At 43.9% G+C, this 144,179-nt stretch overlaps 1 protein-coding gene and 1 long non-coding RNA gene across 29 annotated transcripts; both read right to left on the bottom strand.

Annotated features, from left to right (window-relative positions):
• Positions 1 to 32,837: 32,837 nt before the first annotated feature.
• Positions 32,838 to 124,390, bottom strand: LOC146400448 (mast/stem cell growth factor receptor Kit-like). 28 transcript variants are annotated; one of them, XM_084973879.1, is made up of 21 exons: positions 124,266 to 124,390; positions 85,050 to 85,319; positions 80,938 to 81,219; positions 79,740 to 79,876; positions 75,123 to 75,294; positions 69,531 to 69,720; positions 67,299 to 67,414; positions 51,759 to 51,873; positions 48,524 to 48,717; positions 47,029 to 47,135; positions 46,807 to 46,933; positions 46,133 to 46,237; positions 45,938 to 46,048; positions 44,529 to 44,679; positions 42,400 to 42,491; positions 41,783 to 41,910; positions 40,543 to 40,689; positions 38,024 to 38,135; positions 37,809 to 37,908; positions 37,066 to 37,171; positions 32,844 to 35,172 (listed from the first exon to the last, which is right to left on the bottom strand). In XM_084973879.1, exons 1-21 carry the CDS (start codon positions 124,330 to 124,332, stop codon positions 35,044 to 35,046), a joined length of 2,958 nt encoding a protein of 985 aa, XP_084830005.1. In that variant the 5' UTR covers positions 124,333 to 124,390; the 3' UTR covers positions 32,844 to 35,043. The 28 variants fall into 28 exon arrangements, 13 of the variants coding, with proteins under 13 accessions (XP_084829993.1, XP_084829996.1, XP_084829998.1 ...); XM_084973881.1 differs by having other exon boundaries at positions 48,536 to 48,717; XM_084973880.1 differs by having other exon boundaries at positions 75,123 to 75,291.
• On the bottom strand, positions 105,111 to 109,177 carry LOC146400449 (uncharacterized). The gene is made up of 2 exons (XR_014813753.1): positions 109,078 to 109,177; positions 105,111 to 108,771 (listed from the first exon to the last, which is right to left on the bottom strand). It is a non-coding gene; the product is annotated as an uncharacterized LOC146400449 (long non-coding RNA).
• Positions 124,391 to 144,179: the final 19,789 nt, after the last annotated feature.

The following is a 144,179-nucleotide window of genomic DNA, read 5'->3' as shown; positions in this document are numbered from 1 at the left end:
GTTTGGGAAACGAGTCATTCTGCCTGCTGGACTTCTAAATGAATGTGTCAAATGGCATCGAATGACTTGGAGCCCCGAGAAGTCAAGCTTGGAAATTGAGCATGTTAAAAACTCCACTTTAAGAACACTGAGACTTAGGAAAGTTAAGGGATTTACCTAAGGTTCTAGAGCTCATGACTGTAACCTATAAAGGTCCCCAGGATGTGGGCTCCTTCTGCCTCATCAGCCACACCCATGATCCCTTGTCCGTGTCATCAGACCTCCAGCCACACAGACTTTCACTCCATTTCTCAAAAATCTGGAGATCTTACCAGCCTTGGTGCCTTATACACGATCCATCTTCTGTCTGGATATTTCTTCTAGTTTTCCACCTACTTAATATCCAACATGATGTCACGTCTCAGAAAAGCTTTCTGACCCCCTGAGATAAGATCATGTACCCCTAAAATATGCACTCAAGATTCTTTTTATGTGTTACATGTCAGCATCAGATCTGATTATGCATGGTTATTTGATTAATTTCTGCTCATGGGCTAGAATTCGAGCTTAATGAATGATCTCTTACTGCTGTCCATCCAGGACCTGGGTAATCAAGAAATATAAGTTGAAATTGGTCATCAGTAAATAGTGGTAATTAATAAATATATATTGAAAGAATGAATAATTTTTAAATTAATTGATAAGCAGATAAATGGATAGTTTTGTTACCTGGATAATGTTGGAGGGGTTAACTTATCTTTATCTTCTGCCAGATGTAAAAAAAATAAAAAGAAAAACAAAGGGAGTTCCCATTGTGGTTCAGTGGAACAAATCTGACTAGCATCCATGAGGACATAGGTTGGATCCCTGGCCTTGCTCAGTGGGTTAAGAATCCGGCGTTGCAGCGAGCTGTGGTGTAGGTTTCAGACCTGGCTTGGATCCTGCGTTGCTATGGCTGTGGTGTATGCCAGTGGCTACAGCTCCGATTCGACCCCTAGCCTGGGAACCTCCATATGCCACTGGTGCGGCCCTAAAAAAGACAGACAGACAGAAAGAAAGAAAGAACAAGGACTTACTGTATAACATAGGAAACTATACTCAATAACTTGTATTAGACTGTAATGAAAAAGAATCTGAAAAAGAATATATATATATGTGTGTGTATGTATGTATCACTGATAACAATCACTTTGATATATAACTGAAACTGACACAACATTGGATAAAAAATTAAGATGAAAAACATCTTTATCCTTTTGGAGATATTAAAAGGGTAAAGTGATTTGTTTGTTAAAAATAAATAAATAAAGACCTATATAAGCAGAGGGTATTTTTAAATCCAGAGGAAATACCAAAACATCATTTAGTTAATAGCTACTCTGTTTACCAAATTTTTCTTAGAATTGCAAACAAATCCATTTCAACAGATTCATATTTGTCCTCCCTCCTGGTCCTTTGTTCCCTCACACTTAGGAAGAAGAAATACTGTTTTGTTTTGTTTTTTTGTCTTTTGTCTTTTTAGGACCCCTCCTGCAGCATATGCAGGTTCCCAGGCTAGGGGTCTAATCGGAGCTGTAGCCACCGGCCTACGCCACAGCCACAGCATCACGGGATCTGAGCCGCATCTTCGATCTACACCACAGCTCACAGCAATGCCAGATCCTTAACCCACTGATCGAGGCCAGGGATTGAACCCGAAACCACATGGTTACTAGTCGGATTCGTTAAGCACTGACCCACGATGGGAACTCTCGAGAAATACTTTTAAAAAATGTCCCAACTAAGAGAGGCCAGGAATGTTCCAAGTAATCCTCTAATAACTGCAGAATGAATCCCCAAACAGAGGTTAGAAAAGCTGATGGCATTTTTTTATCTCTCCTATTACTTTTTTCACGGATGACTAAGAGACCTGGCATCCAATAAAGCCTTCATGGGGCATCTGTGGGCCATGAGAAATAAAGTGGCATTTGTGACTGAGCCAGTTGTAACACATCCAGCTCCCCTGCTGAAAAGATCATGAGCAGAGGGAGAGGTCCTGAGTGTACAGGGAGGATGAGAGAATGGTCCAGCCATCCCAGCATCTCAGCAAAGCCCCATCTTTCCATCGACCCTACCAAGGTGCCGGAGATATGAGAGAGCAAAGTCTGGAGACCTCCCATGACTCTAGGCACAGCTGACACGATCAATATGTGAAGCAGAAAAACTGCCACGTCAGCCCCAGAATCAGGAGAAATAAAAAAATTGTTGTTGCTTTTACCCTCAAATTTGTGCAGTGATTTGTTAAACACCAATAGATAACAGAAATAGAAATTGCTCAGAAAATGAGGTGCTCCATCACAAAAGCCTAAAAGATGTGGCTATGAAACCAAGTGACAGGTAAATACTAGAAGGACTTTGAGAATACTTTTAGGAAGGGCTAGATGGACACTAGGAGCCTTTTTAACTTGGAGCCTAGAGAAAAGGTGACCTGTGTTATGTGGCTGCAGGAAGTTAGGCAAAACTGTCACCCACTGTCACCAGGAAGACAGAAAGGGTATGAAATTAATTAGTAGTTGGCCAAGGAAATTTCCAGGCAGACTGCTAAATGTGTCAACTTATTTCATCTAGCTGCCTATGATAACATAAGAGAGGGCTTAATTAAAGAAGGAACTATGCAATTTTCTTTTCTTTCTTTAATTCTTTTTTTTTTTTTTTTTTTTTTTTTTTTTTTGCCTTTTAGGGCTCAACCTGCAATATATGGAAATTCCCAGGCCAGGGGCTGAACTGGAGGTGCAGCTGCTGACCTACACCATAGCCACTGCAACATGGGATATGAGCCGCATCTGCAACCTATCCCACAACTTGCAACAACACTGGATCCTTAACCCACTGAGCAAAGCCAGGGATCGAACCTGCATCCTCATGGATCTTAGTCAGGTTCCTAACCTCTGAGCCAGCACAGGAACTCCGGAACTATGCAATTTTCAAGCAGAATTCAGGGCAAATATAGAGACCCCAAACAGTTTTTCCAGCCTGAAAAAAGGTTCTGAGAAATTAAGAAATGTTCTCAAGCAAAGATCAAATCCTAGCTGCTGCCATTTAAAAATGGCCCCAGGGTAAATTCAGATTAAACATAAGACTTTCTGGTAACATTCTGGGGAAGGAATAAAGGGGTCCTTCCTAGGCCCTCCCAGCTGGACAAAAAAGGGCTTCTCTTCTTCAAGCACTGAGAAACAAAGGCAGGTTTTTGAGTGTGTGAGGGATGGGAAGAAAGAGATGCTTTGTAGAAACTCATCAGGCAGGAGAATGTAAGATGGAAAATACTGAGAAATGAGGAGACCAAATAAGAAATATCCACCTGAGTGCTAGAGATTTCTTCCCAAAGACAGTTGCCTTCTAACTTTAGAAAAATACAGAAGATTTCAATGCCTACCATAGCGTAGACAGGCAAGAGATATTTGTTAAATGAATGAATGTATGAAGGATTCCAAAATACTTTACAATATTAACTGCAAAGGATAAATGGGACTAGCCTAACCCTCACAAAGACCCAGCTTCAAATCAGCTCATTGGATTAAGGTGATCCACCCCTAATCTCCCTGCCTGCAGAAGCAAAAGCAAACTGTCACAATTTATAAACCAAAATCTGACACAACTAAAACAGGAAACAGAAAGATTCGCAAAAACAGTGGGAGATTTTAACACATCTTCTTAGTTATTAATAAAATAAACAGGAGTTCCTGCTGTGGCACAGCAGGTTAAGGAGCTGGTGTTGCCAAGCTGCGGCTTGGATTCCATCCCTGGCCTAGGAACTTGATATGCTGCAGGTGCAGCTGAAAAAGAAAAAAATAAATAAATAAATGAAATAAAATAAGCAGACAAAAATACTAATACAGATATAATAGATTTAAACAACACTACTAATAATTGGCCTATTTTATAAATATAAATAGATATAAATATATAAATGGGTAATGGATATAAGTTGACCATTTATATATATACACACACACACTCATATATACATGTGTATATACATATGTACATATATGTACCACTACAGCCAACAACTATAGAATACACATCTTTTAAAATGTACATGGAATATTTAATGTGTCCCAATTCTGAGCTACAAAGCAAATTTCAAAAATTTCAAAGGAGTGAAATCACATAGAATACATGCTCTGACCCTTGAAGAATTAAGCTAGAGATCAGTAACAAAAGAATTTCCAATGTTTGGAAATTGGATAAGTGAGTCGATTAGAAAAAAAAAAAAATAGCAAATTAAAATTTAAGAAAGCTGGAGTTCCCTGCATGGCACAGTGGTTAACGAATCTGACTAGGAACCATGAGCTTGCGGGTTTGATTCCCTGGCCTTGCTCAGTGGGTTAAGGATCTGGCGTTGCCGTGAGCTGTGGTGTAGGTTGCAGACGTGGCTTGGATCCCTTGTTGCTGTGGCTCTGGCGTAGGCCCGGCGGCTACAGCTCTGATTCGACCCCTAGCCTGGGAATCTCCATATGCCGAGGGAGTGGCCCTAGAAAAGGCAAAAAGACCAAAAAAAAAAAAAAAATTAAGAAAGTAGGGGAAAGATAATAATAAAGATAATGACAGAAATTAATGAAAAAAACAATAAAGAATAAAAGGGATTAGAAGCTGAATCTTTGAAAAGACTAAAAAAATTTATAAACTTCTTGACAACTGATTAACAAAACAAGAGGCAATGCTCAGTCAATATCAAGAATGAAAAAGTGAAAACAAACAAACAAACAAACAAAAAAACGGAGTTCCCGTCGTGGCGCAGTGGTTAACGAATCCGACTAGGAAACATGAGGTTGCGGGTTCGGTCCCTGCCCTTGCTCAGTGGGTTAAGGATCCGGCGTTGCCATGAGCTGTGGTGTAGGTTGCAGACATGGCTCGGATCCCGCGTTGCTGTGGCTCTGGCGTAGGCCAATGGCTACAGCTCCGATTAGACCCCTAGCCGGGGAAGCTCCATATGCCGCGAGAGCGGCCCAAAGAAATAGCAAAAAAAAAAAAAAAAACAAGAATGAAAAAGTGATTGTCATTTGTTTCAAACATTGAAAATATAATAAAAGGATATTATGATCAATTTTTTTGCCAGTAAGTTTAAAAATTTAGATAAACTAGACAAATAACTAGAAAAACAAAATCTACCAAAACTGATCCCGGAATAAATAGAAAATCTAAACAATCCTGTATCTGTTAAAGAAATTCCTTTTAGAGTTCCCTTCGTGGCCCAGCAGTTAACAAACCCGACTAGGAACCATGAGGTTGCAGGTTCAATCCCCAGCCTTGCTTAGTGGGTTAAGGATCCGGCGTTGCCGTGAGCTGTGGTGTAGGTCGCAGACACACCTTGGATCCTGAGTTGCTGTGGCTGTGGTGTAGGCCAGCAGCTGTAGCTCTAATTCAACCCCTAGCCTGGGAACCTCCATATGCCGTGGGTGCGGCCCTAAAAACCAAAAAAAAAAAAAAAATCCTCTTTAGTAAAAATATTCCAGATGGTTTCATCAGTGAATTCTTCCAAATATTTAAGGTATTTAAGGAAGAAACAACATCGATTTTCTACGAACTCTTCCTGAGACTAGAAAAAAAGGGAGAATTTCCCAACTTATTTTACTAAACCAACAAAACTTTGATAGTAAATCCTAACAAGCATATTACCAGGCAGGCCAGTGTGTTTTGTAAACATAGATATAAAATCCCAACAAGATTATTAGCAAATTGAATATAAGAAAGAAAATACATTAAGGACCAAGCTGGGTTCACTCCAGGAAAGCAAAGTTGATTTAATATTCAAAAATCAATCAATGCAATTTACTACATTAGTAGGACAAAGAAATAAATAATATAAATTATCTGAATAGAAGCAGATAAAGCATTTCACAAAAATTAACACCCATGCATAATAAAAAAAAGAAAAAAAAAACTCTTGCAAACTGCAAACAGAAGTCCACGTCCTTATGTGATAAATTCATTTGAGTAATAAAAAATAAAGAAAAAAAAGAAGCCCACGTCCTTAATTTGGTGAAGGTAAGCCATAAAAATCCTATAGAAACTGTACCCTGGGATAAAGAGAAAGATAAGGATACCCATTTTATTACTTTGATTCAACACTATATTAGAAGTCCTGGCCAATAAAATACAATAAATGCAATAATGTAATAAAAAGCAATAGAAAGTAAAAGGATTGGAAGTCCAGAAATAAAGCTGTCAGTATTTACAGATGATATAATTTGTCTCCATACCCAAGAAATCACCAAGTAAATAAGTTTGCTAAATATAAGATCAACATAAAACAATTATTTGTATTTTTATGTACAAGTCACAATTAGCAAATAAAATTTTTTCCAGTCTCATTTACAATAGCATCAAAACCATCAAAGACTCAGAACTAAATATAATAAAACTCGCTCAAGATCTACAGTCTGAAAATTATAGTGTTCCTGAGAAAAATTAAAGAAATTTGAAATAAACTGAGGCCTATGCCAATTTTCAGGATTCAATAGGTCAATATTACAAAGGTGTCAATCTCCTCAAGTTGATCTACAGATTTAGTGCTGATCAAAATTCCTGTAAATCATTTCATTAAACATTTGCAAGCCAACTCTGATTTTTTTTTTTTTTTTTTTTTTTTTTTTGCTTTTGCTTTTGCTTTTTAGGGTCACACTGATGGCATATGGAAATTCCCAGGCTAGGGGTCTAATTGGAGCTACAGCTGCCAGCCTACACCACAGCTCACAGCAATGCCCCGGATCCTTAACCCACTGAGTGAGACCAGGGGTCGAACCAGCAACCCCGTGGTTCCCAGTTGGATTCATTTCTGCTGCGCCACTCCCCAATTCTAAATTTTATGTGAAAAGACAAAGGGTCAAGAATATCACCTTGAAAAATTGTGAAGATAAAAATAAGAAAACTTAGATTATCAGACATCCAGACTTAAAATAAGCTCTGGTAATAAGGACTGATGTTTGCACAAGGATATACAAAGAAACCAAAGGAGTGTAATTGAGAGAACAGAAGTAGATCTATGCTTATGTGGATACTTTATTGACAATAAAACTGGCAAAGTAGAGCAGAAGGGTAGCATGAGCTTTTCAGTGAATGGAGCCACATCAATAGAATATCCATGTGGAAAAAATGCCGCTTGACTCTTACACCACAAACAAAAGTCAATTTCAAGTGGATTCTAGTTTTTTGGTTTTTTTTTTTTTTTTCAGAATCTCCTTCCTTTTTATTTTTTAATTTAAATTAATTAATTTATTAAATTTTGTTTTGGCTGCACCCACAGCACATGGAAGTTCCTGGGCTCTGGAGGATAGAATCTGAGCTGTAGCTGTGACCTGAGCCACTACAGAGACAATGCTGGATCATTAACCTGCTGCACCACAGTTGGAACTCTGCATCCTTTTTAAGGCTGTATAATATTCCAATGCATGGATGGACCCCACTGTGTTTATCTAGTTATCTGTTGATGGTGCTCCTTGAGTTTATTTGTTAATGATTTTTAGGTTTTCTTTTATAGCTGGTTTACAGTGTTTTGGGTTCTAGTTTCAACCTAAAGCACCAAAGCATCTAGAAGATAAAATATGAAAATATCATCATGGTCTTGAAAGAAGAAAACTTTTCTTAAGCAGAACACAAAGAGTAACAACCATATAGGAAACAATTAATATATTAGACTGTACCAAGTCTCCAATTCATCAAAAGATACCATTAAGAAAGCAAAAAGGCAAGCAACAGAATAGAAGTTATCTGCTCAACATTATATTTGTGAGAGTCATCCACATTATTTTTTTTTGTCTTTTTGCCATTTCTTGGGCCGCTCCCACAGCATATGAAGGTTCCCAGGTGCTAGGGGTCTAATCGGAGCTGTAGCTGCCGGCCTATGCCAGAGCCACAGTAACTCGGGATCTGAGCCGCATCTGCAACCTACACCACAGCTCATGGCAACGCAGGAGAGTTAACCCACTGAGCAAGGGCAGGGATAGAACCCGCCAACCTCATGGTTCCTAGTCGGATTCGTTAACCACTGCGCCACAACGGGAACTCTGATCTACATTACTGATGTAATTGTAGGTCATTCATTCTCACTGTATATAATATTCCATTTAAAAATACACGGCAATAGGCATTCCCTTCGTAGCTCAGCAGTTAACAAACCCGACTAGGATCCATGAGGATGCGGGTTCAATCCCTGGCCCCACTCAGTGGGTTAGGGATCTGGCATTGCCGTGAGCTGTGGTATAGATTGCAGACGCAGCTCAGATCCTGCCTTGCTGTGGCTATGGCATAGGCTGGCAGGCATAGTTCCAATTCCACTCCTAGCCTAGGAACTTCGACATACTTCAGTGCGGCCCCAAAAAGCACAAAAAAAAAAAAAAAAAAATCACCACGGTAATGTATCCACCTCACTGTTGATTAACGTTTGCTGGGAGTTCCCATTGCAGTGCAGCAGAAACGAACCTGACTATTATCCACAAGAACGCGAATCTGATCCTTGGTCTCAGTGGGCTGGGGATCTGGTGTTGCTGTGAGCTGTGGTGAAGGTCACAGATGTGCCTTGGATCCCACATAGCTGCAGTGGTGGTGTAGGCTGGGAGCTGCAGCTCTGATTTCACCCCTAGCCTGGGAACTTCCATATACTGCAGGCATGGCTCTAAAAAGCAAAAAAAAAAAAAAAAAAAAAAAAATACTCCTATGAACAGGTTTGAACATACGCTTTTTGGACATAAGTATGCACTTGGGTATATTCCCAGGAGTTCAGTTTCTGGGTCACGTCTGCATACATTCAGCCCAAACCATGGCAAGGCTGGGAGGCAGAAGTTGGCTGAATTAGTGTTAGTTTCACACAGAAGGGGGAACTTAAAACTTGCAGTTACTGGATCCCTTCTCCAAGGCAGGCCCTGCCAAAAAGACAGAGGAGCTGGCCCTGCTCTGTCCTTAGGTCCTGTGGCTAAGGGAGAGGGGACTGTTAAAATCCTTGCATCCCTTTTCATAATTTTTTTTTTCAGAGTTCCCATCGTGGCTCAGCGGAAACAAATCTGGTTAGTATCCATGATGACGAGGGTTGGATCCCTGGCCTAGCTCAGTGGGTTAAGGATCCAGCATTCCTATGAACTGTAGCGTTAGTCACAGATGTGGCTCGGATCTGGCGTTGCTATGGCTGTGGTGTAAGCTGATAGCTGTAGATCCAATTCAATCCCTAGCCTGGGAATTTCCATATGCTGTGAGTATGGCCCTAAAAAGAAAAAAAAAAAATTACTTTTTGTTTGGATGTTTTCATGGGTCTCACTTATACCAAAGGAAAATAATCTTCATTAAAGTCCATATTTCTTCTTTAAAAAAAAAAAAGCCATATAAAAAAAACAAAAACCAACCTAGTCCAGAATATACATGGACCTCCTACCCATCAATAAAAAATATCAGAAAAAAAACAGTAGAACGCTCACAAAAGACTTAAACAGAAACCTTACAAAAGTGTGTGACCAAATGGGCAATATGCTTAAGAAAAGCTCCTCTATAGAGAAAATGCACAATGATGAGACTATGTTATTAATGCACCAGATTGGCCAGATCTCAAAACGTCAGTAAATTACAAGTGTTAAGAGATGTGGAACCACAGGATCTCTCATACTCTGCTGCTATGAGTGAAAATTAATATAACTACTTTGCAAAAATATTTGGCAGTATCTACTAAAGCTGAATGTATGCAGACATGACCCAGAAACTGCTCCTGGGAATATACCCAACAGAAGTGCATCCATATGTCCAAAAAGAGTATGCTCCAACCTGCTCATGGAAGTACTATCCTTAATAGCACCAAACTACCAACTCAAATGTCAATCAACTGTAAGATGGATGCATTGCCATGTATTTTTAAATGGAATATTATATAGCAGTGAAAATGAATGAACTACAACTACATCAATAATGTGGATGAATCTTACAAACATACTGTTGAGCTAAACAAGGCAAATGCATCCAAACATATTGTATGAGGAGTTCCCATTGTGGCACCGGGGAAATGAATCCGACAAGCATCTGTGAGAATGTGGGTTCGATCCCTGGCCTTACTCAGTGGGTCAGGGTTCTGGTGTTGCCGAGCTCTGGTGTAAGTTGCAGATGTGGCTCGGATCCCAGGTTGCTGTGGCTGTGGTGTAGGCCAGCAGTTGTAGCTCCAATTTGACCCCTAGCCTGGGAACTTCCATATGCCGAGGGTGCGGCCCTAAAAAGCAAAACACAAACAAAAACATACTGTATAAGTCCCTTCAAAAGTAGGCAAAACTAAGCTAATCAGGTTAGTGATGCCCTTTGGGGAAGGGGGAGAGAGGAAGGAGTGAACAGGGACACGAGGGTGGGTTTAGTGGCGTTGCTATTGTTCTCCTATGATCTAGATGGTGATTATCACCTTGCTTTTGCCAACAGAGCTGTCCGCTGATTGTTTGTGCACTTTTCTAGATGTATGTTATACTTCAACAGAAATGTTGATTCAAAAGTCTAAGTCTAATCTTGGGGAAACATCACCCGAACCCCAAAGGAGGAAAATGTACTGAAAAGGGGGAGGAAGGATCATATTATTCAAAAATGTCAGCATCATGCAAGACAAAGAGGGGCCATGGAAATGTTCCAGATCAATGAGAGCAAGGAAATAAGAGCAAGGAGACACAGTGGCTGAATGTGATCTCTGGTCCTGCACAAAGGGAGTACAGTTATGAAAGGGGTGAGGTCGATTGAATTAACTGGACAACAGACAGTAATATTCTTATGCAAGCTACACCAAAATATTTAGGCATAAAGAGTCATGGTTCAGTAAACATTTTATATACACATATGTATAGTGTATTTATGAAGAGAGAGAGAGGAGCTAATAGAAAGTAAATGGGGCAAATACTAACAGGTGAATCCAGGTCAAGGCTATTAATTGTGTTTTATATATTATTCTTTTTCTTTTTTTTTTTGCCTTTTTCAGGTCCTCTCCCGCAGCTTATGGAGATTCCCAGGCTAGAGGTCGAATCGGAGCTGTAGCCACCGGCCTACACCAGGGCCACAGCAACGTGGGATCCGAACCACATCTGCAACCTACACCACAGGTCACGGCAACGCCGGATCGTTAACCCACTGAGCGAGGCCAGGAATTAAACCCGCAACCTCATGGTTCCTAGTCGGATTCGTTAACCACTGCGCCACGACGGGAACTCCTACATATTATTCTTATTCTTGCATGTTTTCTCTGAATTTCAAGTTATTCCCAAATAGAAAGTTTTCAAGATACATTGGCTTGTTGGACAACTTCCCTGCACTGACACTAATGGACGTGGTTTCTGAGTGTACAAGTGTGATGACTAAGTCAATGATGGAATAGCCTGCACAGCCCGTTCTATTCCATTCTATGCCGCTGAGAAGTATGCCAGTCCCAGCCATACAGCTAGATTTAAATATATATATATATATATGTCCCCAGTTACCCTGTCATACTCCTGCCAGGAGAATTAGCAATGACTCCCAAGTCATTTTTAATATCCCTAAAGTCTGAGAAAACATAATGTCTGGGACACTTGAGTAGGTTTTCAATACCATTTATCAATTCAATCATTGAGCAACTGTGATGTGTGTGCCAAGCCCAGTCCTAGGCACCGGGGGTAGGACTGAAAAGTAGACAACACATATGCTACTTGAATGCTACAAGGGAACGTAAGAAAGCAGCAATATAAGAAAAATGGAATTCAACCAATATTGAATTTACATATGTTTATTGACTGAATTTCAACACAATGCAAAAGGTTCCAAATGGCAATTAATTACAAAGACATAAGCAATGAGATCCTGCTGTATAGCACTTGGAAATATATCTAGTCAGTATGACGGAGCATGAAAATGTGAGAAAAAGAATGTATATATGTATGTGTGACTGGGTCACCTAGCTGTACAGTAGGAAAAAAAATTGACAGAACGCTGTAAACCAGCTATGATGGAAAAAAATAAAAATCATTAAAACAAACCAACAAACAAAAAACAAAGACAGTAATGCCCTGGGAGTTCTGTCTCCCTAACACTTAAGGGTCTGGATGACTGTGCCAAGGAAGCAGGTATTGTCATTGTTGACTTCCACCAAGATGCTCAGCTTCCCATCACCAATGCTCCCCATGGCATTCATGCCAAAGAGAACAGAAAGAATAAGAGCCATTATTTATTGAGCAACTATGATTTACCACGTAGTTTTAACTTGTGCAGTATTCCTTGTTGTGTCCTCGATGAAAGATAAGTTGAATGATGAACCTCTGAACTGTGAATGTGACTTTATTTGGAAAATAAGATCTTCACAGATTTAATCAAGTTAAGATGACACCATCCTGGATTAGGATGGCCCCAACTCAGTAACCGATGTCTTTTTTTTTTTTTTTTTTTTTTTTTTTTAGGGCCACCCCCGAGGCATATGGAAGTTCCCAGGCTAGGGATCGAATCAGAGCTACAGCTGCCAGCCTACACCGCAGCCACAGAAACGGCAGATCCAAGCCACATCTGCGACCTATACCACAGCTCATGGCAACGCCAGATCTTTAACCCACTGAGCAAGGCCAGGGATCAAATCCGAATCCTCATGGATCCTCGTAGGGTTCGTTAACCGCTTGAGCCATGAAGGGAATTATTCCCAGTAACTGGTGTCTTTATAGGAGAAAGGAGAGGGAGACTGAACACAGAGACATGGAGTTGTTCAGAAAGGGGGGCAGGGAACACCACTGGATATCAGAGGAAGAGATAAGAATAACTTAACTGCAGGCTGAAGAATGCCAAGACTTGCTGGCAAACCCCAGAGGCTAGGAAGAGGCAAGGGAGAATTCTTCCTTTGAGCCTTCGGAGGAAGCCTGGCCTTGCCTACCTTGATTTGTAAGGTCCATCCTCCAGAACTGTGAGAGAATAATTTCTGTTTGTTTGTTTTTAGGGCTGAACCCACAGCATATAGTGGTTCCCAGGCCAGGGGTCGAATCGCAGCTGTAGTCACCGGCCTAAGCCAGAGCCACCTCACCGTGGGATCCGAGCTGCGTCTGCAACCTACACCACAGCTCACAGCAATGCTGGATCCTTAACCCACTGAGCGAGGCCAGGGATCAAACCCGCAACCTCATGGTTCCTAGTCGGATTCGTTTTCCACTGCACCACGACAGGAACACCTAATTTCCGTTTGTTTGTTTTTTTTTTCTTAAGCCATCCAGTTGGTGGTACTTTGCTACTGCAGCCCCAGAAAACTAATATACCTCTGTTGTTTTCATCTTCTTAGCAAATTGTTCATTTTGTTAGCATGAAATATCCATCTTAACGCATTTTGTCCTGAATTCTGTTTTGTTTGACACCTCTATTGCCACACCAGCTTTCCTCTTTCTTTTGTTTTTGCCTGGGGAGGATATTTTTGTCCATCCTTCACATGTCAGTAATTCTATATTATAGTTGCATTTTAGGTGTGTCTCTTGTTCATAGAATGTGACTGGATTTTATCCAATTATAATTGATGACACTGGATCTCAAAGGCTTTAGGCAATTTGCTCGGGTTCCTACGATTCGCAATTAGCAGAATCAAAAGTCCAAGCTAAGCTGTCCATCTCAGAGTTCCTGTCGTGGCACAGCGGAAACGAGGAAACGAATCCGACTAGGAGCCGTGAGGTTGTGGGTTCGATCCGTTGTCTAGCTCAGTGGGTTAAGGTTCCGGCATTGCTGTGAGCTGTCGTGTAGGTCACAGATGTGGTTCAGATCCCGCGTTGTTGTGGCTGTGACATAGGCCGGCAGCTACAGCTCTGATTAGACCCCTAGCTTGAGAAGCTCCATATACCACATGTGCGGCCCTAGAAGAAGCCAAAAAAAAAAAAATTGTCCACTTCTAAAACCCATCCTGCCAATTTCTATCTCCAATTTTTTTCTTTCTTTATCTTCTTAGGGCCACACCTATGGCATATGGAAGTTCGCGGGCTAGGGGTCTAATTGGAACTGCAGCTGCTAGCCTAAGCCACAGCCACAGCAACACCAAATCTAAGCTGCATCTGCGAACTATGCCACAGTTTGTGGCAAGCTGGATCCTTAACTCATTGAGTGAATCCAGGGATTGAACCCACATCCTCATGGACACTACATTAGGTTCTTAACCTGCAGAGCCAAAAATGAGAATTCTTCTCCCATTTTTGTTTGTTTGTTTTTGGCTGTGCATGCAGCATGGGGATGTTCCTGGGCCAGGAATCAAAACTACACCACAGCAGTGACCTGAGCTGCTGCAGTGACAATGCTGGATCCTTAACCCATTGCGCCACAAGGGAACTCCTCTATCCCCAGTCTTAAACTCTCTCCTGAATTACACCCAGCTATCCAAAGACCTACTTTATATTGTCACTTGGATGATTGTCAAAATTAACATATCCAAACTGAATTCTTGATTTTCCCCCACGGATTCCCCATCCCCAGTAACTTGTGTCACCATCCACCAAATTTTCTCATTGAAAAACTGGAGGGAGTTTCCGTAATGGCTCAGGGGAAACAAATCTGACTAGCATTCACTCGGACACAGGTTCGATCCCTGGCCTCACTCAGCGGGTTAAGGATCCAGCCATTGCCGTGACTTTGGTGTAGGTCACAGACGCAGCTCAGATCCTGTGCTGTGACTGTGGTATAGACCAGGAGCTACAGCTCCAATTCAACCCCTAGCCTGGGAACCTCCATATGCTGTGGGTTTGGCCCTGAAAAGATTTTAAATAAGAAAGAAAAACTGGACTCACCATCAATTACCCCCATTCCCTAATCCCTTACAGCTAATCCATCAGCAAGTCCTGTTCACTTGACTCCAGACTAGATCCTGAATCTATCCATCACACTGCCTTCACTGCAACCACACAGCTCAAGTCAACATTGTTCCTGCAGTAGCCTTCTGCTTTCCTCTTGCCCTAACCATTCATCTCTACCTCGCAGCCAGGTTGACTTTTTTTTTTTTTTTTTAAAGGCTGCACATGTGGCATTTGGAAGTTCCCAGGCTAAGGGTTGAATTGGAGCTGTAGCTGAGAGCCTACACCACAGTCTCAGCAATGCCAGATCTGAGCCACGTCTGTGACCTACACAACAGCTCATGGCTACACCAGATCTTTCACTCACTGAGCGAGGCCAGGGATTGAACGCACATCATCATGGGTACCAGCTGGGTTTGTTACCACTGAGCCACAGCGGGAACTCCAACAGTCATTTCTAAGTGCAACAAACTCACAGATTTTGTCTTTCTGAGGATCCAGAATTTGTCCCCCTCAGGGAGTCAGCAGGGTGGTTCTGTCCATGTTGATTGCTGCCATTTAAACCTTGGAAATTGCTAGAGTGTTTGACAGTGAAAAGTTAGCAGACCAAAGCCATGATCACCCCAAGCTACAACTGTCATCTAGAGAGCCCCGGCTGTGTTGGCAAGAAAGGGCACCCAGGAATACTTTCACTGAGAAGCAACAATAACAACAGCAAAGGAAGATTTCTTTCTTTGCGCTGATCTGCCTTCATCCTGTTCCTGCGCTGCTTGCTCAAGGAAGGGGGACGCAGAGCAGAGGAGGGTCTGGTGTTCCAGGCTTTGGAGAAATGTCTATAGGGCCAGCTTGGTTGGATGGACAGGAGGAGGCAGACCAGGGATGCAGGGAGAGGAGGAGGGGGGGGGAAGGGAGGATGAAAAGAACAGATCCAGGAGTTCCCGTCGTGGTGCAACAAAAGTGAATCCTACTAGGAACCATGAGGTTGCGGGTTCAATCCCTGGCCTTGCTCAGTGGGTCAAGGATCTGGCATTGCCATGAGCTATGGTATAGGTTGCAGATGCAGCTCAGATCCTGCATTTGGCTGTGGTGTAGGCTGGCAGCTGTAGCTCCGATTGGACCCCTAGCCTGGGAACCTCCATATGCCGTGGATGTGTTCCTAGAAATCAAAAAAAAAAAAAAAAAAAAAGAGCCATTCCAAGGACTGAAGGGAGTTGGAAGAGAGGAGAGGAGGGAACAGAGAGGATGATGAGACAGAGGGAAAGAAAAGAGGAAGGAAGGAGGAAAAGGAGAAGGAAGGAAGCAGAAGGAAGAAAGGAAAAGAAAGGAAGCAGGGGAAGTTCTCATGGGGAAGAGCATGAGGCTGGAGAAAGGGAAGGCAAATTCAGGGAACTGTGGATCCTAGGCCAGGTTTTTTTGGTTTGGTTTGGTTTTGTAAATTTTTATGGTCGCAATGGAGACATATGGATGTTCCCAGACTAGGGGTCGAATCGGAGCCGCAGCTGCCCAGCCTACACCACAGCCACAGCAATGTGGGATTTGAGTTGTGTCTGCAACGTATACCACAGCTCACGGCAATGCCAGATCCTTCATACACTGAGCAAGGCCAGGGATCAAACCTGCAATCTCATGGCTACTAGTTGGATTCATTAGGACTGCGCCATAACGGGAACTCCTGTTTTGTTTTTGTTTTGTTTTGTTTTGTTTTGCTTTGTTTTGTTTTGTTTTTTTGCTTTTTAGGGCCACACTGGGGGCATATGGAGGTTCCCAGCCTAGGGGTCCAATCAGAGCTATAGCTACCAGCCTACACCACAGGCACAGCAACGCCAGATCGAGCTGCATCTTCCACCTACACCACAGCTCATGGCAACGCCAGATCCTTCACCCACTGAGTGAGGCCAGGGATCAAAGCTGCAACCTCATGGTTCCTAGTCAGATTCGTTATTGCTGAGCCACAACGGGAACTCCTGTTTTGTTTTTCAAATGCTGATAAGACCAAGTTCCCTCTGGGAGGTCCTAAAAGGAACTCCTGTGTTTTTAATCTGGATCCCATACACTCTCTTCCCCTCCTTGCTCCACCCTGCCTACATCAGCAGGTGCACACAGAGCAACGACCCACTGACCTCGTGCCCAACACTGTTTTAAGGACCTCACCTGTGTTGATTCTTAGTCCTCATGACAACCCTATGAATGAAGTCAGTACTATTAGTCCCATTTTTTCAGATGGGAAAACTGAGACGCAGAAGGGTTGCATAACTTGCCAAAAGTCACACCTCTGTAACGGGAAGGAGCTGGGACTCAGTTCTCAGGAGTCTAGCTCTGGGGTCCACCTTCTCAAACATCCCCTCATTCAGTAAATACTTACTGAGGAGCTACTATGTTCTGGGCACCATAACGTCTCTTCCACTTCCCCAGGCAAAGCTCACTGTTCCCTTCTCTGGGCTCCAAGGCAGTGTGTTGCCCTGAGCCCATGCCAATGAGGTGCACATGTGTGATCTGCCTCCCCCAGGAGCCCATGCGTTTCCTGAGGGCACACGCATGCCTCGTTTATCGCCCTATGCCTGACACCCAGTCCTGCACCTCCTACAGAGCAGGTACTTGGAAAATGTTTATTGGATGATTGCGATTAAATAATTAATTAATCAACATTATCTACTAAGGGATTTCCCACTGTGGCTCAGCAGGTTAAGAACTCAACTAGTATCCATGAGGATGTGGCTTTGATCCCTGACCTCATTCAGTGGGTTAAGGATCTGGCATTGCTGTGGCTGCAGCATAGGTTGCATAGGTGGTTCAGATCCGGCGTTGATGTGGCTGTGGTGTAGGCCGGCAGCTGCAGCTCCGACTGGACCCCTAGCCTGGGAACTTCCATAGGCTGCAGGTGCTGCCCTAAAAAGAAAAAGCAAATGAACGAAAAATCCAAACCAAAACCATTATCTGCAGAGATTTTGGAGGCAGTGCCTCAGCTTCCAGAATTGCAGGCTTCTCACTGGGCTAGTAGGGAAAATGCCAAAGCAGCAGTGAAGGCAGCCCAAAAGGCAAGTGTGCAATTGCCGGGATCCTTATTCATCCACCTCAAATTTGTGCTGCCCAAGGCAAGATTAACAGGGGAAAAAAGCAAGGGAGAGCGATCACCAAAGTCAGGGTAGGAGGCATTGTGCCCCAACTTGTATTTCTCAAGGAGCTGTGCACATCCCAGAAAGGTTTAGTCCCAACCTTGTGCCTCTGGATTCTGAGCCGTGGCTTAGACTTCTTTGTTCATATCTTAAGAGAGGGCTTGGGTGGGGCCACATGCAAACCGTGGAGATCAACCCATCCAGTGGTTTTTTACAAACTTTTTTTTCTTTGCGTCGGGTAGCAGACCTCTATCTTTTAACCAGATATATAGACCAGATAAGTGTTGGGTAGCTCTGGTTAGACCAAGGGTGTCCCACCCCCTCCCATGCTTGCATTTACTGTTTTGAAAACCACTGATCTATCATGACCATCTCATTTCAAAGAGGCTGAGTCCCACCCCACAAAGCTTAAACAACCCATTCAAAGTCACCTTGGCAATGGACAGCATGGGGAGGGGGCGGGGGGGGGATTCGACAGATCTGAAGAAGCTTCCTCCCTTATATTCCCCTGCTTCTTTTATAACAAATACAAGTCCACTAAAACCAATAATGAAGATGATGTTCCATATTGTCTAGCATGTGGTTTGAAGGGTGCTCTCTGGAGCCCACAGCTGAAATGTTGTGGCTCACTGGGACCAGCCAACAGCCACGTTAGACAAATGGTGAAGCCCTGAGTTAGAGTCCATGCACTTGCAAAATGCTTGACAGGTTAGAAACCTCTTTTTCAGATGTGGCAGAATAATTTGTTGGAAGATTGATTTGAGTGACAGGCAGAAGTTGCTGGAAGACAACATCCCCTCCCTTTTGCAGCCTTTGGGTTTTTTTGTTTTGTTTTGGTTTGGTTTGGTTTTTGTTTTGTTTTAGTTTTGGTTTGGTTTTGCTGCTCCCATGGTATGTGGAAATTCCTGGGCCTGGGATCAAACCCAAGCCACGGCAGTCACCTGAATTACAGGGAAGACGATGTTGAATCCCCACCTGCTAGACCACCAGGGAACTCCTTAGCTTTCACTTTTTAAAGCCTAGGTTCACAGACAGCACTAGGTTTTCCCAGAACAGGTGAGGGGACAAGAAGGGACCTGCCAGGGAGGTTAGGGACATACCTGGGGAGAGACTCTGAGACTCACAGGGCAGAGGAAATGGAAATTCAGGTTCCCCAGATGTCTAGCCCCTCGGCCAAGGCTGCCCCAGGAAGACCATGAATTAAGTACTGCCCTGCCAACCCTTAACCTGGATTATCTCATTTAATTCTATGAACAGCTTCTGAGCTAGGAGCTGTTCTTATTTCTACTTAATAAATGAGGCAGCTGAGACTCAGAAATTGCATGCGTCATCTCAAGTCTTAAAGCTAACAAATGGCAGAGCCGGGATTAAAATGCAGGTCGTCTCAACTCCAAACACCAAACATTCATCACGACAATGCTCTTTTTACAACCTCCTTAATCTAAGGTGGAAGCTGATGGAATACCCCAAAGCGTAATTCAGCAAAAAAGCATTTCTGGGGTTCTGGTACAATATAGCCTCGTTCATGCATACAGCTTTCTGATGTTCCCAGATAGAACTTGAATTTCAGAGGAGAGGTGAGATGAACTGATTATTCTTTAGACAATCGTGCATAAGCACTGTTTCTATCAACTAGGCTTCTGATGGATTCTAAATGTCAGGGAGTTGAATGTTATACGACCTGACAAGTACCTGGAACACGGCTATTTTCATTGTCTGTAAGGAGCAGGCTAATGCTTTACTAATCAGCCCAAACAGGGGTAAGGATTGACATTCTTGGGGGTAGGGGAGTTGCAATCATTGGAGAACAGTTCAAAGAGATATTGATAACCCATGTTATCTAACCAGTCACCCTGGTGTGGTTTGGCTTTATTTTAATCATAGGCAACAGAACAGTAGATGTATGCGTGTGATTGGAAAATAACTCCTTTTCTTCCAATTTCCTTGAGACATCTAAGAAAAGCTAATAACCTTCCTTTTTAAATTCAGTGAATAAAAATCAATCCACGCCCACAAATATACCTTCTACTTTCTCAGACCAGATCGGGTGCGTTCAGGATGGTATGGCCGTAGACACCCCCTACTTTCCCAGCCTTTTTTTATTTACTAAAGGATATTATGCTTTCATATTTAATTAACCTTTAATGAGCACATGTACCTCACCTGGTGATGCTCTAGGCCTTCTTATATGGATCATCTTTATCTAGTAAACTTACTAAAATCTACTATCACATACTTCCCCCTAATTCTGCTTCTAACCTAAATAAGCAAGTGAATGCCAATCTCTACCCTTGTTAGAAGTGGACCAAAAAAATAGAAGGTCTTAAGCTTCTGGTACCTAATGTGATATTTCTCATCTGAAAACATCAGGCTTTTGGTATATCCATGCAATGCGAAATTGTACATTTAATTTACAGGTGGTGATCTGGAGTGAGAAGCATAATACAGTAAAAGTTTAAAATGTAAGTTGCATAACATATAATAATCCCATTTCATTAAAGAACAAGAAATAGATAGACTTGTATAAAATAGAAAGTTATAGAAGGAATCATATCAAAATTAACCTGAGATGGAATAACAGTTCAATAAATCTTTTCAAAACAATAGTATATGAAACACAAATTAAAAAGAAATTTGAGGTGTTCCTTTCGTGGCTCAGCGGTTAACGAACTCAACCAGGATCCATGAGGATGCAGGTTCAATCATGGGCCTCGTTCAGTAGGTTAAGGACCCGGTGTTGCAATGAGCTGTGGTGTAGGTTGCAGATGCAGATCGGATCTGGCTTTGCTGTGGCTGTGGTGTAGTCGGGCAGCTGTAGCGCAGATTCAACCCCTAGCCTGGAAACTTCCATATGCTGCAGGTGCAGCCCTAGGAAGAAAAAAGAACAAGAAAAAGAAATTTTTTTTTTTTTGTCTTTTTGCCGTTTCTTGGCCTGCTCCCGTGGAATATGGAGGTTCTCAGGCTAGGGGTTGATTCGGAGCTGGAGCTGCCGGCCTACGCCAGAGCCACAGCAACACAGGATCCGAGCCGCGTCTGCGACCTACACCACAGCTCACGGCAATGCCGATCCTTAACCCACTGAGCAAGGGCAGGGATCAAACCCGCAACCTCATGGTTCCTAATCAGATTCATTAACCACTGCGCCATGATGGGAACTCCAAGAAAAAGAAAATTTTGAGAAGCACAGCCTTGGTGCTGGAGAAGACTGGAAAACTTTTAGACAAGGAAAGTGTACTTCCTCTGGTATTTTCCTGTTGAGTCAAAAGAGGAGTCTCTGTTTAATGGCTGGGAAATGTTCTCCAAGTGTCCTGGGACAGGAAAATCTCCCAGCAAGAGGAGACACCAGCCACAGTTCACCACTCCGAGGTGGGATGGGATTTTAAGCTGCTAAACTGGAGGGGACTTTCAGTGGTTTCCCAAATGTGGACTGTGATGGATTAGAGAGTCTGGGGGTAGCTGTGGGAACGGTTGGGGGGTAAGAGACTGCCAGGCAGACCTCAGGGACCCCCATTGCTACAGAATGTTTTGCTTACTGGGATTTCATTTTACTTGGGATTCAGCAGCAACTCCAGCAAAAGAAGTTGAAAATTTCTGACTTCATTTAGCCAGACTTTTGCAGTCAAAAAAAAATGTGCATCATCTCCCTGAGTCTTAGTTTCCTCAATTGTGTGATGCAGATAAAGTACTACCTCCAGGGCTGTTGTGAGAATAAGATGAAATAATGCAAGGTAAGTGCTTAGTGCTTAATAGATGATTGTGCAAAAGAAAAAGGCTCACCTGAGTGGTAAATAGAGGCAAGGACTTGGAACACCTTCCACGGTGATGGGATACCTTCCATGGTACCATTATCTTTGACCTTCCCTATCACTGTAGACATTTCAGAACCCCAGGTTGACCTGGACCTGTGGTTGTCACCCACATGTGCTCTGAGCTTCTGGGGACCTCCTCCTTCTTACCCTGGGGACTTCTGCTCTCCCTGTCTGTTTAAAAACCATCTCATTTTTCAAGGTCAGGAATCTAAGTCCCTGTTAGCCAGGGAGGGACGAAGGGCAACAGAAAGCCACAAAGCTCACATCCAGTAAGCATCATGGTGGCCAAAACCCCTTCATTTATCCAAGGTCAGGAAAAAATGTGAGGCCTTCACTGAACAAGGCTGACCTAAGTAGTCTGTCTTGATGATAACAGGACAATGGAGGCAGTTGGACACAGTGGTTCAGAACCCAAACTCTGAAGCTAGACTCCCTGGATTCAAATTCTGCCTTGATAACTTACTAGCTATGTGACCTTGGTCAAGGTACTTGACCTCTCCATGCCTTCCTTTCCTCATCCTCAACATATTATTATTGAAAAAAATCAGATTAGTTGATATATGTAAAGCACTTACAACATGACAAGAACTCTATAAGGATGCTATATGGTTTAGCATATATACCGTACTCCCCATACCCATGTCCAGGCAGACATCACTAATCAACAACAGCATTCTTTTTCAATAAACCTATTCGAGGTCCCTGTGTGCTCCACAACAAAGCCATCCAAGTAGTCATTGATTGATTTGCTCACCTAACGAAAACTGGTTTCACAGCAGAGTATAATGTCAGCTGGAATATTTGGATGTGAGCAGTGGAGAAAGTCAGTTGACCCACACCAGTTTTCTATACCACACACTCCCCAAGAGTACAGCTTACCCCGATTAGAGGAAAACAATGCCACGTAAGGGAAGTTTGACACTCAGTCCCCGTGGGCTGTTGTGTGGACACAGATGCTCTCAGCTGCCCTAGAAGTTCTATCCCCATCTGAGAAGCCATGACAAGAGTGCTGGCCTGTCCTCATTCTTCCTGAGCTATAGAACAAGTGCAGCTGCTAAACCACAGACCACAAAGAAAAAGGTCAGTCTGATAAAATCCACCAGGGTCCTGTTGATGAGCTTGAAAAAGCACGCACACCTCCATGCCCAGCATGAACAGAGACACCCAGGCGAGCCACTTGAGAACATTTAATTCAATTAGAAATCTTTACCCTGAGGACCCAGCCCTTGTGAGGTTAAAGCCCTCATAGAAACCACATCATAAAAGCTGCACTTAACCAACCAAAGTGGAATCAACAGTGAAGGAGACATATGGGTGACAGCCTGTTAATTTAGAAGCAACAACAACAACTGTTGAAGCAAAGGAAAGGTGGTATTTCCACCCACACTCTCACTGATCTGCAATTCCTGATTTGCTCTCTCTCTCTCTAATGCTCCTCTCGGCACTTCAGACCCCAGCCCCCTTCTACAGACACAACATTTTGCTTTTCTCACAAAGCTCGCGTGAACCAGACTGTTCTTAGAAATATAAAGGGGAAAATGTCCTTGAAGGATAGGAGGAAGTTCATGTGGCACATAAGGGAGGCAGCAGATCAGGAGCCTGGGCAATTGACAGCTAATTCTGGGGCCTCACCTTGACTTTCACTTCACCAACATTTAGAGAAGGTGAGTGTAGGTAGTAAAATGGTTGACCTGCTTTCTTCGCCTCTTCTTGTCTTTTTGAAGGTGAAATGAAAGGACTAAAACATCATCCAAAGCCCACAGAATGAGGAGCTTGCTCATATTCCAACTAGTACACAGTGATGTTTAAAATTCAGAGGTCAGGAGTTCCCGTCGTGGCGCAGCGGAAATGAATCCGACTAGGAATCACGAGGTTACTGGTTCGATCCCTGGCCTCACTCAGTGGGTTGAGGATCCGGCATTGCCGTGAGCTTGTGGTATAGGTCACAGATGCAGCTCAGATCTGGTGTTGCTGTGGCTGTGGTGTAGGCCGGCAGCAACAGCTCCAATTAGACCCCTAGCCTGGGAACATCCATATGCCTCTGGTGAGGCCCTAAAAGGACAAAAGACCAAAAAAAAAAAAAAATTCAGAGGTCAAAAAACTAACTCCACTGCTCATAGCTGTGAGGTTTAGGACAAGACAGGGAGCCTCTCAGAAGCAATATTCTCCCCTTTAAAGGGAGATAAATTGTACCTACCTCCCAGAGTTATTTTGAGATTTAATTCATGTGTTAAAACATCCACTGGAGGATGGGGAGAACAAAAATGCCCACTGAACTGGGCGTATATCTTTTTTTTTTTTTTTTTTTTTTTTGCATTTGTAGGGCCACACCTACGGCTTATGGAGGTTCCCAAGCTAGGGGTCCAATCAGAGTTATAGCCACTGGCCACAGCCACAGCCACAGCAACATGGGACCTGAGCTGCATCTGAGGCCTACACCACAGCTCAGGGCAACACCGGATCCTTAACCCACTGAGTGAGGCCAGGGATGGAACCTGCATCCTTCATGGATGCTAGTCAGACTGGTTTCCGCTGAGCCACAATGGGAACACCCTATGTATCTTGAGACTGAAAAATGAGGCTGGCAGTTCCATTGATTAAATGGGTCAGTTTTCTATGGAGTAACTTATGGGGTAGACTCAGCACACAATGATTTGAAAGTATTAGCAGCTGTACTGTTGGGGTTGGGAGGCAATGGGACAATTTTATAGATAACCTAGGGTATGGGTTACGTGCTTGGAAACAGTGCATTCCTAAGACAAGATTTATGAATGGGCAGCTAGCCTCGTGGGTATTGGGAATATGCCAACAAAAGTCTTTGTCACTCTCTGGAAACTACTAGAGCCTAGAAGCCACCTGGTCATAATGATTGTTAAACAGTATCTACTAACTACAAAGCCCTTAATGATAGAGAAGTGATTTACTACATAGTACAATCCTGGGTGGGGTCAGTGGAAGAACAGGAGGAACTGTGCTGGCCCAAGATGGTATCAGTTATGCTAACAGCCATACAACATCCAATATAGATAGATCCATGTACATGTAGGCGTTCACCAAATGGTAGCTCTCATCATCACCACCATCATCAGATTTACCATCATCATCACTACCATCACCATCATTATCATCAGCATCATCACCATCATCATCACCATCATCATCATCACTACCATCACCATCATCATCACTACCAGCACCATCAGCAGCAGCAGCATCATCACTATCATCATCACCACCATCATCAAATTTACCATCATCATCACTATCATCACTATCATCACCATCATCACCATCATCATCATCATCTCCATTGCCATCAACACCACTGACAATTATCCAAACAAGGTGACCTATCAATGATCACTAAACACCTAGAAGGATCCCAGAGACATAAATGAATGAATGAGTGAGTCTATGTTACAAGAGAGAGGCAAGCGTAAAATTTGGTATCATTTTACAAGGCAAGAATAATGGAAAATTACTTCATTAAAATTATTTGAGTACTCATTAACTGCAAATAAGCAGGAGAGACATTTTGGGGATAATGTTCTCAAACTGTATCGTGAGGATGGTTGCACAACTCTATAAATTTAATAAAATCACTGAGTTATACTCTCAGAATGGGTGGATTTTATGGTATGTTAATTATAACTCAATAAAAGTGCTAAAAAATTCTCTGTGGGCAGGAGCTGAAGAGGCATTCGGATAACAGGAAGAACTGAAATTACTTTGCATTTAGCATAAAAAAGCAAACAAAAAAAAGAAAATAGAAAAGATAGATTAACGAGACAAGGAAGACAGAATGATGGGCTCTAAGATGCAGTGACTTGGAATCCAAGATGGAAAAAAGAAACAGGATGGGCAGAGGCAATTTTACTTTTTTTAGGGCTGCATTCATGGCATATGGAAGTTCCCAGGCTAGGGGTCAAATCAGAGCTACAGCTGCCAGCCTATGCCAGAGCAACAGCAATGCCAGATCCTAGCCATGTCTGTGACCTACACCACAACTCATGGCAACCCTGATCCTTAACCCACCGAGCGAGGCCAGGGATCGTACCCGCAAACTCATGGTTCCTAGTCACATTCATTTCCACTGCGCCACGACGGGAACTCCAACATGTGGATGTATTTTTGATGTATCTGTGGGAGGAGGTGAGCTCCACATCCTTCTCTTCTACCATTTTAATTTCCTCCCCCTAAATTTGAATTTCAGAGGAATAGTAAACACATCTTTAGTCTCCAATATTGTAAAAACTGATGTATACATACATCTTTAGTCCCCAGTATTTCATGGAACATTTAAATGGGTGTCTCCTCTTTTATTTGGCACCCGTAGTCTACGCAAGGGGAGAAAAGTCAGAGACAGAGTTGAAAATCATCCATTTGTAGGTGACAGCCACATCCTGGAAATGAGATGAGATAGACAGGAGTTTAGTGGGAGCAGGTCAGATGCAAGACCAGATTCTGAGAGACTCTGACCTTTTTGAAGGGGAGATGGAGGAAGACAGAGGAGGAAGACCAGGGAGGGCAGACCGGGGGCAGGTGCCAAGGACCAGCAAAAAACTTCATTCAGTCGACAAGTATTGAGTGTCTGCTACAGACCAGGTACTGTTTTAAATGCTATTCTCAGTAATAAAATAATTGAAGAGTGCTCTGAAATGGGCACTTTGGAGATGGTTTTCTTAGTTTTTAGAGGGCCAATTCCAGTACCCTAGTGAGGATCAGGTCACGTGCTATAGTCCAGAGGCACTTCTGTAATGCTTTTGTTTTTTTTGTTTGTTTTTTGGGGTTTTTTTTTTTTTTTTTTTGGTCTTTTTGTCTTTTTTGGGCCACACCCTCAGCATATGGAGGTTCCCAGGCTAGGGGTCCAATTGGAGCTACAGCTGCCTGCCTATGCCACAGCCACAGCAACGCCAGATCCAAGCCGCATCTGCAACCTACACCACAGCTCACGGCAATGCCGGATCCTTAACCCACTGAGCAAGGCCAGGGATCAAACCTGCAACCTCATGGTTCCTAGTCAGATTTGTTAACCACTGAGCCATGATAGGAACTCTGAGGCTCTTCTGTTATGGATTGAACTGTGTCCCACCAAACTCATAGTGAAGTCATAACGGTAACCTCTAGTCCCTCCGAATTGACTTTGCTTGGAAATAAGACCATTGTGGAGAAGTTCCCTTGTGGCGCAGTGGGCTTAAGATTCAGCATTGCTGCAGCTGTGGTGCTGCACCTGTGGCATGGGTTCAATCCCTAGCCCAGGAACTTCCACATGTTGCAGGCACAGCTGGGAAAAAAAAAAAAAAAAAACAAAAACCCTTGCATAGTTAGGATGAGATCACATGTGTAGTGTGGACCCTTAATCCAACATGACTACTATCCTTAAAAAAAGGGAATTTTGGAGTTCCCGTCGTGGCGCAGTGGTTAACGAATCCGACTAGGAACCATGAGGTTGCGGGTTCGGTCCCTGCCCTTGCTCAGTGGGTTAACGATCCGGCGTTGCCGTGAGCTGTGGTGTAGGTTGCAGACGCGGCTCGGATCCTGCGTTGCTGTGGCTCTGGTGTAGGCCGGTGGCCACGGCTCCGATTCGACCCCTAGCCTGGGAACCTCCATATGCCGCAGGAGCGGCCCAAGAAATAGCAAAAAGACAAAAAAAAAAAAAAAAAAAGGGAATTTGGGGGGAGTTCTCATCATGGCTCAGTGGTTAACGAATCTGACTAGGAACCATGAGGTTGCGGGTTCCATTCCTGCCCTTGCTCAGTGGGTTAACGATCCGGCGTTGCGGTAAGCTATGGTGTAAGTCGCAGACTCGGCTCGGATCCTGTGTTGCTGTAGCTGTGGTGTAGGCCAGTGGCCACAGCTCCGATTGGACTCCTAGCCTGGGAACCTCCATATGCCGCGGGAGCAGCCCTAGAAAACGCAAAAAGACAAGGGAAAAACAGGAATTTGGATAGACATGACAGAGGGAGAACACCACATGAAGAAGGCAGAGATCTTCAAGCGCAGGAACGCCTAAGATCGCCTGCAACCCCTAGACGCCAGTAGAGAGGCAAGAACAGATTCTCCATCACATTCTCCATGGCAGGAACCAACCGTGCCAACATGTTGATCTTGGATTTCTGGCCTCCAGAACCGTGAAGGTACAAATGTCTGTTGTTTCAGCCTCCTAGTTTGTGGCACTCCATCACGGCAGCTCTAGCAAACTAACACACTTTGCTCTACAAATACTCGGAGGCTGCCCAGCAGGTACTAACCAGACTAGTCCCAAGACCCCTGGTGTGTGTGTGTGTGTGTGTGTGTGTGTGTGTGTGTGTGTGTGTGTGTGTGTGTGTGTGTGTGTGTGTGTGTGTGTGTGTGGTGTGTGTGTGTGTGTGTGTGTTGGGGGTGGGTGTTTCTCCTTGGAGATACTGGGCCGCTGGGGCCCCCGAAGGTTGAGCCTAGGGTGGAAGCCTCCTGTCTTTCTTCTGTACCTCCAGCCCAGAGGGCATCTCGGGAGCCTCTACGACTCTCTCCTCACTCTGCATGAGGAAGAGAACTGCCAGTTTCCCTTCCTCCCCAGCCTTTCCCAGCCCCTCAAGCCCTCCTCTTCTTTAACTTCTCTCTCCCCTTGTTCCCATGAAGCAGCTATGCAGGAACTTTCCCAGTTCTTCTGTCTTCTCCCCCCCAACCTCACCCCGAGTGTGAAACGAAGCTGCCGCTCAAGGTCCCATTCTGAGTAAAGGCTGTACGTTTCCTGTCTTTCCTGGACCCATTTCCTCCCAGATGGCTCTCCCTTACGCCACACTGATGGAATGTTTAATTATTCATTCAAAAAGTATTAATTAATCCCTCATGAAACACTGCACTAGAAGCCTCAGGAGCATCCGAGAGAAAACACCTGTGCCTCCAGGAAGCTGAAACGTGATCATTTAAGACGGATGGGTAAGTCTCTCCCTCGACTAACTTCAATTGATGCGCATGGGCTTTTTGAAAGGCTTGAGACTTTTTTTTTTTTTTTTTTTTTCTCTTTTTGTCATTTCTTGGGCCGCTCCCTCGGCATATGGAAGTTCCCAGGCTAGGGGTCTAATCGGAGCTGAAGCCACTGGCCTACACCAGGGCCACAGCAACGCTGGATCCGAGCCGAATCTGCAACCTACACCACAGCTCACGGCAACGCCGGATCATTAACCCACTGAGCAAGGCCAGGGATGGAACCCGCAACCTCATGGTTCCTAGTCGGATTCGTTAACCACTGCGCCACGACGGGAACTCCAGCTTGAGACTTCTACAGTGTCTTAGCTTCGTGGGAAAAGATTGCTGTGCTGTATGAGTGACGGCTGCCTGGACACTGGATGGGGAAGACGCCAGCATGAGAATTCCAGGTACTGGCTGCCAAGGAGGTGCAGAGACTTAGGCCCGATTTGAGTGAATTTGGGTGAGTCCTTGCCTCTTGCAACCTCTTGAGCAATTTAACCTCTGAGTGGCTGGATAATTGACTATTTAACAAGTAAATGAAAACCAGTGACCCTAGCACATATATGTATTTTATGTTAATTGAATTCAAAATGGAATGTGGGGGTGGGGAGATTTTTTTTTTTTTTTTGGTCTTTTTGTCTTTTCTAGGGCCGCACCGCAACATATGGAGGTTCCCAGGCTAGAGGTCCAATTGGAGCTGTAGCCCCGGCCTACACCACAGGCACAGCAATGCGGGATCCGAGCTGCGTCTACAACTTACACCACAGCTCATGGCAACACCAGATCCTTGACCCACTGAGCAAGGCCAGGGATCGAACCTGCAACCTCATGGTTCCTAGTTGGATTCGTTAACCATTGAGTCATGACAGGAACTCTAAGACTCCAAGTATTTATAATACAAGGCAGCATAGATGGTAGGGGAGCTCCCATTTGGGCTCAGAGGGTTAAGAACCCGACTAGCACCCATGAGGATGAGGATTCGATCCCTGGCCTCATTCAGTGGGTTAAGGATCCAGCATCACCACACTCTGAGGCGTAGGTCACAGATGTGACTTGACCTGGCGTTGCTGTGGCTATGAAATTTCCACAGGCCACAGGTGTGGCCCTAAAAAGATTAAAAAAAAAAAAAAAAAAGAGTTCCCATCGTGGCGCAGTGGTTAACGAATCCGACTAGGGACCAGAAGGTTGGGGGTTCGATCCCTGCCCTTGCTCAGTGGATTGATGATCCGGCGTTGCCGTGAGCTGTGGCATAGGTCGCAGACTCAGCTCGGATCCAGCGTTGCTGTTGCTCTGGCGTAGGCCGGTGGCTACAGCTCCGATTGGACCCCTAGCCTGGGAACCTCCATATGCCGCGAGAGCGGCCCAAGAAATGGTATAAAGACAAAAAAAAAAAAAAAAAAAAAAAAAGGACTAGGAAGTAAGAACAATAAAAAGAGTGGGCACCAAATGTCCCAGGAACTTGGAGGCAACTTCCAATTGAGATTATTTCCCTGTCTTGAAAGATGGGGACTTTTGGGGAGATAAGAGACACTATGAGGTCAGAATGGATGGAAGTGGAGAGTGAGGTGTATTTATGAGTCTGCGGGTAATATGAGAAGCACAGAAGGAAGGCTGGGACATGAATTTCTGGAGAAAAAGTTGTGATTTTAACAAACCAGACAAATCTCTATAGCAAAGTCAAGTTTTACAGCAAACTAGTACAACACTATTTTCATGTAAGAAAAAGACAGCTAGAAACACACCTTTTACTATAGTTTTATGCCAGTAGCCACTCGGTTGTTAGTACAGGAGCATCTTCCTTCGTAATGACCCTAAGTAGCCTTGACAAAGTTGCCTTTTTTGAGCAGTATTTATGTAATAGTCATATAAACAAGGTGTGTTTTATTTTTAAATTTTTTATTTATATTTATTATAAATATTTAAATACATTTTATGTATATTTAATATATTCATAATAAATTTTATTTAGAAATTTTTTATTTTGTCCTTTTTTTTTTTTTTTTTTTTTTTGCCTTTTTCTAGGGCCACACCTGTGGCACATGGAGGTTCCCAGGCTGGGGGTACAATCAGAGCTATAGCCACTGGCCTACGCCAGAGACACAGCAACACGGGATCCGAGCCGCGTCTGTGACCTACACCACAGCTCACAGCAAGGTCGGATCCCTAACCCACTGATCGAGGCCAGGGATTGAACCCGCACCCTCATGGTTCCTTGTTGGATTTGTTAACCACTGAGCCACAACGGGTTCATTTTAGTACACTGAGGCAGTTTCTACCATTATGGAAAATGAGATTTCAAGAGCTCATCTGCCCAATGTCACAGAGCAGCAAGGGGTCAGTGGAGTCAAGTTTGGTACCTTAGAACCTGGTTGGAGCCTGGACTCCGAGCCCCTCTTTTGTGATTAAAAACTGAGCCAGTGACGGAAATAGCTAGACTAATAATGCGGGGGCCACAGACTGCTTCTAACTTAAGGTTTTGCACCCATGAAAAAGTCTAAATGACACTGAAAACATACATAAAGAGAGGATGCCTTTGTCTTGTGGCCAATTAGCATTCATTCCCATTTGTAATAAAATAATGGAAAACACTTGACTGGAGTGTGGATCTGTTTTTCATTGATTATTGATGTGTTTCTGGCCACACCATTCCTTCCTGATTGTAAAAGGATTCCTCCTCATTACAAGTTACTTTTTACCCCTCTTCCCTCCCTTTTTTGGGGTTAATTCTGCAGGCATCAATGCCATGTCAATAAAGAAAATAAAAACTGGTGTCTTGTGTGCTGAACTCATGTTTAATAGGATTTTGTAGTTCGGGGTGTGATTCTTTGTTTTAAGCTGGGATAACTCTCAGGCTCTATGCAGGTCCCACTGGTCTGAAAAGTTCCTCCTATCACAAAGGATGCTCCAGCCACCAGACAGTACCAAATTAAAAGGTAAAAGAGTTCCCACTGTGGCACAGTGGATTAAGAACCCAAATGCAGCGGCTCAGGTCACTGAAAGGTGCAGGTTCTATCCCCAGCCCAGCACGGAGGGTTAGATATGGCATAGGTCATAGCTGCAGCTCAGATTTGACGCCTAGGGACTGCCACATACTGCAGGTGTGGCCATTTAAAAAAAGCCACCAGTCACCTCCCTCCAAGCAAGTAATAGAACTTCATTTTCTCCAGAAGCAAGTGAGAATAAAGATTGAAGGGTGGGAGTTCCTATTGTGGCTCAGTGGAAATGACACCGACTAGCATCCATGAGGACACAGGTTTGATCCCTGACCTCACTCAGTGGGTTAAGGATCCGGGGTTGCTGTGAGCTGTGGTGTAGGTCACAGATGTGTCTCGGATCTGGTGTTGCTGTGGCTCTGCTGCAGGCTGGCAGCTACAGCTCCAATTCGACCCCTAGCCTGGGAACCTCCATATGCCACAGGTGCAGTCCTGAAAAGACAAAAGCCAAAAAAAAAAAAAAAAAGATTGAAAGGTGGAGCAGGAACATCTCAGAAGAGAATAACTGATCTTCAGAACCTAAGCCAACAAGAACACAAACGACTTCGTTGGGATTCCTCATGTCAACCTTATGAATTACTTTTCCTATTCATGTTAATTTTTAAATAGTCTCTTTTAGGAGGATACATGCCAGTTATATGATTGAACCACATGAGACCGCTGCTGTTTGACCATCATTTTGCCCACCAGAATGGTCAATGCGTGAAACAACCTAATAAGCATCATAGCAATGTGCGATATTCTCAAAATGTTTTCTGTATTTATTCTTCAATTTCAATGGAGACCTTGGGTTGTAAAAATAAAATGAGAAAATACGGCACATACAAATTCTTAATAAATGTCTGCTGGAGCCTCAAGTATATAAATCCTAGAGATCTGATAGCCTTGCATGTTATCTTATGCATACTGAGAACAAACCATTCTCACGCCAGAATGAATGTACTTTAACTATTTAAAATCTGGAGTTCCCATAGTGGCTTAGTGGTAATGAACCCGACTAGTATCCACAAGGACAAAGGTTTGATCCCTGGCCTCCCTCAGCGGGTTAAGGATCTGGTGGTGTTGCCATGAGCTGCAGTTTAGGTCGCTGTGGCTGTGGTGTAGGCTGACAGCTACAGCTCCAACTCGACCCCTAGCCTGGGAACTTCCATGTGCTGCAGCTGTGGCCTTAAAAAGACAAAAAAAGAAAAAAAAAATTTAATTTACTAAGCTTGAAATAATCCAAAAAAATCCCACTTGATTTATATATTTACACTTTTATTAGAATTCTTCAGAACTGTCAACAACTGGACAATATATCAGGGGAAAAAAAACACATGGAACATCAACATTCTTTAAACTGGCACCGCTTACATATTTACACATAAAGTTATTGTATATATAAAAAATATTTTCAAGGACTCATGGGCTTGGGAATATTCAAAAGACATTATTGCTACATTTCAATATTTACAAAAAAAAAAAAAGCCACAAAATAATTTCAAACATTAAGCCACTGCAAAGAAACCTCTGATGTAAAAAAAAAAAAAAAAAAAAATTATAAAAATATAAACTTTCAAGAATATCCAAGACAAAACTCTCAGTTGAAGTGCCCTTGAAGTACCTAGACATCTATAATTATCAACCACTTTTCTTACTATAACCGAAAGTCAAGAGAAACATAAAGGTCATTTTCAACGTATGGCAAACAGCGACAATCTCTTATGTGAAAACAAAACCCCGAACCGGTTACCTTTGGAAAGGTGTGAGAGCATAGAACTCCAGTGCAAATGGTTACTTCCAGATAAATGGCCACGGTTCTCAAAATGTAGGCTAAGGGGCCGAGGAGGGGGAAAACCGTGAGGACAGTACACCTGACTCTAGCTAGGGACAACACACAAACCTTGCCATGTACCCATGACCTCTTACAATTGGGCAGGGGGGAGGAAAAAAAAAAAAAAAAAGACAACTCTAAGAATCCAGGCGAAAGCCTTAAGAGTACAATTTAAATATGTTTCAGAGGGAGGGTAGCATTAAGCACATGTAAAGAACAGGTACAGTATGTTGAGTATAAATAACTGACTGCCTTCAGTGCAGGTGGATTGCAAATAAATACGAACTTAAGCACGCCACTTCCTATATGTCTCTATGCAAGCTTTTGGTGAGCTTCTCTAGACAGCTAGGTGAAGGGAAATAAGAGCTGTGCTGCTGCTGAAAGCCAGGCTGCTTCTTGAGTACTGAAGGACCCTCTTGGGCTCAAGGCAAGAATACTTCCCAAATATTTGCTACAAGCATACACAAGCGCGCACGCGTGCGCGCGCACACACAAACACACATATATAGATACTGGCCCAGCGTCCAGGGCATGCCTGCAAGGGAGGCTGACTCTAAATGGTATTTCCTGCTACAGAAGAATCCAAACTAAAACAGCACTGCTTTGTCATTCCTGCCGGAGCCATGCAGTAATAAATCAGTCACGTTTTTCAAACGGCATCCAATCCATTGAACATAATGCCATTCTGAGGCTAGTCGGCTTGTTCTGGACAATCTAGAGCCAAGTTCATTGGCTACAAAAGGAGATTTTTTTTTTTTTTGTTAAGATTGTGCTTGGCAATTACGTTTTTTTCTTTTTCTTTCTTTTTTTTTTTTTTTTTTTAAAAAAAGCACTGTTTCCTTCAAACGTGTCTGGCTCTTCAGCTATTTCTACACGCAGCAGACTCGAGCCAGGATTGTATCCAGAAACTACACCTTGCGGGTTTTCCCCCCTCAAATATGTGAACATGAACAATTTATAGATGAGTATATACAAAATGCAGGCAGAAGCCTTCCCTCCGATCCAGCTCCCTAATAACAAACTACTTAGAAACCAGGTCAGGAGTAAAAAGGCTCATGGCCAGCAGCCTTATTCATGCCCGGAGAGCATTTTTCCATGGCTTACGTCTTACTCCCAGCATGAAATACTTGACTTCTCGAGCCCAGATAGTCACAGGCTTCTTTCTGCCCTTTGTTTGATTAACATCCTATTTTCCACATCAAGGGATTAGGTTCTGGCATCATCATCATCATCATATTGTTACAGATGATGACAAGGACCGGAGGTGACGACAGCCAGGTGCTCAAATAAACCATTACAACACTTATTGGACAGAAACTGGAGAAGACTTGTCAAGGACCTGGGGTGTCCAGCCCGTCCTACCCTCCTCTTCCCTAAGTCTGAATGCTCTCCGTTAATGGGGGCTAGCGTGCTATTGGGAACATATACAGCTCAATGGCAGCTGATGACAGAAATCATTGGCCACTAAAGTGTGCTCGTAAAGAGGATTACAGCGGAGCATCCACTACCCTGGAGTAGGATGCAAGTTGAAGGGAAACAAAATAACCATTATGAAAACCAAAAAGAATGGCAGTCGGTCGGTGCTGTGGGGGAGCCCCCCCACCCCCCACCCCGGACACCCATTCTGCTTCAGACGTCTTCGTGGACAAGCAGCGGCTGCGTGGAGGAGGCACTGCTGCCCACGGAGTTGATCCGCACAGAATGATCCACCGCGGGGTTCTCCCGGTGGGGGCTGCAGTTCGCTAAGTTGGAATAAATCTGAAGAGAACAAGTCCATAGTTAATACAGTTCCCACAACAAGTGCAGCAGCAGAAGGGGCACAGCTGCAGGTCCAGAATCGCAAGTAACTTACAAAGACACTAAGAGCCAGGAGGTTTACAAGCCCTTACCACCAAGAACCAAATCACACTGACCAAAGACAAAACAAGATGTGTTTTATCCCTCGTTTCCCTCAAGGTCTGATTACTTAAGAAGTGATGCTCTAGGAGTTCCCGCTGTGGCTCAGGAGGTTAAACACCCAACATAGTGTCCATAAGGATGTGGGTTCAATCCCTGACCTCACTCAGTGGGTTGAGGATCTGGTGTTGCCGCAAGCTGTGGCATAGGTCACAGATGCGACTGAGATCTCGCGTTGCTGTGGCTGTGGTGTAGGCTGGCAGCTGCAGCTCTGATTCGACTCCGAGGCCTGGGAACTTGCACGTGCTGGAGGAGCGGCCCCTTTAAGAAAAAAAAAAAAAAAGTGATGGTCCAAGATGGGCTTTTCTGCTGGGCCACATCTAGGAATGAGAACTTCCTAATGTTTCAATAAGGTGTATAAATCTCTACAGCCAACTCCAATCCCATGGCTGATGTCACCCACCAAGAAATCAATGGTCCTTCCAGGGGTCTTCCACTGAGAACCAGGCGCTTGGATGGGAAATGCTGCTTAATTTGAAACATGGTTTGATACCCAGAAGAGCAAGCTTCAACCCCAAAGCATCAGTGGTATGCTAATAGCTCCAAGCACACAATCCAGAAAATAAGGTAGCTTAAAAAAAGGAATCTGAGGCGTTCCCGTCGTGGCTCAGTGGTTAACAAATCCGACTACTAACCATGAGGTTGCGGGTTACTGGCCTTTCTCAGTGGGTTAAGGATCTGGTGTTGCCGTGAGCTGTGCTATAGGTTGCAGACGTGGCTTGGATCCCTTGTTGCTGTGGCTGTGGTATAGGCTGGCAGCTACAGCTCCGATTTGACCCCTGGCATGGGAATCTCCATATGCCGTGGGAGTGGCCCTAGAAAAGGCAAAAAGACCAAAAAAAAAAAAAAAAAAAAAAAAAGGAATCTGAGTCAAAATCAGGATCACTCATTCTTCCTTAAAAGCAGGTGAAGAAATAATGGATTTTGGTCCTGAATTCCACCCTCCCCAAATCACTGGGAGTGATCCCCCAACTTCAGACAACTCTTCATCCTCTATGGCTGGTGGGCAAGACAGCTATTGGCTGTGTTCTGGTTATGCCTCTTTTTTTTTTTTTGCATTTAAGGGCTGCACCTGCGGCATGTGGAAGTTGCCAGGCTAGGAGTTGATCAGAGTGGTAGTTGCCAGCCTACACTGCAGCTCATGGCAACACTGAATCCCCACTCCTTAAGTGAGGCCAGGGATCGAATCCGCATCCTCATGGATACTAGTCAGGTTCCTTACGGCTGAGCCATGACAGCAACTCCCTGGTTACGCTTCTTTAACGGGAGGTTTACTTACTGCAGTAACAAGCTGTCTGTCTTCTCTCTGCTTTTACCCTAGTGCCCGTCACCCCAATCCCCCAAAGGCTGAATAGCCTGACACGGTAGAGAGAGATCCTGCTGGCCCATGACCAGCCCATGGGGTGGAGGAGGAAATTCGGCAAACCCTCGTGCAAACATCAACCTCCATGCTTCTGAGCATGAAGCCCTGGGCTTGTTCCCCTCATCTCGCATCTTCCAGCCCAGGATAGGGGAGGGAGAGGGTCGAAAAGAACTTGTTTCCATTGCTTTCCTTTCCCACCCAAAGCCCAATTTACAGTCTAAGCCAAGGAGAGAAGGAGTGGGTAGCTTAGCCCTCGTTTCCAGAACCCGACAAGGAGGACCCGCTTGGAACGCCTTGAACAGAGGTCCTGTGCCAGGCTAGCGTGTACTCACGTGATTGGTGCTCTCCGAAATCTGCTTCTCAATCAGCTGCACGATCTGCTTAAACGTTGGTCTTTTGAGGGGATCCGCATCCCAGCAAGTCTTCATGATGTCATACCTGCAAAACGAGGGCCATTTATCACTCTTCAATGCCTGTCACCTGTCTTTGGGTGTACACCACCCAAAACTTTCCACAATAATCCCAGGCCAGCCATGCAACCGGACCTACTGAAATGACATGGGCATACACTAACAACTCTTTATGAGAGGCTGTCAAAACTTTCTCTATCCTTGGAGCCAAGAATCATGAAAATCAGCTACAGAAAAGGACATCTGGGAGTTCCTGTTGTGGCGCAGTGGTTAACGAATCCGACTAGGAACCATGAGGTTGAGGGTTCGGTCCCTGCCCTTGCTCAGTGGGTTAACGAACCGGCGTTGCCGTGAGCTGTGGTGTAGGTTGCAGACGCGGCTCGGATCCTGCGTTGCTGTGGCTCTGGCGTGGGCCAGCGGCTACAGCTCCGATTCGACCCCTAGCCTGGGAACCTCCATATGCCGCGGGAGCGGCCCAAGAAATAGCAACAACAACAAAGAAAAAAAAAAAAAAAAAGAAAAGGACATCTGACCAGGATGTCCTAAGAAGGAACCAAGTGACATTTTCCAACTGTGCTAGTAAAAACCTTCAACATCTGGGTTCGTCTTTAAAACAGAACATAAAAGGGGAAACATCATGCGAAGGAAGAACATCTGGGCCTTACATTTCCACAGGTGCATGCTCAGGGCTGAGCATTCGGAAACCCTCCTTGATCATCTTGTAGAATTTAGAATCAACTGGCATTCCGGGGTAGGGGCTGCTCCCTGAGGCACAAAGGGTTTGCAAATCAGTGTCACAGGCAGCCAGCAGGACAATGGGAACATCTTAAAGAAGATGCCCAGAGTCTAACTGAGGTGCCTTTGGCAAGGTGCATTTTACCTAAAGAGAAGAGCTCCCACAGAAAAATCCCATAGGACCAGACATCGCTTTCAAATGTGTAGACACAGTTGAAAATGCTCTCGGGTGCCATCCACTTCACGGGTAGCCGAGCCTGCAGTGGAAGCACAGGGGAGTCAGCAATGTTCATTATGAAGCTCCAAAATATTCCTGTAGATACTGCTCCTGCTGCGAGGTGGGGGTGAGAACTTGACGGGCATCTCACAAAGTCCTTTGAGCCATGACCTTGGATGACCCTGACTGCTTCTGAAATACGTGGGTCACAAGTATAGTTGACTCTTGAACAACCAGGGTTTAAGCTGCATGAGTCCACTTACATGTGAATATTTTTCAATGATAAATGCCACACTGTCTGTGGTTGGTTGGATCCAAGGATGTGGAGGAGCCTCACGTATGGAGGGCTGGCTCTAAGTTATATGGAGATTCACCCCTGTGTGGGTCAGTGGTCAATGGTGAACTGTCCCCATTTTCAAGATGGAGACATTGGAGTTCCTGTTGTGGCGCAGTGGTTAACGAATCCGACTAGGAACCATGAGGTTGTGGGTTCAATCCCTGGCCTTGCTCAGTGGCTTAAGGATCTGGCGTTGCCGTGAGCTGTGGTGTAGGTTGCAGACGCGGCTCAGATCCTGCATGGCTATGGCTGTGGCATAGGCCGGTGGCTACAGCTCCAATTAGACCCCTAGCCTGGGAATATCCATATGCCACAGGGGTGGCCCAAGAAATGGCAAAAAGCCAAAACAAACAAACAAACAAAAAAGATGGAGACATTGAGGCTCTACAGCGTAGTCGTTTGGAGCACAGATGTCAGAGACAGACATGGGGGTTCTGACCCAGACTCCACCACTGGCTGTGCCCGCAGCAAGCAGAAGTTCCAGCAGGGCCAAGGGATGAACCTGAGCCACAGCAGTGACAATGCACAAACCCTAACTGTTAGGCCACGAGGGAACTCTATTTTTATATTCATTACTTTGATAGCAGCTGTTAGACCCACCACTGGAACTTGTTATTCTTTGCAACAAAGAAGCACATGAAATGAGTATCACAGAGGTACTTTCTATATTTTAATAACTGCATTTCAATTTGACAGCTTTTCTTGGTACTTCTGTGTATTTTATTTGATGCATTTAAAACAGAGATCTCAGGAGTTTGCTTGTGGTGCAGAGGGTTAAGGATCCGACACTGTCACAGCAGCAGCTTGAGTCGCTACACTCCTGTGGCCCAGGTTCCATCCCTGGCCTGGGAAATTCCACCTGCCACAGGTGCAGCAAAAAAAGAATAGCTAGAGTAGTAAGTGCCACTGGAGTATTAGCCACAAGGTACCTGACGCTGCTCCCAGCATTTTATCTATATTGTGTTAATCATCACTACAACTTCAGGAGGCAGGTGACCGTATTATTACCAAATGGAGGAAAAAACTAAGGTTCAGAGGTATTGGGGAAATCCTTGCCAAACATCAGAGCACTGAATGACAGAACCAGATTTGATCTCAGCAAGACTGGGTCCAGAACCCATTACCCCTTTGTGGATGTTCAAAGGCCTGGACGGGGAAGTACCCATCATTCATCCATGCTTCCTTCCAATACTCATTCTTCCTCCCAAGAGTGCACCGGGAAGGAGAGGATTTGGCGTTATTAACACTCCCAGCCTCAGAGTTATTACACATGCATGCTGCCATCAGGAAGTAAACCCAGCCACATTTCTACAAAACCAAGTCTTGTACAGCTCAGCCACAGAGATGCCATAGTGATGGAGAAGGAAATGGGACATCATGGTAAGGCACGCAAATAGCCACCTCCAGGAAGACCTCTGGACTGGAGCTATGGGGCTGGGAAAACAGATGCAGAGGGTGTTCGGGCCCATCAGCTTCCCATACTCATGGGATATGGCTCTGAAAAGTCATAGGCTCTGGTTTCAGCCTCTACCGACCTATGTCATCTCAGACAGCCATCACTAAAAGACACTGGGCTTTTAGTTTCTCCAACTCTTAAACTGTGAAGACATTGCATTCCAATGCCAAGGGGTTATTCTGATGAGACAATGAAAAGTGGCAATGAAATAAAAGCACTTTGAAGTAAAATCGCTCTGCTCCATAAGCCAATTATTACTTACGAACATCTTTAATAAGCTCTCTTTGATTCTAAGCGCCAACATTCTAGACGCCTAATTCTGAGCATTATCTTCGATTTTAATCTTTCTCACCTAGCACGTCAATCTCAAAATAAAATTCCCCTGCTGTGACCTTCAGGTCCACATTTGTTTCACTTGAACGAAATTGAGTTCATTGCTGTTCTCAGGCTATAAAGAAAATGAAGGCTATTTCTGTTTCCTTTGCATGCCCTCTAATTACACAATTAGAACTAGGAATTCTATTATCGGAATTTTGCAAAAGTACACTTCATCTGACGGCTAAAATGCATGGTATGGCAAAGGTAGGGTGTGCATTATGAAACTCACAAAAAACAATACTTAAGAAAACCTGCAAGGAAAATCCTTCACGGGACTGTCAGGAGAGCGTGGGTACTCATGTTTCCTTTGACCACGTAATTAGAATCATTCTTGATGTCTCTGGCTAGACCAAAATCACAAATCTTTGTGATTCGACCATGAGTAAGGAGGATATTTCTGGCCGCCAAGTCTCTGTGAATACACTGTTAGGAGAGTCGGGGGGACAAAAGAAAACCACTGAAATTTATTTTAAACTTTTCAAGAGGGAAAGCTATGTTTAATGCTAGAATGCTGCCTATGTTATATGGTGCCAATATTTTTGCTTTACACTTAAACTATTCGGTGCACCAAAAATAAACATCCAAATTGCGCTGTGAATGATGTTCAAATGTGTATTTCACATCGTGAGGACTTTAATTGCTATAATCGCTTTCGAAACCAACTCAGATAAATGCTTTTTTCTTCTTAGGACTGCTTTCATTCATAGGAAAATACGTGATAAACAGTCGTATCATTTTTTTAAAATGGAAAACTCATTTTGCATGTTTCTCTTTGAAGGTCTTTTTCTAAAGAGTTTCTAAAATGTTTGCAACTTCAGTTTGACACCTCTCAAGGACATGGGGAAGAGGCTCTTGATTTCAGCTATCCTAAAACCTCGTTTAGTTTGGCAATTGTTTGGAAATGTCACCAAGGACACGAGAGGGTAAGATCTGTAACCACATTCTATTCTGTGAGCCCCATTTTCTAATGAATTCCTCTTACCCTTCTAAGAGCCCTGGCTCCTTGTTTTGGTTCCATCATTCTCTTCCATCCCCAATCTCCTTATCAACTGTTAATTACTTTCTCTTGATTCCCTGCCCCGATCACACTTCCTAAAGCATCTATGCAATATTTGAGGTCTAACTTCAAAAAGACCCAGGCACAGGCTTCACTGAGTATTGCAACTACACGAAGTTCCCCCTCCTTTTGCTGTTAAAATCATTCTCTCTCTATGGTCTAAGAGCAGCTCCTATATCCTAAAAGCCAAGTTTTAAATGAATTCATTGCATATAAAAAAATATATTCATAGAAAGCTCATTTAGACAGGCGTGCACTTTAAGGCTTATAAATGAGAACAAGAATTCCAAAGAGACAGCAGTTGGAACATGAAGAAACTCTATTTCCTCTGCTTTTGGTTACCACACTGCAAATGGCACTCTGCTTTCTAACTACGGCTCTAAAATGCTCCTTGGGGGCGGTGGGGGTGGGGAGAGGAATCTTCCGAAAATCACCTCCATGAGAATCACCTCCACTTACATTCTTCGAGGCGAGGAAGGCCATGCCCTTTGCCACTTGGTAAGAAAAGCTGAGCAAGTCCTCCAGGTCTAGGGCCAACTCATCATCTTCCATGATGGCAGGAGTCACATCTCGTTCTATGTATGAGCCTGTTAGGAGAAGGAGGATTTTCTTAGCAACTAAAACCTTAAAGACAAGGACAGAAAAGCCAACAACAACAAACACTACCACGGCAGCAGCAATGAACTGATAGGAACTGGCAGGGAAACCCTCCCCAAAGTTAAGGACACATAGGTGTTGAAGCATCAGGTGAATACTGGGCAGGGTTACAAAATCTTTAGGGAAGGGGAAGGTGGATGGATACAAAAGTCTCCTACTTTTTACCTGCAAAATATTATTTGATAGATTGTGATATGCAGATGTTATCATCCACATAGTAAGATGCTCAGACACAAGAGCACATGCTCGTACTCCAGAGAGCCACTTGCAACCCTTAACTGAACCACGGACCACTGGCAAGGCCCCTGGATCCTACTATAAAGGAGAACCAGTCACTACCAGGAATTGTGTTAGATTCCACAGTGGTAAAAGAGACCCTCCATCAATGAAGTTGTTCTGATTGCTTGATAGGTACCCACCTATTCTCGCAGATCTCCTTTTGTCTGCCTTGGTTGGTACCACATAAGACACTCCGGGTTTCATGTCCATGTACTCGTTAGTACTGTCACTGCTGGGAGAGGTGAAACAGCCATCAAACCATGATTAAATAAAATGGGAAACAAGGGAGCACACCCAGGCAGGCTCTAACTCCCACTCCCATTTTCACATAAGAGGCTGACTTTGTATGAAGAAAGCATTGCCAAGTATGGATAAAAGAAAATCTCGCTCAGTAAGATGGGCATTTTAATACGCAACATTGGGTCCAATCCTCAAGAATCAGCTGGCCCTTTGTGTGTGTGTGTGTATGCAAATCATAGAGGAGACTCAGGTTAGACATTTCCCATCTCTTGACACCAGGGATTTAACGGGCAACAGAGAACCAAAAGCATTATCACACGTAAATTTCAAACTCCCCAAATGAGCCTCAAGAGAGACAAAGAACCAGAGCTCCTGAGTTGTGTTCTTAGGGGAAGAAGACAGAGACAGTGAACATATAGCGACTGATGGAAGAAGGTTTTAAAAAACCAAGTTTGGTTCAGATAAACACCAATAATTTGGATGATTTTCTGAACCATCTGGACCTCTTGAATCTGCAACATTTGGCTGGAGAGTCTTCAAGATTTCTAGTACTTCCTGCTTCTGATTAGCATAGAAACACCATGACAACAATCTCCTTCGGAGTGTGCTGGTGGTTCCAATCCCATATGGGATCCCAAAGCACAAAGAACACTGCAGGACTGAACAATTCAGGCCATTATTTCCGAAAGGCTAAAAAAAATATACAGGGCCAAGGTTTCAGACATAAGGCAACGTGGCTCATTCATCCATATGAAGAGCATATACACCAGAGAAACGAACAAAAGGTGGTTTGTACCCGTATGGTACTGCCACTTGACACTACTCAACGTTTAGAGGATTAAAAAAAAAATTAAAAAGCTTTACCTGGGATTTAAAACTCCAGCCAGAGGTATAGAAAAGCACTTTAAGAGATAACCATCCATCACTAATATTTATTGCAGCCTCTCCAGGGCCTAGAGTTAAGCTCAGAAGACACAGTCTTGCCTTCACAAAATGTAGGGGATGTAGTGAACAAAAAGGAAGGGAGAAACCTATCCAATGTCAAAAATAGAAAATATACAGGAGCAGACATGCTGGGTATGGTTTCTATCGGGCTGGGTGAATCTAGGAAACCCCTTTTTAATTGTTTTTTTAAGGCCACATCTGCAACCTAGGCCACAGCTCAAGGCAACGCCAGATCCTTAATCCACTGAGCAGGGCCAGGCCCTGAACCTGTGTCCACATGGATACTAGTTGGGCTCATTACTTCTGAGCCACAACAGAACTTCCCAAATCTAGGAAATCCTCAGTGGTGGATTCTTAACAACACTTGGAAAGAAAAGACAAGACAAGAGCAGAGACTTCAATTCGGGTTGTAAACGACACCAATTCTCTGCAAGGAAACTTGAAGCCCTTGACACAGCCACATGCAGGACAGTATCAGGGATGAAAGAGACGAAAACAAGGTGCAGCATTTTCAAAAATGTGCTAGAGTGGTTGTGCCTTTTTATAGCATGAAGAGTTTAAGGGAGGGAAAAAAAGGCAAGGTATACAGAAATAATTCCGAGGTAGATGGCAAGAAACCTATGTGCAGAGAGCTGTCTGGAGCTCCTTGCCATTCTGTTAAAGGTTGTAAAGGAATTTACTGTGACAACTTGGCAGCCTTTCCCATTTTCCCTATAAACAGCAGTCTCACTGTAAAGATGCATATAGTACCCAGCTCAGCAGTATAAAGGGAATGACACGCAAGAACAGAACCTTGGTAAGCGAAGCAGGTAGAAAATCCATTCAACTGAACAGAACTTAAGCTTAGAAAAACACTAAAGATGCATTTTTAAGAATCCACAACAATTTACTTCCAACACGATCTGAATCTTTAAAAACACTATGTGAACTCTCTCAGCCGTTAATCACATTTAAATGATTTAATAATTCTGATTTTGTACCTCAAAGTACCTCAGTTCACTTTTTTAAAGAATCAGCCTTGATTGCAAACCCTTCTGACCCCATGAACTGCCTGTCAACAGCAATTTATGCAAATCAGTCTTACCAGGAAGACTCCTTTGAATGCAGAAGGTTCTTATAAAGCGCCGCTTCTGCGTGATCTTCCTGCTTTGAGCAAATAAACGAATCACGTTTCCGTCTCAAAAAATTCAGGAGATCACCATAGCAACAATATTCTGTAATGACCAGGGTGGGCCCTACACGCATTGAAGAAAAGGTTAGAAAGAGCTAAGATACACTGCCCAGCCAGCACCCCCATAAAAATACCCAAGGGTGATCACGGCCATTCACATGCAGGTTCAATGCTAAGCCCACTTAGTACCAGGACAATCCTATCTATTAACATTGCTTAGCAAAAAGCGTTCTGTGGAGTAAAAAGAAACAACCTTTCTACCTGAATTTCTCAGTGGTTAGGGGCCAGGCGTGACTCCTGATTTTAGACAGGAGCTGCAGCTTTCATGTTACACTGTTATCAAGCTTCCTACATGAATCCTTTGATTCACTTCTATTTACAGTGGGGGCCTCATGCCACTTGGTAATGTTATTATGGAAATGATGACAAGCACGGGCACAAACTGCAGCCTAATAGGAAAACCAGCCAGCGGAACCGCCAGCTGAGACAGGAGGTATGCGGAATCCTGAAATGCATCACCTGCTTTCGGAGGCCCTATCAGTCGAACTTTCTTTCTTCTTTTTTTTTTTTTTTTTTTTTTTTTTTGGCTTTGTGAATGCCTAAAAAACTGCAGCTCTGAAGTTAACAGGCAACTAATTAACTCAGGCAGAAATCTCTCATGAACAATTCATGATGTGGCAAAGCAACGTTTATGGGGGCTGTTCGAAGAAATTAGAGAAAGCTGTCAACTTGACCGTGGATCTCTCCAGATCTTGAGGAATGGCTCATTTTACACATTTTTGTTCCTTTAGACCCAAATGCTTTCTGGAAACATCAGAGGAAGCCTGGATGGGAGGACTAATGAATGCTTCAGAATTGGAAATTGAGTTTTTATAGAAGCGAAGTGTTTGCTCATTTGGTGTGTCTTTGAGAGCTGGTAGGCTTTAGAGGCTTATTTTTAATTGTGGTATGCAAATGAGTGTTAACCCTTTTGTGGCTAAATGTGATCCAGCAAAAAGTAAAAGCTTGCAAGACAAAAGACAAGACATCCTCAAGATATCCAAGAGGTCAATGTTGGTGGGACAAACACAACAGCAATGAAGCTATGTCCTGGTTATTTCTGCCGCATGATGATAAACCTAAAATATACACTCTTAAGAACAACAGTTTTGGGGGCGGGGAGGGGGTGTGGGGGTGTGGAGTGGAGAATGCCAGGAAGAAGTTCACCACCTGGGTACAATCTTGCAAGGTGCTTATCATCAAGGATGGTCAAAATCATGTCAGAATCTCCCCTCTTTTGATAAGTGGACCCAAAGCAAGACACACATTGGCCATGGCCTTACCTCCAATGGTGCAGGCGCCGAGAAGATTCACAATATTCATGTGATTACCGAGGTAACTTAAGACTTTGAGTTCAGACATTAGGGCTTCTCGTTCCGTTAAATGGGCACTTGCTAAAATCAGAAACATCTTAGTTTAGCAAAAAACAAATCTGGCCACACCGACGTCCAGCACGCACAGCAGCCTGCAGAACTTACGTTTGAGCATCTTCACGGCAACGGTCATGGCCGCATCTGACTTAATTAAGCCGTATGCAGTGGCCTCAACGACTTTCCCGAAGGCGCCAGCACCCAAGGTTTTGCCTTTAGCAGGGAACACAAGGAAATGAGTGTCAGAGGTGTGGCGGGACTGAAGGGCCATTTGTGTCATTTCAAAACCAATAAAGGAATCAGGGACGAATTTGTCTAAATACACTTCCCTCAAGAGTGCTTGGTACTGGGAGTTCCCTTCGTGGCTCAGCGGTTAACAAACCCGACTAGGATCCATGAGGATGTGGGTTCGATCTCTGGTCTTGCTCAATGGGTTAAGGATCTGGCGCTGCCATGAGCTGTGGTGTAGGTTACAAATGTGGCTCGGATCCTGCGTTGCTGTGGCTGCTGTGGTGTGGGCTGGCAGCTGTAGCTCCAATTTGACCCCTAGCCTGGGAACTTCCATATGCCGAGGGTGCAGCTCAAAAAGCCAAAAAAAAAAGTGCTTGATTCCAAATCTATCAAAGGTGATAAAATTTCACCAAAAAAAAAAAAAAAAAAAACCACAAAAAAACCTTATGATTTTTAGGTGGACTAGAACAAAGGAAGCTACCGGGGTTTGCTAAAGTCACTGTTATGTGAACACAAAAAGGTTACGTGGACAGCCCCTGCTTCATACTGACCAAAACTCAGCCTGTTCCTGGGAAATTCCCATTTGTGATCATAAGGAAGTTGCGTTGGGTCTATGTAGACATAATTGTTTCCATTTATCTCCTCGACAACCTTCCACTGTACTTCATACATGGGCTTCTGGCGGAGGGAGAAAGGGAAAGAGGAGTTATCTTTAAATGGTTAATGATTGAGCCATGACAGCGTTCAGGGTGGAGAACAAATAAATGGGGTACCTGTAGATATTTATAGGTGAGAATCATCACGATGATACACATCATACCCGCTGCGATCACAAAACCAATCAGCAAAGGCGTGAAGAGGGTGTGGGCATGGATTTGTTCTAAAATGAAAGAGGCACGTGGGGTCACAAGCTATTAGCAGCGTCGACCTTCCCTGCAACCACCTACCCCTCAACTCACCCACCCCCTGCCCTACTGCCCATCATGGCAGGAGTCAAGCGAGGTGCACCTGAGCTCCTTGCCTGATTATCTTATTCTTGTTATGCAAAGGAATCTTTTAAAATAACAGCATTAAAGCAGATGATTGTGGAAAAGAAACTGAGATTTCCATGGCACAAGAATAACAATATGTTGGCAATGAGTGAACTTTGACTTCAAATTCCTGCCTTGAACTTTAAGATGTTTCCTTTAGGGATAGTTTATAGTTTCTCTTTTATGTTTTCCTGTTTTCCCCAAATTTTCTGCATTGAGACGAGTTTCTTTCACAACCGAGAAAAACATTTTTAAAGTGTTCTTTTCATTGCCCTGTCGGAAAAAAGCCTATGATGCAGAACAATGTAAGAGTCTTCCCCTCATTACTCAAAACCTGAACACAAACCACTTTTGGGCACGCGTTCTTTGCCAACTCAAAAAAAACAAAAACCAAGCCCTAAGCATATAGGTGCCCAGTTCTTCTGTCTTCTGACTTCATACCAATTCATCAATTTGTCCAAAAGGATCATTTAACTTATGTTAGGAGAGCTAGTCACTCATTGATCAAATGTCAAAGATGTTAAATAGCTCACTAACATGAGTTCATAAAAGGTAGTGCTAACTTTCTGATACGATGTCTGGCAGTGTATTATTAAAATGACTGGTTTTGGAGTTCCCGTAGTGGCTCAGAGGAAACAAATCTGACCAGCATCCATGAGGACACAGATTCAATCCCTGGCCTCACTCAGCGGGTTAAGGATCCAGCATAGGTCGCAGACACGGCTCGGGTCTGATGTGGCTGCAGCTCCAATTAGATCCCTGGCCTGGGAACTTCCATATGCCGAGGGTGCCGCCCTAAAAAGCCCCCCCCAAAATTTTTTAAAACCCTGATTTTAAGTAATAATTTAAATCATTTTAAATTGAATTTTAAAATTTAGATGGCCCTAATTCTGTTTCTGTTTGGGTGTAATGTAAGTCTATCACCCCTATTTTCTTTCTTTACCCCTTTCTAACAAAAAGAGTTGGGAACACATGATTAATTATATATATATACATATATACACATCCGGGCATACATACGTGCAGACACGCATAAAACACATACAGCACATGGTTAAAATTAGTGCACACGTGGTTTTAACAAACTAATACAGAATGAAACATTGATGACAATCAAATGTGAAATGTAGATATTACCAGAAATGACATGGCCAGTGATGGAATGAACTTAAAATCATGATTGACATGGCAGGCAGAGCCTAAACATCCCCTTAAATTGGATTAAAAAGAAATATACCTTTGCTGTTACCTTTAAATGCAAAGTTAAAAAAGGCAGAACTCTTGCCCACATCGTTGTAAGCCCTGCACTCCACTGTGCCGTTGTGTTTGAATGCACTGTAATCAATGGAGCTGTGAATCACTAGTTTTCCAAACGGTGATACAGATGAGTTTTGGATCTGCACGTCCACTGGCCCAACGGGAACGGAACATCTAGGGGGAAAACACAGCAGTTCAAGCTTACTAGAAGAAAAATTATTTGCCTTTTTTTTTTTTTTTTTTGCCTTCTTTTTTAGGGCCGCACCGGCAGCATATGCAAGTTCGCAGGCTTGGGGTCAAATTGGAGCCACTGCTGCTGGTCTACACCACAACTACAACGATGCAGGATCCCTGGTGCCTCTGCGACCTACGCCACAGCTCACAGCAATGCTGGATCCTCAACTAACTGAGTGAGGCCAGGGATCGAATCCGAGTCCTCATGGATACCAGTCAGATTTGTTTCCACTGCGCCACAATGGGAACTCCCTTGGCATATTTTTTTATTTATTATTTTTTGGGGGGCCATGTCTGCAGCATGCGGAAGTTCCCAGGCCAGGGATCGAACCCCCACCACAGCAGTGACCAGAGCTGCTGCAGTGACAGCCAGATCCTTAATCTGCTGAGCCACAAGGGAACTCCCAGTGTACTTACATTTATTTATTTATACTGTTTTTGGTTTTTTTGTTTGTTTTTTAGGGCCACACCCGAGGCATATGGAGATTCCCAGGCTAGGGGTCCATTCGGAGCTGTAGCCACTAGCTTACACCAGAGCCACAGCAACACGGGATCTGAGCTCTACATCACAGTTCATGGCAACACCAGATCCTTAACCCACTAAGCAAGGCCAGGGATCAAACCCACAAGCTCATGGACACTAATCGGGTTCATTAACTGCCGAGCCACAGCAGGAACTCCTCCCAGCATACTTTTAAAACTAAGTCAGAGGTTCATAATCAGACATTCGCTTTTACCGCTGAGAGTGTGATGACGAATGAGCTCCTCTGCAGCACCAGGAGCAAGAGAAGCATGTGGGGGAGGAGAAAGAGAGGAGGGCGAGGAGTGAGACGTGGGCTTGAAATCCTGGCTCAAACACCTACTCCGCTGACTTCCTGACTGGTACTTAAAACTCTCCAAGACTCAGTTCGTCCAGCTGTATAGCCGGGATGCTCATACTTATTTCGGAGGGTTATTGAAAGGATTAGAAATAAATTCAAGAAGAGGGCTGGGCTCACATCCTACACCCAGTAGACTTTACAGATGAAGTAATTGGGAGAGGATGTATGAAGGGTTGAAAAGGAAGAGTGTGGAGGAGGAAAGCAGTAAAGTCTATAAGGATGAAGCCAGGGCAACTCCCAAACCCCGGTAGTGAGCACCCTGCAGCTCCAGGTTCTATGAAGGGAGATGGATGGAGTGGTGCCCCAGGTGATGGAGACTGCATCAGGAGCTGGGCTCTGATGACCCTATTTCATTTTATTTTATTTTATTTTATTTTATTTTATTTTATTTTATTTTATTTTTCTTGTTATCAAGTCTTTAGAAATAAGTCTATCTCTGTTGACATTTTTCTTGGATTTGGGTGGTATTTCATGAGGTTAAGAGGTCTTGGGGAGGTTTCTCAGCATGTTAAAGTACATTAATATGTCAAACTGCATGATGATGGACAGTTTTGGGGAAGAAAGTCAAATGGGTGTGGGTACCATTGTGATCATTTGGGGGCTCCACTCAGTTTACTGGATAGGTTCCCAGCAGAAGGCTATGAGAACTTTGAGTCTCTCTTCTTCTTCTTCTTTTTTTTTTTTTCTTTTTGGAGCCACACCCTTGGCATATGGAAGTTCCCAGGCTAGGGGTTGAATCAGAGCTGCAGCTGCTGACCTATGCCATAGCCACAGCAATGCGGGAGCGGAGCTGAGTTTATGGCCTGCACCAGAGCTCATGGCAACGCTGGATCCTTAATCCACTGAGTGAGGCCAGGGATCGAACCCACATCCTCATGGATCCTAGTCGGGTTCATTAACCACTGAGCCACAAAGGGAACTCTGATGACCCTATTTTAAATTGCACTCCCCCCCATATGCCCAGCAATTTCCTATTCCCTTACTTTATTTTACTTTCTCCCTTAGTGTGTAACACTGGCACGTGGTAGTTATTTCGTCTGCCGCCCATCTCTGCCATTAGAATATAAACTCACAAATGGGACTCGAGTGTGCTTTGTTCACTAGACCTATGCCCGACTTATATATAGTTGGTGCTCCATAAATGTTAGTTTAACCTGTGTCCAAAACTACTGAGGTGGCTTCCCCTGAGGGCATATACGTTCCAAGGATCCTGACTCACCCCACCCCCCGCCCCGCTTTACTCCCCAAAGAAAACGCTCCTTAAAACTCAGCTGAAAACAATAATCCTAATAACCTCTTCCAACGTGGTGTTGATTAAAGAGGTCTATTCTCTGGAAAATGAAATTTCTGTTATTACCACCATAACTATTCAATTGTGATGTTACACTGGGCTTTAAAGCCCGAGTGTCAAATAGCATTCGATGGATTAAAAACAGCAATGCTGACTCCATTTTTCATCTTCAGGTAAGGTGAAAGGACAATTTGAAGGCTCACGTATGGACGGCAAAGGATAGGAAGCACAAGGCCAGACGTGCTTTGCTCAGGGGCCGGGCACCTAATCAAGGAGAAAACCTTTCTTTTTTTTTTTTAATTTAAAAAAATTTTTTTTATTATTATTTTTTTTTTAGAAAACCTTTCTAAAACACGTTGCTTCCCATTGCCATATGCACGTGGTTAATTGTGCGATCATTACTTTTTGGTAACTTGGCAATTAACTCCCGAGGTAATTTTTTTCATGACAACGACAGCCACATTTCCCCCACACACGTTACCTCCTGTGTATAGACTGGAAATCTAATTACTCTGTCCTGGAAAATTGCTTTATCTACCTGCAGGCTGGAAATTGCATGATAAATCCAAAAGATAACCACCAAAATAGAGAAGTCATTCAGTAATCATTTTCCAGCAAACAAAATTAATGTCTACCCAGAAAAATATAGCAATTATGCCCTCTAAAAAGCCACATGGAGAGAAAAAAAATTAATCAAAACCGAGTTGTGTTTTTTTTTTTTTTTTAAATCTGAAAACATATTTGAAATTCAAGTGAATTGCGGTCCTCACCTCATGCATGTTAAGTGGTACCCAAAATAATCATCTCACCTCTGCTCGGTGCCTGGACAGAAATACCAATCGATGGTGGGCTCTGGGAAGCCTGCCGCCACACACTGGAGCATGCCGTTCATGAGCCTGTCATGAGTCAGGATTTCTGGTTTTGCTGCAGAAAGAGAGAAGTGACCATATGTCAGACTGCTGGGGAACCTCAGCAGAAGGGAACCGAGGCTCCCTTCATTCTCTGCCAATCCTTAAAAACTTTCTTGAGGCTGAAGATGACCCTGAGGAGGTAGTTCAAAGGGGAGGTTGACCAGTGCGTGGAAGGCACGGGGAGGTGGATGAGAGGTTCTGACCCAGAGAGGCTTTCCCTGCTAGAGCTGCCCAGCCCCCGGGGTGGACCATCCATCCTAGGGATGTGGAGGTTCCTGAGAACTCCCCATCCCGGGTGGACTGCCCATCCTTCGGGCATAGGGGGTCCCCAAGATCTCCCTGTCTCAGGTGAACTGCCCATCCTGCAGGTGTCGGGTGGGGGGGTCCCTGAGATCCCTCTGTCCCAGGTGGACTGTCCATCCTGCACATGTGGGGGTCCTAGAGATCTCCCTGTCCTGGGTAGACTATACATCCTAGGGATGCAGGGGTCCCCAAGATGTCCCTGTCCCAGGGATGGCAACGGTGGCAGGACTGCCTGGCAAGGTTTCTCTTTCTAGTGAGGGGGAATCTGAAAGACAGCTTCTAATCAGGACCCCAGGATTCTCAACTGTTGTATTTTTTTTCTTCCTCCCTTGTTTTTGTTGTTGTTGTTTTCTGGCCATGCCCATGGCAGGTAGAAATTCCCGTGCCAGGGACTGACCCCAAGCTCCACTAGGCCATCAGCGAACCCTGAAATCTAGTTTAAAGGATTCCTGCCATCAGGATTTCAAATTACTGAAACTGTCATAGGAATTTCAAGTTCCAGCAGGAACCGGAATAGGTGAAATTAAGAGGAGTTACAGGAAAAGATTAAGCTCCCTGCCTTTGGAAATTTCCCTGTTTGGAGGGTGAGGGTACGGGAGGGGTGGTGGTGCTGATAAAGAGCTGAATCACCCTTTTACAGAGAAGACAAAGCCTAAGAGTTAAACACAATATGGGCTTTTAACTCCAAACTTGTATTTCAAATGCAAAACAGGAACAGAAAATTCTAAGAGGAAACCAGCCTGAGAGTTTTAGTCACACATATCTCTAAGTACAATCACTGAAAAAGTAAACTGTATCAGCAGGAATGCTCTAATTTGACATTTCTATGTAACTACAATAATCAACTGATATTCAATCAAAGGTGCCCTAAAGCACTGCAAATTCCTGAAATTATTTCTAAAATGAATGGAAGACGAACTTAGTTCAGCTGTTCTACCGGCAATGTATCTGAAGGATTCTAACCCTTTGAAAAATGAATAAACTACACAGGAAGCATCTGATGGCAGGGATGGTGATGAGCTTGCCCTGTATCCTTGATACACACAGCATCACCTATGCCAACGCCAAGCCTGAGAACAGAGCTGTGAGCAGCCATGTGTGGTACACAGACCTGACATGGAGCGGTTCTCTGCCCTCCGCCAAGTCTCCTCATGTGAACAATAGAAAAATCTAATAAATTGGTAATTAATCTATTCTAATTGTTGTGACAATTAAATGACATGGAGCACACAAAGAACTGAGTCAGAAATGAAACAATAAATAAATTAGCAATTTATTTGTTACAAATTTATTAATATTCGCTTATTCTTTTCTATTCAGAGTACCTTCCCGCCCTGATTAATCTAGCACCAATTACGTTAACTGTAATTGCCATTCTATACTCTTCATTGATCTAAAAGTTGCTTCTTTAAGATGGCATAATGTGTATGCATCTTAACCTGATACAGTGGTAATGTGACATCGATTACAATGTAATTGCTGGGAAAATACATGCGGTCAGAAAGAAAGATTGAGAGATCAGAAGCTTATGGGCTCGAAGGAAGGTAACACTGATAAATGACATCTCTGTATAGAATGACCTCTCAGCACCTCACCTCCTTGCAGGCAAAATGACTTGGCAGGGATCAGAGTCCACATGCGTGGCACACCCACCTGTCATTCAACCTGGTCCTGCTGATGGGCAGGCCATTTGGCCAAAACACACAAAAGAACAACTCTCCCAAAGCAACCTCAAGGTAGGGACATCCTTGAGAGTTTGGATCCAATGCCAGCTTTCACAAATAGAGCAAGAAGACAAGCCATCGTCTTGCGAAAGCATCCATCTGGCAACTTTCATTTAATTATCATGGGCGACTGTGTGATCGGGCTAAAAAGTAGGACATAACACAAAAAACAGTGGAACTTTGGGAGAATGCTATTTGCTGAAGACTACAGGCGCCATACGGCAGGTCCCTCTGGACTCAATTCAAGTGTCATCTCCTTTTCCAAGCCACCCTCAACTCTCCAAAGCCAAGTTGGTTGGACTCGCCTCCCTATTCCCGGAGCACTTGAGAGCACCTGGTGTGCTTATACAATATCCCGGCCTGCCTCCTCCATCAGACTGTATGTTCTCAAGGTCAAGGACCACGTCTTACTGAAAGTCCGTTTGGCACCAAGTGCGTCTGACCATCTGACCGATGGCAGACACGCAGGAAGAGCTGTTGGATGATTAAGTCCCCCCAAAGGAAAAGTCCCTTAGACTCCAAAGGAACCGGATTAGAGTCCCAAGAAGGGATCTCAAAGAACAGCCTGATGGTGGCTTTCCTGTGTCAGGGGCATGATTTACACTAGTTTTGCAATGGTGGGTCATGACCTAAGGCATCCACGTGTGTACCTGGCCATGGGAGTTTTTCCCCCATACTGAGATTAATGATGAGGGGGAGGTCTACACATGAGCAGCAAAGATAAGTGGAAAAGACTCAAATGGGAATCGGGTTCCTAAGACATATTTCCTCGTACCCACCTTCCTGTTGTCACACATTCTTCCTAATGCTATGCGATGGACTTTTAGTGGAATTAAGTGTTAGAAGGAAAAAAAAGGCCTGAAAGGATGTCTTACGATGTTCGTGGTGGTTACCTCTGGGGAGTAGGGTTATGGATAGTTTCTATTTCATTCTTTGGATTTATTTTCTAATTGTTCTTTACAATGAATACAGAACGAATTAAAAAAACCGCAATTCCCATCGTGGCTCTGCAGAAATGAATGTGTCTAGTATGCATGAGGACACAGGTTTGATCCCTGGCCTCGCTTGGTGGGTTAAGGATCTGGCACTATGGTGAGCTGTGGTGTAGGGTCACAGATGTGGCTCAGATCTGACATTGCTGTGGCTGTGGTGTAGACCAGTGGCTACAGCTCTGATTCAACCCCTAGCCGGGGAACTTCCATATGCCCCGGGTGCAGCCCTATAAAGACAAAAAAAAAAAACAAAAAAACAAAAAAAACCTATAAGCCATTTTTAATTAAAAAAAAATTTGGAACAGCTGAAAATTACAAAATCCATTACATTCAGCCTTGGTTACCAGTGCTCCTAGATCCAAGCCTTCCAGCGTGACACCTGGTAGCAGTTACACTACAGCCAGGGCTGGCAAGGGTATGGTCCGGCTGGCCTACTTGTTCCCGAGTGCTGATTAATTAGGAAGATTTTTTTTTTTTTGATCTTTTGAGGGCTGCACCCTCGGCATATGGAGGTTCCCATGCTAGGGGTCTAATCAGAGCTGTAGCCACCGGTCTATGCCACAGCAACTTGGGATCTGCTCACGGTGTACGCCTGCGACCTACACCACAGTTCACAGCAACACTGGATCCTTAACCCACTGAGCGAGGCCAGGGATCCAACCTGCAACCTCATGGTTCCTAGTCCAATTTGCTTCTGCTGTGCCACAACGGGAACTCCAATTAGGCAGATTTTTAAGCTACTACCCCAACTGTAACCCGAGGAGAGCAGGGCAGCTTTTGTCCTGTTGGACCTGAGGCTGGCAAAGCAAGCTCAGAGGGCCCCCCAAATGTCAATGTGTATTTGAAGCACCAAGAGAAGAGGTTCAAATGGACATTCCTGGGCCCCAATCCCAGAGATTTAATAGGCTGAGGATCTGACCTAGCAACGGGCATGTTTAGAGCATCTCTAAACATCTGGGGCAAGGAATTGAACAAGGCACTCACCCTCGGGGTCTTGCAAATACAGGTTGGCAGCTCGAGGGAGCCCCTCCTTAAATTCTGTAACTGCTGCATCTCTCTTGCCTCAGCCCAATTCCAGCTCTGTCCCTAACACTGGTGACAAGAGACCTCATTCTGAAAAGGCTATTACACGAGTACGATTGGGGCTGTCCACAGCACGTTGTACTACAAAAATGTTTAATGCATAAAGAATGAGCTAGGTATAATTCTGCCTCTAAAAATGAAAATCTGGGCTCATCTGCATTTTCTAAGTGCCTCAATGCACTGTCTAAGGCATTAAATATACATTTTGCTTTTAAAGACACATAACTCCCTGCAATTCCCCAGGTTAAGTCTGAGCTGTGTTTTCTTACATTTCCCGCAATCAGCAGTATCCCAAATGACACATTCCCTAATTCCTCCCAAGTTGGAGGTTCAGATAAGCCTAAGAGGGGTAGAAGTTATGTATTTCCTGTGGAGATAAAGAAGAGCCTCATCTCCCTTCAAAGCATTGTGGACCTGAGTCATTCTGCTGTCTCCACCAACACTGATCGGCTCGTAGGCAGATTTCACAGTACTTAGAATTCTTCTGCAAATGTATTGCTCATGCAATTAAAAATCCCAACCATTTGCTGATCTATCCCACAGATATGTGATCTTAAAAAAAATATTCCTCTTCACCACTATCAAGTCCATACGGAAGGCGAGAACAAACTGAATTTTAAAGAACACAGCACAGATAGCAGGAGCTGGGGGTGGGGGCAGGAGGAGGTATACAAGTAACTGGTGGGGAGTACAGTACTTTGATGAGCACAGTACTTCGATGAGTATGGTACTGGAGTACTTTGCTCACCCTAACCACCACCACCAACTCCTACCACTGCACATGGGCTCACATGCTATATATAATCAGCAAAGAACACAGACTTAAGTCTCCACGTAACAAAAGACTAAATGAAAAGGAATCCTAAGAATGAATTTGTTTTTACAACTGTAGATCTAGTGACATTTAACAGCAATATAGCAATGCTTAGTAGCCAGTTGTCACTATCCTGATTTCAGTCTGGATCAAATCCACATTCCTGCTCTAATGTCATTATACTAAAGGAATTTAAATCAACTGAAATAAAAGTATTAAAGAAAACTCAGGTGAACTTTTACGTATAAAAAGAATGTCATACTTTATAAAAAAAAAATCTCCAGGAGTTCCCGTTGTGGCGCAGTGGTTAACGAATCCGACTAGGAACCATGAGGTTGCGGGTTCAATCCCTGCCCTTGCTCAGTGGGTTAAAGGATCCGGCGTTGCCCTGAGCTGTGGTGTAGGTTGCAGACGCAGCTCAGATCTCACGTTGCTGTGGCTCTGGTGAAGGCCGGTGGCTACAGCTCCGATTCGACCCCTAGCCTGGGAATCTCCATATGCAGCGGGAGCGGCTCAAGAAAAACACAAAAAGACCTCCCTCCCAAAAAAAAATCTCCAGAGTAGATATTTTGAAAATACATGTTGGTTTTTTGTTCATTTGATACATTCTTTTTTTAAATTCTTTTGGCCACGCCCATACATGCAGAAGTTCTGAGGCCAGGAATCAACCCAAGCCACAGCAGTGACTACACCAGGTTCTTAACCACGAGGCCACCAGGGAACTCCTATATATTCTTAAAGGGAGTCAGAAACTGGTACATGGGCCCTTCAATGGAAACCTGTTCAGCAAATGAAAACAAAACTTCAGCTGCAGTTTCCTGCATCTTAGCAATGGTTAGCAGTGTCTATGATTTCTATTAAATAAAAAAAAATCCGGAGGAGTTCCCGTAGTGGCGCAGTGGTTATCGAATCCGACTAGGAACCATGAGGTTTCGGGTTCGGTCCCTGCCCTTGCTCAGTGGGTTAATGATCCAGTGTTGCCGTGAGCTGTGGTGTAGGTTGCAGACGCGGCTCGGATCCCGCTTTGCTGTGGCTCTGGCGTAGGCCAGTGGCTACAGCTCCGATTAGACCCCTAACCTGGGAACCTCCATATGCCGCGGGAGCAGCCCAAGAAATAGCAAAAAGACAAAAAAAAAAAAAAAATCCTAATGAACTGATGCTCTAAACGAGGGGTTAGCAAACTTTTAATGGAAAGGGTGAGACAGTAAATATTTTAGGTTCTGTGGGCCAGAGTCTCTCTTACGAAATACTTGATTCTGCCACCGTACCAGAAATGTAGTCACAGGCATGCAAGCAAATGTGCACAGCTGTATTCCAATAAAACTTTATGGATACTGAAATTTGACATTTATTTTCACATCTCACAAACCTGATTTTTTTTTTTTTTTTGTAAGAAGGGAGGGAGGGAGGAAGGAAAGAAAGGAAGAAAGAGAGAAAGAAAAGAGAGAAACGAAAAATTCTTAGCTTATAGGCCATTCAAAAACAAGACAGTTGTCAAATCCGGCCAGAGGGCTACAGTCAGTCTGCCAATCCCTACTCTCCCTCTCTCCTTTTATTTACTTATTTATTTTTTTGCTTTTTAGGGATGCACCCACGGCATATGGAGGTTCCCAGGGTAGGGGTCGAATTAGAGCTATAGCTGTTGGCCTACAGCACAGCCACAGCCACGCCAGATCCGAGCTGCATCTGCAACCTACACCACAGCTCACCACAGTGCTAGATCCTTAACCCACTGAGCGAGGCCAGGGATTGAATCCGCAACCTCATGGTTCCTAGTCGGATTTGTTGCCACAACACCACAACGGGAACTCCCAATCCCCATTCTCAATAGCCATCAATGAACAAGAGCTCCCCATCCTGAAAGGTAGTTTTAAAAAAATAACACAGGACTTGGAGAAAGGCTTCCTCAGCCAGAATCCCTGTGCTCAGTGTACAGGAGCCCCATCACCAGGGGACCCACACATGGGAGGGGGGATGCACACACATCACAACACAACCCCACCTGCTACCAAGGAGGGCAGGCATGTGATAAAATGCTGTTTTTCTACTCTCTCGAAGTAGTGACTTCATTTTGCTGCATAATCCAGAAGTGGAGGAGAAGGGTTACTGATACAAGGCCCATGGGAAAATTACGTACCTCTTCTTGGATGAATGTCAATTTCCACTGCATTATAAGTGACCCCGTATACATTTATAAATGAATTTGAAGTAAAAACACATGTGGCTTTCTATGGAAAGGAAATTTCCACAGAGCACAAGTTCCACTACTATGATAGGAACGCCTCATGCTATTTTTAGAAAAGTAGGTCCCAGGTCCAAGGTCAATTCTAGCTGAAGTTTCCAGGGTTCCATACGTACCCCGGTTTTCCTGCTTTTCCACCACAGACATGAAAGAACGGCCGGACCACACCAACAAAAGGCCTAACGATGTCATTGGGTCACCCTGTCCTCGAACTGGCTCCCTGTTTAAATGGATTCCCCAAGGTAGCAACACACCCTGCCAAGCCAACTTTCTTATGAGACATGAAGGGAAAATGATAGCAACACATTTCCTAAATTTTTCCAAAATAGAAGAGAATCAAATTCTACTTTAAAAGTAGGTGGCCACCTGGGAGTTCCTGTCGTGGCTCAGTGATTAATGAGCCTGACTAGTAATCATAAGGATGCGAGTTTGATCCCTGGCCTCGCTCAGTGGGTTAAGGACCCTGCATTGCTATGAGCTGTGGTGTAGGTCACAGACATGGCTTGGATCCCACGTTGCTGTGGCTGTGGCGTAGGCTGGAGCTGTAGCTCCCATTAGACCCCTAGCCTGGGAACCTTCATATGCTGTGGGTGCAGCCCTAAAAAGACCAAAAAAGAAAAAAGTTTAAAAAAGTAGGCTGCCATGCTATCCCTTTTTTTCTTCCAATTTAAATGTCTATAGCACTTCTTACATCCATAGAGATCCTCGTCATAAGAAGGAGATATTAAAGTGTCACATCAAAAACAAGTCTCATATCTCCCAAGCAATTTCAGAACAAAAACTCATTTCAACTTCAGGAAAGGAAAATAAAAACAGACTTCAGATACTGTCAAGGATTTCAAATTACCTATAAAAAAATTAATGGAGAAAGACAAGCAACTATTTTTACATAGATTAGCTATCCATACGAAGAAGATCTGAAAATTATGCCTCAATTTGGAACTGTCCTGTAAGCCAGCACAGTGTATCTCCCATGACAAGTGTTGAAGACACAGGAGCCTGAGAGATACTGCAAATGATAACTTTATCAATTGAGATTAAGCAAGATAATTAAAAACTTTAAATACTCATTTGATGGGTTTCTTAACAACTCAGTCATGTCATCTCAGCATCCCACTTCATATACCACAATGTCTCAGAATGGCATCAGATATGAATTAAAGAAATTATGAAATATCCATGGGATGAGATGTTAAAGTGATACCATGGGAGTTCCTTCGTGGCGCAGTGGGTTAAGTATCTAGCGCTGTCACCGCAGCGGCTCAGGTTGCCGCTGTGGCCTATGTAAATAAACATTAAAAGGTGCAATTCAAACCTGTTTGATTCTTATTTTTGCTTATTTCTATTTTCTAGTTATTCTACCCTTCACTTACCATTTTTATAAGAAAAAATTGTTTTAATCTAAAAACACGGGTATACAAATGTTTGCACAAACCAGCCTACATTCTGGCACTGTGGTGGCCTTACAGCAAACTCTTTCAGAGCAAGTAAACAAATCAGAAAGGAGCTCTATTTAGCACTAGCTTTATTTAATGTTTAGGAATTCCAATAATTTGGAGTTCCCATCGTGGCTCATTGGTGGTGACCCCGACTAGTATCCATGAGGATGTGGGTTCAATCCCTGGCCTTGCTCAGTGGGTTAAAGGATCTGGCATTGCTGTGAACTGTGGTGGGGTCACAGATGAGGCTCAGATTCCACAGGGTTGCTATGGCTGTGGTGTAGGTCGGCATTTGCTCCGGTTTGACCCCTAGCCTGGGAACTTCCATGTGCCATGGGTGTGGCCCTAAAAAGAAAAAACAAAGAAACAAAAAAACAAAAACAAACAAAAAAACACACCAATAATTTAATATAGAAGTAGGTCTAATAGAATCTATCTAACAGGAACAAAGAAAACTACTAAAGAGCAACGCCTCTCAAGCAAAACTTGATAACTGTGTCAGCAGTAAGTCTTAAAATGTACCCTCTAACACAAGTACATGGTTTGGGAGTTCCCTGGTGGCTCAGAGGGTTAAGGATGCAGCATTGTCACTGCTGTGGCTTGAGTTCAATCTCTAGCCCTGGAACTTCTACATCTACTGGTATAGCCAAAAACAAACAAACAAAGTACATGGTTTGGACACCCCAGTGTTTGGAAGGTACTATCATCTTTAAAAATGGAAATAGAAAAGCTAAAAGGATAAGAGGTGGGAAAACATTTCCACATTCCAAAGAGCCAAAGTCCCAGTGACTTTGCTTTCTCTACACATGACAATCTCGAAAGGCACCCCGAACCCCAAACTGAATAGTCCTTGAAGCTAAATCCACCGTGGGTATGGGTATATTATTTTCTCCTGGATAAAGTCCATGAGGCTTCCAGCCAGGTGGGGGGCCAGATGCATGGTTAGCAAGCCGTCCAAAGCCATCTCTCTCTCTCTGTGTCCTTGTCCAGATAAGTCCACTCTCACTTGCGGCAAATAGTGGGCAGCCCATGTGCTTTATTTGCCGAGTGCTACACTTAGCGTAGCTTCTTCGTGGAAGAAGGTTAGGTTAGCCATCCATAACTGGATTTAACTATGACCCAATATACATCAAAGGCAGCCCAGATTTTGCAAGCGTGGTCAAAGGGAAACATCCCCATCAAAAGGCCTCCGCTGATGGGTGATTTATTACTTTGATTTGAATAGACCGTAGGATCTATAAATAATCGCTTATACATGGACAGGATGTTAATTATATGATGCAGTGGTTTAGAAATAATACATTATTTAGCATTTCCTTAAATTGTTTCAACCCTCTGTTAACACTCTGCCATAAATGAGGGGAAATTGGTGATTCTGAGAGTTAATTTAGTGCAGAGTGCAGCGGTCACTTGGACATCAATCAAGATTTAACATTACCTATGTTCCACAGAAGCCCAAAGATGAAAGGTGAGCCCTTTTCTCTAGACCTTACTTTTCCTGCCTTCCTTCCTGTACCACCACCTAACTACCATCATACTCTCAACTCAACTAGGGGGTCTTATTAAAGGACAGACCTTGCAGATTGGAGGGGGATCTATTTACCCCAAGATATCATTGGCCACAAATTTTAAATTTGTAATACTGATCTGGAAATGCTACCAGATAACTTTTTTTTTTTTTTTTAATCTTTTTAGGGAAGTTCCCAGGCTAGGGGTCACATCAGAGATGCAGCTGCCGGCTGATGCCACAGCCACAGCAACTCAGAATCCAAGCCATGTCTGCAACCTATACCACAGCTCACAGCAACGCCAGATCCTTAACCCATTGAGCGAGGCCAGGGATCAAACCTGCGTCCTCATGGATACTAGTTGGGTTTGATACCACTGAGCCATGATGGGAACTCCCAGGTAACATTGTGAAATGTCATTTTAGGTTACTAGGAAATTAAAATCACAGTGAAGTATCACCTTGCACCAGTCAACATGGCTATTATCCAAAAGACAAGAGAAAACAAGGGTTGGTGAGGATGTATATGAAAAACGGAGAACTCTTCTTTTTTTTTTTTTCCTTTTTATGGATGCACCTGTGGCATATGGCAGTTCCTGGGCTGAGAGATTGAATCTGAGCCGCAGCTGTGACCTATGCTGCAGCCATGGCAACAATGGATCCTTAATTTAAGGCGCAGGGTGGGGGATGGAACCCATGCCTCCAGAGACCTGAGCTGCTGCCTTCAGGTTCTTAACTCACTGTGCCACAGCGGGAACTCCCAAAAAAAGGCGTTCTCGTACCTTGCACTCTTGCACTGTGTTGATGGGAATGTAAATTGGGATAAGTATTACAAAAACGGTAGAGAGGTTCCTTCGGAAATTAAAAATAGAACCACCACGTGCTCCAGCAATCCTACTTCTGGGTATAAATTCAAAGAAATCGAAACTGTTATCTCGAAGGGCTATCTGTACTCCCATGTTCACTGCAGTAATATTCACAACAGCCAAGGTATGGAAACGACCTAAATGTCCTTCAATAGATGAATAAATAAAGAATATGTGGTCTGTGTGTGTGTGTGATGGAGAGAGAGAGAGAGAAGAGCCAAGCGGATGATCAGGGTTAAAATACATGTTTTCCTTTTATTTCTCCTGGATCTGATTTAAAAAAAAAAAAATCCTTACTGTATGACATTTATTATAACCAAAGAGACCATGAGTTTCAAATCAAGAATCACAGGCTACCTACAGAATCTGAGTGATGTCACTTTTTCTAACATCTGCAGGAATTTTGGAAAGAGTAGTCCTTATTAAGAAAGCACTTGGAGTTCCTGTCATGGCTCAGTGGTTAACGAACCCAACTGGCATCCGTGAGGACACGGGTTCGATCCCTGGCCTCGCTCGGTGGGTTAAGGATCTGGCATTGCTGTGAGCTGTGGTGTAGGTGTCAGACACAGCTTGGATCCTGCGTTGCTATGGCTGTGGTGTAGGCTGGCAGACGTAGCTCTGATTCAACCCCTAGCCTGGGAACCTCCAATATGCTGTGGGTGTGGCCCTAAAAAGAAAAAAAAAAGAAAAAAGAAAAAAAGAAATAAAGCACTTTTGGGTAGTTACACACTTCTTAAAACTATATTTTCCTCCCAAGTTTGACCTGAAAGGGTAACAAATAGCCATTTTCATCAAAGATATCAAAATTCCTTTTAGAATGAAGAATCTGATTTCTGTATACATCTTCAAAAAGCAATTCAAGAGTAATTATAGTAATGTAAGTTCAATACAAAGAATCACTGATTTGAGGGTTTCATTTTTTAATAAAAACTTCTATCAGTTTCCACCAGAAGTTCTGCTCAAACATGGTACCATGTTACAGCTCTTGGCCATCATAAACTACTTTAAATGTCATTGAGTCAACCTACCAGACCCATTTAACTCCTGACTTGTTACATAAGTTAAAGTCAGTATTAAAACATTTTCAAACTTAACATGTACATATTTTTCTCTTAAAGCCTCCCACACAAGTGACTAAAACACAAACACACACAGATGCACAATATACTCAAAGCTACATGTGGGATTTTCCAAACAAATGGATTCTTCAACCACCAAACATCTAACTATTCAAAATCAAGGATTTTCCTGTGCATTTCTCACAGCCGAATCCATTAAGCAATTATGCATCCCTGTCACTGAGTAAAAGTGCCTGAATTTCTACATTAATAACCTGCATTTATTATTCTGATTTTTATTCAGTGGAGTTTTTGCAGAGCGCAATTCCTTTCATCCTTGGGGCTAAGCTTATTTACAGAAGAAGCCATGCAGCAGATCTACATATATATTTTGCTTAGCTAAAATAATGGTATGTCAAAATGGACACAATGGCTTCAAGTTAAAATTTTAAACTATTGTTAACTTTTGCTTTTAAAGTTTAACATAAAAAAGTCTCGCCCCCATGAAAGCACCAACTAGACTTTTTTTTTTTTTTAATCCAAAGCAATAAAAATCAACAAAGAAATGAACTAACTCTATCTGTGAAGAGCAACTGGGACATACCTCATAAGCAGCAAATTTAAGTTTCACACAAAAACACTACCTCTGTCAAAGCATTTGGAGATCAAGAAATCCAATGTGCTAGGCAAGCATATCAAATGCCTTTAGTCAGCTTAGTGCTTTGCAATAAACTGACTTCACTGAAGAGACCCCCTGAAGAGCTTAAGCTAAGTGGGCAGATAACCACACACCCTCATCTGTGTGCCCACTGCCATGAAGCAGGAGCTCAGTCAATGCTAGGAGGTATTTGAGATCCAGGCCCCCAAATACAGAAAGAAAAGGCCTCCTATGAGAAAGAATCATTTGGAAAGATCATTTCCTATCCAGTTTCAAACAGGCATGAGTTCACCAGCAGAGGTGACTAATACTGATCCTGTAGATGGCAAATTAGGCTGGTAAGTAAAATGGTAGCGATTCTGTCACCCAGAGAAAAAAGTAAGGGTGACTTCAGAGCAGCCTTTCTAAGGTCAATGACTCATGACTGATGAGCAGCAGACCACACGCTGGCAATTGGAAGCAGGAAAAAAAGGGGGAAAGAGACAGATCTTAATGTGCTCTTGGCCTTGAAGCCAGAGAAAAAGAGATGCAAATGACATGATTTTATAAAATTCCCAACTACTAAGCTTCTCAAAGAGAGGCCTGTGCAGCAGGCCATGTCCATTACCAGTAGGTGCTGGTCCACAGGCTAAGTAAACCAAGATTTAGAAGAAATTTCATTTTTTTGGTTGAACCTGTGGCATGCAGAAGGTCCTAGGCCAGGAATAGAACCCTCACCACAACTGTGACCTGAGCCACAGCAGTGACAATGCTGGATCCATAATCTGCTGAGCCAACAGGGAACTCCCTTAACTTAATTTTTATATCTTTTGAATCTCATAATGGGGGGGGACACACACCCATGGCATATGGAAGTTCCCAGGCCAGAGAATGCATCTGAGCCACAGCTGCAGCAACACTGGATGCTTAACCCACTGCATCAGACCAAGGATCTGAGCCACTGCAGTCAGATTCTTAACCCACTGCACCACAGTGGGAACTCCCATAGTAATTTTTTACAAATCCATTCTTGGATTTTATATGTCTTTGTTCTTTTCCATGTCACTTTTCTAGAGATCCGTTCTTATAAAGTTCTGACTTTATAAGAAGTAGTGATCCAGAACAAATCGGAAATTACAGACACAGAAGGTCCTTTACCACAGACAGTTTGAGAAGCACTGCACTAGAACACCTCAAATAAAATTTTGTATGGACAGTACGCATATGATGCTGGTATAGACACTGATTTACCTGCAATCACCTCTTCAATTACTTGAACATTAAGATTTTTCAGCAGCAGGTAATTTTGCCCATGTGTAATACACTAAGCTCCTCTGATTAACATCCGAATCAATCTAGAGATATTTGCATTGCAGGCCGATGAGATAGCATATAATCAAAACTGATCTGAGGAGCTGAGATGTTAATTAGCAAGCTTCCCTTGGAAAAGGAGAGTCCTGTGGTCAGAGGAATTCCGGGTATATGCTCAATCCCATGCCTCCTCCCCGGCAGGCATAATACACATCAGCATAATAAGGACACTGAGAAGGCCCATAGTTACACCGATGTCCTTCTCTTTATCTAAATAAATGGTAAGACTTTGTTTAGGAAATAACGATTTGGAAAATGCTGAAATTGACAACTCCAGATTAGCAATCAGAAGGGCCCCCACCCCGGGAGTGTCGCTTGCTTACTGATTCTCAACTTCCTTTGTAAAGGGATCACGCTCCACCTCCAGCCACCACCACCCCCTCCAGGTGAGCAGTAACATGGGTGAGGTCATGATGGAAAACCACTCCACGGAGGAAATCTTAAGCTCCTCGAGGACAGGGAAGTGGCTCCTATCCTGCAGCCCCACATACATGCAGGGCTCAGCCCTTACTAAAGTGTAAACTCTTCTCCAGGAACTATTCCCAGTTGTGTCTTCCCTCTGCCACCATGATGGCTCATTCCGATGGTCCTTTTGTGGGCCAGTCTCTTGGGAATCCATGTCTTTGGAGCCCTTCCGTCCCTGGTCCCTTGGCGGGTGGTGGGCTGTGGCAGGCACCTGCCGCCCTTCCTGGAAAAGGCAAGTGGGCCCTACACTGGGCAAAAGCCCCAGCTGGTGAGCGCACTCCTGGGCCTCAGCCTCCGTGCAGACACATTGCCCCAAGATGTTGTGGGGTGTGAGCCATGCAGGGCTCAGTATTCGGCTTCCCACATCCAGAGCCAGCCTCTCCCACCCTAAACTACCTGCTCCCTTTTCCCACAATCCCCACACGGTCCCCAGTGGCAGGGACCCACTGAGCTGATCGATGCTGCATTCATCCCAGCAGGAGAACAATCTAAACACAAATAATACCCCAATCCCAAAGAGAAAGCACTTAACAAAGAAACCATGTCAGGGCTTGATAGCATCTCTTTGCCACCCAACACCATAATCCAGCTCCTATTCAACCTCCAGCTCCCCATTTCAACAATCAATAATAATACGTTCTCCCTCAAACTACTATTTTTAACTTCTGTGCCTCCTCTGTTGACTTCAAAGGCAGCCCCCAGCATCTGAGCAGCAGCGGCTGCAAGGTCATGTGGTCGGTGAAATGTAGGGCAAGGAATTGGTTTTCATACACACGCTTCCAACCACCAAACCACAAGGTCTTTGCTAAGGTCAAAATTATCATGAAGCAGTATTGACCCAGTACACAATGAACTCCGTGTGGCAGCAGTTATAAACATGAGCCACAACTTAAAAGAATAAGAAATACAAAGATACAGAGCCCTCCGTTCTACTCACTGTTCACGTAAACATTAAATGTCACAGAAGAATTGACATCAGCATTGGACACGAGAAATGTGTAAGTGCCTCCTTCGGTCCCTTTTAATCTGGTCAAGTGAAGTTCACTTACATATCTGCAAAGAAAGGACAAGCCCATCAGTCACCTATGGGTGGCCTGCATTGGAGTGTGTGTCTGTTGCACAGCTTCTACCAGGAAATACACGCCTGCTTTGGACAAACAGACGCAGCTCATTAATTCAGGATGAAGATCCACATTAAGAAATGCAAATGCACACATACATAGTTCATTTAGGACAAATGCCTGGCGTGAGAATACAGGGTGGGGAAAGGCTTTCTCAGCATAGAGCAACCAACCTCAGGGACACGGCAGCCTCTCTCTCTTCCTGCACTGTCCCCAGGGCCGCATCCTTCTCCACCCTGGTCCTCTCACCAGAGTCCTGAACTCGCCTGCCCTGCTTTGCTGTAATGGCACTTGCCTGGCCAAGCCCCAGACTGGCAGGCATCTCCAAGCAGACACTTCAGGGCCAAGCGGCAAGGTCAATGCCATTGCCCTCACCTTCCTTCTCAGAACACCACCACCACCATCTCCTGGTTTTCCTCCTACCTTCCCTGCTTCTTGGGAGTGACCCCCGGAGCACTGGCTACCAAAGCTGCTGTTTCAGAACAGGGTCCCCATGGATGGCTTTGTAGACTGAGTGCACAGTACAACCAACCCTCGATCCCCACGAACCCCACAACCAACCGGACACATGCAGGAGCTGGTTCAGACTCTCCTCGCACTGCACGCACTGCCTGGGCAATCCAGGCTCCCCTGAAAACTACTTACTGCCTGCTCACAACTTTCAGATCCTGACCTCTCGTCCAGACTTCTCCATCTTGGGCTTGCTTCCTCTACAGACCTATTTTCGAGTCGTCCCCCCCGCCCCGAGTCCGAGTGGCCCCGGGACGGGATAACAGCTCACTCACATCCTTCCTTTCCTCCCTCCCACTCCCCACCCTGCTCCCCCGACTCCCTGCCAGCTCTGTCTCTCTGCATCCAGGGAACCTGACCTTCCATACATCCATCCCACAGTGGACCTCCAGTTCAGCAAACCCCAATCTGAGGTCACCTCCCTCTTGAAAGGCATTGGCTCTTACCATCCACCCTGACTGCTATAACCAGACTCCTGAGAGCACCATCAGCTCCTCTTCCCTCCCTCCCACCCCTTCCATCACTGGTTCCTTAAAAGAGGAAGGCTGGACACCTCCCAATCCATCCTCTTCCTCCCAACCTTAGACCTTCACCCCAGACAGCTTCCTTTCTTACTCACGCTCTTCCAATAGCTAAGAGCTCCGGCCTAGTAAAGTACCAACTCTACGTGGCACCTACCTCTTCCTAGCCATTGGCTTTGGTCAAATGACTCATCTGGGTCTCAGATCCCTCTTCTTAAAAATGAGGGATGTCAAGAATGCTTCCTCAAAGGGCTTGCGGGGGCTCAAATAACTTAACACACATAAGGGTCTTAGAACAGCATAGGGCAAGAAAAAGCACATGCACTATTCTACTACTTATAGTCATCATAAATGTTTTTTGAGGATCAAATGCTGTAAAAGAAACTTGGGTTCACCACCTGGCCCAAAGAGGCTTAATGATTCTTAGTTTCCTTATAGTTTTTTTAAAATGATTAAAGGCACTGACATTCCTCTTTCTCCGAAGAGAATTATTTACTGTGTCTTTAGTATATGCAAGTCGCCACTTTGAACTACCCCGAGAATTCCAGGAGAGAACTATCCTCCAATTTAAAAATGAGAAAACTGAGGACGTTTCTGTGTGCTCTAAATACAGGGCGAAATGAAATGATGAAGATTCAGGAAGCAACCTCAAACTTCTGCACTAGCTGTCCTCACATACGGTGACAGGTCCCAGAAACAGGACCCGGTAAGCCACGAGGAAGTGAGGGGGGTGGGTGTATCGTTCCCAGCACATGCCCCCCCCCTTTATTAGGGCCGCACTTGTGGCGTATGGACGTTCCCAGGCTAGGGGTCCAATTGGAGCTGTAGTTGCTGGCCTACACCACAGCCACAGCAATGCGGGATCCAAGCCACGTCTGTAACCTACACCCCAGCTCATGGCAACACTGGATCCTTAACCCACTGAGTGAGGCCAGGGATTGAACCTGCGTCCTCATGGATATTAGCTGGGTTGGTTTCCGCTGCGCCACAGCAGGAATTCCAAGGCCCTTTTCTTACCTGATGTTACTTTCATTCTCAGACTTGGGATAATCCTCCCACTTATCAGTGGCAGTGCGGTTCATATATATCCACTGTCGGTGTTCAGGTTTGGGGTACGCCTCGTATTCAACAATTAGATCCACATCCTCGCCATCATTTACAAACACAGTGGTATTCATCATAGGGAAGATATTAATGAATCCTTTATCTAATCAGAGCAGAATGAAACAGAAAGAAAGCGTTATCCATACAATCTTGACAAAAGCTTTTATCTTCACTTAAAAAAAAAAAAAAAAAAAAAAACAAGATGTATCACCATCTTATGTCTTCCAGAACTACCAGCCCTGGTGTTCGGTAGGCTAAAAAGTATTTGGACTCCCAGATCCAACATAATTGTATATATTATAAAAAGATATCGAAAATCAAGAAGGGGAAGACAGCACCAATGTTCTATGAAAATATTGAAAGACTGTCATTTAGTATTTGAAGAAAAATTGTCTTATTATATCATATATCACAGATAAACCAAGGACAGCATTTTAACAATGAAACCATATCGTTAACCAAACCACAGGGACTTCTACCAAACTTCTACAGGGCAAAGGAGAGGGGGGCAGTTTTTTAGGCTTTTTAGATGCAACAGAAGAAAAAAAAAATCATAAAAGACAAATCTGATCACAAATATTTTCAAATGTCAGTATGTAGGAAAATGAATGCAATTAGAAAAAAGACATGAAAATACAGAAGGAAAAAATAAACTAGTAATTTACATAAGGCACCCCTTTTCACATATTAAAAACAGTCAAACTTCCACAAAGCTGTTAAAAAATAATGTAGGAGTTCCTGTCATGGCGCAGCGTAAATGAATCCGACTAGAAACCATGAGGTTTCGGGTTGGATCTTGGCCTCACTCAGTGGGTTAAGGATCTGGTGTTGCCATGAGCATAGGTTGCAGACGTGGCTCAGATCTGGCATTGCTGTGGCTGTGGTGTAGGCCACCAGCTACAGCTCTGATTCAACCCCTAGCCTGGGAACCTCCATATGCCACAGATGTGGCCCTAAAAAGCAAAAAAAAAAAAGTATATCCATTCTATGGAAAAATAGCAAAACCAACTTGAAATAAATGCAGTAATTTTCCAAGTGTAGTAAAAGTAGCACATTGTAAATTAGCACAACTTTTTTTAGAAAACAGTTAACAATACAGACTTTTAAAAATTATCTATTTTTTCACTATTACCCCCAAGAACCTCTTCTTGGTGAGGTAGCTAGCTATATGTAAAAAGAAGTGCTATTTGCACTAGTCACAATTTTTAAAATGAGAAAACAGAGAACTAGTTAAGTAAATAAAGCAGTCTTTAGAAATGGTTCCATAATAATAACATAAGAGCTTGAAAAAGACCATTATAAAATCATTACCAATATTATTTTTATAGCCTTTATTTATGGAATGCTTACCATGTGCCAAGAACTGCCCTGAGGACTTTAGCATACATTTTACTTAATAATTATAACAAATATTTAATCTCATTTTTTTTTGGTCTTTTGTCTTTTTAGGGCCGCACCCGCGGCATATGGAGGTTCCCAGGCTAGGGGTCCAATTGGAGCTACAGCTGCCTGCCTATGCCACTGCCACAGCATCGAGGGATCCAAGCTGTGTCTGCGACCTACACCACAGCTCACAACAAGGCCGGATCCTTAACCCACTGAGCGAGGCCAGGGATCCAACCTGCAACCTCATGGTTCCTAGTCAGATTCTTTTCCGCTGCGCCGTGACGGGAACTCCGACAAATATTTAATCTTGTAACAACACTAAACGAGAACACTTGTAACCCCTAATTTATAGATGAAAAAAAAAAAAATCAAGTTCTGGAAAGCCATATAACTGGCTATCCAAAGGCAGAGCCTACATGTGAAGACAGGTCTGTGAGAAGCCAAGGCTGTCCTCTTCTTACTGTAACATACCCTAGAGTCTCCATACACTTGAAGTGAGAAAGAGAGAACATAAAGGAGTACATGTAATTAAAATTCTGTTGCAGAGTTCCCATCGTGGCTCAGCAGGTTAAGAAACTGACTAGCATCCCAAGGGTATGGGTTTCATCCCTGGTCTCGCTCAATGGGTTCAAGGATCCGGCGTTGCTGTGGCTGTGGTGTGGGCCAGCAGCTGTAACTCTGATTTGAGGAACTTCCATATGCTGCAGGTGTGGCCCTAAATAGAAAAAATAAAATTCTGTTGCATAGAAAAATACAAACTGTACACCAAATCCTAAAATGGTTATATCAAGTGAGTAGAATTATGGAAGAGTTTTAATCTTATTCTTCTACTTATTTTTCAAAACTTGAAAATTAATTATAACATTTTAAATGGCCATTCATTATCTTCAGCACTGTTTGGTTAAATAATATTGATATCCCATACGAAGGTGTCATTAGAATATTTACTATCCTTTCGTTTCCTACAGATTCAGAATAAAAAATGGAGTCAACTGTCCTTTGTACCAATGGAAAAACTATTTTTCAGGTGAAAATCAAAAATCATCCAAATGAAATCAGAGATGCAAACCACCACCTAGTTCTAAACCTGAATCATGAATGGTATCCCACCACCATTCCTTAAACTAATTAAAAAAAAATTTTTTTTGTTTTTTTTTTATGGCCATACCCACAGCATGTGGAAGTGCCCAGGCTAGGGGTCGAATCAGCGCTATAGCCAGATTCTTAACCCACTGAGCAAGGCCAGAGATAGAACCCACATCCTTGTGGATACTAGTTGGACTCATTTCTGCTGAGCCAGGACAGGAACTGCCTAAATTTTGAGGACATAAATGTTTTATGTGAATGCTACATGAAATATTTAGGTACTCCAAGCCATACATTCAAAGATACCACACAATGCAAAATATTCAAATACTACAGACAATAGTCTTTGTACTGATTTCTCTCGCAATCACCATCATAAAATACTAAAGTTCCTCCTGAGTTTTCTATAGTCTAGTTTACTCAACATAGCTTTATGTCCTATAGTAGGACAGAATTTCAGATTCATGAAATGTAAGAACGGCTAGAATCCAAGAACTCCACCCGGGTTGTTATAATATAAATGGTGATTTTTTTTCAAGTACATCTGCATGAAGAAATTAGTAATTCACTGGAGTTCCCGTCGTGGCTCAGCAGAACCAAATCCGACGAGGAACCATGAGGTTGCAGGTTTGATCCCTGGCCTTGCTCAGTGGGTTAAAAATACGGCGTTGCTGTGAGCTGTGGTGTAGGTCACAACACGACTCGGATCTAGCGTGGCTGTGGTGTAGGCCGGCAGCTGTAGCTCCAATTCGACCCCTAGCCTGGGAACTTCCATGTGCCATGGGTGTGGCTCTAAAAAGACAAAAGACAAAAAAAAAAAAAAAAAAAGAGAGAGAGAGAAAGAAAATTAGTGATACATTAACCTTGAATGAAGAGCAATCAGTATGCCAGGTACATGTATAAAATCTCTTGCCTTTCTTTCTTCCACAGCCTTGGGAGTTAGAGGCAGTGTTTCTCTGAAGAAAAAACACAGGCAGAGTCCACGTGGGGTGCCCTTGAAAGTTAAGGGGCAGAGTCCCAACTCAAAACCAGGTAGGCGCCACCCTGTGCCGTGACCAAGTCCTACTCTAAGCCCTCAAGACAGTACTTTCCTCCTCGTCTCTTCCTATTCTTGTCTCATCCCAATGAGCTGCCAAAAGAGTACAGAGCCAGATTCAGATTTCAGGGCCCAAAGTCTTTCCAGTTACACAGTTATATTCTTGGAAATTGATGAATGGATTTTCAAAATCAGATTACATACAACGATATGCTCAAAACATCCTTACTAATTGCTTTCTGGAGCTGAAGCTGATCTATCAACATGCTCCCTAATCAACTTAGCAAATTAGCACTTATGGAGTTTAATATTTTAAAAGCAAAGCCTTTTATTCCAATTAATAAATGGTTCACAACCATGTTTGGGGACAGAGTAGTATCATTTCTCTGGGCTGGCTCTGTAATGGTCAGGAAAGTGCCTTTTCCACACTCCATCTGGTGAGATACTGTTTCCGACAACATGAGCAGAACTGCCCAAACCATTGAGATTCTTGAGGGATAAATCACAGGCCTCTAATACTGCCCGATAAATTATTGAAGGAATATGAGGGAAAGGAGAGAAATGAAAACAAATATCACGTCATTTTATTAGTGTTCATGATGAAGAATTTCACCACCCTACAAGTACTTCATCAAAGTCAAGCACTGAGAAAACGGTTGCATTAAAAAAGGCAAGAAAAAAAGATTAGGGGTGGGCGAGGGAAGGCTTGGGAGTTTGGGATTAGCAGATGCAAACTAGTGTATGGGATGGATAAACAAGGTCCTACTGCAGAGAACAGGAACTATATTTAATATCCTGTAACAATAATGGAAAAGAATAGGAAAAAGAATATATACGTGGATAACCGAGTCACTCTGCTGTACAGCAGAAATCACATTATAAATCAACGATACTTGAATGAAACTTCCTTTTTTTTTCCTTTTTAGGGCCACATCTGTGGCATATGGAAGTTCCCGGGCTAGGGGTCGAATTGGAGCTGTGGCTGCCATCCTACACCACAGCCACAGCAATGCAAGATCTGAGCCGTTATCTGTGACCTACACCAGAGCTCACATCAACATCGGATCCTTAACTGAGCAAGGCCAGGGATCGAACCCATGTCCTCATGGATACAAGTCAGGTTCTTAACCTGCCGAGCCATGACGGGAACTCCTAAATTTAAAAAAAAAATAGATGAAATGCAAACAACATGCAAAAGACAAAAAAAAGTGTAAGTTAACTAATTTTAAAATCACTATTATTTTCAGTACATCAAAAACATCTTGGACGTCACACCACACTCCGCTCTCATTAAGTAGATGCTGGGGAAATACTGAGTGAGATTGTTAGGGCAACGAAGACTAAATCAGTTGTGCATAACAGGTGTGATGGGGTGAAGTGCACAGGTTACCAGGTCTCAGATTATGCTCTGTAGAACCACTCACCCATGCCTGGGGAGGCTGCCTTCCCAAAGGTTTATGCTACAGCCTATGTGGTTGGAGAATAGGGTGAGGTCAGGGGCGGACTGAGGAGGAGAAGCTCCATTCAGCCCTTTCTGCTACAAAGCGGCTGCAGTCCATGAACCATAAAATGAAAAACCGAAAGGGTGGGGAGCCTCACTGAAAAAGCATACAAGCTCCTCCATGGAGAAAGGCACCATCCATTGCTAAACTCAAGTCATTTAGCAAGGACTAGAAATTTTGGAAGAGCTCAACTTACATTTTATTTGTGGGGGGGGGGGGTGAACAGAGAAACAAAATGTTCCAGCAGCTTTCCCTCCACTCAATTGGTAGAATGTGTTTTTGTGCTCTAGTTGGAAAAGGTTACAACCTTCATTTTCTTTCATTTCCTTAGGTATTTCATTATCACTGAATGAATGAATGAAGCAATATATTCATTCAGCGATAATCAAATACCTAAGAATCTGTTCAACATTCTATTAACAGAAAAAGGAAACTATCTAGTAATTTTTTCATTGACTACTACCAGTAATTTTATACATTCCCAGAGATATTTACCTACTACTTCTAAGGTGGTTGTGACATTTGCAGATCCAAAAGTATTATTGGCGTAACACATGAACACGCCAGAATCATTAACTCTTGCTGAGCTGATTGTCAGCCTTTCCTGCCGCAGAAAATTGAAGTCACCCTGATGCCAGCTATTCCTCTTCACCTGTGCTTTAGTCTGCTGGTTTCAGGAGAGGAGGGGGGGGAAAAAATCAAAGATTACCATCAAATTTATATTCAGGATCTTTCCTACATAAATTAAAAATAGCAGCAATTAACTCCTCCATATTAGCATTCATTATACACTACTTAAGTAAGAATAATAAAACATCATGACAAGTATGTCATTGGAACATTTCATATTACAGGATTATATTGAAAGACGGTCATTATTAATGACTGGAAAAAATATGAAAATTCATTTCTTAATAACCATAGCATACATAATTCCCAAATCTCTGCAGTGCTAAATTTTTTTAACAGTGCCCAATTTTAACAGTTCCTATATAAGTATTACAAGTCAGCATACTTATACCAATAGTTCCTGATACACACACACATATTTTTTCTATTCTATATCCAAGTGATTGAAAGAAAACTAATAACAATTGTGTTCTGTTATTAACATTTCTATAATTTTTATGAATAAAAACAGACTTATAATGTCTAAGACTAACTTGACACTTCATCCTTTAGTTCTTAGCCAGCAGAATTTTGCCAACTTTTTTTTTTTTTTTTTTTTGTCTTTTGACCTTTTTAGGGCCACACCTGCGGCATATGGAGGTTCCCAGGCTAGGGGTTGGAGCTGTAGCCACCAGCCACCAGCCATCAGCTACCAGCCAGAGCCACAGCCACGCCAGATCTGAGCTGCATCTGCAACCTACATCACAGCTCACAGCAACGCCGGATCCTTAACCCATGGAGTGAGGCCAGGGATTGAACCTACAACCTCATGGTTCCTAGTCGGATTGTTTCCTCTGTGCCACAATGGGAACTCCCTTTTTTTGGGGGGGGGGGTCTAGAAATATGCCAACTATTAAAGGGAGTTCCAAACTCTATAATATATATAAGACGAAACCCCAAATTATTTAAGCATGAGAGAAAAGGTTGTGCATTTACTCCTATGATATCACCACTCCACTGTTAATATGTGTCTGCAGATAAGACATGGAAAGATTTCTTATATGGAAAATGTCATTGGGAAAAAAACATAATATGAACCATAACCATTCTCTGAAATGATCAAAGGGAGCGGCATAGAGCTTTCTGCATTTTCCAAATTTTCTGTAACATGAACACATTCTTATTACAGTGGGGGGGAAGGGGAGAAGCCCCTAGAAAAAGAAAGTCAACAGAAGCTGGTATTGACATGGAATAAGATCAAGGGCGATTCACTAGCCAGGCTGGGGTGAACCTGTTAGCATCAGACCATTCTGACAGTGCTGTAAGTCAGAACAATCCTTCTGGAAAGCAGCTGGGAAGCATGTTTGGACTCCTGATCAACACCAGCAAATCCATTTCAAGGAGACAACTTCGAAGAAAACAAAAGCTCCAAGGTATTCACTTCAGTGAAAACTTGGAGATCACCTGAATGCACACACCAGGTATCAAAATTATGAATACGTGAAAGAAAAATGCTTATTTCATGTCAAGAGTATAAAATGAGTGTCCCTTAACATGGTGACCATGTGATAATACATATGCATGGGGACAGAGAAAAACATGAAAAACAATACAGCATTTATAAGGACTAACCACATGAGACTGCTGAGCACTTAAATGGTGATAGGCCCCAATTGATCTGTATTGTAAATAAAATATGTCCCAGATTTTAAAGACTTAATATGAAAAAGTAGTGTAAAATATCCTATTAATAATATTTATGTTAATTACATGATCAACTATTTTGGATACATTGGGTTAAATAAAATACATTAAAGTCAATTTTTTTTTTTTTTTTTTTTACTGTCAGGTGCCTACTAGAAACATTTTAAATTACCGAGGCGGCTCACATTCTATTTCTATTGCACAGCACTGCAATACAATGATGGAATTACATCTATTCCTCTTTTTTTCTCATGTTATTCTATTTGGGGGGGAAGTTTTCTGACACTAAACTAAGCACACATAAGAGCTGCCCACCAAAGTTGAATGCTTTGAAATAAAAAGAAGAGAAACCTGCTTTGTTAACTGTGAGACCTTGGCCAAGTCCAGAATGCCACTAGTCTCAGCTTTTGTTTCAAAAAAGGAATGAGAGAACGTAGGTCTTTAAAGGGCTTTCCAGTTTGGAGCATTGTGCGGATTTAAAGATACTTCCTTCTAAGAGAGTATTCTAATAAGTGGCAGGAATCTGACATGTCACTGCTTAAGAGCAATTGTTACCAAGAGGCAAAAGGGAGGTGGCATTTTTCTCTGGTCTCTTTCAGCCCTTCATGTCATAGACTTCTACTTCTCCTCGGCAAAGGCAGAGTGACAATGGACAGATCACATACTTTATTCTAGACTGACGGTATCTTCCTTCTAGTTCCTGCAAGATCCCTGGAGTCTCTGTTTAGGGGGCTAAACAGGACAATGAACATATTGGTGCCAGAAAGAATAACTTGCTCATAATTGATGCAACATTGATACCCAAACCCAAAGGCCATAATTTAGGATCCTGTCAAAGATCATAATTAAAAGCGAGAAAAAACATGAGGGTTCAGAGGCCTTAGAAAAACTAACCGAGATTCATTACTGAAAATACTATTTATGTTTTAAGACAAACAAATGTAAAAACTCTACCATAGTCATGTTACTCTAAATTTCATTGTGAGTTAACTTTTTCTAAATGATCCAAATCTGATACTATGGATTTTTTAAATAATTTGATAGTGCTGTTAGCCGTGCTAAGTATTCCAAATTAAGCCAAAGGATCTCAATAAAAGATTCATGGATGAACTCTGGCACACAGCCACGAGCCCCATCTGCAAGTCACACGTTCCATATTGTTTGCACGTGATTTGGTTTGCCTTAACCCTTGGAGGTGCATACTGGGATTTCCCCAAAGGGCTCCCAACACTGAAGGCTTATCTCCCAATGCCAGTGGATTAATTGGGAATGGCATGCAGGGCTCCTGGGAAAATTAGTTCAGAACAAAACTGCCTGGGGCAATTTAATTTCTCGTCTCAAAAAGGCTAATTTTCAAGTTACGCAGAGGCTCAGATACACACACACAGCCTAAATTCTTCTCTCATCTGAAATGAAGGATCACAGAAAGGCAGTTAGTATGGGATTGTGTTCCGTAAGGTTAGTCAAAAATCCATACGCAAGCTATTGTTTTTATTAGGTTATATGATCTGAAAAGTAGAATGTGTTTCTCTGAGCCATCGGTTCCATCCTCCTGGTCAATGGTGGGCTCCACTTAGCAAGGTAGTATCATCACAGGTCGACACAAATACCATCAGAATGCTTTGCATTATGCTAATTACTATGGTTACTTGCTTAGCAAAGGATTCTCTCTCGGAATAGGAATGAAATTGCCAATGTTGCATATAGAGCAGGAACAGGAGGAAGAGGAAATATTTCTTTTTTCCAGTATAATACCCATGTGTGTACTAAAGAAAACTACCGTGATAGCAAATCCACTAGATGGCCAAGATCATTCCAACAAAAATTATGCAAAACTCAGTCAATGGGAACCTTAAAGCAAAGTATGAGAGAAAGTGGACATTTTAAAGACCTTGCTATTAAGGTGAGTATTTAGAGAAGGGGGGGAAACTTCAACTACGACAGGCTAAAATTTATTCAATTTTAAGATATGCCAAACGCAGTATCTGGCATAGAGTCATTCAATATGCATTTGTTCAATGAATGATAACCTAAACAAGACCAAATGTTTCAGATTAAAGATTATCATTTTATTAATAGCAGCTAAAACAAATAGAAAACCATTAGCAACCTGATCTCAGGTAACCAGCCTCAAAGGAGGAAATCAGATCCACACCAAAAGAAATCCATCTCTCAAATGGATAGACTGTTCTGCTGGGGAAGGAAGGGCTTCCTGGTTAGTATCTGAGGCCATTTTTTTTTTTTTTTAATATGAAAGGAAAAAAAAAAATGGGCAACACTTCTCACTGAAATCTTCTAGCCTGGATAGTTTCCCTAAGAGTTGTAAAAATCCAGGGGGTTAGGTAGTTAACCGTTAATTTTTTAAAGGTTCCCCACAAAGTCATTCAAAGAAACAGCATGGAGGAATAACAAGTCTGAAGTTTTCTCTTGGGTTTTTGCAAAATAAATTTATAAACTGACGTTTCTTTGTTACTCATCGTGAATGTACACATCCACATACGGTGCCGTGAGCGAGGGAAATACACATTTCAGCACACTCCAGACAGTCCCGCCTCTGACTGACACACCAGCTGAGCTGTCCCCAAGACAATTAATAGACTCATTTAGAGTATGAAAAAGAATGTATATATGTGTGTGTGTGCAACAGAATCACTTTGCTGTGCTGCAGAAATTAACACAACACTGTATGAAAGCAACTATACCTCAATTTTAAAAAAAATAGATTATTTTAAAGGAAAAAACCTTCAAACGTCCCACACATTTTTACACCAATAAGAGCAATGCAAGCGATTCGCTCACCTGGCTGTTCTCCCTGATCCACATGGAGTCCACGGAACTAGACACGTCTTTGATCAAGCACATCACGGCAAATTCCTCCCCTTCCCTGAGAAGGTAGCTTGCTTTGGACACAGCCACAACAGGTACAGCTCTGATGGCTGGAAGAAAACAAAACACGCACCCTCAAATAACTGGCCATGTGACAGCCTGACATTTTCACTTAGCACTTTCTCCTCAGCAGTGCCCAGCTCACTGTATGGCCTTTCGAATAAAATACAAAGTAAGGTACAAACCCACTCGTATGACTCGCATATCTGAAGAAGGCAGCAATTAAACTGTGCAGCCCTCAAGTAAGTTCCTGAACACAGAGCGAAAAAGGAAGTCTATTCTGAGATTGTAATGCTTCTGAATAAGGCTGTCTCGAACCAGGCAGAAGCCCTGTGACAGTGAAGTGGCCTGCATCTCTGCGTCTCTTGATGGTTTCGTAAGGATGTGATTAATACCCAATGATATTCTGTGAACCAGACATCTTGCCCACGTGCCGTAAAAAATGCCATTTTGCCTGTTTTGTAAAATCACAGGTTTTCAATAATCGAGCTTTCTTTAATTCCAACGAGCATCCTTTCTCAAAAGCCTAAATCACGACTCAGTAGCTAAAGGCCAACTGGTGTTGAATCAGGTGACCTCTGAAGTAACCAAAATCTAGATCTCCTCCAGGAACCCAATATTCTACCCAATGCTGCGTGAATAACGAGGTTCACTGTCAGCTGGTGCCTCCCTCCTCCGATTGGGAGCAGTCCGAGAAGGCATTAAAATTAAAACCGCCGAGGGGGCAAGTCAATCCACAGATCAATAGGAAGTCAAGGAGTCAATCATCTAGATGGTAATCTTTTCAAACAGCAAAACTAAGGCTTTCCCAGGAGATTCTCTTGGAAGAAACACTCTGCAATTCTATGAAACCTTGGGATGTCCTGATGACAGCAGGTTTAATACTGTCCCCAGGATGTCCTTAAATGCCCATGCATAGTAGACCAGTCACATGGCACAGGGACTGTGAAATAAAGAACTCATGAGCAGCTGGCGTTATCTTGAAGCTGGGGGAAAAGACCAGAGCGGCTATCCAAGTGACATACAAACATGGACCAGTGAGAAGAGAGATGTCTACTTTTAGATCAGCGGATATGCCAGCTCCCAGAAGCAAGCCAGCAAGAGCTCGTACCTGCCCTCACTTTCAGGGTGAATTTCTTCGACAGCACGGACTTGCCCCCCTGGTTGGCGGAGCAGTGGAGACAGAGCCGATGATACTCGCGCTTCACGTTTCTGATGGTGATGCCGGCCTTGGGGTCCGCGACGAAGGTCAAATCCTTGGGAAGGGGTTTCCCCTCGCAGCCCGTGAGGGAGTAATTGGTCACCTCTGGGTCCGTCAGAGGACATCGGACCAGCGCGTCATTGTCCTCCTTCCCATACAAGGGAGGGTCGACGAGGAAAAGCTTCTCAGGATCTGCAGCATATCAACAATCAGGAGTTTGAATGGCCGGTCACAGACACTGAAAACATGTGATAAAAATCTAAAATGCTGGAGTTCCTGTCGTGGAGCAGTGGTTAACGAATCTGACTAGGAACCACGAGGTTGCGCGTTCGGTCCCTGGCCTTGCTTAGTTGGTTAAGGATCCAGCATTGCCGTGAGCTGTGGTGTAGGTCACAGACGAGGCTCAGATCCCGCATTGCTGTGGCTCTGGCATAGGCTGGTACTACAGCTCCGATTGGACCCCTAGCCTGGGAACCTCCATATGCCAAGGGATCAGCTCAAGAAAAGGCAGAGACAAAATAAATAAATAAATAGTAAAATAAAGTGCTGCCTTACAGAATAACAATTCCTAGTGGCTCAAATGACTGCTGGTTGAGTCTTTGCAAGCAAAGGTAGAATTCATCGGAATCATACCAACAAGAGGCAACATGTCATCGGAATCATACCAACAAGAGGCAACACGTAGTAAACACTTTCCACGTGTCAGGCCCTAAAGCTTGGACCCTTACACACTTTACCTGTCTCACTTAATCCTCAAAAGACCCCTATCGGGGAGTTCCCATCGTGGCTCAGTGGTTAACGAACCCGACTAGGATCCATGAGGATGCGGGTTCAATCCCTGGCCTCACTAAGTGGGTTAAGGATCCGGTGTTGCTGTGAACTGTGGTGTAGGTCCCAGTTGCGGCTTGGATCTGGCATTGCTATGGCTGTGGTGTAGGCCAGCAGCTGCAGCTTCGATTCAACCCCTAGCCTGGGAACCTCCATATGTGGCAGGTACAGCCCTAAAAAGCAAAAAAAAAAAAAAAAGACCAAAAAAAACCCATCCCAATCTGATGGGCCCTATCATTACCACCATTTTACAGATAAAAAACTATAAAGTCTCCAAAAACTCAACTCCCCTTAAGGGAGTTGGACAAAACTCAAACCCTGGTGTGACTGATAGCACAACCTGAGCTCTTAAAACTCTGCAAATAGTTCATGATAACAGTCTCTTTTTTTCCACAACAGGTTAATTCTCCAAAGGACATGGGTCTAAGAACAAGCCAGGCTGGGAGTTCCTGCTGTGACACAGTGGGTTAAGAATCCAGCTGCAGCGGCTGGGGTCGCTACAGAGGTGGGTTCAATCCCCAGCCCAGTGCAGTGAGTTAAAGGATCTGGTGTTGCTGCACCTGCTGTGGTGCAGCTGCAGCTTGGATGCAACCCCTGGCCTCGGAAACTTCCACATACCATGGATACAGCCATAAAATTTATTTGAAAAAAGAGAGAGTCAAGTCAAGGAAAGGCGCTCTTCTTCTAATCCCTCTGGGTGGGCCTCTTTTCAGAGTTCCCAGTCTCCTCGATCTTCTAGCTTCTGAATAGAATCAGAAAACTGTCAGGAGACCACACAGTACAAACAACACATGGGCCTCCATCTATTCATATTCCTTGAAAGATATGTATAAATATAACTCCTGGAAACCAAATAAATTCATATGCACAAGAGGAGCTTATGAGTTTCAGAAATGCTATGGCAAATCCTCGATGGTCTAAACTAAACCAGAGCATTTGTGAGTGCAGGGGGGGTACTATTAATAATTATGCCAGTTGCCGTGAGCTGTGTGTGGATCACAGATGTGGCTGTGGCGTAGGCGGGTGGCTGCAGCTCCACTTCGACCCCTTGCCTGGGAATGTCCCTATGCCGTGGGTGTGGCCCTAAAAAACCAAACAAACAAAATAATAATAACAACAACAATTATGCCGGGATACCAGCCGTGAGCTGGAGTTGTATTTGTATATAAGCAAATTTGCATATAAGCAAATACAAATCTCGGTCCGTATATACAATATGCTGCCACCTGTACCATGTAAAGACAGTACAGATACAGGGTTGGGCCAACAGAGTGCGCTTAAAATGTTTTTTAATTGTCCTTCTCATCTGGAAATCAGCTGGTACACAAAAATCAATGACACAACTGAAACACACTTAGCACACAATTCTGACCAATTTTGAGTTTTCCAAAAAAGTATGCACATCCCAGCCTTGCTAATTTATTCTGCAAATAAATGATCTCATAGTGGCTGAAATACGGTTCGAGGCTATAGTTGGTTATTTTTCCATCTATGCTTTCTCAGTCACTTGAGCCGAGTTCCTATAACAATGCCCTGATTTTCTTCTCCACTGCTGTAAGATAAATTACTGAAGCATCCAAATGTCTTAAATCTGTGATAATTAAGTATAGCTCTAAGTTATTGAGAATGACTTCTTCACGCAGGAAATCTGTGAGCTCTGTGAGACTGCTCTGGCTAATGCAGCTGTTTCCCTTTTTATTCTGAGGTCTACCCATCCTATTAATAAGCAGAATGATACTTCATTACCACCTGGAAATCAGAGAGTACCTTTTTGAAGGTCAAAGAACAGAACACGTGCTGGCTCAGCAATTATGGAACCATACCCAGAGGCTAGCTGTGGCTTATCAACCTGTCTATGTTTTTCAGCTTCCTGCCCAGGAAAGAGTAACAGGTCAATTTAGGAGAGGCAGAGTCCATTTCAAGGCAGCATTCTTTTTTTTTTTTTCTTTTTTGTCTTTTTAGGGCTACATCTGCGGCATATGGAGGTTCCCAGGCTAGAGGTCCAATCGGAGCTGTAGCTGCTGGCCTACACCACAGCCATAGCAACACAGGGTCAGAGCCTCGTCTGTGACCTACACCACAGCTCACAGCAATGCCGGATCCTTAACCCACTGAGCGAGGCCAGGGATCGAACCTACATCCTCATGGATGCTAGTCAGATTCGTTTCTGCTGAGCCATAACCGGAAATCCCTTTTTTTTTTTTTTTTTTTTTTTTGGGGAAGGCAACCTTCTTTGGAGCAAACTTGAGAGTCAAGTCTGCCAACCCTTGATAGAGCTAGAATTGGCACAGTTCTGTCTCCTTGATAACAATTACATAAGGAAGACAGAGCAGGTGATCTTATCCAAGAGTTGCAGTGAGGAACTATGACCCTAGAGGCTACTCAGAAGGACCATCTAGGATAACTGTATTCAGTCTTCTTCTGCCATGCCATGGATGAGATTGCAATGATAACCTCAAGCCAGGTCCCAACCCAGGACTGGAACTGAAACTAGTTCTCCTCCTAGAACCTGGGTATGTCTCTTAAGCGTGAAAGGCTTCAATTTTTACATCAACAAAAAGAGACTCCGCCCTCCCCTTCCCCTCCCCGCCACCTGACCCTCCAGGAAACCTCCTCCTGGCCAGGATATGAAAAACACAAATGCAGATGAATCACTGAATTCATTGCAGGAAATGAGGTCTAGAAACCCAAAGATCCCATTTTCCTTTTGTTTCTAGGAGGTCACGATTTTTTAAATGAATGAACTGCCTTCTATTAAGAATCTAGGAAAGACATGGGGAGCTTAGCTGACTGGAATTCACTCCCTCAAAGTGGGTCGATTCTTTTGAAGTGTGGGTCTGCTGAGGCCTTTAGTTCCCTGAAGTGTTTTTACTAAGTGGGAGTATCTGGAATCTGCAGGCATTAAAATGCCGCCTTCCCAAAGGGCCTAATTTATTCACAGGGTTTACTCACATCACCAGGACAAACGGGCCAACCACACCGCAATCTCATTAGAAGAGCATCACCACCTTACGGACCTTCGCCAGCATGTATCGAAAGATGAGGGGGGAATGAACAAAGCAAATTTTGTTTTAAGCTTTCTAGACCCCGCCGGTAATATTCTCTCTATGACTCAGCCATCTATATGTCATCCATAATTAAGGACAGGAGCTAAAGTTCCCCAAGCATAGCATCAAAGAAAGCCGAGCACTTACCTCTAACAAACACATAAATGGAACTGCTTAAACCGCCTTCATTGGTGCATGTATAATTGCCTGTATTCATGGCCTCTGCTTTCTCCACGATCCACTCTGCGTGTGTATTCTCACTCAGCTGACCCAGGGTCTCAAAAGTCCATTTGACAGATCCTGGATCGGTGCAGAACAGCCTAATCTCATCGCCAGCACTGACGATTAACTCTGATTTTGCTGGATGGATGGATGGTGGAGACAGTTCCTCTGGACTCACAGATGGCTGAGAAGAGCCTGCCAAGAAAGAGGAAAATCGTGTTGAACATGATCTTTTTCTCTGGCGAAATAAAGCATTTCTTCCAATATTGATTTCCATCTTCTGTGTACTCGACAATAAAAATAGGACAAAGCTGTCCAGCTATTTATGGTGCAAGGGTTCTGTGTAAAGTTTCCTAAGTTCATCTAGAAAATTAAGTTATTTTCCGCAACCCTCAATTCATCCTGAGGGTCACCCTTGGTATGCAAGCCGAGACTCGCTGGATGCCCCGGCCTTCTCTGGGTTAAACATACAGTGGGGTCAAGTTTCCCCTCTGATGATGGGCCACAGCAATGATACTGACATGCTGACATCCAGCTTAGAAACAACAAAAACAAAATCTCACACTATTAAAAAAAAAAAACAAAAACACTGTCAGCCTGTCTCTCTTGGCAAAAATGTACATGACCTTGAATAGACATAGCTTGGGTTTTTCATGAAGCTTTGTGAATTCAGTTATTTCTATGCAATTCTCCTTATGTGGTGGTGGTCATTAAAAGGAGTACTATACCTTTCAAACAGTAAGGCGGAAAATGAAAATCTTAATGATCAGACCATAAGATATTTCAGGGCATAGGTTGGGCTGAAGTCTGATCAACCTCATGCCGTAAGAGGTTTCCTGCACAGGAAACTAGTTTAAAGAAACAGACTGTAATGACACTGTAAACCAACTATACTTCAATGGAACTTTAAAAAATAATAGTAAATAAAAAGAAGAAAAAGAAGATACAAACTGTAGACTCTGAATATGAAACTTGAACCTTAGAAAATTCATAGTGGCCAACTCAGCCATTCATTTGTGCATGCATGCATCCGTTGCATGAAGGCAAGAATCTGTTCGTTACTTGTGATCTGCAAAAGCATCTCAGGAGGTGCTGGGGGAAAAAAAAAATCCACAGGTGGGACCCAGGGTCCTTACACACCAGAGCTTAAAGTACACAGTGTTCAAAGTCAGAATAACGAAACATAGATACAGCTTTGGGCTAAAGAAAAAGAAAGGGGCTGGACTTTCACACCATCAGAAGAGGCCAAAGAGAAGACAGCTCTGTACCATAGATTAGATGCCACAGAAACACTCACGCACAGTGAGATACTAGAGACCAACCGGATTCAACAAAGACCAGCGAAAAGCTCTGGTCCTCAGGTAGGCAAAAGCCATAGAACCCACAGTAAGGATTTGAGACCAAAGAGGCAAAGACTGTCGAGAAGAGCACGGTAATGGTTACAGTGCCACGAAAAACACAAAAGGTCGACTCGGACCCGGGCTAGGTGAGGTGGGTTGGAGCAGCAGGATAACTGAGCTCCCTAGGGAGCTTGCAAACACTGCTGCAGGATCATGGAGGGAACGGTTCATGTGCCTGGGATTTGTGCGCCATCTACAATACAAGGTCAGAGACAAGACTTAACATGGCTTCTGAAAGAGGAGGAAAAAGCCATCGAAGCCAGGTGGAGGAAGGAGCGGGGGTTGGGGGGAGGCAGAGGCAGCAAGAGTCAGCCACAGTGGAAGCCTCTCCCCAAGTTCAAGATGGCAGCAGAGATGGACACATGGTCAGAAAGGGACAGGGATGGGAGAGCAAGGGACCTGCTCCCTGGTGCTATCTGGGCAGTAAATGGACTTCTCACCTGACGACCCAAAATTCAGATGGTGGAGGAAGAGCCATACCTGTGAGGTTCAAAGACAGAATCAAATAATCCAAGGAAAGAGTTTGTGGAAAAAAGAGGGACACCGTGTGTACCATTCTTGGAGAGCTCTTCCCGCTAAGAGGGGGTAGGCAGAGTCAAGAGAGATTAAAAAAAAAAAAAAAAAATGAGACCACCACCAAGGAAGGGGAGAGGCTAGAGGGGCAAAGAAGGCCACACCTCAGAAGGTTTCAAAGAGAAGGTGGGTGGATTCTAGGGCAGATGCTGGGAAGATCAAAAGGAACGAACCCAGGTCCCCAGATGTGGTTAGAAAGACACCGCAGGAAATCCAGTGTCAGTGGAGTGGGCAGTTCTGTTGGCTTCAAAGTTAAAGGCTGCAAATGTAGCCCTCTCCTTGGAGAGCTGTGGCAAGAGAAAGCACAGAAATAAATCTGTAGTCAAATAAGGTTTAAAATTAAAAAAAAAAAAAAAAAAAAAGGAAGCCTTTGACATGAGAAGATAGAGGAAACAGAATCCATGGAGAGGGACAGAGCAAGGGTTCTCTAAAGAAGTGATGAAGTTGCCCCTGAGGGTGTGTATCAGTCTCAATTCCAGTCTGTTATCCAGACAAATATTTGGGCATCTTCCAACCATGGTCAGGGACTCTGGTTCCATGATGTCACACAAAGTACAAAGTACATGATGTCCCAGGTCAGAAGACGCTCAGCAGCCTTGATTCACACAAGATACAAGAGGTCAACTATAATCATCAAATGTTACTAAGTACCAACAACAGAACTGCTACAGACTGTGTGTGCCCACGTGGCTCAGCGTCTAAAGAGAGGAGCCAGAATATTATTGCAAGGAAGTGGTAGCAAATATTTTTAAAGTCATACAGAGCATTAAATAATGAAAATGGGTACAGCAGTAAACAGAGACACTGTTCTTTCAATTATTTGTCCTCTTTTAAAAAGGAGTCCTTTCAAGTCAACGTGAGCGATGTCGACGGTAAATTCAATCTAAAAGTTCTTGAAGAATTTAGATTGCAATACATTTCAATTGATTCAATTTTCGCATGAGGGGTTATGTATGTATTACAATCTGGTGGAAAAATATGGCTGATTTCTGGAGATCTGTCACCTCAATGATGACAGAAATACCCTCATTTCACAATGTTCTTATGGGAACCACATGTGATAAATATATGCAAGGACTGGACAATTTGTAATAAATGTTTGTTATTATAGTGAAGCAATGCGGTAAGAGCTTGGCTCTTAAGACTGTCTAGCGGAGTTTCCGTCATGGAGCAGCAGAAACAATCCGTCTAGGAGCCATGAGGTTGCAGGTTCGATCCCTAGCTTCACTCAGTGGGTTAAGGATCCAGCGTTGCCCTGAGCTATGGTGTAGGTGGCAGACAGCAGCTCGAATCTGGTATGGCTGTGGTGTAGGCTGGCAGCTGTAGCTCCAATTCGACCCCTAGCCTGGGAACCTCCACATGCCACAGGTGTGTCCCTAAAAACAACAAAAGACAAAAAAAGAAAGAAGAAAAAAAGAAAAAAAAAAAAAAAAAAGAAAAAGACTGTTTAGCTCTGCACCCGGGCTCTGCCACTGAGTGCGTAATCCTTGGAAGTAACTAATCACCTCTGCCTCAGTTTCCTCCTCTGGAAAGTAGGCACCAACTTCATAAAGCTATTATGTAAAGCACTCGGAACAGGGTGCAGGCACATAGAAAACACATAGTAAACACCAGACACAATTATTCTAAAAACAGAATCTCTTATCTTCCCTCCAAGCAGTCCTGCTTACTCACTTCCTATGGATGTGAAGAGTTCCATCATTTCCCAAAGAGATTTCTGCCCAACTTCTCCCTCCTTGGCAGCAAATCATAGCAACCTTTCCCCAGAGCCTCTGCCACACATCCTTGTCCGCCTTCCCACTCCTGCTGCCCTACCCGCAGACTAGCCACTCGACGTCACAGACACAACATCCTTTCCTGAAAGATGTCTCCAGCTTCTGCTCACCCCACCCCCAAATCATCCTCCCTCATAACCCCAAGATCCACCAGCCTAAAACACCACCTTTTCAACAACCCTACTCCCAGCCTCAAAAACCCACACAGAGGCAGAGGCAGCTAACACCGATTATCATGTACTGCTTACAAAATACTTCCCTGGGATGAATTCCTAGCTGTTTCCTCTGGACTCAACTGGCATCTCCAATCAAACAGACTCTGAAGTTAAGGATCCTGCAAACACGCTTCATTGCTCGCCATGCCCATCTCTCTGCTTGCTGTTCCCTAAACACTCCAGATCATGATCACCTGTCCCCACTAAACCCTCCAACATGTCCAGCCCCTTCACCCACTACTGATGCACTGCAGTGGTTTCCATCCAGACCTTAGTTCCTCTACCTAATTCAAGGTCTTGGGGCCCTCATTCTAAGCATCCTAAATGGTACTTCTCCCCCTGGCATACTCATAAAAAGATTCCCTTCAACTCCTGAACATATAAAAGATTGGAGGAAGGACAGGTTCCAAAACACCCAGCCCCCATAACAGATGTCAAGAGTCTCCTGACCTATCCCTAAAAGAGAGTAAGTGTCTATTCTGCTGCTCCACTAGGAAAAGGGAGCAGCTGAATGCATCCATGAAAATGACTATGGAATACCACCCAAAACTGAGCCTCCAAATTTGAGCTCATTACTTTAGGCTTTACTTCTAGAGTCTTAAAAAATAAATGTTTAAAATAATCACTACCAGAAGCATTCAGGACTTTATTTTCAAAATAAATTATTTACAAGTTCAGCCCTCAAACTCACACTATAAAATGAACATAGAGCTTATATTAGAGTGGGACTGAGGATATTATTTATTCTCTTTTCTCCAAATACACACATACACACCTTTATTGTATTTAAAAATCAATATCAGTAAGTTATTCCAACTGAGCTTTGAAACTGCTCTGGAATTATACATTTTGAAATGTCTGGTATATTGCAAGTTCTCAACAAACGTTGGCTGAACTGGGTTTTATCTACACCAGAACTCTTTGCATTATAAATGACACTTCCCTAATTATGTCTGGCTCACAAAAATATTAAGAGTTGCTTTCAATTTTCTGAACACGTGGTAATTAATGAGCCCCCCAGGAGTTCCTGCTGTGGCAGTGGGTTAATCCAACTGCAACAGCTCAGGTCACTGTGGAGGTATGCATTCAATCCCTGACCCTGCACCGTGGGTTAAAGGATCTGGCATTGCAACTTATGCTGCAGTTGCAGCTCAGATTCAATCCCTGGCCCAGGAACCTCCATATGCAGCAGGTGCAGCCATTAAAAAAAAAGAGAAATCTTAACAATTCAGGGTAAATACCAACATGTCCTCTATAGACTTCTTTGATTAGTTCAAAATTCAACCAAACCCAAAAGAATTGAATGCAAGGATGCAGACAGATACATGTACACCAGTGTTCGTAGCTGCATTACTCACAACAGCCAAAAGGTAAAAAAAAATAAATAAATAAATAATTAAATAAAAAAAAAACAGCCAAAAGGTGGAAATAACTCAATCTGTCCATCAGCAGATCAATGGATAAACACAACGTGGTGTGTGTGTGTGTGTGTGTGTGTGTGTGTGTATATATATATATATATATATATATATATATATATATATATATATACAACAGAATATTATTCACCCATAAAAAGGAATGGAATTCTGATATGTGCCACAACATGGATGAACTTTGAAAACATCATGCTAAGTGAAATAAGATAGACACGAAAGGATAAATATTGCACGATTCCACTTATATGAGGTACCAAGAATAGGCAATTTCATAGAAAGTAGAACAGAGGTTACCAAGGGCTAGGGAGAGGGAGGAATGAAGAGTTATTGTTATTGTTTAAAGGGTACAGTTTCTGTTTAGAATGATTTTAAAAAAAGAAGAAAAAAAAAGGTCCATGGAGTTCCTGTTGTGTTGCAGCAGAAATGAATCTGACTAGTATCCATGAGGATGCGGATCTGAGCACTGGCCTCAGTCACTAGGTTAAGGATCCGGCATTGCCGTGAGCAGTGGTTTAGGTTGCAGACACGGCTCGGATCTGACGTTGCTGTGGCTGTGGTGTAGGCCGGCAGCTGTAGCTCCGATTCGACCCCTAGCCTGGGAACCTCCATATGCCACAAGTGTGGCCCTAAAAAGAAAAAAAAAATAAAGAAAGAAAGAAAGAAAAAGTCCTGGAAATGGACATGGGGACGGTTGCACAACATTGTGAATGTACTTCAATGACATTGAGTTAAATATTTCAGAATAGTACACCTTGTCTTATGTATAGTTTACCACAATTTTAATACATTTTTTAAAAAATCAGTAATTCTTCAAGGCCCAGGTGAAGCCTCAAACTTTCTCAGCTACCTTGACTCTTTCTTATCTGACCACTCTGACCTCTATGAGGCTCCCAAGTTTACCTTAAAATCACATCATTAAAAATCAATCAGTTATTGGAGTTTCCGTCGTGGTTTAGTAGGTAACAAATCAGACTAGGAACCATGAGGTTTCGGGTTCGATCCCTGGCCTCACTCCGTGGGTTAAGGATCCAGCATTGCCATGAGCTGTGGTTTAGGTCACACATGAGGCTCAGATCTGGCGTTGCTGTGGCTCTGGTGTAGGCTGGCAGCTACGGCTCCGATTAGATCCCTAGTCTGGGAACCTCCATATGCCACGGGTGCAGCCCTAAAAAGACCAAAAAAAAAAAAAAAAAAAAAAATCAAGCAATTATTATCTTTATTTGTTCCATACAGCTATGCTTGGGGGCCCAAACAGGGTCTTTCTCCTCATCTCTCTCCTACCTTATACACAAAGCAGGCCTTCACAGCAGAAGCTCTTTGAACCCTCTAGGCTAAATCACCTACAAGTTTTAAACCGCACTGACCATTGCACAAGAGACATGACTACTCAAGGGTACAGTTCTTTCCCTGTACTTCTTTGCTTTTCTCCTCACGCCACCTGAGTCCTCTGGATTTATTCTCAAGCCTGTTTATGGAAGTTGGACCTGACACTGTTCTGCACATAAAAACGAAGTACTTGTTCTGAAAAATCGATGAAATCTGAGTATGCGTTGGGGGGAGCTGTTGATTCTCTGACAATTAGACAACACTCTTTAAGGGTGGCTCAACTGACAAAAAGATTATAGGTATTTCAAGGTAAGTGTGCGTGAGATATTCGAAGATTGGAGGAGGATTCTGCTTTCTGTCTCACTAGGCTGAGCACTACGTTGAAGGAAACCAAAATTAGAAATTGCAGACCTTGCACAGTGGGTGTGGTGTATCAGCAAGAGAGCTGCCAGAAGACTCCCATCAGTCAACCCAAACTCAAAGATAGGGCTCTGCTTCTCCACCAAAAAGGACAAAGCTATCCATTTTTCCTTCCATCAGCAAAAATGAAGCACTCAAGGTAGATCTGCATTTTCTGTGCTCTGTGGATGAAAAGACTACTTCTTCAGAGGCCAGACTGGGCTTCCATGGTAGAAGGTGCTTAATGACCTGTCTAAGGGGCGGGGGCGCTGCCTGCTTGAACAGGGGTGCCCCCCACTCACCTTGAGTGATGATCAGACGGTTGTCAACCATCACTGTTACTTCAACCTCAAGTCTCCACCATCCGCCTCAGGCTTTATACCCCTTCACAAATGTCTAAAGCTACAAATTTATCACTGGGGTTCAAAGTAAGGAAGTTATTTCAAAATCCTCTCCTCTGTGTACACAAATATAAGGAACCAGGCAAAATAATGGAGGGGAAGAAAACCCACGCAGGGAAACCTACTCTAGTTTTGGGGAAGTAGAGCTGTGACAAAGGCAAAACTCACAGCTCCATTGGTGTTCACTGACCCTTTGGCTCACATACTGTTCAACCACAATTCGTAATAAAAAAAAAAAGCTAATGATTTGTAGAGCCTACTGTTTCTGACATACTTTTATATCCCCACAGGGATACACTGGATAAAAACCAAGATGGAAGGATCCCAGTAATTGCCCACAACACCCCTGAGGCCTTAAAAACAAGTAGAATATCCTGGAAATAGAATCAAGTTGGGGGAGGGGGGTATGAGCTCAGTGAAAAACCACACGAGTCCTAAAAAATGCTACTGGCCAGCGGGAGGAGACTACGAACCGACTGTGGATCAGGACACAAACTGAAGGAAGCCACACCACGCAGGGTCCCGGCGAGGCCCCCATCCCACTGAAGTGAGATCACGCCACCAGAGCCATGAAGAAGTCTCTTGTGTCCACATGCATCTATTACATGGTTATTACCATGGCAGTGAACTGGATACTGATGGGGAAACTCAGCTTTGTGTAGGAGACAAATCCAATGCAAATAAAATTAACATTCTGAAAGGTGATAAACAAATTAAAAAAGGGGGGGGGGGAGCTCCCATTGTGGCTCAGCAGGTTACAAACCTGACTAGTATCCCTAAGGTTCAATCCCTGGCCTTACTCAGTAGGTTAAGGATCCAGCAGCTAAGATCTGGTGTTGCTGTGGCTGTGGTGTAGGCCAGCTATAGCTCTGATTCAACCCCTAAGCCTGGGAACTTCCACATGCTGTGGGTGTGGCCCTAAAAAAAACAAAACAAAACAAAACAAAAAGCAGAATAGGAGTTCCCGTTGTGGTGCAGTGGTTAACGAATCCAGCTAGGAACCATGAGGTTGAGGGTTTGATCCCTGGCCTTGCTCAGTGGGTTAACGATCCGGTGTTGCCGTGAGCTGTGGTGTAGGTTGCAGACGCGGCTCAGATCCCGTGTTGCTGTGGCTCTGGCGTAGGCCAGTGGCTACAGCTCCGATTGGACCCCTAGCCTGGGAACCTCCATATGCCGCGGGAAGCAGCCAAAGAAATGGCAAAAAGACAAAAACAAACAAACAAAAAAACCAAAAAAACAAAAAGCAGACATGCAGGACAGGGGAAGATAATCTAGGACATCCTACAGGGCAGTTTTCCTGATTTAGAGTATGCTCACTACCAACCTTCTAAGAAGTTAATTTCACTCAATGATAGATAACTGTAAATATTGTTTTATATTGTATCACCTTGCATAAAATAGAAAAATCAAATACACTTTTCAGGAAGAGGGAAAAAAAGAGCTTTCAGAGAAACTGAACTACTTTGCAACTACAGATTCCCAAATGCACCACCCAAATCCCTACAACCTCCAACCTTTAAAAGCACCTCCAGGGACAAATTTGAGAACAGTCCTAAATGGATCACATCAATTCCAACTCACAAGCCTACTACTTCCAAAGGATTTTCTGGGTAAGAGAAAAAGTTCAGATGTATCTTTAATCTTGTAATATGGAGATTTAAAGTACTCAACTGAGTAGAACTCATTGTTAAAATCTACTCCAGGAGTTCCTGTCAAGGCTCAGCAACAGTGAACCCGACTGGTATCCATGAGGATGTGGGTTCAACACCTGGCCTCGCTCAGCGGGTTAAGGATCTGGTGTTGCCATGAGCTCTGGTGTAGTTCGCAGACCTGGCTCAGATCCCACATTGCTGTGGCTGTGGTGCAGGCCAGTAGCTGTAGCTCTGACTCAACCCCTAGCCTGGGAACTTCCATATGCCGAGGGTGTGGCCCTAAAAAAAACAAACAAAAAAAATAAACTACTATGGTTTGGACATGAGGTAAATAATAAGTAAGTCACACAATCTCCTTATTATCCTTTATGTCTTTCACTGTAAAACTCCTATGTTCGGGGGGGGGGGGGGACAATTACTTGGTACAGTGTAAATTTGGATTTAAAATTTCTTTTAAATTTAAAAATACAAGAAACTGTAAGTTCCCGTCCGTCGTGGCTCAGTGGTTAATGAATCCGGATTAGGAACCATGAGGTTTCGGGTTCAATCCCTGGCCTTGCTCAGTGGGTTTGCCATGAGCTGTGGTGTAGGTTGCAGACGCAGCTCAGATCCCACGTTGCTGTGGCTCTGGCATAGGCCGGCAGCTGTAGCTCCGATTAGACCCCTAGCCTGGGAACCTCCATATGCTGTGGGTGCAGCCTTAGAAAAAGCAAAGAGACAAAAAAAATAAAAAAAGAAATTTTCTCTCTGCATGCCAAGTCTAGGTACTACATTAGGTCCAGGATATTTAGTTAGTGATGATACAAAATCTGTTTCAATATTCAAGATAGTTTACAGTTTCAAGAAATAACAATACGCCATTGTAAAATGATCTGCCATTTGAAAGCCGATTTAAAATCACAAAATAACAGACTTCCTGTTGCAAAGATGATTAAAAAAAAAAAAAAAAGGCAGCTCCTTAAGCATATTTTTCAGTGTTGGTCTAAAGATTATGAACTCATTGACAGAAGGGAGCCGAAGGACAGAGAAGAAAAGCTGGAGTGTTAGTCATTAGTGGCAAAGAGAGAAAGCTCGGGAACAAAGCCAGCACTTCTGAAACCTGTCTTCATGGATGAAATGGTAATTGAACTCCTACCCTTTGGCCTGGGTGGGGCTGGGGACCAAGAATACAGAGCCGGGGTCCGAAGCCCAGTGGGGAGGCTGGACTCAACACAGATAATGACCCTATACTGAAGCAAGCTCAGGTAAAAAGGGCAGGAGAGGTCAGAGAGGCTTCCTAGAGCTCAAATTAAAGGATGTGTGTGATCTGGCCAGGCTGTGGCCAAGGAGAAGGTCTATCAGCTGGGGGACCGCAAGAGCAAATGTTACAGAACTATTGAGGTGCGTGCTTAGAAGTCACAGTACCACTCAGCATTGCGGCAGCATTGGGGTGTGAGGTTAGAGACCCAGCAGGGTCTTTGTCATAAGGAGGTGAGCCTGTCCTGATGGAGAACAACTGGTGTGTGTTTGCAGGGGGACACCCCCTTGGGAGCAGTGAAGCAGAGTACTGAGAGTAGGGGACTAGAAACAAGAACGGTGGGGAGACAGGAGCTGAGGAAAGCATAAGCCAGAGGTGTGGGGGTGGAAGCAGAGATGGGGGAATACGCCTCGGGATGGGCTGGATCTGGGCAGCGAGGAAGCCAGAGGAAGGAGGGAAGACATGACTCCCCTGTTTTGGGCTTAAGTGATGGGAAGGTGGAGTGCCCACAGACTGGAGGAGGGGAAAACCAATTTAGGGGCATCTGAACCAGCAGGTGACTGCTAGAAGGTCCCACACACCGAGGAGGATGTGGGAGAGGTCAGGGCCACTGACATACTGGCCAGCACGCAGGGGTGGTTAAGGGGTGCTAGCCACGGGTGTCCATGAAATCATTCAAAGAGGCAGTGCAGAGTACAAATGATAGAGAGGCCGGGAAGGAAATGACAGGGCTCTAGGTGGCTGGAGTGATGACTCAATCGGTAAAGGAGAAGCAGGACATTCCAGGCTGGACTGGTACAGAGCGACTGCTGAATGGATGCTGGAATCTCAGAGGATTCTAGCAGGTGGAGGAGCAGACGTGGACAAAGAACCAGTCCCCGATGTCTTCAGCACGTGGGACTGGGCACGGATGGGAGGGGGCAGGGGTGGAGAGTCACAGAACTCAGCCTCACTCATTCACAACGCTGGCTGCACACGAGAACCCCCAACCCCCAGCCCTCACTTACACCCGTCCCACCACAGTCTGACAGTATTTGCAGTTGTGAGATGTGGGAGAAGAGGAGCCTTGAGTCAGGGAGAGGAGGGGGGTGGGAAGAGGGAGGCGCAGGGGAGGGAGGGCTCCTGGAATCAGCGAGCACCAGGGGTGGTGGCTAATGGCAGAATGGAAGACACACAAGCTCGCAGAGGGCTCATGTGAAAAGTCAGGGGGATGAGCATCCGCAGAGGCGGCGGCCGGGGAGAACAACAAGGAAGGACAGAATGGGAGGCAGGGATAGAGAGGAAGGGCTAGCAGAGAAGGCTGGACCTCAAGGACTGATGACTATGGCCATGCGATGCATGAGGCAGGGTGGAAACACTAATTTTAAGCCCCTCTTTCTTTGCATCTGCTCTTTTCAGAAAAATATCTGGGGCACAGAGGAGCCGTGACCCATGAGGGATCCCACATTCTCATGCACATCTGAGCAAGAGAGAGTCACCAGGCTCCCCAGTGCTAGAAAGGGATGTCCCAGCGCCAACAGGGGTGCCATTCCCTGGAGAGGCAGGGTCACGCCGCGCCACCCCCCCACCCCCTCACTGGTTCACCTTTCTGACGGCTTTCAGCCAGAGTGGATTCACCTGCGGTTTGGCCCCTTCCTGTCTCTGCTCTTGAGAATGGTTTCCTCCTGGGGGTCCTGGTCAGGCCCTCAACTTTCTGTCTTAACCACATGGACAAACCCAGTGCTAATAAATCACCTGTATGATCACACCTTTCCCGTCGCATTTGCATTTTCTGCTTTTCTGACTGTTATCGGGATCCCTGGACAAATCACCCGGGCTTCATTCTCTGCTGCAAAGCATTTCCCTACTCAGACCCCTCAACGTTGTCCATCTGGGAGCTTCCCTGTACTTGAACCCTCAGCCCCTTCCTTCCATCAGCTCTCCATTCACAAGTATGCCATCTGGTGGCAAGGGAAGACGCCCTCAGGCTGCTTTTGCTGGTTGAAAAGCACGGCCAAGATCGAAGTGATGTTAGATGTTCCGCATGCTTCTAAGGAAACTTACTGAGGGGACTCGGCAGCAAAGATTCAAGCTTCCAACAAATGCCTTTTAAAGATATGTCATCTGTAAAATCTTTTCTCAGGTTGGAGGCCATGAGCAAAATTATTAATTGTTCGGTGTCTGCTAAGATACTTAATATGTGTATATTGTAGATAAAATATGTAACTGCATAGTTCTGCTCTGAAGCAGTTAATGGAGGATGTGGAGGGAAAAAAATGTAATTAATGGTGGGGACACAAAGAAATTCTGGATTCTAGATCTTGGGCAATTCCTTTAGGTTCTAGGCCTCTGTTTCCTGTTCTAAAAAACTAAAAAGAGGCCATCAAAAGCCATTAAAAGAAAACCAAAAAAAAAAAAAAAAAAAAAAAAAAGGCATTAAAAAAAAAAAAAGCCATCAAAAGCTCTAGGATTCTAGGATCTGTAATTAAATACTTAGGCCAACATAAAGAAACACCCTTGTAAAGATCCAGTGGCTGGATATAAAAGATATCGTACCTGTGGCAAAAGTGAATAGCAGGTGATATAAATAATATGACTAATCACCTCCTTTGTTCTTAAATGACTCTTTGAACACAGAATAAGAGCCTAAACATGGAATTGGATTCCTAGCTCTTACATCTTATAAAGTGAACAGTAAAACGTGGAGATGCATGTGTCATCCTCTCGACAATGAAAGAAGGATCCTTCACAGCTTACTATTTTGCAGAATTTCTTCTCGATACACAGTCACCCCCAGGAGCAAAGGCTTTCACAGGGTTACTTAATCTATTTCCTAAGAAAAATACAACCTGACGTTTGAGGAAGCAGGACTTCCCCTTCTGATCTCAGACAGAGATACACACAACAACCATGAAGTGTCTCTTTGGGGAGTCAGATAAGGACTAGATTTGACAAGCCCAAGGATTCATCCCTGTGGCAGAAAAAAGGAACGTCCTCATTTCCAGAGGGTTTTTCCCAATTGCCCAGTGCAGCTCCTGTTGTAAATACGCAGATTTCCGTGTTTTGAGTTCTGGCAAGCACTTACTGAAATAAGCAGCAGATACGAAGCAGAAGGACTGAAATCCAATAAACCAGAACAAGACCTCACCATCTGTGAAGTCTGGGGTACGGGTGGGGAGGGGTGGGAGCTCTTGACTTCTTTCAACATGAACTTCCTTGCCTTAAAGAACCACTGAAGAACAAAATGAGAAGAGGAGGGCCACAAGAGCATGGATGATCGGCCACACTAGCCAAAGGCCAGCTTCCCCGCAGACCTACCAAGCACCAAGAGAGAGAGACGTGTGGGCCTCACCTCCCAGCAGGGCCCCCTGGCTGCCCACTCCAGAGGGCGAGAGCCAGACCCTTGAAAGCTTTATCAGAAGGATCTGCTGAGTGTACACTGCCTTCTTGTCGGTGCTGTGGGTGGACACGTGTGATGGAGTGAGGGCTCCTAGAACACACCCATCTAACTGGTCATCCTGCCATGTATTTCCACCAACCCGGATACCGATCATTCCTCAAAATGCCAATTCCCAGGTTTGGGAGGGGGAAATGAGCTTGGGTTGGCAGCAAACAAAAACTTAAATAAAAATATGTGATGTCCCTAACCTCTAGTTCTAATTCTACAGCACCTCATTCTAATGACATCCAATCTAATTCCAATAAGCAAGAGGTTGTCCAGTCAACATTTTTACATTCATGAATGTAAGTATTTGCCCACCGGGGGTTTTTAAAAATTTTTTTGGTAGTAAAACAGACATAATATAAAATCTACCATTTTGGAGGTCCCGTCATGGCTCAGGGGAAACAAATCCAACTAGTATCCATGAGGATGCGGGTCCATCCTTGGCTTCACTCAGTAGGTCAGGGATCTGTTGCCGTGAGCTGTGGTGTAGGTTGCAGAGGTGGCTTGGATTCTGCATTGCTGTGGCTATGGCGCAGGCTGGCAGCTGCAGCTCTGATTCGACCCCTAGCCTGGGAACTTCCATATGCCATGGGTGCAGCCCTAAAAAGAAAAAAAAAAAAAAATCTACCATTTTAAACATTTTTATTATACAATTGAGTGGCAAGAAATACATTCTCAGTGTTGTGCAAAAACCACCCCACGAGCTATCTTCAGAGTTTTCTCATCATCCCAAGGTGAAAGTCTGTACCCCACTCAACTATAACTCATCATCTCTCCTCCCTCCAGCCCCTGGCAACCACCACTCTTACTTTCTGTCACAATAACGTGACTACTCTAGGGACCCTATATAAGCAGAATCATACAACATTTGTCCCTCTGTGTCTCACTTATTTAACTCAGGGCAACATCTCCTAGGTTAATCTCTGTTGTAGTAGCACATGTCAGAATTTCTAAGGCAGAATAATACTCTATCATGTGTCTATACCACATTTTGGGTTTTTTGTTTTGTTTTTTGTCTTTTTTTCCATTTCTTGGGCTGCACCTGAGGCATATGGAGGTTCCCAGGCTAGGGGTCGAATCGGAGCTGTAGCCACCGGCCTACGCCACAGCCACAGCAACGTGGGATCCAAGCCACGTCTGCGACCTACACCACAGCTCAAGGCAATGCTGGATCCTTAACCCACTGAGCAAGGCCAGGGATCAAACCTGAAACCTCATGGTTCCTAGTCAGATTCGTTAACCACTGCACCACGATGGGAACTCCTATACCACAGTTTGATTTATCCATTTATCCTGAAATTTTCCTGGGGCACCTTATGTCTTTTTTTTTTTTTTAGGGCCACAACCATGGCATATGGAGGTTCCCAGGCTAGGGGTCCAATCAGAGCTGTAGCCACTGGCCTACGCCACAGCCACAGCAACGCCAGATCCAAGCCACGTCTGTGACCTACACCACAGCTCAAGGCAATGCTGGATCCTTAACCCACTGAGCAAGGCCAGGGATCAAACCTGCAACCTCATGGTCCTTCATTGGATTCTTTAGCACTGCACCATGAAGGGAACCTCCTGAGCCACTATTTAAACTCTGTCTTCAAATGTGATCTACATTTTCAAAAGCCCTCTCTGATTTTCCTGAAAGATGCCTGGAACAATACTTGGCTTAAATAGATAGTTAAGCTAATTTTCACCATAATGGGTCAATCAATACATTTTACTAGTGATTATACTCTCAATTCTGCTTTTAACAGACTTGTCGGCTAAGGGAAATTGCACCTTCCCCTCCATCCCATACAGGAGAGGACAGAATGCTTTTTCCTTCTATTTCCACTTTCAAAATGTCACTTTATAGCCACAGGGCTGGCTTAAAGTAAAAACACAATTAAAAAAAAAAATCTATCTGAAGCAATTGCCAGAGAAAAGCTTACCAGCATTAGTAACTACCTTGAAAAATTAGCAGAGGCCAAAAGGTTTAGCTGCAGGCTTGCATTAGAAGCTGGGGAAAATTCCCCATTCTCCCCTTTTTTTCACAAACCAGGTAGAAGTATAACCAGGAGTCCCTTTTTAACCTGCCTGTCTCATCTGGCCATAGAAGAGGTTCTGTTTCTTTCTTCCTTGTTTTTTTTGTTTTTGTTTGTTTGTTTTTTGTTTTGGTTTTTTTTTTTTTTTTTTTTTTTTTTTTTTTTTTTTTTTTTGATTTTTAGGGCCAAACCAGCAGCATATGGAGGTTCCCAGGCTAGGGATCAAATTGGAGCTGTAGCCATTGCCCTGTGCCACAGCCATAGCAATGTGGGATCTGTGTCTGTGATCTACATACACCATGGCTCATGGCAACACTGGATCCTTAACCCATTGAGCAAAGCCAGGGATCAAACCTGTGTCCTCGTGGATGCTAACCACTGAGCCATGACTCAGAACTCCAAAGAGGTTCCGTTTCTTAGGTGCTAAGAGAGTCAATTTTTAGGAAGGCAGTGGATGCATTTTCTGTCTGAATTGAATTGAAAGGACTGGGATTAGGGCTGAGGACAAAAGGAGTGAGCCAGGCCCCACCCTAGAGTTGGGGGTTGTGGGGAGGGGGGGGAAGAAACGACAGGACCACACAGGTAGGGAGGTAAGACCTCAACCCCGGGTGGGGGTTGGGGGATCAATGTTCTCATCAAACCTAAGGCTGAGGCTTGGATGGGTTTTTTTGGTGGGGGAGGAAGCAAGTTTGCAACTTATTCTCAAATGGGTCATAAAAACTAACATGTATATACATGGACAGAGTAAATGTGGCAAATTGTTAACAAGTGGGGAGTCTAGGTGAAAGGTATCCTGAGGTTCTCTGTATTCATCTTGCAACTTTTGTAACTTTACTCAGCAATATGTTAAAGAAAGCTCAGAGACCTGAGATGAGGGTGCTTCTCTGAGCTTGGATGAGCAAGGAAAGCAACAGGAATATAATGCAAAAGTGTGGGTTTGGGAGGTTCCAAAGCGAGCCATGTTGAGACCTGGGGGAAGCAACCTGACCTCTTCAAGCCTTGGCTTGACGTCTATAAATTGGGCATGAGAGACAGCAGAATTCTTAACGTGATCCCTAAATCCTATACCCACCTTGCGTTCAATAAATGGTCGCAAATGAGAAATAGTGTTTATGATGTTTGTTCCCAAACTTACTGCGTTTATTACGTGCACTTAATCTAACAGGGCTTTACGCTAAGTGGACAAGAGCGTGCTGAGTCCCAAATGCAAAACAAACACAGTAATCGATTAACTGGCAAAAAGTCTGCAGATGATCAGTTCCTCTAATCAAAAGCAAGATTCCCACAAGCCACTCCAGATTTGAAAACCTCCATCTTTAAAAAGAATTTGAGCCCTCACTCTCAATATGTGTATTTTTATGAATTACACCGATGTAGGCTACTTGCCAGCCCTTCCACTGATTACCAGCAGGGTTTATTGAGTTTCTGATTGGAGGCAAATGCCCCCAGTTTGAAGCCACTTTTGCCTCTAAGAGGTAAATGCCATACTGCTACTTTCTAGAATAGGAACGAAAAACCCTAGCTTTAGCCAGGTCAAGACAAATTGACCAAAATGAGGCAAAGGTGTGCAGCTGTGTTCTTCTGGCAAATAGATCTGAAAGTGAGTGGGGGAAAGACTGGTGCCCCAATGTCAACTTCTGTGAGCAGAGCAGGCAGATCCTGCTAGAAGCCCTGAGAGAGAGAGAACAGGGGACAACCGTCATTTCCCTGGAAACTTCCCAGGTGCCACCTTTACCCCTCAGGCTGCTGGCTTCTGGCCTGGGTATTACGAACATCTCCAAGGTCAGAGGATTTCTCTCCTTTCCCATATCCCTGGAAGCATAAGACTCAGAAATTCTCTTGGATGTCCCACAGGCCGGATGCCAGATTAGACCCAAATCATGAGATTCTGCTGCCATTGTGCAAGGGATGCATCTTTCCAGCAGTAGGATGAGTTCATGGCAGCAACCGCCCCTGTAAATAAAACCCATCAGGTGATACCGCCATCAAAATTACATAAGTTAACCAGCCCACAAGCCCTAAGGATAAAGATGAGATGGCCTCCCCCCAATTCATTCATCTAAAGATTTTTCTTGAAGAGAAAGACAAATCCCATATGATTCACTTATATGTGGACTCTAACATACGGCACAAATGAACCTATCTGCAGAACAAATACAAACTCATTGACAGGAGTTCCCGCTGTGGCGCAGCAGAAACTAATTCGAATGTAACCATGAGGTTTCGGGTTCAATCCCTGGACTAGCTCAGTGGGTTAAGGACTGAGCATCGCCATGAGCTGTGGTATATAGGCTGCACATGAGGCTCGGATCCCACGTTGCTGTGGCTGTGGCTGTGGTGTAGGCCGGCAGCTATAGCTCCAATTTGACGCCTAGCCTGGGAACCTCCATATGCTGTGGGTGCAGCTGTAAAAATGCAAAAACAAACAAACAAACAAACAAAAAAAAAACCTTATGGACATAGAGAATAGTCTTGTGGTTGCCAAGGGGGAGGGAATGAGATGGACTGGAGTTTGGGTTAGTAGATGCAAACTATTATGTTTTGAGTGGATAAGCAATGAGGTCCTGCTGTATAGCACAGGGAACTATATCCAATCACTTGTTTTTCTGCCTTTTTGTCTTTTTTAGGGTTGCACTCGTGGCACATGGAGGTTCCCAGGCTAGGGGTCGAATCGGAGCTGCAGCCACCAGCCTACACCACAGCCACAGCAACTCAGGATCTGAGCCACGTCTGCAACCTACACCACAGCTCCCGGCAACGCTGGATCCTTAACCCATTGATTGAGGCCAGGGATTGAACATGCGTCCTCATGGATGCTAGTCAGATTCACTAACTGCTGAGCCACAAAGGGAACTCCTACATCCAATAACTTGTAATGGAACATAATAGAGGATAATATAAGAAAGAGTGTGTGTGTATATATATATATATATATGTATAATGAGTATATATATGAGTGTATATATATATATACAAGTATATATATGTATAATGAGTCATTTGCTGTACAGCAGAAATTGACAAAACACTGTAAATTAACTATAATAAAAATTTTTAAATATATATATACAAAATAAACACATAAAGACTTTTCTTGAATGCTTGCTATGTGCTGGGCCCCTGGGCAGCAGCAAACAAGGCAAAATCTCTCCCCCTCTTAGAATTTATATTTAGCTCCACTGGTAAGTATAAACCAATAATTATACAATTATATAATTACAATGTGAAGAGTCTGGAGCAGTACACTGTACAAGGAGTGCTGACCTGCCCTGCCCTGCCCTGTGGGGTTGAAAAAAAGATTGCAAAGGAAACCTACGAGCTGGAGTCTAAAGTGCACAAGGAGACCAGGAGGCGCTGCCCTTGGCAGTGGGGCAGGATGGCTCCTGCAGCCCCAAGGAGCAAGGACACCTTTAAGGACTAAAGAAAGCACTGAGAACAAAGGTACCTTGTGCAAAAAGGAAATCAAGAGGAGCCACTGGAGGCCTTGGACAGGATGTCCCTAGACAGACTTTATTCCAAGAACACTGGGAAGTCTCTGGAAGGTTTGCATCAGAGAGGGACACTACCACATTTACCCCTTTAAAATATCACCCAGATATTTTAGGCCTTCTCATCATCACCCTTCTTCCCCTCATGCATGTTTTCTGAAGGCCCCTTGCAGCCTCTACGGGGCCCTGTCCCTGGACCACCACTGTCTGCTTTCCTGTCTGGACCACCCGAAACTCCTATCTATCCTTTTAGTGCCACAGAAGAACTGAGAATTGCACCCTCGTCTGACATCCAAAAGGCCACACAAGCATTCATCATTTGAAATTTGTAAACTATCACAGCTCAAGGCCATGACAAAGCCCAGTCCTTTTTACACTGGAGATCAGTGGTTCTCAAACTTTAAACCTGTACTGGGATGGCCTGGAGGGCTTGGTCAAGGGGCCCCCTGAGCTCCCCCTGGGGGTGGGAAGGGAGCGTGTGCATTGCTGACAAGCCTCAGGTGATGCTGCTGCTGCAGGTCCAGGCCAGGCCCATCTGTGGAGGACCAGTTAGTCCCTCCCTGCCAAGGCAGGCAGCAACCAGGAGAAACCCATGGCATGAGTGCAGCATTTTTTTTTTTTTTAACCAAAAGCTATATCTTGGAATTCAAAGTAAACCTGCAAAAACAGATTTTCTTGAGTGAGCAAAATCTGCCTGGCTTTTACACCTAGAAATCGGCCTCGCACTGGGTCCCCCTGACAAGCTTTGGCAGCCACTCGGGCACAGATTTTTCGAATCCCCAAGCTTTAGAAGTGGGAAATGTTGCAGGATTCACCAGTCACAGCTACAGGACTCCGGAATAGTGACACTGGGTGGCAAACACAACTTCTGCAGTGCATCAGATCTCAATCTGGTGCATGATCCAAGGGCTCAGAGCCCATGTCCCCAGCCCATGCTGGCCCAGTGATGGCCTCTGGCTCCCATGTACAGTGGGTGAGGGACAGAGAAAACAGCACAGGCCTCTCCTTAGCTGGTATGTAGTCTCGCACACAGTCCTATCAAACGCCAGGCATCTCTTGGTGAGTAGTCAAGATACCATTCACCCATTTTCTAAATTGCTAATCAGATAATTGTTGTACTCGTTAATTCCACAGCCATTCTACATCTGAATAAACAAAATAAAAAATAATTGAGACCCAAAACAATCACACTGGTCTAAAAGCACACTAATGGAAAAAATCTGTTTATTCAAATTTGTTGTGACATCCATCAAAACACTTGGCTGGTCAATTTGCTTAATGAGTGTTGACTTTTCCCTTAATTTTTCTTGGGTGACATTCACTTAGAGCAATACATTAAGCCTGCTACCCGTTTGCAAAGAATTCTTAATGACCAGCCCAGTGTTTGAAATGATCTGACAATGATCTTGAGGAAATGTCTGAAAATGATCTTGCTCTAATCTCCAGAATTTAAAAAAAAAAAGTATCCAATACGCCCATTGAGAAAGTTTGACTTCTTCCTCAAATGGCTTTAGAATAATGGCCATCCCTAAATACAGGAGGAAAAAGGGGCCAATTCTAAAATTGTAACCTTTTAGTATATAATTTAAATCAATGGCCAACTGGAGAAAACTCAAGTTGGAAGAAGGAAATTTAGTACTTTTGGAAATCTAAATTAATATTATGTCAAGTCCTGGCAGCATTTTTTTTCAAATGACTATAATTAGAGATATGCAAATTCTTCACTGGGGGAAAAAAAGCTGAAAGAGAAAAATGTACCTAATTAAGTAATGACTTTATCTTTATTAGATGGTATTCAAAGTGTAAATGTGGTTTAATGCTTTTAAAACTATAAAACACCATTATGTCCTTCAGAACTTCAAGGACTATCAAAGCAAATAATGGCAAAAGTTTGTCACTTTTTATACCTTTTCCTCAGAAACAGCTCAGATGTGGGGTTCCTGGTACTCAGATGAGTTCAACCATTGCATTTTGTCATAAACAATAAGCTTAGAATATAGGTAGCCCACAAAGTGGCCAGTACAGACAATAAAACCACGCCAGAAAGACACAAATGAAAAGAGAGTTACACTAACTTTTCTCTCTAGAGCACATTTTCAAGAGCTTATTTTGGAAGAAAATTATTGTGAAAAGCAGCGACCAGTGATGTAATGTGTTAAGACTTTGCTTCTTGGCTCCTGATTTGGTAGGCCCGAAGGTTGCAAAAATCTTATAAAGTCCATACAGATTCTGGCAAGGTGGTGGCAGCAGCATAATTATTGACTCTGCCCAACGCTAAAAACAGACAACTAGAGCAGAACCAAAAACACGGACAGCATCTGAAACATGACCAGGTGCCGAGATGTCCAGCTCAAATAACTGCCTTTAGGGACTCAGCAGAAAGCTCAGAGGGCCTTTGGGAGACACCCACAGAAGTTGGCCGAGGGCTCTGCAGGTTCCAACGTCCCCAGAAATGCAGAGAGGATTGGAGCCATGTACCTCTAATGGGCTGGATGTTGCAGGTGGAGGAGGTCTGATCCCTTTGAACTAACAAAACTAGGTCAAAGCCCTATACCCAGGAGAAACTGCAGAAGGTGAACTGAAGGTGGGCAAAATGGGGCAGAGGAAAGGAAAGGTTCAGATGGGTAGGGGGTGGGAACAGGGAACCCAAAAAAGTAATCTTAGGATGTAGACAAGTGGAGTCCCTACATTTTTACCACTTGATGAAAAAATGTGAGTGGGTACTCCAGAATCGTGAAGCTAGAAAAGCTCTAATGACTCTGCTAAGAGTGTAGGAAAATTCATAGTCAACAACAGAAAAGAACTGCAGTTGAATTCCAAATATTTAAAGAAAAAAATAAAGAATAGAACGCCATCCCTAGTATAGACAATAAAACAATGCCAGAAAGACACAAATGAATACCATAACTTAATATTTCAAAAATGAGCTAAAAGAAATTAAAGAAGCTATAAAGAATGGCCTAAATCAGAAATTTTAAAGCTCAGAGATGAGCTAATTGGAGATATATCGTTATTGAACACTAGAAATTAACACAACATTGTAAATCAACAATGCTTCAGTAAAAATAAATAAAAGACAAACAAAGCTGGTTAGAGAAAGGGAAGATTTGAAAATGGAGCTAAAGAAGGAGTTCCCATCGTGGTGCAGCAGAAACGAATCCAACTAGGAACCATGAGCTTATGGGTTCCATCCCTGGCCTAGCCGGCTCAGTGGGTTAAGGATCCAACATTGCCATGAGCTGTGGTGTAGGTTGCAGATGCGGCTCAGATCCTGTGTTGCTGTGGCTGTAGTGTAGGCCGGTAGCTATAGCTCTGATTGGACTCCTAGCCTGGGAACCTCTAAGAACTTAAAAGTGAAAGGAGGAGTTCCCCTCATGTCTCAGTGGAAACGAATCTAACTAGCATCTGTGAGGATGCAGGCTCAACCCCTGGCCTCGCTCAGTGGATTAAGGATCTGGCATTGCCATGAGCTGTGGTATAGGTTGCAGGCAGAGCTCAGATCCTGCATCACTGTGGCTGTGGTGCGGGCTGGCATCTGTAGCTCTGAATCAACCCCTAGCCTTTGGTGTGGCCCTAAAAAGACAGAAACAAGACAAAACAAAGCAAAAAAGAGAAAGAAGAAGAATCATTTCAGAAATAAAAGGTAAATAAAAAGAACACAGCAGCAAATAAAATGAATAATGCTTTAAAAGTAGAAGATGGAAAGGAGAAAAAAACTTAAATTCAAGCAAATACGAAGACATTAAAAGGTTCTGAGAGAAAAGGATCTCTATAAAAGACAGGCAAAGAAGATCTAACACACACACAATGTTGTTCCAAAAGCCTAGAAGAATAGAACAAACAGCAAAAGCTACACTGCAAGAAAAACTGAAAATTACAGTTGGCCCTCTGTGTCTGCACATCCCACAGCTACAATACTAAGCCAGCTGTACTGTGCCATTTTATATAAGCAACTTGAGCACCCAGGATTCTCGTAGACATGGGGGTCCTGGAACCAATCCATTACAGATACCAGGGGATACTGCTCATCAGGTCCTTCAAACCATCAACCCAGAGCAGCCCACACCACACAACTACTGGACTTCAAAGAATAAAGGATAGGGGAGTTCCCGTCGTGGCGCAGTGGTTAACGAATCCGACTAGGAACCATGAGGTTGCAGGTTCGACCCTGCCCTTGCTCAGTGGGTTAAGGATCTGGCGTTGCCGTGAGCTGTGGTGTAGGTTGCAGACGTGGCTCGGATGCCGGGTTGCTGTGGCTCTGGCGTAGGCCGGCAGCTATAGCTCCGCTTAGACCCCTAGCCTGGGAACCTCCATATGCCATGGGAGCGGCCTAAGAAATGGCAATAAGACAAAATAAATAAATAAATAGGGAGGTCTCGTCATGGTGCAGTGGTTAACGAATCCGACCAGGAACCATGAGGTTACAGGTTCGAACCCTGCCCTTGTTCAGTGGGTTAACGATCCGGCGTTGCTGTGAGCTGTGGTGTAGGTCGCAGACGTGGCTTGGATCCTGCGTTGCTGTGGCTCTGGCGTAGGCTGGCTTGGATCCTGCGTTGCTGTGGCTCTGGCGTAGGCTGGCAGCTACAGTTCCGATTAGACCCCTAGCCTGGGAACCTCCATATGCAGCGGGAACGGCCCATGAAATGGCAAAAAGACAAAAATAAATAAATAATAAAAAATAAAGGTTTAAAAAAAAAAAAAAAAAGCCCTTTGGGCATCCAGGCAAACATACCAGGTTAAATATGAGGGGAAAAAAACCAGATGGCCAGCAGACTCTGACAACACTTTATGGAAGAAGACAACAACGGTAAAATCTTCGAGATTCTTGAGCAGAGAAAAGATGGGCCAAGAACTTCCATCAGAAATCTCAACTTTTAAGTAGAAAGGCCTATGTACCCTGCCTCTAAGGTGAAATGTAAAAACAGTAAATATAGTGAAATACAAAAAAAATAAAATAAAGTAGAAAAGCAAAGGCTACAGACAAGCTGTTATGAACATAATTCAGGAAAGATCCCCCATGAGTGCCTCCTGAGTTATCCATCAGAGGATGAGCGTCAGAAAACCAAAATATCAGGAAAGACAGGACACAAGAACTACTGGCAAGAAGCAAATATATAGTTACTTGTGGAATTAACATTAAATGGTGGTAACGAAGGAGAGAGCAGAATATGTGGTCATAGCTAGATATTCTGATAAAGTAATTTTGGTACAGCTATCTGCCAGGTAGAATATGTGTGCTGATAGCCTCACAGATAGTGGCAGTGACAAGGATATTGTTTCAAACCCCAAGCTAGGGGAGAAAAGCAAGAGGTAAAATGGGCTAGTAGCTAATTTAAGTGTCACTGGCAGCAGGAAACCAATAGAAAATAGCTCCCCAGAAAGAGCAAACCAAAGGTATTATACAAAGGTATCATGATAAAGGCAACCATTACAACAGAAACAAAAGCACAAGTCTTTGCAAGTATCCAGCGGTATTATCCAAAAAAGGTAAAGACTAATATATAAGACCATCCATTAAGTCTTCTCAAAAAAGAAATCAACCTTGAACATGATCACACCTCTAAATGACTAATTTTCAGGAAATTCAGAGGACAGAGAACATGCTAAATGGCACCACGGGAATGCAAGCAGCAGCATTTCAGACTGTGAAAAACTGCACAGGAAAAATCCTCAGTTTCTTCAATAAACATTGGGCCGGAGTTCCCGTCATGGCTCAGTGGTTAACAAATCCAACTAGGAACCATGAGGTTTCGGGTTCGATCCCTGACCTTGCTCAGTGGGTTAACGATCTGGCGTTCCCATGAGCTGTGGTGTAGGTCACAGATGCTGCTTGGTTACGGAGCTGCGATGGTTATATGGAGGCAGCTGTAGCTCCAATTCGACCCCTAGCCTGGGAACTTCCATATGCCACAGGTGCAGCCCTAAAAGAAAAAAACAAAAAGAATTCTCTGGTTTAGAAACACCGGTCTTTATCAAACCTAAAGTAAGAGCTTGAAAGCACTGACTCATCACTACTTAAAGAACACACACTTACGTATCTAAAGCCACTCGTTTCATCAAAATTGTTAAATGACATCCTACCAGGCATCTGAGCATCTGCCTGCATGCTTCAATCACAGCTGTGTTTGGTGGAGATGCTTTCTTGCCCCTAACTCAAGAGGGTAACACTTTCTGTCCCTAGACTTTCTTTTCTTTATTGGATTCCTTCTTGAGGATCAATAGTAACAATACTGAAGGCAGCAGAGTCCTACTGCATGCCCAAGAACTGACAAAGAAGGATCTTTCCAGTGTCCAATCTCCTTTGGGGGAGTCCTTGATTTAAAGCTAAAGAGCTCATCACTTCAGGGACCTCTTGAAAGGTCATCTGAAGGTTAAAGTGCAAAAAAGCCAAATAAAGTTGAGCCGGGGTCACCTCACCTAGGTCCACTGCAGGAATGTTGAAATACTGTATAACTGACCTGTCTAAATGGCGCTTTGTCAGACTCCAAGTACCATCAGTGAGACATAGGTATTATTAAAAACCAAAGATGGTCAGATTTCGACAAGTAAAAAAAAAAAAAAAAAGGTGGAAGAATTTTAAAAGGAGCTGCAGAACCCCCAGTTTTTAGAGAACATGCGGACTAGCATTCAGCCTGGACCCCTGAAGCATCTCTCTCAGCTGTGAAGAAGCATTCTGGTCCAGTCTGAAAAAAATGGTTCCAAACCCACAGACAGATGACGCATGTTGGTGCATTCAAGGCTCTGCGAAGTCCTGAAAGTGAAGACACCTGTTTACATGCCCCGATGTGGCAGACACTCAGTCCACCCCACTCCGTACATCCCCCATCCTCAAACCTGCTCTAGAAGCTGGAGCCTTGACAAGCCCTTTCCAAGGGCACCACCAGGGCAGAAAAGGACTCCAGTGACAAAAATCTCACAAAGCTCCTCCTGGTTTGGCCCCACCCCCATCTCTCACCACTTGGCCCCCATGAACCCAGCTCCCCACCCCCCACCCTGAGAAACCTCGCCTTTCTCTGCTTCCTTCCTTAATTGACCATAATGCGAAAGTGAAATCAATCTAAATGAAGCGGCTTTCTCTGAGAGACCCTAGATGTTTTTGGTTTGGTTTGTGTTTCTCCTTCTGGGCTCTTTGTGGACCTGGGTTTGTCAAAGAAAACGAATTCACTAGAACAGAAGACCCACGAGGACAAGAATGTGTGCCTGGTGTGTCCATGGCTATACCCCGTACCACATCAATAATTCTCTGTGAACACATCTCTAAATTCCTGGTCTGCAGAGGGTCCATTTAAAAGATACTGAAGGAAGAACAGGATGAAGCTGTACATTTTAAGCACTACAGTTTTAGGCCCAAAGCTGCTGGTCCAAGTTTCCCGGAGGGGAGAGAAGCCATCTGTCCCTGCCTTGGACTGTCCACCTGATGGCAGAGTGCTCCCTGCCTGAGTCCTTTCGACACACTGGCCCGCCTCTCCTTAGAAGGCAGTCATTCTGAAAGTCAAGTGATCATTTTAAATAATATCCCTGGAAAAAATGCTGGAATGGAAATTAGGCTACACATTCAGATCTCCTAAAAAATTCATAAACCCTTCTACATATGCTAGTTTATTTTAAAAGACAGGAAAGGGGGGGTGGTTCACTTTCTTTCATGAAAGTGATGCATTTTGGTTGTGCTAGAAATGTGTCTACCGTGTCCCTGTAGTAAATACACTGAAATAAGGACAAAACCCTTTCAACATCCCAATTAAATGTTTTCAAGTGGCGAGTCTAATGACATATGTTGGGAGTAAGAATCCCGATGTAATTTAACAATGACAAAGAGCCTAAAGACCAGTCCGTGTGGTTTAACCAGGCCATTTCTTGAAATGAAAAATCTTCCATCGGCCATTCAAAGACATCTAACGTTGTGAAAATTAGGATGAAAACTCATTTTTAATGTTTAACAAACTGAACTACTGTATCACTTTAAAAGGACCCATGGTCTTTCCAAGTAGAAGAATGCTCAATTTTTTAAACCATAGTCTTATTTTCTTTTCAACATGCACTAGGCCAAACGCCACATGGAATTGCTAATAAATGTTTTCCCCAGAAGCCAAATCTACATTAGCTCCCTTTCTACAAATACTTCCTTCCAATAAAAAGAGACACCAAATCATTTCCAAAGTTCTCTGTGAAAACACCTCCTTGGTTCTAACCCAGCAATGCAATTCTTCTGCTAAAGAGTCTGCATGGGCCATTATATTTAAATTACTGGCAGCCCAGGATTGCTTTGAAGAATTTTATTAACACCCTTTGAAATAACCTGAGTCACGTGGGGTGAACCCAAATGAAGCTGAAGGTTTGGCCCTACTCAGAAACTTACAGATACCAGGAAAAAAAGTAAGATTACTCCTCTTTTAATTTTCCCTGTGATTTCTATATCCACTACGTCAAGAACAAGGCATTCATTCCCTGGAAAGGACTATCACTCACACTTTTTCCTTCAGTGACAGGCTTCTGCCTCCCACAGCCACCTCCTCCCCTTGGGGCGAGCAGTAACCAGTGTCCCTCATTACCTCCTAATTACCTTCTAATGCAGGCCTAGGGAACTCAGGGCAGAATCACAAGGCATCTGAAGCCACCTGGGACTCTTACCGGGCTTGGGGGTTTCACTTATTGCTAGTTTTTTTTGGTTTTCTTAACACATGAACTTATGCAGACTGATACATACCTGGCTTAACATTTTATTAAATATTTAAAATTGGTTAATAAGCAAAGGCTCAGAGATGATCTCTTACTACTATCAGACATTGAGCCTCCAAAATCTGCAGTTTTGGATGGGGCGGGGTAAGCAAGTAGAAAGGTGGGGGGTGGTGATTAGCCCTGGACTTAAAAGCCAACTCCTAGTACATGCATAGCCCATCGGACCTCTAGATTTGCATTGGTCATACTATATAGGTAATACCATCCAATAATAGACGTTTCTGTTTTTCTCTGAATTCTTTCTCTGTAAGTACCTACTAGACCAGACCATACTTGCAAAAATCTCAACATAAGGCATCATAGGAAATACTGTGATTACTGGAGAATAAAAATCCAGGTGCCTTAAAAATTATCCTATCTCATTTTCTGCTAGTGTCCACAGAGATTTCTTTCTATGGGAATCTTTCAGCCAGCGGCAGCCCTCTGCTTCTGCTGTTGACACTTTGACAAAGCCCTGCCCAGCTCTTGATGAGTTAACTCAGGCCCCCCATCTTCCTTGCAATCAGTCTACTCAAGAAGGGATGCTTGGAGTTCCCATCGTGGCGCAGTGGTTAACGAATCCGACTAGGAACCATGAGGTTGCGGGTTCGGTCCCTGCCCTTGCTCAGTGGGTTAACGATCCGGCATTGCCGTGAGCTGTGGTGTAGGTCGCAGACGCGGCTCAGATCCCGAGTTGCTGTGACTCTGGCGTAGGCCGGTGGCTACAGCTCCAATTCGACCCCTAGCCTGGGAACTTCCATATGCCGCGGGAGTGGCCCAAGAAATGGCAAAAAGACAAAAAAAAAAAAAAAGAAGGGATGCTTTCTCCCCCAACCCAGTGGAAATGAATGTATCCTAGCTTCTGGACCAGGACTATCATTTAAATCTTATTGCTATCTTACTATGTTACCCCATCTATGGAGCACTTAGGTTTCCGTAGATCCCAGGTTTCTTAAAGGCAGGCAGCACATCTCTGAAATCATCATGCAGGTTGACATGACAGGTAAAATGATGTAATCAGTGAAAGACTGCTGAACTGCAATTTCATTTTTACCACCATCCCCAGCTGGACCTCTGGCTGGTCTAACGTGGGCCACTGAGCCATAACCATGAAATGACCAAAGGGAAGGGACAGGTGCGAAGGGAAGTGAGGGTGAGGGGTAACGCCAGAGTGAACAGTCCACCCCTGAGCAATCAAGGAGAAAGGGCTTCCTTCATCCTTACAGATCTGTCAGCTTAGGCTCAGCGTGGCTGGCTGTGTCTCGACATGACCAATCGGTCAGGCAAGCACAGAGGACAGTCTTTCTTAGGTTAGGGCTAATTATGGTGGATGATGGATTTCTCCAGGCCTCAAACTTCCCTGTTTGTCTTATTTTGGCACTCAGCTTAAACTATCATACTGCACCATTCATTCTGAGGTTGGATTCCCCTTCTACACACACACCTCCAATAGATCAATCAATAACCCATTCTTATTTACTTATTTTTAGGACTGAACCCGAGGCATATGGAGGTTCCCAGGCTAGGGGTCAAATCGGTGCTACAGCTGCCGGCCTACACCACAGCCATAGCAACTTGGGATCCAAACCGCATCTGGGACCTACACCACAGCTCATGGCAACAGTGGATCCTTAACCCACGGAACCAGGGATCGAACCTGCATTCTCATGGATACTAGTTGGGCTCATTAACCACTGAGCCATGATGGGAACTCCTAAATAACACATTTTTAGGTGTGGGTTCTTTATAGCGGCTATTTTTGATACAGCCAAAAATTGTAGGGAGGTGAATCCCGTTAGTCTCCCCAGAATTTATGAGAAACACTCTAACCCATCACAGATAATAAGGCAGTGAAGAGGGAAAAATAGCTGGCTATTTTATTCAGGAAAGATTTCAGCTAGGCCCTTACAGGGTCATCAAACCAATTGAAGTGGGCAGGACCTGACCATTTCCAAATGACAATTACTCGGCTTTTCTCATATCTGCACCCAAGATCCTGTAACTAGCTCTGGTAACACAATAAAGTCTTTTCCAACCCTTCCAATCCAATCAAAGAATTTTCTCCAAAAAAAAAAAAAAAGCCTAATTTCCTTCTGGGACAATTTAAACTATTCTCATTTTGTCCCATTCCTCACTCACATACTACAAATATTTAAAGACTGTCATTCGCTAAACCTTCCTGTGCTTATCTTCTCCAGGCTTAATAAATCCCATTTCTTGACGTTGCCTTCAAAGGGCCCGTTTCCCAAAGCTTTAATCAACTGTATGCCCTCCTCTATACCCAAAACATCCATTTTGTTTTCTGAGAAAACCAACACACCTTTAAAATGGTGTAAAAAGACAAAAGCCTAAATAAATAAATAAAATGGTCTAATGCAGAGAATAAATGCAGAATTACCTTCCTGCTAATGATTTCTTTTCATAAAAATTTACGTTTCATTAGACTGGTGCACAGCATATAATTCCTGATAATTTCCAAATCCTGCTGTGATATTACAGAGCCATGTTCTGTGACCTCCGGTGTTCAGTTTTGTTTCTTATGTGGACCTGACCCTAAGAATTTCATTGACATCCACTATCGTGTCTGTGAAACTGAGTTTCAAGTAAATGTAGCATGTAAATAAATAATCAATGAACAAAGAGCAGTGTCCACGACCATATGCCCTCTTTATCTTTCACTGTGGGTGAAAATTTTTTGTTTTTAAAAATTTTATTGAAATAAATTTGATTTACAATGCTGTGTATATGCCCTCTTTTAAACAGGCTTCTCCTCCTCCTGGCTTTATTACCATTAATTCCTAGGCATCCCCAGTTTTCCCAGTTACTGCACCACAAAAGCTCCTGCTCCCCTCCCCTCCCATCTCATCAATGCCTGACATATCCAAGATGCTTATAAATTTGCCAAGTGAATTAATAAGTCTGCCATCTTTATCTTCCTCCCCACCCCTGTCTTTCCAGAGCATGCACTCCAATATGCAGGGGCTCACCCCCTTCATCCAGAGACCATCTAAAGAGTGTGACTGATGGTCCGTCTGCCCAGCTCCCCACTAACACATAGCTCTCAGCCAAGGGATTAACCAGCCTAAAAGAAGCCCCTCAGAAACCCTCCCTTTGATGCTAGTACAGCTTTCATCGCAATTGCCAAAAGGGGAAAGCAATCCAAGTATCCATTGATGAGTAATTGATAAACAAAACACGGCATATACATACTCATACATATAGGTATATACATACAAAGGAAGAACATTCTGACCTGTGCTACAACACAGATGAACATTGAGGACAGGATGCTAAATGAATTAAGGCAGTCACAAAGACAAATACTGAATGATCCCACTTACATGCGGCCCCTAGAGTGGTCAAATTCATACAACAAGTGGAACGCTGGTGGCGGGAATGTTTGCTGGGAGCAGAGTTTTGGGTTTGCAAGATGAACGTGTTCTAGAGATGGGTTACACAGCGATGCGAATATAACCATCACCCCCAAACTACGCAGCAGAAAAATAGATATGTACAAGATTTTAGCACAAGATATGTGAATGGTACTAAAATTTAAACACAAACACACACACACACCGCTTCTTAGTTTCGGCTGCCCACAGGCAAGGGAGAGTTTTCAGAGCAGGTTGGGGAGTGTGCTTAACAGAATAAAATCTCCTTTGAAACGTGCCTGGGCATTTTGTACTTCTTATGCCACCAGATACTACTGTGAATTGCAGCTCTACTCTTCCCTCCGTTCCTCTTCCACCCCCAGTGCCCTCACCTAAAGTCCCTTGCAAGGACCAAGGCATAGGGACTGATCAACCTTTGTTAAACTGAATCTGAAATGTTGAATGAGCATTGATCATGTTCAAAGTTCTGTGCAAGTGCTGGAAAAGAGAAGTTAAACTAGTACTGACAGAGCACCACTGTGTGTCTAGCCCAGGGCAATGGACAAGGGCAGCTTGGTCCCTCAGCATTAGGGGAGGGTCCCTTACAGTCACAGAAAAGCTCCTCCCTCTCAAGGTGCTTCAATGCCACCTTACAAAGTAATAGAGTTCAGGGACCCTCTGTGAGCTGCATTACTTATTCACCTTGAGAAAACAGCTATTTACAGAACTTTCCCCTCCTAAACATTTCTCCAGAAATCTATATCCCCTTTGGTAGAAAGGAGGCTGTGAATTAGGTTAAACAAAGAACAAGGGAGAGGAGCTGCCTGGTGGCTCAGTGGGTTAAGCATCAGGCACTGTCACTGCTGTGGCTCGGATTCAATCCTTGGTCTGGGAATTTCCAGATGCCACAGAAGCGCCTCCCCCACCCCCCAAAAAGAAGCAGGGATAGAAATACGAACTAAGTGTGGACCTTGTCAAAAACTAGACATTGAGGTCCTGCTGTGGTGTAGTGGGTTAAGAACCTGACTTCTATGGCTCAGGTTGATGTGAATGCAAGGGTTCAATTCCCGGTGCCATTGGTTAAAGGATCTGGCATTGTTGCAGCTGCAGCTCAGATTCAATCTCTAGCCTGGGAACTTCCCTATGCTGCAGGTGCGACCATAAAAAAAATTATAATTGAAAAATAAAATTAAAAACTAGGCATTAAATGTATAAACATCATCTTAATACTAAAATAAAACAAACAAGAAAAAACTTGGTATCATCTGGCTTTAAATTATTTCCAAATTTCTTTCCTAAGACACAAAGCTGAAAAAGAAACAAAATCAGCCTGATGGAGTCCCCCATGCTTTCCCTGTCAGGGATTCAGAGCTAAGTGTGTTTCACGCATAATCTAATTTACTCCTTTCAGTAGCCCCATGCCAGCATCCCCATTTTACAGATGAAATGAAGCTTCAGTGCAGGTGAAGGGAATTATCCCAGGTTACAGAGCTGGCAAGAGGCCAAACTGGATAAAAATCCAGGTTGTCGATTTCAAAGCCCAAGCACTTAACTCTGATGCCACCTGGCTTGAATAACAATTTAGCTCAAATTTTAAAGTTTGCAAAAGCTTTTACTTAAATATCCAGCTGTCAAGAGAGGTATGCAGTGGATGTATCTAACAAAAGCGTGTCATAACCAAAATGTAAGCATGAAGGCCAAAGCATAAGATGAATGGAAAAATTAGTAGGTATGAATGTTTTCCTTTGAGAAATCTTCTGGGGTTCCCCCCCAACCGAGAAAAAAAAAAAAGTCCAAGATCTGTTCAATCTGAGACTAGTGATTCCCAACTGTTATGTCAAAAGCGATATAAAACAAAAATTAAAATTTAATTCATTTTGAAAGCTGTCAAGGGAGTTCCCATTGTGGTGAGGTGGAAACGAGTCCAACTGCAACCGTGAGGACAAGAGTTTGATCTCTGACCTAGCTCAGTGGGTTAAGGATCTGGCATTTCAGTGAGCTGTGGTGTATGTCACAGACACAGCCCAGATCCTGAGTTGCTGTGGCTGTGGTGTAGGCTGGCAGCTGTAGCTCCGATTCCACCCCTAGCCTGGGAACTGCCATATGCCATAGGTGCGGCCCTAAAAAACAAAACCATAAAAAACAAAATAAAACAAAACAAAAAAGCTGTCAAGGTAGTACCTATTAATATTTGCATGCCAGGATGATAAGGAGAAATTAGTCAAATTCTGGAGTTTCCTTATTTGTTAGGTGTTATCCCATCCCAAACCCTGTACTAAGTATCTTTACAAGAATCCCTAGTAGCTTGGGTTTGATCCCTGGCCCCAGAACTTCCATGTGCTTTGGGTGGGGCAAAAAAAAAATTTAAGAATCTCTTTCTAATCTTGAGGGCAATCACATTGGAGTAGTCATTATTTCCACGTGAAAAGTAACAATAATTCCTATTTCATACATAATATAACTATGGCTGTCACATATTGAGTTTCTACCATGAGCATGCTAGGCAGCATCATTTGAAAAACTCTATGTAGCCGCACATTTATTGGCCCAGAGAAGTTATGTAATTTTCCCGAAGTCACACAGCTAAAACTAGATTGAAAAAGTGAAGGTCGACAAGGGTAAGCAATTTGTTCCAAACCACAGAGAGCTGTCAGCCATGGAGCCACCAGACTAATACAAGGCCATCTTCATTCCTTAGGGCTGTGATCCTTCCACTAGGTACCTGTGTGGTCCCACATATACTCACAGGGCCCCAAGGCTAAATGCCTAAAAGCCTGACTTGGCAGAGGAAAGTAGAATTGTTGCCTAGAGCAACGGGAAGAGTAGAGGTCCCATCGAAAAAGACAGAGTACGGGAGTTCCCAGCGTGGCACAGTGGTTAACAAATCCGACTAGGAACCATGGGGTTGCAGGTTCCATCCCTGGCCTTGCTCAGTGGGTTCAGGATCCAGCATTGTCGTGAGCTGTGGTGTAAGTCACAGATGCGGATCGGATCCTGCGTTGCTGTGGCGTAGGCAGGTGGCTACAGCTCCAATTGGACCCCTAGCCTGGGAACCTCCATATGCCGTGGGAGTGGCCCTAGAAAAGGCAAAAAGACAAAAAATAAAATAAAAAGGCAGAGTTCTCAAATTCTTCAAGAGAATAAAGAAATCTAGATCTTGATATAAATTCTTCAGATTTTAAAGACTGCCCCAATGTTTTATTAAAAAAAAAAAAAAAAAGCATCACACAGGCGAAAGAAAACATGTCTAAGGGCTAATGGTTTGCAATTAAAGAGTCTGAAGTCAAAAGATGGGCTGCCTCATGTCCACAATGGCAGAAATCAGAGCTGCCAGGCCAGGCTTCCTCACAAGCCCCCTCTGCTTTCAACAAAGATACTGGATTCACCTTAGATTCAAACTTTTTTTTTTTTTTTTTTTTGTCTTTTTTGCTATTTCTGTGGGCTCCTGCGGCATATGGAGGTTCCCAGGCTAGGGGTCGAATCGGAGCTGTAGCCCACGGCCTACGCCAGAGCCATGGCAATGTGGGATCCGAGCCATGTCTGCAACCTACACCACAGCTCACGGCTCGTTAACCCACTGAGCAAGGGCAGGGACCCAACCCGCAACCTCATGGTTCCTAGTCGGATTCGTTAACCACTGCGCCTCGACGGGAACTCCAGATTCAAACTTTTTACCTCAGCTAACCCTTGCAAGCCCTTCCTTATTCTGGATTTGCAATCATCCTCCTTTTGCGTGGAGGATGAAAATATCGATTCAAGTTACAGAGACTGTCTGTGCAATGTTGCGTGCTTCAGATTTCCTCGAATGTCCTTCATCTCTTTTTTAAAAAGTTACCACACATGAATGCAGCAACATGAAGCCCTTCCCAAGCCTGTCGGCTGTATAAACTAAACTCTTCGGGGAGAAAATGCTGCTGCAACCTTGACCACTGTCTTTGAGGGAGTCCCCGCACTGCAGTCCAGCTTCAAGAATTCCGCTCAGGACATCGCGGCTCATTTCCTGGTGTCCTTTCTTTAATCAGCTGGGGGAGACTTGAGGAAATGAGTCAAAATCCGAAGGGCCACTCGGAGCAGCCGTCAACAACAGCAGCAAAATCCATCACCACAACAACATCTGTACATAAACGTGCTCCAAGGGAAGCCCACAAAATAACTTGGCACGTTTCTGATGAGCATTTGTTTGGGGAGAAGGCTTAACTGGCATTATATCTCATAGTGCTCATCCAGGGTAAAGGGCCAGGGGTGGTGCCACATACATTGCTGGGGTGTTTCTCCCTCCCAAGTATATCATAAAGTTATGAGGCTAAGATCACTTTTTATTTATTTATTATTTATTTATTTATTTTTGAGTGGAGGAGGGGAAAAAATTTCAACAGACTCACACCATCATTTTTGAGACACCCTGTCTTCATTTCAGATGGCCTCTAACTGGAACAGTAGAGCTAACACTAAAGCCCTCCTACTTGGGGTCAAATGCCTAAATGACACCCCCCCCACCCGCCACCTCAGGGAAGCTATAATTTAAAGGCTCCCCTCCTTCAATGAATATTTCCTGCAAATTGAGAACACGCAAAATCAGACACCCTCTGACAGGTGATTCTAGGTCTTTTTCCCCAACATTGGGAAGGCAACTTTGGCCATCCTGTATTCCCAGAACCTCCAGCAATGCCTGACATATATGATAGTTACAAACCAATCACTCTGTACCCCTGATTCTGGGCAATCATGTCAATGGATACACTGTTGGGCATAGGGGGCCAATCTCAGGCTTCATGGCTGATTATTTTCGGAACTGGCTTATCCTCAGCCAGTGCCTCCAGCTGTGAGGGGAGGGCTGGTAACAGGACCTACCTCCAGGGCTTGTTGAGAGGCTGGAAATGTCAGGTGACAGCCTGGCACAGGGGCTGGCAGTCATGTGAAATGTAAGGAACATCAGAAAACGTATTGCAATAGCACTGCAGGCATAATTTTTAAAGTCTTAAGAAAGAAATGTGGGGATGGGTGGGAAAGACCAGAATGGGGAAATAAATGAACTATCTGAGATCCCTCCCCTTTTTTTTGTCTTTTTGCCATTTTCCTAGGCCACTCCCATGGCATAGGGAGGTTCCCAGGCCAGGGGGTCAAATCAGAGCTGTAGCCGCCGTTCTATGCCAGAGCCACAGCAATGCTGGATCCGAGTTGCATCTGCAACCTACACCACAGCTCACAGCAACACCGGATCCTTAACCCACTAAGCAAGGCCAGGGCCAGGGATCGAACCCGCAACCTCATGGTTGCTAGTCGGATTCATTAACCACTGAGCCATGACGGGAACTCCTGGGATCCCTTTTTAAGACCATGTTATTTCCAGCAGGATAAGTCCAGCTGCTGGGGATGACTCGAGCCTCACACCTGCAGGAACCAGAAGAGGGGGTGATGATTCACTATTCCTTGCAGGTTCATCCTGCTGGGCACAGGAGTTGTAAACAGTGGGGGGGGGGGGTGATGGAGGGTCCTGCGGAGTTGGCATCTCCTAGCGCTCAGAGGGAGCCGAAAGGAGAGCATGTGTGGACCGGGGAAGGCACACACCTCCCTGCTTTAAGCAGAGGCAGACGAGTAGGACACCACCATGCAGTTCCTGTGACCAGGAGAGGCAGGGGAATTTTGAGGAGGCAGGAAAGATTCAAGTAAAGGGTTTAGAAGAAGTGCAGGCTACGCTCATAATATTGGAAAAGGAGGATTTGGGACCCAACGCATCCTTCTTGATGCACATGCCTCGCTGTTCTGTTGAGGACCCTGGACGCTCCCAAATTTAAGGGGCTGCTGGCACAAGGGCACACAGCCAATAAAAGCTGAGAAACCAGAAAAGCAGCACAAGCCTTTGTCACTACACCACAGTGCCCTCCAGGAGCCATACCTTAAAATTCCCTCTGCCCCCCTCCCCCCAAAAAAAGGAAAAAAAAAAATCTCTTGGATGGAGCAGGCTAATTATGAGAAAGAAGCAACTGATCCATTTAATTTTAAAAAGGGAAAACGGTCTATGTAGTTTTTCTTGGGCCCCCATCGGGTCCCCTGCCCATACCTTAACTGAAATTAGAATGTCAAGGCACAAAGATGTAGGGACCAAACGTCTCATTTGAAGCTCAGGCGGTCAAATCCGCTCCCGGAATCCGGACACTCATTCATGATCCCTCCTACCTCTCTTCCCCCCACAGGAAAGCCCTCACAATGCTTTACAAGACCGGGGAGGGGGAGCTGCATCTTCAGACTTTATGGGAAAACTGACCAGCAGAGTCCCACAATAGTTTTTAGCGATGCTTCCTTTGGAGCCCCTGAATTCCAGTCCAGACTCACTTTCTATCCTTACATCATCAAGGGAGTCTTAACGGTTAAAAAAAATAAATAAAAAATAAAAAAACACCTGAGAAAAACCAGAGCTTCGGCGGTTAGCCAGGCGACTTGCGCACCATCGACACCCAGAAAAAGAGAAGGGGCAGGAATCTGATTGAGGGCTTCCAGGAGTCTGCCGATCCACCTCCTCCACCTGAAGACCCAACTTCCCGCGCACATATAACCGATTTTCACAACAGTTTTAAGATCTAAGTAAGATTTGCAGAAAGTTCCACTCCATCTCCCATTCCCAACCTCAAGCAGCCCGTCTGTAGAGCTATCACCTGGGAGAGGGTGTTGAGAATCTCAAAATTCCCAAGGAAAATAGGGACTTGCGATTACAGGTAAAAGACACGGAGCCGAGGGTATTGCAGAGCCCCGCCAGCCTGGCCGGCACTGTGGCCCGGCATGGGCGGCGGCCGGGGTCGGGGACTGCAGTGTCCCGGCTCACCTTCGCTGCCTCGCCCGGGAGCAGGCAGCAAACGCACCCACCAGCCTCTCCGAGGCGCGTTGCAGGGAAAGAACGGCACCGCGGCAGAAAGGGGCGAGTCTCCAGCACTGGATTTACAAAAGCAAAAAGTCTGCAACCTAGCGGCTGCTTTCCACATGCCCTGCCCAAGTTGTCCCTGGAGCCGCACTTCCAGGTTCCCCGGTTCCAGAACCGCACGCCGCGCGCTCCCCGTGCAAAATGCATAACCAGGGTGCCTGGGACGCCGTAGCCTTCGACTCGGGTCCTGGGTGGCGCCACAAGCAAGAGGCGGCAGCGGGTCGTCTCTAGCGCCGGGGCACAAAGAGCGCCGCGGTTTGGAAAGCAGCTGTCTCAGACCAAAGAAAAGGCTCTCCTGCAACTTCGCTCTCGGTGCGGCTCAGAAGCTGCGAGCCCGTCCTCCCGTGCGCCGGTCACACACGCACAACTTTCAACAAAAGGAAGCAACGGCCGCGCCTCGGCGGGTGGAGATAACGCGCTGGGTGCGAACCCGCGAGCCGCCCGCCTCTGCCTCCGCGCATCGTCGGCACAAAAGCAGCCCTAAACTCGCAGGCACCCCGCCGCCCTCCGCGGGCACCCCGCTCAGCCTAAGCCCCCTCGCCGCCCAGGTTCCCAAAAGACCCGCAGCTCAGCGCCCCCACCCCCAGCGGCAGGGGGGGGCTCCTGGCACAGGTGAGCATGGCTGAGCGCAGGAGAGTTCCGGGGCCGCCCCGAATCTTCCCGGAGGCTAAAGCGCAGCAGCCCCCGGGGGGCGGCAGCCACCTCTTCTGACACACCCGACTGTGTTCGAGCCCTCGGGGGGCACAGGCTGTGCCGGGGGAAGCGGTTCCTGTGCCCGCGGCGCCCTCCCACCTGTCTGGACGCGAAGCAAGAGCTGCAGGACGAAGAGAAAATCCCAGGCGCGGCGAGCGCCTCTCATCGCGGTGGCTGCTCTGGGACCGGAGCTCCTTTCCACGTTCCTGCTCTCGCCCAAGTGCACGGAGCGCGGCAAAGCCGAGCCCCCAGAGCCGCGAGCGCGGAGCAGCAGCCCCTCCTCCCAGTGCCCTCCTCCTGCGCGCCGGCCACGCCCCTTCTCCGCGCCCCTCCTCGCCTCCCCTCCCTCCCTCGCGCCCCGGTCTCGCTCCCTGGCGGCGGCGTCTGACCCCTGCACTTTCGACGTGCTAATCCCAGGGGTCTGAGCCCGCCGGGGAGGGTGAGGGCTAGCCGGCCCCATCCGCCAGCTCTCGAGCCCAGAGTCCCTTCATCTCTCCACCTCTTCTCCCCTGTGATGTGGTCAGGCCGCCAGAGGCGGTTCCCGGTCAAAAGGGTGCTGCCCGCGCGCTTTGTGAAGCTGGGCGCCACGCGCACCTCAGAGCAAGGGCCCGCCACCTGGTAGTGGTCCCCTGACAATAAAGGGCCGCCGCCGCCCCTCGATCACGCTCCCGCGGGAGGAGGCTGGACGCTGCGGGTGGTGGAGGTGGTGCGGGGATAGGAATCGGGGCTGGGGGGTGGCTGGGATTGGTCCCCAACATTCTTCTCCATTCCTGTTACTCGAGGGGGACCAAGCGCGGCGCGGAGCACCGCAGTAAAAGGCTGAGCGCCGGTGTAGGTAATTCTTAATGCTCAGTTTCTCCACCTGCTCCTTAACCTGTAAGAACACAATTGTTTTCTATTGGCATGGCCGACTGAGGCCTATGTGGAGACTGGGGCTTTGAGGTGGGGAGGGGCGCCTTGCGAAGTTTACTCTGGGAGTTTTTAAAACCCTTCTGCAGCAAAGTCGTTGTGCTAGAAGCCCTCTGGGCGCCTTCCCCCTACCCCGTTTTTTTGTTCCTGCTTTCTCTGCCTCTCTATCGGACGACAGTTACAGGGGTGGAGATTCTTGTGTTCCTCTTAGCTGTCCTAGCCTGTACCCAAAGCAAAACAATAGTAAAATGATCCTCTTAAGCCAAGTTCCACTGCCTAGGAAGTGCTTTCCCCAAGGAAACAACAGTATCTGTGGAGGTTTTACAGTTCCTTCTTATGTGGAATGTTTTTTCATGCTCACAATAACGGCTTTGTAGGTAGATATGTTTATTATTTCAATTCTAAAAGTAGCCCAAGATTTATTCAGTTTAAGACTGACTCTAGGTATGATGAGGTTTCCCCACACAGTGTCATAAATCAGTGAAACACCCCTCTAGAAAGCTTAAGGATGGAAAATATGAGTTCCCGTTGTGGTGCAGCAGAAACAAATCCGAATAGGAACCTTGAGGTTGCTGGTTCCATCCCTGGCCTTGCTCAGTGGGCAAAGGATTCCGAGTTGCTGTGGCTGTGGTGTAGGCCGGCAACAACAGCTCCAATTAGACCCCTAGTCTGGGAACCTCCATATGCTGCAGGTGTGGCCCTAAAAAGACAAAAAAAAAAAAAAAAAAAAAAGAATGGAAAATAAATGGGAAGTGCCCCTCAGCAAAAGCAGTAGAATAATTTAGATACAGATAATAATCATTTAGATACAGACTAGACTCCTCTCTAAAGTAGCAGCCAAAATTTATAACTAACCAGCCCCCCCTTTATTTAATATTGAAAGCTCTCCTGTTTGGATGTTGATAGGACCTAAATTCCTTTAAGAAAAGTCAATTCTAAAACTAATCACAGAATACATTTAGAATGGATAAGCAATGAGATTGTACTGTACAGCACAGGGGAACTCTATCCCATCTCTTGGGATAGACTGTGATGGAAGATAATATAAGAAAAGGAATGTATGTATGTATGTGACTGGGTCACTTTGCTGTACAGCAGAAATTGGCACAATATTGTAAATCAACTATTTTTTTTAAACAAGAATCATCAAAATTATCACTACTTTATCAATACATATGACTACCTTTCTTTAAATGTATTTTATTTATTCAATAAGCATTTACGTATCTGCTGTGAACAAGGAGGAGCTGGGCACTGGGAGGCATTGTTCGTAGACAGGTGTGGGCCCTGCCACAATCCTTACGGTCAAGTGTGGGAACCCACACCCCGGAGACCTAGCAAGTGGTTCAAGCCATACAGCTGTGGGAGGAGTGAAATGCAAAGCGCTCTGTTTGCGCTCCGGAACATCAGATCACATCTTTTTCTTAGAATGACAGAGATAAAAGCTAGCACTCAAAGCAATCATAAGTTTCTGAGATCTTGATTTATTTCAAAAATCATTCTGTAGTGAGGCAGAAGATGTGTTAAAATATCAACATTATGCCTGAGAGAGAAATTTACAATTTTCTTCTTCAATCAACTGATACTGGAAAGGATAACAAGTCTTCAGAAGAGTGGGTGAAAAGAGACCATATTGCAATTGAGTTCTAGGCAGGAAACTTCTATCAAAAAAATGAAAAACCAGGAGTTCCCATTGTGGCGCAGTGGTTAACGAATCCGACTAGGAACCATGAGGTTGCGGGTTCGGTCCCTGCCCTTGCTCCGGTTAACGATCCGGCGTTGGGTTAACGATCCGGCGTTGCCGTGAGCTGTGACGTAGTTTGCAGACGCGGCTCGGATCCCGCGTTGCTGTGGCTCTGGCGTAGGCCGGTGGCTACAGCTCCAATTCCACCCCTAGCCTGGGAACCTCCATATGCCGCGGGAGCGGCCCAAGAAATAGCAACAAACAAAAGACAAAAGACAAAAAAAAAAAAAAAAAAATGAAAAACCAGAATAGAGAATTAGACAATGCTGGACTATCATTCATTTTTACCATTCAAAAATACCTATGGGAGTTCCCTAGTGGCCTAGCAGTTAGAGATTCAGTATTGTCACTGCTGTAGCTCATGTTTGATCCCTGGCCCAGGAATTTATGCATGCTGTGGACTTGGCCAAAAAAAAAGAAAAGAAAAATTTAATAATTAAAAAAAAACCACCTATGAGCCCCTAGGTAAGCATAAACTACAAAAATCAATAAGACAGAATCTCTGTCTAGAGGGATTCACAGTCCAGGAGGGAAAACTGATACCCAAATATGAAACTATAACATCTATTAACAGAGCTTTTGTTCAGCCAGTACACACCCAGTTGGCCATATTTGTCGGTAGAATATTGAAATTTTTCTGTACTGATTGAAAAGAAAAAAAAAACTTAACTTCCCTCTACACCTAAGTACCCTCTCACTTCAATTCCTCCCTTGAGATACCCCAAATCTCCCCAAATCCAGCAATTAAAGTTTTAATGCCAGGCACAGCAGAAAGTCTCCTGTTCCTGTGCCTTTAGGATTATTAGCTATTTTTAATAATACCCCCTGCCAGCTATGTATTAAAAGGAGGCATATAGAAGGTGCGGTACATGAGCTGCTAAGGGAACAAACTGTTTTCGATCATATCCGATAGAAACATTTACAATAATAGGTTCTATCTCAGTGGAATGGATGGGACCAGTTCTGCACTGTTTTGTGATTGCCCTGGACCCTTTCATGAATTTTACTGTATATATTTTTATTGTTTTCCTAATTATATTAGTGAGAACTCCTGATTGCAACTTGTAGAAACCCAGCTCAAACTGACTGAAGCAAACAAAGAAACCTGAAATGTATTGGCTCTGATAGCTGGAAAGTCCAGGGAGGCTAATGTTCCAGACATTCCTTAAGAGCTCAAAGTCATGAGGACTTGAAGGTGGGTGGTGGATCCTTCAGCAATTTTTTCCTGTATTGCTTCCCTGACCTTGTGTATAGCTCTAGACTTATAGCTCATTAGGACTGATGCAAGCAGGGCTTTTTCTGCCCTCAGGAGCATCTCCTATAAAAATTCTGACTCGGCTCAAGTCACACGCCCATTCAGAACCAGGCAGGATTGGCTGGGCCTGGGTCACATGCCCAACTCTGGAGCCAGGGTTTGGGGGGTAGTGGCACTTCATCTGCATCTTGAGGCTTAGGAATGGGGAGGGCTGTGTCGACAAAGAAGAGTTGAGGCCCTCTTACTAGAAGGAGGAATGATGCTGCACAAAGAGAACCAAGAATGTTCACTAGAGTCTCATACAGCCCAAATGCAATTTGAAATTTTTTTTTATATTTCTGATTGTAAGAGTAAAGCTGCCTATTGTAGCAAGTTTAGAAAATACCAAAATCTGTAATGAACAAAACCAAACAAAAATCACCTCAGTTCTAATGACTGAAGAGTTCATTTTGGTATGTTTATTTCAAGTCTTTTTTCTCTGCTTATTTTTTTTTCCTATTATATGATTAAAGATTTTACCATATTTGCTAGTTTTCTATACAGCTTTTTCACTAATCATAATGTAAGCATTGTCCCAGATTGTTCAAAATTCTTTGGAAACTTAACATATAATGGTAATATAATGTTCAGTCAGCTATATTATATACCATAATTCTGGATGTTTAATCATTTCTCTAGTTTTTTTCTAGTTTTTTTTTTCTATCATAAATTTTTTGGTGAATAAAACTTCTCTGCCTCTGATTATTAGAATAGATTCCTCAAGGTGCAATTACTACATCAAAGGAAGAATCCTTTTCAGGTTTGCTAATAGTCCTTGTTTGTTTTTTGTTTGTTTGTTTTGGGTTTGTTTTTTGTTTTTTTTTTTTTTTGGTCTTTTTAGGCCTGCACTCGCAGTATATGGAAGTTCCCAGACTAGGTTTTGAATCAGAACTGTAACCCCTGGCCACAGCTACAGCCACACCAGATCCAAGCCATGTCTGCAACCTACACCATAGCTCACAGCAACGCCGGATCCTTAACCCACTAAGCAAGGCCAGGGATCCTACCTGCCTCCTCATGGATGCTAGTCATATCTGTTTCCACTGAGCCATAACGGAAACTCCTAATAGTCCTTGTTTTTGCAGTAACCTTTGGAAAGTCTTTTGTGCATTAAGTGGGAACAATGAATAGATGATCCTTATTGGTAGACTCTATGCTAAGAATTACCCTCACAGTTTGTGAAAGTGGAAGAAGATAATGCATGTTCAAGCTTTTATTTAGTATTAATTGAACACCTTCTATGTGCTAGATGTGCTCTGTTGGGTGAGAGGAATGCAGAGTAGGACAAGACACAGATGCGGTCCTCAGTGAGATTTGTTGAGAAAGAAGAGACACTTAAGGGAAGTCAGAGATTAAATCGTTATATGTGGTTTTTTTTTTTTTTTTGTCTTTTTTGCTATTTCTTGGGCCGCTCCCGCAGCATATGGAGGTTGCCAGGCTAGGGGTCAAATCGGAGCTGTAGCCTCTGGCCTACGCCAGAGCCACAGCAACTCGGGATCCGAGCCGTGTCTGCAACCTACACCACAGCTCAGCTCACGGCAACGCTGGATCGTCAACCCACTGAGCAAGGGCAGGGACCAAACCCACAACCTCATGGTTCCTAGTCGGATTCATTAACCTCTGCGCCACGACGGGAACTCCCGTTATATGTGTTCTCAGAGCCATGCACAGGGTGATTTTTGGACACAGAGGGGCACCTTGATCGTGGCCTCCTGAGGCTCCCCCAAAGAGGTGGCAGTTAGATTCTGAGGGACCCAGAGGAGATGAAGGCAGAGCTCCAGACCCACATGTCTAGCTTGCAAGACAGGCATGAGCCTGCTGTATGAGAAAAGGGCAAAAGATAGCATGGTCAAATCTCTTGCTGCTATTCTGGGGCTAGATGTGAGAAGATCTGCATTTTGGAGAGAGAGTGGGGAAGCTCAGTGAAGGATGAATGGAAAGGGGCCAAAACTTGAGGCTGGAAGCAAATACGAAGGAGCCTGATACAGTGATTCACGGGAGGAATGTGAACTGGGGGTGAACCCCAGCTCATGGAGGTGAGAATGGTGAGAGGAGGTGAGAAAGGGAGATGCTGAGCAGACCAGTATGCCTTGATCACTAGTGGTACTGCAGAAGGTGAGTGGAAAAAGGGACCGATTTCAACGTGCTTCCCTCAGCCAGACACCAGAAGCAGGTTTGTAAGGGAAAGTAAAGGATGTGCAGTTGAGCCTGGTGAGTTTGAGGTGTGCGTGGATGTCTTGCAACGTAGACATGCGGGCCTGGAGCTCAGCCTGGGGCCAGGCCATAGAGAGGTTGCTGCAGCCGAGGGTTTGGTTGAGGGCACCCCAAATGGAGCATCCCCCATGAGGAAAACAGGAGGCTGATGTCAGCATCTAGGGCAACACTCGCATTTAAGGAACAAGCAGCAAAAGAGAATCCAAGAAAGGATCCTGATAAGCAAGGGTCAGAAAGGCAAACACAGGTGTTCCTATTGTGGCTCAGAGGTAACGAATAGCACTGTTACCCATGAGGATGCGTGTTCGATCCCTGGCCCCGGGAAGTGGGTTAAGGATCTGGCATTGCCATGAGCTGTGATGTAGGTCTCAGAGGCTGCTCAGATCCCACATTGCTGTGGCTGTGGCATAGGCCAGTGGCTACAGCTCTGGTTGATTCCTAACCTGGGAACCTCCATATGCCTTGGGTGTGGCCCTAAAAAAAGACCAAAAATTAAAAAAAAAAAAAAATAGAAGAAGAAAAGAAAGGCAAACAGAGAGAGCTGAGGCAGATTTCGGGAAAGTGGGTGTGTTCAGAGGTTGCCTATCTCTTAAGGAGGTCAAAGAAGATAAGGGCAGAAAAGCATCAGTTGCTTTGTAATCATAATAAGAACTGGCAATTCCTGGCTAGATCCAAATTCTTTATATAAACTCATTGGTTTCATCTTCACAGTAACTCTATCATGTAGGTACTCTTGGTTTCTGAAGTTCAGGGAAGTTAAGAAACTAGCACTAAACTTACACCAAGATTCAAATTCTTGGGAGGCTGACTCCATAGCCCTTGTGCTTAATTCCTGTGATAACTCACTTCTGTAGTTAACCTAACCTAAAGTCATTGGTGACTAAATACACATTCTCTCACACACCCACACCCACACACATCCACACCCCCCCCAACACACACAGAATTTGTGAAGCCAGAGTGCCAGATGCAGTTGGCTGAATGATATGTTAGAAATAAAGAAATGGATCCAAGGATTTATTGCTTGATTAAGTTTTCAAGAAATTCAATGGACTAAAAAATATATATAATTTACATATTTCAGTACTTAAATATTTTAGTACTTATATTTAGTACTTAAATATGTGTGTGTATATATACCCATATTTTAGTACTTAAAATATGACACTAAAAGTTTATTTATCATACTTATCAACAACCATTGCTCCTCCTGGGACACTATACAAATAAAAAATAACTGGATAGGGCTTCTTATCTCAATCCATGCTCCTTCCCAGAATTAGGAGTATTTCTAAACGTCAGAGTCACATTTGTGTTCCATAAATCACCACAGCACATGGTTCAGGCATCTTGAGTCATAGAAAAAAATCTGTTTCACAGCCTCTCCACTAAATAAGTGTTCTTGGAGTTCCCGCCATGTGCAGAGGGTTAAGAGCTCTACTGCAGTGGCTCTGGTCACTAGGAGGCATGGGTTTGATCCCAGCTGGATGAAGTGGGTTAAAGGATCCAACTTTGCCACAGCTGCTTCTGGGGTTCAATCCCTGGCCCAAAAACTTGCATGTGCCCTTGGTACGGCCATAAAATAGTCATAATAACGATAATAATAATACATTCTTTGGGGAAACTGCGCTGCAAATCAACTTTGATTATCACTGAAAGCCTTGTCCAAAACAAAGCCATGAGGCACAGAGTAGGCACCGCATGCCTACAAAATGGAATTACTGATAAATGATGCTTCTGAGTGCTTTTTTCCTGTAATTTTTATTTTACCAGGGAGTATTTGGGCTCCTAAAAATACAACTTCTTTTGCTGAAATTAGTATTGTGTCATAAATTTGTATAATCCAAGTCTGTCTTAATCTCATACCAAACACCCTGACCTTTTTACCTTTTGACATTTTCTGTAGGATCTGATAAAGAAGTCACATTACAGGAATAAGGAAGGAAGAAGAACTTGCTTTAAGATTAAAAGTATTAAATGGTCAAGTAAATACCAGGGAAAATCTTTAACACACACAAAAAAAGATTGGTGAGGCAGGGAGTGGAATTGTTTAATATACTTGTAACTTTTAAAATTTGCAACTAAATGAGTTGAGATTAGGGACCGGCCCCTCATTCTTTATTTTTTTTTTTATTGAGGTATAGTTAATTTACAAAGTATTAGTTGCAATTGTACAGCAAAATGATTCATTTATATATATATATATATATATATATATATATTCTTTGTCAGGTTCTTTCCCATTATAGGCTATTACAAGATGTGGAGTATAGTTCCCTGGGCTATATAGTAGGTCTTTATTATTTACCTATTTTATTTTATTTTTATTTTTTGCTTTTTTTAGGGCCACACCTGTGGCAAATGGAGGTTCCCACGCTAAGTAGGGGTCCAATCAGAGCTACAACTGCCGGCGGCCTACACCACAGCCACAGCAACTCAGGATCCGAGCCTCGTCTGCGACTTACACCACAGCTCATGGCAATGCTGGATCCTTAACCCACTGAGCGAGGCCAGGGATTGAAACCTCAACCTCATGGTTCCTAGTTGGATTCATTTCCCCTGCACCACGACAGGAACTCCCATTTACCTATTTTATATATAGTAGTATGTATCTGTTAATACCAAACTCCCCTCATTCTTGCTTGCTACAAACTATTTCCACAGTTAGAGGGATAGCAGTATGAGCATAGCCCTTGTTACACCAGTGCTGTAGCAGAAACCAGCCCCAGTGACAGAAGTAGCTCTGGTTATGGCGTGTCCACAGGCCTCCAGTGGTTAAAGTGAATGTGGAGATGGTCAGGGCAGGCAGGGGTAACGGCGGGCATGAGGAAGGGGCCTGAGACACTTTAGGGAGTAAAAGGGACAACAAACATAAACCAAACAACCGAGGATGAATGGTTATCCCGAGCATAAAGAATCTAGCAACCTCTCCGTGGCCACCTTATTTCGATTAAGAATCAGATCTCGGGAGTTCCTGTCGTGGCGCAGTGGTTAATGAATCCGACTAGGAACCATGAGGTTGCGGGTTTGGTCCCTGGCCTTGCTCAGTGGTTAACGATCACGGCGTTGCCGTGAGCTGTGGTGTAGGTTGCAGACGTGGCTCAGATCCCGAGTTGCTGTGGCTCTGGCGTAGGCTGGTAGCTACAGCTCCGATTCGACCCCTAGCCTGGGAATCTCCATATGCCGCGGCAGTGGCCCAAGAAATAGCAAAAAAGACAAAAAAAAAAAAAAAAAAAAAGAATCAGATCTCTTCAATTCCTTAGGCCCTTTAAGACAGAAATGCCTTGGAGATGAGTCTGCAGGGATTGAGTCTATCTTTTTTTTTTTTTTTTTTTTTTGCCTTTTTTAGGGCCATACCTGCAGCATATGGAGGTTCCCAGGCTAGGAGTCCAATCGGAGCTGCAGCCACCGGCCTACGCCACAGCCACAGAAACTCAGGATCTGAGCCATATCTTCAACCTACACCACACCAGACCTTAACCCACTGATCAAGGCCAGGGATCGAACTCACATTCTCATGGATCCTAGTCAGGTTCGTTAATCGCTGAGCCACCAAAAGAACTCCAGGGATTGAGTCTTTCTGACCTCAACTTAAAGGAGGGTATGAACACAGAGAGTGTGTGTGTGTCTGTGTGTGTGTGAGAGAGAAAGAGAGAGAGAGAGGATGTGAGTACAAAATCACTTTCATGTTAATTGTAATTGACAATTAAAGTCAATTAATTTTAATTGACTTGCACATTAAAAAAAATAAATCCTGGCCAAAATTACCACCACCACCATCATCATCATCCTACAAAATAATTATTATTATGTATTATTATTATCCATGGCATCATAACCAGAACTGCCCACCTCTCTACTATAAAGTGCCCTTAAGACTTTCATAATTGTTTCAGGATATAATAATAGTAGATCATGTTTATGGAGCAAATATGATGTTTCTTGTGCTAACCCAAGTGTTTGCCTGTATTAATGCATTTCTGCTCCAAATAATCTTTAGAGGTCAGTATATGCTGAGCCCCATTTTACAGATAAGAAGAGGAAGGCACTGAAAGGTCAATTGACTTACTTATGGTCACCTGGTGGGGTTTTTTTGTTGTTGTTATTTGTCTTTTTGTCCTTTTAGGGCTGCACCCGCGGCATATGGAGGTTCCCAGGCTAGGGATCTAATTGGCACTGTAGCCGCCAGCCTACACCACAGCCACAGCAACTTGGGATCCGAGCCACATCTGCCATCTACACCACAGTTCATGGCAACACTGGATCCTTAACCCACTGAGCTAGGCCAGGGATTGAACCGGCAACCTCATGGTTCCTAGTCAGATTCATTAACCATTGAGTCATGACAGGAATTCCCAGTCACCTGGTTAAAAAGTGTGGAGGGAGGCTTGAAACCAGGCAGCCAGGGAGCGAACCATCCTGTGCTGCTTCCCTCTGCACCACAATGCATGTTTCTTCCACTTCACTAGTAGGTTTTCAGCTTCATACTTGGGCTGTTCAGAACTAAAGGGTAGAGATTATTATTATTATTATTGCTTTTTAGGGCTGCACCTGAGGCCTATGGAGGTTTCCAGGCTAGGGGTCTAATCAGAGCTATAGCTGCCAGCCTACGCCACAGCAATGCCAGATCCAAGCCTCGTCTGCGTCCTAACACAGCTCACGGCAACACTGGATCCTTAACCCACTGAGCGAGGCCAGGGATTGAACCTGCAACCTCATGGTTCCTAGTCAGATTCGTCTTTGGTGCAACATAAGGGAACTCCAAGTGTAGGGATTATTTTTCACCTTCCCCGTGTCCTCCATAGTGTCTTGCACTTGTTGAAAGTTCAAAACTTTCTTGCTGCAAACTAACTATTAAAAAAGTGTGGGGCAGGTGTTCTCTTGTGGCTCAATAGGTTAAGGATCCAACATTGTCACTGCAGCAGCTCAAGGTTATTGCTGTGGTCCATGTTCGATTCCTGGCCTGGGGACTTACACATGCTGAGGGTGCGACCAAAAAAGGAAAAACAAGTGTGTGGCAAATTGGGCAATTTGAACCCTGACAAGCTGTTTCATGAGATTAAGCAATCTTGTTATTTTGAAGGTAATAGCATTGTGCTAATATTAAAAGTAGAATCTTTACTCAGCTATAAAAAAAGAATGAAATTTCGCCATTTGCAGCAACATGGAGGGACTTAGAGATTACTATACTTAGAGAAATAAGTCAAACAGAGAAAGACAAATATTATATATCATTTTTGTGTGTGTATGGAACTAAAAAATAACACAAATGAGTCTAATACAAAACAGAAACAGATTCACAGACATAGAAAGAAATTTCGGGTTACCAAGGGGAGAAGGAAGGAAGAGGGACAAATTAGGAGAATAGGATGAATAGATGCAAACTACTATACATAAAATAGATAAGCAACCAAGATTTGCTGTATAGCCCAGAGAATAATACCCAATATCTCACAATAACCTATAGTGGAATATAACCTGCAAAAACAAAATAAAACAAAAACCAAAAAACCCCAAATCACTATGCTGAATGCTTTAAACTAACACAGTATTATAAATCAACTATCCTTCAATAAATATAAAAAAATAGAGTCCTTCTAGTGTAGATAAATACAGTATTTCTGATGAAATGTATGATGCCTGAGATACCCTTCAAAATTATCCAATAGGGGCTGGGAGGTGGGGAGTGGGTGGTAATACAGACAAAGCCAGATTGGCCAAGTGGCTGATGATTGTTGAAGTTGACTAGAGGGACCTCTGGGGTCCATTCTACTACTGTAGATGTTTAACTTTCCCACAATAAACAGTTGCTTTTTTTTTTTTAGGGTCTCACCCACAGCCATATAGAAGTTCCCCAGACTAAGGGTTGAATCAGAGCTACAGCTGCTGGCCTACACCACAGCCAGCACAGAATCTGAGCCCCGTCTGCAACCTACACCACAGCTCACGGCTATGCCTGATCCTTAACCCAATGATCGAGGCCAGGGATCGAACCTGTATCCTCATGGATACTAGTCAGATTGGTTTCTGCTGCGCCACAATGGGAACACTTTTTTTTTCCCCCAAGATGTTTGCAGCATTTAACCAAATGGGAAAAACCATGGGAATGGGTAGCAGATCTATACTCTACTCCCCAGGCTCATCAGCAAGTTTGAACCTGGCCCAAGTCCCCTAAATGCTCTGAGCCCAGGGTCTTTCTCTCTTAACACAAGAGAGCTGCCCTTGATAGTCTCCGAAGTTCCATCCAGCTCCAAAATGTTGATGACTCTCTGATTTGGGAGCAATAGTTGAAAGAAAAAAGAATTACCAAGTCTTTGCCATAGGTAGCCAGGAAGAGATGCTAAAACCACTCTATTCTTTTCTTTTCTATTCTATTCTATTCTATATTTTTTATTTTATTTGTCTTTTTAGGGCCACACCTGCGACATATGGAGGTTCCCAGGCTAGGGGTCTAATCGGAGCTATAGCCGCCGGCCTACACCAGAGCTACAGCAGCGCCAGATCCGAGCTGCGTCTGTGACCCACACCACAGCCACAGCAATGCCAGATCCTTAACCCGCTGAGAGAGGCCAGGGATCGAACCCACAACCTCGTGGTTCCTCGTCGGATTTGTTTCCATTGCGCCACGATGGGAACTCCCCATTCATATTCTTTAAACTTCTTTATGCATTGCATCTCTGGCTTTTATTCCTCTCAGGCCCTAGCTATTTCACCTCTGCACCTCAGTTTCCACATCTGTAAAATGGGGTAAAAATAGGCCCACAACCACCTCACAGGGCTACAATGACAATTACATGACTTAATATATGCCAAGTGCTAAAAGCAGTGCCTGGCATAGAGTAAGCACCTAATACATGAGAGAGATTTTTTTCCTTTACTATCTTAATTTTATAGCTATTAAAACGAATTGTGGTTCGGTGAGGAGAAGTGATTTCGCCGAAGTCTATCTGTTTTAATAAACAATGGAGCAGACATTTCAAGGCAAATTTTCTGACCATAAATCCAAGGCTGCTTCCACTCAAATTGCCCTCTGAGGGCATTATGATGAAAAATAGCAATTAGGAAAAATTATACTAGACAACCATCTAGGAGGATCAGGTACTATCCTAAGACTCCGGCAGTCATCAGAAACCAAGTTAACATTTGCTGCTAACATAAAAACTTCGTCTGAGTCGCAGACTACGGCCTCTGGGTCTTGGAGCCAGCCAGCCTTTCTCCCAGACACCCTGGAGCCTGACACAGTGCAGTCAGAGAACACTGGGTGGCTGAAAGGTAAATTACTCCAGGCAGCAAGAGCCAGCCCAGCACAGCGGAGGAGGGAATGGGCCCTTCTTTTGTTTGCAAACTGAAAAGCTTCTTAACCATGCACTCTGGGCCCCTTGGAAAGAACTGGCTTTCTGGTCAGGCTGACCTCAGTTTATTTTTCAAATTGTAGCAAATTATGAGTAATTTTTCCAGCAGCTCTACCCTCATCGGCCTTAATCTGTCATCTCAAGATTATTTTTTTAATGATCTTTTTAGAGACGGTATGTGCCAAAGAAAAATAAAGTGGATCTGTTTATTCACATAGAGGTTAGAGATGTGCTGTTAAGAAAAAAGGGAAGTCACAGAACTATATATGTCAGATGACTCAAATCATCTTAAATGTTAGGTGGAATCTTATGAAAGTACTGAGAATTTGACCAAGTTTTTGAGAGTCTAAAACCACTTTATTTTTTATTTTTTTTGGGGGGGATCCTTAAGCCATTTTTTAAGGTTTTTTAACCTTTACTTTTGGAAATTATTTATTGTAGTTGATCTGCAATATCATATTAGTTTCAGGTGTTCAGCACAGCTATTCAGTTTTATACATATATATATAAATGCATGTGTGTATATATGTATTTGTATGTATACATAAATACATGTATATATGATATATGTATTACTTTTTAGATTCTTTTCCCTTATAGGTTACTACAAAATATTGAATAGAGTTCCCCGTGCTATACAGTAGGTTCTTGGTAATCTGACCATTTTTGACCAATAAAAACAGCAATTTTATTTTATTTTATTTTTTGCTTTTTTGTCTTTTTTTTTTTAGGGCCGCACCCATGGCATATGGAGGTTCCCAGGCTAGGGGTCCAATTGGAGCTGTAGCTGCCGGCCTACACCACAGCCACAGCAACATGGGATCTGAACCACATCTGAGACCTATACCACAGTTCTTGGCAATGTCAGATCTTTAACCCAGTGAGTGAGGCCAGGGATCGAACCTGCGTCCTCATGGATGCTAGTCAGGTTCGCTAACAGCTGAGCCATCATGGGAATTCCTAAAAATGGCAAATTTACATGGTTCCACCTGGTATAGAACCACATTTCTGAAGGGATACACATCAAACTGGTAACTGTTCATCTCAGACAAGGAGGGCAGAGTTGAGGAAGGAGGAGAGAAGTAGAGCCGTTCTCTTCTTCCTCTTTTTCTTTCTATATTGTTTGAATGTTTATTTAAGTATGTTTAAGTATTACTTTTATAATTTAAAACATTGAAAAATAAGTTGGGAATTCCCATCATGGCTCAGGGGAAACTAATCTGACTAGTATCCACAAAGATGTGGGTTTGATCCCTGGTCTTGTTCAGTGGGTTAAGGATTCGCCTTGCCGTGAGCTGTGGTGTAGGTCACAGATGAGGCTCAGATCTGGCATTGATGTGGCTGTGGTGTAGGGTGGCAGCTACAGCTCCGATTCGACCCCTAGCCTGGGAACTTCCATATGCTGCGGGTGTGGCCCTAAAATCAGAAGAAAAAAAAAAAGAAAGAAAAAAAGTTGCTATTTGCCAAATTTAGTTGCATCAGATATTTTCTGGAAGGAACTTAGAAATTAATAAATATGTATGTCAAATTAAACATACCTACCCTCAAATATTTTTGCATTTTGCGTATCCCAACACTACACACTTCAGATGTGACCAACTTCTAGGTTCCCCTTGATTGAGTTTGTTTTTGTTTTGGCCAATCCTGAGGGATTTGGAAGTTCTTGGGCCAGGGATACAATCTGTGCCACAGCAGCTGAGCTGCTATAGAGACACCGCCAGATCCTTAACCCACTGTGCCACAGTGGGAACCCCAAGTTTGTATATTTTTTTTAATTGAAGTAGAGTTGACTTACAATGTTGTATTAGTTTCTGGATGAACCTAGAGAGTATCATACAAAGTCAAGTTATTCAGACGGTTTTTTTCTTTTTTTTTAACTAGTGTACCATTTGTTTATTTATTTTTATTTTTTTATTTTTTTATTTTTTTTTATTTTATTTTTTTTGTCTTTTGTCTTTTCAGAGCTGCACCCAAGGCATATGTAGATTCCCAGGCTAGGGGTCTAATCAGAACTATAGCTGCCAGCCTATACCACAGCCACAGCAACTCGGGATCCGAGCTGTATCTGCTACCTACACCACAGCTCACGGCAACACTGGATCCTTAATCCACTGAGCCAGGCCAGGGATTGAATCTGCAACCCCATGGTTCTTAGTCAGATTCGTTTCTGCTGAGCCACAATGGGAACTCCTATTTATTTTAATTTTTAAAAATTCTTTATGGCCATACCCATAGTATATGGAAATTCCCAGGTGGGGGATCAAACCCACGCCTCTGCAACAACCCGAGCTGCTGCCATCCGATTCTTAACCTACTGTACCACAGCAGGAACTCCATAGTTTTGTATTTTTATCATCACTGTTACTTTACTTATGAGGGGAGTTGGGGTAATTTTTTTCTTTTTTCTTTTTTTTTCTTTTTAGGGCTGCACCTGTGGCATATGGGGGTCTAATTGGAGTTGTAGCTGCCAGTCTACACCACAGCCACAGCAACGGCAGATCTGAGCTGCGTCTGCGACCTACACCACAGCTCACGGCAATGCAGGATCCTTAACCCACTGAGTGAGGCCAGGGATTGAACCCGAAACCTCACAGTTGGATTTGTTTCTGATGCGCCACAATGGGAACTCCCTGTTTGTCTTTAAATGGAGGCAACATTTCTAACCCCTGAGGACTGAGTTAGGAGCCCCATTATATGTTTCAATTGGTGTGGCTGCTGACACCCCTTCTGCGTCCTAGCACGTTTCTTTTTTCTTTTTTTTCCCTCTTTTGTCCTTTTTTAGTGCTGCACCTACGCATATGGAGGTTCCCAGGCTAGGGGTCTAATCAGAGCTACAGACGCCAGCCTATGCCAGAGCCACAGCAACGCCAGATCTGAGTCACGTCTGCAACCTACACCACAGCTCACGGCAATGTTGGATCCTTATCCCACTGAGCCAGGCCAGGGATCGAACCTGCAACCCCATGGTTCCTAGTCAGATTCATTTCCACTGCACCATGATGGGAACTCCTGTCCTAGCACTTTTCAGTCTGTATAATACTCTCATAATAGCCCATTTACCTGTGTCGCCCAAGGGTGCCCCCCTTCCCCAGCTTTCCCCACTACAAGCAATTAGAAAACCACCACCACCACCCACCATGTTCGCTCATTGAGACCTTAGCACAGAATGCCCAGCATAATAGGAATTCCTCAACATTCAGTAAATGAATGAAAGCTTGCGTGCATGGAGTGGGGGAGCATGTCTTTTCACAACTTGCTCATTTTTATCTTTTAAAAAATATGTGCCACGTTTATAGCAATGGCAGGGCAGAGCTGTAAAGTCACTCATGTAATGGTTCAAGGGCGAAGAGCTAAAAGCAAGTCAGAAACTTCTTCACGTTTTGTTCCAAGCCCACTAACATTTCGACATGTATTAAATGGTAATAAGCAGCTCTCTGGGTCAGTGGGTTAAGTAATAGCGATGGTGGAAGGTGAGAGGTGAAGAAATACATGGAAATTACATTCGCAGACGCCGTGGCTCACCAGAGCGCAACTTGTAGAAGAGCATGCAAGAGATTTGGCCATGCTATCTTTTTCCCTTTTCTCATGCAGCAGGCTTGGTAATGTGACAACACTCTCTTTACTCGGGCATCTGCCGAGCCTGGTAAAAACCTGCAAATATCAGGATGGATGCAAGGGTTGGGTCACCTTCTTCTCCTTCATGGCAGAAAAAAAGAAAATCACTACATTGAACAGAACTGTCAGGAGCTGATGATGCCGTTTGTGGCTCATCCTTTTCTTCTTGGCTTATTTGACCATCTGTCTGCACATTCTCACCAAGGCCAAGGAGAGAAACAAAGAGATTTTGTAAGTGCCTAGTTACTGCTCCTTAACGACAGGACACAATGATAATAATAGCTAATACATTTTGAGCACTTACTATGTGCTGAGTACCTTAATAAAATCATCAGTGGAGGGGAGGGGAGAGGTTTTGCCCACCAGGGGACAATTGGCAATATCTGGAGATTTTTTTTTTTTTTTTTTTTTGCTTTTTAGGGCCGCACTTGCAGCATGCATTGGTGAACCGGAGCTACAGCTGCCAGTCTACACCACAGCCACAGCAACGCAGGATCCGAGCCACATCTGCCACCTACACCACAGCTCATGGCAATGCCAGATCCTTAACCCACTGAGCAAGGCCAGGGATTGAACCCACCATCTCATGGTTCCTAGTCAGATTCGTTTCCACTGCATCACAATAGGAATTCCTAGAGATTTTTTAAATTATTGAGTCTGGGGAAAAGGGGAACATGAGGAGGATGCTGGCCTTTAGTGGATGGAGGCCAGGCACGCTGCTAAACCTCCTACAATGCATGGGACTACCCACCTATACCAAAGAATTATCCAGCTCCAAAGGGCAACAGTACCAAGGTTGATTAGCTCAGCTTTAGATGAATTGCCTCATGTAACACTCAGAACGGCCCTAAGAGATGATTGTCTCTATTTTACAGATTTGGAAACTGAGGCATGGGAAGGTTAGATAGCTTTCTCTAGACCACACAGCTAGTAAGCCACAGAGCAGCTTTGCAGCCTAAGCCTGTGTGACTCTGGAGGCCCTAACCTTGGCCGTGGTGTATGGGTGGGAAAGGAGAAGATAATCTTGGATTGACTGTGGATTTTATGATTACCCAATAGAGAATTGCTGCCATGGGTCTTTAGTGTCCATCACCAGCACCCCCTGGGAACTTGGAGGCAGGTGACTTTCCTTTCCTCACAGTGTGAATCCTGTGAAGGTTCTAATTGCTCTTTGCCATCTTTCCATCTAACACAGCCTGAGAGGGAGTTCCCATCGTGGCTCGGTGGAAACGAACCCGACTAGTATCCACGAGGATGCTGGTTCGATCCTTGGCCTTGCTTAGTGGGTTAAGGATCTGGCATTGCTGTGAGCTATGGTGTAGGTCACAGAGGAGGTTCAGATCTGGCCTTGCCGTGGTGTGATGTAGGCCGGCAGCTACAGCTCCAATTCAACCCCTAGCCTGGGAACTTCCATATGCTGCAGGTGTGGCCCTAAAAAGACACACACACAAAACCACAACAAAAGCAAAACAGTCTGAGATTTATTATTTTTACAAAGATCCTCTTGAGTTATAATTCCCCATAGCTGAATTTAAGGAAAATACTTATAGTTTTGGTATAGTTCTCCCAAGCAATGAAAGTATTAGCAAAAGAATAAAATACTAAGTTCAGCCTTTCCTCATGCTATGGGATTTTGCTTCAGCCTTGCATCTCCGTGGGCAGAACGTATCCCAAGTTATGTGAAATTCATGAAACTGCCTTAGAGTCCTTATCAACTGTCATTTTCCATATTTCACAAGAATTGAACTTGTAAGTATGTCTCAGTGCAATGCAATAGTTCCAGACTCAGCAATAAGATCTTTCACATGGTTGTAATTGTATTTTATATGTAAGGGCTCCCTTTCCCCTTCAAAACCTCCAAAGGCCTGTCATTGGTAGACTCTACTGAAAATCATCCATTTTCCATGAGGCTGAAACAGGTTCTATATTTAACAGACCAACATAAAACATGTGAGAAATATTAGTGTATGTGTGTGTGTTTTTCCCCTTCTCAGTAGGTTATGCTTTTTTTGCATTCCTATTTCTTGTCATGATCAGATCTCTTGTTAATTGGCTTATTACGCCTTTGACTTGATAGCTTCCATCCCATATGTCTTATGATAGTCTCAGCTATTTGTAGCCAAAGAAAACCCCAAACTATCTGTAACATTACTATCCCTGCTTCCATACCCTGACATCGTAATACTGCCCAAAATTACTTCAGAAATGCTTGGTGGGAAAAAAGGACGAGGAAATGACCCTAGGAAATTCACAAAGAGGAGGAAGAAATCCTTTAAACATTGATGGAGTTCCCGTTGTGGCTCGGTGATTAACGAATCCGACTAGGAACCATGAGGTTGCGGGTTCGATCCCTGGCCTCGCTCAGTGGGTTAAGGATCTGGCGTTGCCGTGAGCTGTGGTGTAGGTCACAGATGCGGCTCGGGTCCCGTGTTGCTGTGACTCTGGCATAGGCCAGCGGCTGCAGCTCCGGTTCAACCCCTAGTCTGGGAACCTCTATATGCCGAGAGAATGGCCCTAGAAAAGGCAAAAAAAAAAAAAAAAAAAAAAAAAATTGAAATGTGAGGTTTTTTTTAATACTACTTTTCAATGAAACAGTATATTAAAATATGTAAATTGATGTAGCCACAATGGAAAACATTATGGAGTTTCCTTGTAAACCTAAAAATAGAACTACCGTATGATCCAGCAATCCCACTCCTAGATATACATCTGGAAAAAATGAAAACACTAATTCAAAAATATATATGCACCCTAATGTTCATAGCAGCTCTGTTTTTGTTTTGTTTCTTTTCCAGCCACATCCATGGTGACACATGGAGGTTCCTCGGTCAGAGGTTGAATTGGAGCTGTGGCTGGAGGTCCACCCCACAGCCTCAGCAACACCA

This window comes from Sus scrofa, chromosome 8, assembly GCF_054392235.1.
Source record: "Sus scrofa isolate SSC_HxYL_T2T_F1_AM1 chromosome 8, Sscrofa_HxYL_maternal_Yorkshire_Landrace_v2.0, whole genome shotgun sequence".
Taxonomy (NCBI): Eukaryota; Metazoa; Chordata; class Mammalia; order Artiodactyla; family Suidae; genus Sus; species Sus scrofa.
The sequence above is the reverse complement of the archived record's forward strand: the minus strand, read 5'-3'. Positions and strand labels throughout refer to the sequence as shown.

What these genes read in the sequence shown, in the direction of transcription:
- LOC146400448 (XM_084973878.1), bottom strand. Translation starts at nt 85,401, where the DNA reads ATGGAAATCAATATTGGAAGAAATGCTTTATTTCGCCAGAGAAAAAGA. An exon ending in AACCACCTTAGAAGTAGTAG is followed by an intron (nt 69,721 to 75,122) that starts GTAAATATCTCT and finishes TGCTCTGATTAG; the next exon opens with ATAAAGGATTCATTAATATC. An exon ending in GTACCCACGCTCTCCTGACA is followed by an intron (nt 38,136 to 40,542) that starts GTCCCGTGAAGG and finishes CTTCCACTGCAG; the next exon opens with GCTCGGCTACCCGTGAAGTG.